This window comes from Emys orbicularis, chromosome 1 (assembly GCF_028017835.1).
Source record: "Emys orbicularis isolate rEmyOrb1 chromosome 1, rEmyOrb1.hap1, whole genome shotgun sequence".
In the NCBI taxonomy this organism is placed as follows: domain Eukaryota; kingdom Metazoa; phylum Chordata; order Testudines; family Emydidae; genus Emys; species Emys orbicularis.
In genome coordinates, this window is record NC_088683.1 from 150,450,363 (window position 1) to 150,594,541 (window position 144,179).

At 47.7% G+C, this 144,179-nt stretch overlaps 1 protein-coding gene across 1 annotated transcript; it reads right to left on the reverse strand.

Moving 5' to 3' along the window:
• Positions 1 to 1,064: 1,064 nt before the first annotated feature.
• On the reverse strand, positions 1,065 to 78,221 carry LOC135884649 (transient receptor potential cation channel subfamily V member 6-like). Its single transcript, XM_065412130.1, has 15 exons — positions 78,094 to 78,221; positions 36,858 to 36,955; positions 36,487 to 36,609; positions 34,869 to 35,009; positions 21,716 to 21,814; positions 20,705 to 20,880; positions 19,879 to 20,025; positions 18,234 to 18,446; positions 11,111 to 11,197; positions 10,953 to 11,029; positions 10,621 to 10,786; positions 9,442 to 9,508; positions 8,188 to 8,456; positions 7,627 to 7,733; positions 1,065 to 1,365 (listed from the first exon to the last, which is right to left on the reverse strand). Exons 1-15 carry the CDS (start codon positions 78,219 to 78,221, stop codon positions 1,065 to 1,067), a joined length of 2,199 nt encoding a protein of 732 aa, XP_065268202.1.
• Between the last annotated feature and the right edge of the window lie 65,958 nt (positions 78,222 to 144,179).

Genomic DNA, 144,179 nt, shown 5'->3' on the forward strand with positions numbered 1-144,179 from the left:
TGGAGTTTGAAAGGCAGGGCTGTTGCAGACATTAACCCTGCATGGACTGAAGTCCCATGGTCAGCCGAGCAGCTGAGAGTGGGGCAGGAGTCCATTTCTTTAAAGGTAATAAACAGACTGAAAGCTGGACTCAGAAAGCGACTGGGGAAGAATTCTTTTAAAGGGAGAGGTCTACATTACTCCAAGTAAAATTCACAGTTCAGACCTTTCGATGCACTGAAGTAGTAAAATATATTAATTTATCTTTAACAGAGGGAGAGAGAGAAAACCGCTGATTGAAATGTAAATAGAACTAAATACAAAAATAATCCAGGGGCTCTTTGAGCTGGGAGGGGGGGGCGGGAGAGGAGGGGACAAGAAATTCACAGCAGCACAAAGACAGTGTGAGGATAAAAAAGCATCAGCGCTGGAACCAGTCAGCAAGCCCATGCCTAGAAAATCTCTCTGTTGCTTGCCAAAGTGTCTGGGAATTCAGAGCACAACCCATCCAGATTTACACACACTATGCTTGCCAGTCAAATCTACACCATCTGAGACCAAACTAGCACCTTCAGTGCCAAAAACACAGGCATCACCATGAGATGCTAAGGAGATGCTTCAGTCTCTACCGCTACCATGGTAGCAGATGCACCTTCCACAGGCCTCCACTAGAGGGCACTGGTACACGTTTGCACTAGTGAATATATTTTAGCAGTACTGCCATCTGTGTGAGGGATCAGGTATTTTTCCTCTTGTATGGTCTGGGTTGGTGGGGAAGAAGTTAGTGATCCAGTTCAAATCCCAATGGCCTCGGCTGGGCTGGTGGGAACATGCACTATCATGCATCAGGGATTTTTTTTTCCATGTGTGTGTTTACATTCATGCAATGGGTGACCAGCCCAATGTCCTCACACACCCCAGGCACTCCATTTAGCCCCACAGAGAGCTGCTGTGGAGTGAGCCGTCCATATGGGAGTGCAGGCAATAGGATGTTGACTACTACAAGGTGTCCATGCCGGAACATGGCCTTTACCACTGGCAGGAGAGAGAGATCTCTCACTGCACAGAGGCAGACGAGCAGTCACTCAGACATGGTAGATCTCCTCTTCCTTCTCCATGGAAAGGTTGACATGGCCCTGTAGCTGCCCTAGGGTGCTGTGCCTCAGGATGTCCCAGCCATGGCTGGAGCTCCTCCGGGACAGGCTTGGTGACACAGCTGGAGTGCTGCAAGGGGTCTTCTTCCTGTACGGAGCCTCTGTGTCCTTGTCGTCCTCCAGCTCCTGTTTGTTCTGTGAGTACTTGTCAAAGTCTTCTGTGATCTGGAACTTAAATGCTTCCATGTAGCGGTGCATCTTGTGCTGCCTGCCTTCGCATCGGTCTTCCACTCTGTAGGCAGGATGAGAACAAAGACAATCAAGACCAGTGTGCTAGGAATACCTACATCTCACACTTTTCAGCCCCAAGCCAAAGAAGAAGCCCCACCAATTAGGCCTCTCCTACCAATGCAATGTCTCCCTCTCGCCAAAAGAACTAGACTACTGTATGTCAGAGACCTAAGCCACTGCAGTCAGGGGAAAAAATCAGGTGGGGAGCTGCTTGTACGCTCGTGTTGCATGATGATCTCTCATCTAGCAGTGGGACCTGGCACAGAGAGGTAACTCTCCATGCTCCACCTCCCCTGCAGTAGCAGCCGCTGCAAGAGCAGAATGGAAAGCAAATTATTGCCTGACCTCCCTCCATCTGTTGCTTTTAGTACAAAATGCATAAGTCACCTGTGGAACTCATTTGCACAAGATCTCACTGAGGCAAAGACCTTAGAAGGATTCGGGAAAGCATTCAGCATTTCTGTGTGTAATGAAAACAGCCACAGTTCCATTAGCAAGGATAAAATACTATGAGGGTTATAAAACCCTGCTGCTTTGGAGAACAAGCCAAATTCCAGCAGGCTGGCTCAAGGAAGGACCTTCCCCTAAGGGCCAGCTATTTCATAATTACCCATGCTGGGGTTCCTTATGCCTCCGGGGTTCCTGTTACTGGGTCCTGTCAGAGACAGGATACTAGATTAGTGGGATCTGCACCAGTCTGGCAATTCCTGGGTCCTGCTGCCGAAAAGCAGAGCAGGCAGCAAGTGCGCTCCCCCTCTGGTCCCTCTGCCGACTTAGATACTGAGTCAGTGTGCGCACACTGTCTCACCCAAGCAATAGTTTATTTACCTCGAAGGCAAGGCCCTGCCCACAAGCATTCTAAGACAAGGAGCCACGGGTGCTAGGCTTTTGTATCTGTTCCTGGAGGGGAAGGAAGGTGGTGGCAATCCGAGCAGTGCAGAGCGCAGACATTGTTCTCCCTCCTACAAACCCAGGTGGAAGGGGGCAAATGGCATGGCCTGCAGCCTAGGGGCAGCTTTGGTTTTTACATTTCATAATGCAGTGCTAGTGCACTATGGCAGCTCTGCATTAGGGCTGGAGGGCAAGGGATCAGTTAGTGTCTGCCTACATTTTGCTAGGAGCATCCCTTCTTCCTAGCCCATTAACCCTCTGCCTGATGCAGGGTCACAGAGAGCCTGTCTGTCCCTTCACACAGACATCTCTAGTGTTCAGGAATCTCAGGAAGGAAAGGAGCGACTGCAGCTCCTTGAATCCCATGCCATGAGCCCTGTTGAGCTGCAGAAAAGGCTCTGGGGTATGGAGGGAGATGAAGAGAAGTACCAAGGAGTCTAGCAATAACTGAGGGATGGGTATGGAGTTAACCTCACTGTTACGGCTTTTAGTTATGCTGGAGTTATTGATTTGATTAGCAGCCTGTAGTGCCTGGATTAGCAGAAACAACAAGAGTCCGGTGGCACCTTAAAGACTAACAGATTTATTTGGGCATAAACTTTAGTGGGTAAAAAAACACTTCTTCAGCTTATGCCCAAATAAATCTGTTAGTTTTTAAGGTGCCACCGGACTCCTTGTTGTTTTTGTGGATACAGACTAACATGGCTACCTCCTGATACTTGGATTAGCAAAGGGATTGGACTAGCTGCTGCTGAGTTGTAACTCAAGCTGTTGCATCCTCACTGCATCACTAGCTTGAGATCACTCAACCTTCAACCCAGCCCGCCTGACAAACCAGTTAGCTCAAGCTTAAAGCACCCCCTAACTTGAGCTAGAGATTTTTGTGTGTGGACAGGAGTGAAGTTAAGGGTCACAAGTAGGGCTGTCAAGCGATTAAAAAAATTAATCGTGATTAATTGCACTGTTAAGAATAGAATACCATTTAAATATTTTTGGATGTTTTCTACATTTTCAAATATATTGATTTCAATTACAACACAGAATACAAAGTGTACACTGCTCACTTTATATTTATTTTTGACTACAAGTATTTGCTCTGTAAATAAAACAAAAGAAATTGTATTTTTCAATTCACCTAATACAAGTAGTGTAGTGAAATCTCGTTATCATTAAAGTTGAATTGACAAGCGTAGAATTATGTACAAAAAAAACCTGCATTGAAAAATAAAACAATGTAAAGTTTTAGAGCCTGCAAGTCCACTCAGTCCTACTTCTTGTTCAGCCAATCACTCAGTTTGTTTACATTTGCAGGAGATAATGGTGCCCGTTTCTTGTTTACAATGTCACCTGAAAGTGAGAACAGGCATTCTGATGGCACTGTTCTAGCCGGTGTCGCAAGATATTCAAGTGCCAGATGCACTAAAGATTCATATGTCCCTTCATGCTTCAACCATTATTCCAGGGGACATGCATCCATGCTGATGAGGGGTTCTGCTCGATAACTATCCAAAGCAGTGCAGACCGACTCATGTTCATTTTCATTATTTGAGTCAGATGCCACCAGCAGAAGGTTGATTTTCTTTTTTGGTGGTGTGGATTCTGTAGTTTCCGCATTGGAGTATTGCTCTTTTAAGAATTCTGAAAGCATTCTCCACACCTCATCCCTCTCAGATTTTGGAAGGCACTTCAGATTCTTAAACCTTGGGTCAAGTGCTGTATCTATCTTTAGAAATCTCACATCGGTGCCTTCTTTGCGTTTTGTCAAATCTGCAGTGAAACTGTTCTTAAAATGAACAACATGTGCTGGGTCATCATCTGAAACTACTATAACATGAAATATATGGGAGAATGTATGTAAAATAGAGCATAGGACATACAATTCTCCCCCAAGGAGTTCAGTCACAAATTTAATTAACGCATAATTTTTTTAATGAGTGACATCAGCATGGAAGCATGTCCTCTGGAATGGTGGCCGAAGCATGAAGGGGCATACAAATGTTTAGCACATCTGGCATGTAAATACCTACAAAAGTGCCATACAAATGCCTGTTCTCACTTTCTGGTGACATTGTAAATAAGAGGGCAGCATTATCTCCTGGAAAGGTAAACAAACTCGTTTGTCTTAGCGACTGGCTGAACAAGAAATAGGACCGAGTGGCCTTGTAGGCTCTGAAGTTTTACATTGTTTTGTTTTTGAGTGCAGTTATGTAACAAAAAAAAATCTACATTTGTAAATTGCACTTTCACGACAAAGATTGCACTAAATTACTTGTATGAGGTTAATTGAAAAATATTATTTATTTTATCATTTTTACAGTGCAAATATTTATAATAAAAAATAATATACACTTTTATTTCAATTACAACACAGAATTTATATGAAAATGTAGAAAAACAGTGCGATTAAAACTGCGATTAATCGTGATTAATTTTTTTGTTAGTCGCATGAGTTAACTGCGATTAATTGACAGCCCTAGTAACAACAGTTATAACTCAGGCTAACTGTGATGTGAAGACACACCCTTAGTCTCTGTCGGTGCCATCATTATCTACTGTATAGACAGTTATGGGATCTCAATGGGATTAAATGCTTCACAAAGTTATCCTTGTGCACACAAATGGAGCTAAACTTATAGCTAGGTTTTGGGTCTGGAAGGAACTGGCCCTTCCCTGGTAGGGGAATACCAACAGGGGCCTTGAGGGAAGGGAGCACTGAGTCGTGCACACAGATGTGTACAGTAGATATCCGGCATGGCCAATTTCTCTTGATCGTAGAGCACTCTAGGAACTGGCGGACTATCATTGATGGACAGCCCAGCAGAGTAACACCGATAGTCATGCAGCATAATCCTTCATGTTCCAGCCCAGCACCTCCCCCAAGATTTTACACTACGCTCCAGCACTCAGGGGGTCACAGTGCTCCGAGCATGAAGCTGTTCCGCTTCAGTGTTGCTTTAATTGCTGCATGGAGCTGATGTGAAATCTCTGTGCCCACTGCTGCAGGCCAGGCCCCTGCGGGTCTTGGACAGTAGGGAGAAATTACTCCCCGTTGTGCTCTGCTGCATGAAGTGCAGAGAGGAGGGTGCTAGACTTAAGTGTACTGGAAAAGCCCAGTGGCTCAGTTATTGCACATCTCTTTTCTAGCAGTTGCTAATGCTGGATCCTATCCCAAAGAGCTCCTGATTGAGCTATACAATATTATGAGGGGGGATTTCTTCTGGACTTTCCCAACTGATGATCAGCTTATTCCTTGAAGAAATGAAGATGGATGCCCGGTGTAAGCCTTTCCCTAACTAATCTAACTACAGATACTGCTCCTATACTGGCAGCCACTATAGTTTGCTGGCACTTGTGTAGTGCAGTTTGAAGTGAGCCCAATGTTAGCAACTGGAACCCCCTTGCTATTCAGCTTCATAGAGCAGGTCTATTCTGAAAGTGACTCTATGGCATCATGGGCCTCAGAGACTCCTGATCAAACACACTCAGTTTACAAGTAAAGGGTCATTTGTTTCTGACGGTCTCTCTCTGCCTAGAATTTAATGGCCAGATTTTTCAAGGTATTTAGGTGCTTAAAGATGCAGGTAATGACCTAATGGGATTTTCAAGTGCATCATTTTCAGTATTAGCCACCTAGGCTCGTTTGAAAATCCCACTAGGCCACTACCTGCATCTTTAGGCACCTAAATACATTGAAAAGTCTGGCCCCGAGAGTCAAGATGGGCTCTTTCCATCTCACACACATCATCACCTGAAATAAAGGCTCTGCAGATCACATTAAGCTCTCAGTTCTACCTGGGCAGCCCACCTAGCTTCACGCTGTATCTCTGGTGTCATCTGTGCAACCCTATTGTAATCAGTAGGTTTGCACAGGTGTAACAGATTGACACTTAATGAACAATTCTGTTAACGCTGCACAAGAAGGAATAGATTCCAATTCCCGCTCTCTGAACTGTGTTGGCTCTGCAGACAACCAGGAGTAAAAATCAAGGAAAACTTATTTTAGCCATAAATCAGCAAATCTGATAGATACCAGAGTCAGATATGCTGAGTGATAAAAAGCCATTTTTACATTTTACTTTTCTGAGCAGAACCTTCACCTTAATGTTGTCTTATCAAAAGAACCTTAATTATAATGGGTGCATAATAGCTTCTGCAATAATGGAAGTTGCAAAACAGTTGCCATTATAACCCGCTGTTTTCACATGCTCATAACTTTCCAAAACGATTCACCTTCAGGGCTGCTGTAATTTTCCAAGCTTAGGCTCTGTGTGATGGGATTTTGTTGTTGTTTTGTTTTGGAAAGTTAGAACAAAATCCCTTCAGCTGTTTTCAAGTTCAGCCAGGATGAAAAAAAAAAATTGCTTCCCTTCCTCCCCTCTTTAAAAAAGCCCAGTACACGATTTTCTTTGGAGAGAACTGCAGCAAAAATAGCAGTGGTTTGAAACTTGGCCTGGATGAAGTCTGCACTGAGAACTAGTGTCTTTACTTGTTTGGAGAAATATTAATTTTAATTAACAAAAGATTATGACGGTTTCCAAACTGTATCCAACGCCCAGTAGAAACTGTATCAAACCCGCCCAGTGTTTACTTGGTTAGAGAACTACATATTTTTAATTAACAAAAAGTAAAGACTGTTTGAAAATTGTATCAGACACACCCACTAGAAAATCAGGTGCCAGTTTAGATATGCACAGTGGGCAACTTCTTAACTGTGTACATGTGGAAACTTGCACATTTAAGATGTTTCTCATTTGAACTGCTGAACTCTCTTCCCAGAGAGATCTAAACATTAAGTTAACATTGAAGACAGTTGGTTTGGTAGTTTTTAAGCTTCAGAAGGTGTCAGGGAACCCTGAGTCCACCCTCCCTCCCTCCCCCTCACTCATAGTACACACTGGTACATGCATGGGTGCAGAAATGCATAATTAGCTTTCAGTATTACAGAGGACAGTGAGCTCCTTTCCTCGTGGAAGGGATGGGATCTGGGGGGGGACATTTATGGCTGCATATCTGGAAGCACTGCCTAACAGTGAGGGTCTGTTGGGCTCTGACTATGCTGGGAGTTTTTATTACTTGAGTCATTTATAAGCTGGACTGCACAACAATGGAAGGTAGACTGCATTGGGTAGGTGGGAGCTGGACTAGGTGTGAGCCCATAGCCTTTTCCATCTCCGATTCCTATAATTCTCCCATGGGTCTTGCCCATCCTCAGGTTGCAGAGCCCAGGCCATTGCCACCTGAAATGGCTCCCATTCACAGGAGGCTACACTGTCAGAACAGGGTGGATTAACACCATCTTCCTCTCTGACAGGTTTGCACAAAAGAATCCACTATGTTTAGTCAACATGTGTGCAATCCCCATAGAACTCACCTGAGGTACCAGCGGTCCCCCAAGCCATACTCCTGCCCACAGATCCCAGAGCGAGGCCAGAGGCATTGTGGGAGTTTCCGTTCCAGCATGACAGTAGTGGCAACAACCTTCAAAACAACAAAAAAGGTGTTGGCAAGACAACAAGGAGTGCAGAGATAGGGGAAGTGGGTAGAACAAGCAGCAGGAAATCATGGGGGCATAGATGGAGTCTATACTTCTCATAGACACATATGAGTGAAATACCTAGATACATGCCTACACAATGGGCCCCATTTCAGCCCTCCTCTGCCCTGGGCTGAAATAAATTCCTTTTCCATATTTTTTCATTCATGGATCTCCTCCTCCAAAAACACACATGCCTTCTACTGCCAAGAACTCAACCCTCCCCACACTGGAAGAATCCACAAGTCTCCTCTGGTGAGAAAGGAATTCAGGCTCTAAGGTCATCACTCATGGGCTACACACATACCCTAATGGGAGCCCCTGACCCTACCCTGTCCTAGGCTCAAAGTGAGTCTATGCATTAAGGTCTGTTCACATGTGGCTCAGCAGCACCCTCACCTGTGCTCTCCAAAGCTCGTCCCGCTCGTGGGCCACGCGCCAGTGGGTGTCACCCATCATGGCGATGAGCAAGTTGAGCATGAGGAGGGTGGCGATGACGGCGAAGGCGGAGTAGGTGATGCTGTACATGAAGGGCAGGTCCACTTCATAGTTGGCGGGCCCATCGATGATGGTGAGGAAGAGCTCAAAGGTGCTGAAGAGAGCTATGGGGTAGTTATAGAAGTGGCCCAGTTCATCGGGGTTTTCAGTCTGGAAGATGACGTAAAAAGCTGGCAGAGAGAGGAAAGGAGGGAAAATGAATGAGGAAGCCTCTGTGCTTTCTCTGCTCTGCCCTGCACCATCCTACCATCTGCCTGAAACAACAGTATAGTGTTAGACTTTAGCCCAGGGCAGCCATGCATCCCAGCTGTAGTCAGACAGCCCCAGTTTCCAGGGAGGCTTTCCTGTGTCACAGAGCTCATAGGACACTTAAGAGTCCTGAGTGCTATTTGAAACTCATGTTATTTAATCATAACAGGACAACATTATGTCCTCACTTCACGTGGTATCCAGAGCCCTCATCATGACACCAGTATGGCATAAAAAAATCATAGCAGCATCAGGCTGAGATTATTTTGTGGCAAAGGGCAACCTCGCCTTGCATTGATCACACAACACTGTGAATTCTGGAAGGAGAGTGAATAACTAAGTACCGCCCCCCCTCCCCATTCCCTCTGGAGTAGAGAGGTGGGTTCCTCCTCTCTACGGAATATTGACATTTCTTCAGAACTGGGTCAAGTCCCACCAGCCCATAACATTTCTCCGTGTCCAGGTTGCTGAGATCTCCCAAATAGCCTGTCCTCTTTGGGGCTGAATCAATAACTTCATAGGCAAATGTGTCAGTTCATGAATGAGAAGAGAGACTGGCAGAGGGGTGGGGCAATTTCGTAGGAAGGAACCTGAGATATGGGGAGAAAAAGGCAGAAGGAGGAGAAGGTATGGATTGTGAATAGCAAGGAGCAGGGAGAAAGGGAAGGGAGGAAATGAACAGGCAAGTCAAATCCCAGCAGCATGGGCAGGCCTGGGAGCTTTGAGTTGTATTCTAATATAAGCTATGAAGGAGCTGGAGGACTGAGTGCCCTCTTTCCAGACAATTGTTCCCTAAAACCCAATATTCCGTGGATGGATGTGCAAGACATGGTGCCCCTCAGGGTGTCCATTGAGACCCTGCTGTCTTTTAACTGGGCTTGTAGCTGTGTATCGCATCATACCTACCTGATGCAAAGCCAAGTATCACCACTGCCATGAGCCAGCAGAAGCGCATGAGATCTCCAAATATCATCTGCAGATGAAACAAAACCAACTGCCATGAGACCCCACTCTCTCACAAATACAGCCCTGAAACTGAGGCTTTGTTGTCTAACTGGTCCATGTATCCTGGTCTCTCACCTCCCACCATAGCAGATCCAGTCTTGTATCTCATGTCATATTGGATCGGACCACTGGTCCTTCTAGTCAGGAGACAGCATGGTCGAGTAGCCAAAGCAGGGCACTGGAAGTCAGCAGACCTAATTTCTAATCCAAAGGAGTTACTGTGTGAGCTGGGGAAATTTATTTAACCTCTCTTGCCTCAGTTTCTCCAGATATGTAATATACTAATGATACACACTCACTTTGTGAAAGTACTCTGAGCTCTACGGATGGGAGTGCTAGCTAAATGTTTTAGTAGTACTAATAGTTTAGTAGCCTGGCTGCAGAATGGCTCATACTTGATGTTTCAGAGGGAAGTCAGAACACCTCCATAATACACTTGGTCCACCATAAGACACTGAAAATAGGGATTTCTTCTTGGTCAGCTGAAGCACAAAGACTGATAGCCGTGCCTACAGTAGTATCACTGCAGCTGGGTAATCTTATCCAGACAAATTTGTCTGGATAAGATTACCCAGTTGCAGTGATACTACTGTAGGCTTGGCTATCAGTCCAATTAAATATATATAACTAAATTGCTTACCTCAGTATTTTTTCCAGCAGTGTCATCCATTGAACTAGAGGACCCTACAGCCTGTTCCACCAGTATGACAGAGATGAAAGACTGATCTGAACCGACTAATGTTCTGAGCCAGTTTAGTGACTTCTATGTCTCTAATGTCCACTGTACCCTTCACTGTCCTGCATGTGGCCTATCTCAGTACATAAAAGAAGAACCTCACTTAAAACAGCCTGCTAGATAAAGGTCAAAAGGGTTCTTGTCTGGCTCCAGGAACTCGAATCCCACACCAGAAACTCCTGGGAAAGTGTTTCTATTCTGATGGAAGGACCAAGATATGACCGTGGGCACATGCTGATGCATGGCATGGCTGGATAACTGCTGCTCAGGATCCATCTTTGCTGATATCTTTATTACAGTCTCTCTCCCTCTTTCAGTCAGGCAGTGGGCTGTGTTGTCCTTACCTTCTGTATCATGATGGTGAAGGGTCCCAGCATCTGAAAGCCTCGTGCGAAGTACATGACGTTGCACCAGCCCAGCACCAGGGCAAAGGACATGGGGACCACCTCTCCAGTGGTGCTGGTGAGACGCATCACCATGGTCACCAAGATCATACAGGCATAGGTGATGCTATAGTGTAGAAGACAGAGCCAGGAGGATCAGAATCACATTCCCAGTCCACACTCTCACCTCCAAACACTCAAGTCTCTCCCAACAACTAACTCTCCATAATCCCCCCAACCCCCACCCACACCAGAAAGCAATCTGTATGAAATAAGGAGAGGGGGAACCTCACATGATGATGTGGAAAGGTCCTCCCAGAATAGTTTGTCCAAAGTACTTGGTGACTCCAACTCTGAAGATATCTGGAATCTAAGAAGAACACTCTGTTCAAATTGGGGCTCAATCAGTTCACACATGCACAGAACATTAAATTATATTGATTTCTCTTACCTCAAGGATCAATATTACTATGGCTCCTATCACTGTGATCAGCTCCCCTACCAGCCTCAGATTGTCCTCAGGAGTCGCATAAGATTCCTGAAAGGAGAGAAGGAGGTCCCCCTCAGTCCAACTGTGCATGGCCAGGAGACGACTCTTATGCCCCATCTAGGCTTGAGCAAAAAAGTATTCTCCTTGCAGGATTGCTCATGCCATAGTCTCCAGAAGAGGCAGTTAGTCTAGAAGATCAAGCATGACAGCGGGAATCAGGAAACATGGTTCTTCTTCGAGTGATTGTTCACGTCCATTACACATTAGGTGTGCGCGCGCCGCGTGCACGAACGTCGGAAACTTTTCCCTCAGCGGCTCCCGTCGGGCCTGCAGGGTCTCCCCTCCCGCCAGAGCGGCGCCTCGCTCTAGCGTATATATATCCCTGCCGGCCCGACCCTCCCTCAGTTCCTTCTTACCGTCCGTGGCGACGTTGGAACAACTCTGTCTCTCATCTGAGAGTGTTCCTTAGCATAGTAATTAGTGTTACAGTTATCAGGTCATTAGTAGTTAGTGTTAAGCTAGCAGTTATCAGTTCTTTACAAAGACTTAAACTTCTTTGTGTTAGGTGTTTGGCCAACCCCGGCACCGGCCCTGGGCGGCGGGGCATGCCGCACGCCCAAGGCTTCAAGGCTTGTGCCACGTGCCGCAAGCCTATGCCATTGAGCGATCCACACGACTCGTGTCTCCGTTGCCTGGGGGAAGCACACCAAAAGGAGCGCTGCAAGATCTGTAAGGCTTTCAAGCCCAGGACTAAGAAAGAGAGAGACTTTCGCCTTAAGCAGCTGCTCATGGAGTCGGCGTTACAGCCCTCCACTTCAACGGCACCGTCAACCTCGGTGCGGAGTGCCCCGGCATCGGTTCGTGATCCGACGCCGGCGGGGCAACCTAAGCCTGCGGCACCGACTCGGAGGGAACACCTCCAGCACCGGTCCTCTTCGCCGGCTAAGTCGAAGGGCCAACCCAAGGCCCGAGGACGCTCCCCGCACAAGAGGGTAGCACCCGCGAAGACCGCAAGTGCTACTAAGGCCGTTGCGGTCCCAGCACAGATCCCGGTGCCAGTGGCTCCGGCGCTGAAAGGCCCGTCGAGCCCCGGGATAGGCGCGTCGAGTGAGGAGGAAGGGCTGGAGGAACTGTTGGAACAGCCCTCCACCCCGGACACATTTGAGGCAGCAAAGGACCTCATTGAATTGTCTGCTGAAGGCACCCTCCGCGCTAAGGAAATTCCACCGAGACTGCCATCCAAAGGCAAGCCGGCGATGATGCACCCATCACGGTCGCCATCTCGGCACCGTTCGCGGCGCCGATCCCGGTCGAGCTCCGCCTCGGTGGACTCCCGGCTTCCCTCCGCGCAGCGGGCCGCACAACCGTCGGGCCCCAACAGGCGCGAGACACCGGCCCAGCAGCCCTGCTCGAGCAGGCACCGGGACGTTTCGGTTGCGCGATCCCTGAGAACATCCTCCCGCAGCCGTTCCCGGTCCCAGGGCCACCGGTACCGATCCAGGTCCAGGTCCAGGTCAGCACGGCGCTACTCCCGGTCCTGGTCACGAAGGCACCGCTCTCCGACCCCGGACCGGCACCGTCCCACGGCACCGCCGTGGCCCTCTAGATCACCGTCCATAGTTTCGGAGGTGGACTCGGGCCATTCCAGCAAATATGCCCACAGAGCACAGGCCAGTAGGGAGCACGAAGCCTCTTGGCAACCACAGTGGGGCCACCCAGGGCAATGGCCATTCTGGACCCCTTGGGCCTACCACCAACAAGGCCCCCCGTCCAGGACCTCGAGATCGGGCCCCTCAGGACACCGGTCCCGCTCCCCACGGTGGCGCCCACCCTCCCGCAAAGAGGCCACGGTCTCCAGGCCGCCAGAAAGGGAAAGGGCTGACTCGGCACCGAGCTCGGCACCGTCCCAGGCCCACGTCAGGGAACGCACTCTGGAGGAGCACCCTGCTGATGAGGAGTTGCAGGAGGAAGAGGACGCACAAAAGGCCATGACCTCCTCCTCCTCACCAGACGAAGCCGTGGCGGGCACAACAGTGTCCGGTCCTCCCCCGATTGACCATCGGGCACACCAGGACCTGCTCCGCCGAGTAGCCCTCAATTTGGGGTTGCAGGCAGAGGAAACTGTCGAGCAGGAAGACCCTATGGTCGACATTCTAAGCCCGGAGGGCCCCTCCAGGATCGCGCTCCCGCTCATAAAAACGGTCCAATCTAATTATAAGACTGTATGGCAAACACCAGCCTCCACGGCGCCTACCGCAAAGGGCGTAGAGAGGAAATACTTCGCCCCATCCAAGGGGTTTGATTTCCTATTCTCCCATCCAACCCCATGTTCGCTGGTCGTCTCTGCGGTCAATGAACGGGAGCGACATGGCCAGCAGGCCCCGGCCCCCAAGGCCAAGGAGGCAAAACGCTTGGACTTATTTGGGAGAAAGGTCTACTCGTCCGGAGGCCTCCAGCTGCGGATCGCGAACCAACAAGCGATCCTGAACAGGCACAATTTCAACTCCTGGGCATCGGTGTCCAAGTTCAAGGAAGCCTTGCCTCAGGGCTCGCAACCCGAGTTTGCTGCCATAGTAGATGAAGGGAAGGCGGTAGCCAAAACCTCCTTACAGGCCTCACTTGACTCCGCTGATGCAGCCACTAGGACAGTCGCGTCAGGAGTGGTAATGAGATGCTCGGCATGGCTGCAGGCTTCCGGCCTTCCCCCAGAGGTGCAAAACACCCTCCAAGACCTTCCGTTCAAGGGTTCAGGCTTGTTTTCGGACCAAACGGACGCCAGACTACATAGTCTCAAGGACTCTCGAGCTACCCTCAAGTCATTGGGGATGCACACCCCAGTGACGCAGAGGAAGCCCTTCAAGCCCCAACCTCCGCAGAGGCAGTACCACCCTCGTCCTAGACAGGAACCGTACCGCAGGAGGGGCAGGGATAACAGGCGTAGATGCAACAACACGCCTAACCAAGGCCAAAATCAGGGCCAAAACAAACCGCAGCCGGGAAACAAACAAGGGTTTTGAAGCTGCGATCGAGGACAGTGTACCAACCTCTATTCCGGATCCCCCCCTGTGTTTCAGGGACCGCCTGTCCCATTTTTACCGTGCTTGGTCACGTATAACATCGGACCGCTGGGTCCTACGCACGGTGGAGGCAGGCTACACCCTTCAGTTCTCCTCGCCCCCTCCCTCCCACCCCCCACCCCCGTCCCTCTTCAGGGACCCCTCTCACGAGCAACTCCTCTTGCAGGAGGTACAGACCCTCCTCGCAGTAGGAGCGGTGGAAGAGGTTCCTCCGGACCTCAAGGGGAAAGGGTTCTATTCAAGATACTTCCTCATTCCCAAAGCGAAAGGGGGCCTCCGTCCTATCCTGGACCTACGCAAGCTAAACAAGTACTTGCTCAAACCACGTTTCCGTATGGTCTCCCTTGGTACCATCATTCCATCCCTGGATCTGGGGGATTGGTACGCTGCCCTCGATATGAAAGATGCCTACTTTCACATCGCCATCCGCCCGGCCCACCGGCGGTTCCTGCGCTTCACTATCAACCAGTGCCATTTCCAATTTACAGTTTTGCCCTTCGGCCTGGCAACAGCCCCGCGCGTATTCACGAAATGCATGTCCGTGGTAGCAGCCTTTCTTCGAAAAAGAAGGATGCGCGTCTACCCATACTTGGACGACTGGCTCCTAGCGGGCCGGTCGGAGGCCGAGGTTCGCTCCCATGTGACATTGACGCTACAGGTGTTCCACGAACTCGGTCTACTGGTCAATGTACCCAAGTCATCACTGGTCCCCACGCAGAGGCTGGACTTCAGAGGGGCAGTCCTGGACTCAGTGGCGGCACGGGCGAGTCTTCCCGTATTGAGGTTCCTGGCCATTCAGAAGGCCGTGAGCTCCATCCAGCAATTCCCCACGACCACGGCCAGATGTTGCTTACAACTCTTGGGGCACATGGCGGCCTGCACCCACGTCGTCGGACACGCACGCCTCAGACTCAGGCCGCTGCAGTTGTGGCTGGCCCAAGCATATCGCCCCAACAGAGACCCCTTAGACCTGGTCGTTACGATCCCAGCTCGGGTGTCGAACGCCCTCCGTTGGTGGCTCGATCGGCAGCAGGTTTGCGCGGGGGTCCCTTTCGCCGCCCCGCAGCCCGTTCTGACGTTAGTAACAGACGCGTCGGACCTGGGTTGGGGGGCGCTCCTGGGGGACCTGCGCACTCAGGGCTTGTGGTCCAGGGAAGAAAAGTTGCTTCATATCAACCTGAAGGAGCTAAGGGCGGTTTGCCTTGCCTGCCAGACCTTTCACGCTACCATAAGAGGCCACAGCATGTCGGTTCTGACGGACAACACTACCGCCATGTTCTACATAAACAAGCAGGGCGGGTCCCGATCCTCTCCCCTCTGTCACGAGGCACTCCGCCTCTGGGACTTCTGCATAGCCCATTCAGTCCACCTACTAGCGACTTATCTCCCGGGGGTCCAAAACGGGTCAGCGGACCGCCTCAGCCGGTCCTATCTCATGCACGAGTGGACGTTGAGGCAGGACGTCCTGCGTTCAATCTTCCGGAGGTGGGGGTTTCCCCCGGTGGATCTCTTCGCCACCGAGGACAACAGCCAATGCCCCCAGTTTTGTTCATTCCAGAACCGCAGTCCGGGCTCATTGGCAGATGCCTTCGCAATCCCGTGGGGCGGGAGCCTGAGGTATGCCTTCCCCCCATTCCCGCTCATCCACAGGGTCCTCCTCAAAACCCGCAGGGACAAGGCGACAGTCATCCTTATCGCCCCGGCGTGGCCACGTCAGCACTGGTTCACGTCCCTGTTGGAACTGTCCGTGACCACTCCGATAACCCTCCCCCTCCATCACGACCTCATCACGCAAGACCGAGGTCGCCTACTCCACCCGAACCTACCGTCGCTACATCTCACGGCGTGGTTTCTCTCTGGCTAAACGATATGGAGCACGACATGCTCTCATGAGGTCCAGCAAGTCCTCCTTGGTAGTAGAAAGCCCTCCACAAGAGCGACCTACCTTGCCAAATGGAAATGGTTCTCCCACTGGTGTGAGCCTCACCACATCCGGCCTCTGCAGGCCTCAATCCCATCAATTCTAGACTACTTGCTACACCTCAAGCATCAAGGGCTCGCCCCCACCTCGATTAAGGTGCATCTGGCTGCCATATCGGCGTTCCACCCTGGGGAGTTGGGGGTTTCGGTGTTCTCCGACCCCACAGTAGTCCGATTCCTCAAGGGGTTGGAGAGGGTGTTTCCCTACTCGCGCCCACCGGTCCCTGCGTGGAACCTCAACCTGGTCCTCACTAAGCTCATGGGGCCGCCCTTTGAACCCCTAGCCTCTTGCTCCCTCCTGCACCTCTCATGGAAGGTAGCGTTTCTCGTGGCCATCACATCGGCTAGGAGGGTATCGGAATTGAGAGCCCTCACTTCGGAGCCTCCTTATACAGTTTTTTATAAGGATAAGGTGCAACTGAGGCCGCACCCTAAATTCCTTCCAAAAGTGGTCACGCATTTTCATATGGGGCAGGACATTTGTTTACCGGTGTTCTTCCCCAAGCCCCATACGGACCCAAGCCACCGCAGCCTGCATACCCTTGATGTCCGTCGGGCCTTGGCGTTTTATCTAGTCCGCACCAGGCCATTCCGCAAATCGACTCAGCTGTTTATTGCCGTTGCGGAGCGAATGAGAGGCCAACCTATTTCGACGCAACGTTTGTCGGCATGGATTGTGCTTTGCATACGCACATGCTACGAGCTCACCAACGTACCAGCCCCGGAGATCAGGGCTCACTCAACTAGGGCCCAAGCGTCCTCGGCGGCCTTCTTGGCACAGGTTCCGCTCCAGGAAATCTGCAAAGCAGCCACCTGGTCGTCGGTGCATACGTTCACAGCCCACTACGCGATCCATCATCAGACCAGAGAGGATGCGGTTGTCGGCAGGGCTGTGCTTCAATCAGTTATTCCTTGACTCCTACCCTCCTCCAATGGTAAGCTTGTGAGTCACCTAATGTGTAATGGACGTGAACAATCACTCGAAGAAGAAAAAACGGTTACTTACCTTCTGTAACTGTTGTTCTTCGAGATGTGTTGTTCACGTCCATTACACTTCCCACCCTCCTTCCCCTCTGTCGGAGTCACCGGCAAGAAGGAACCGAGGGAGGGTCGGGCCGGCAGGGATATATATACGCTAGAGCGAGGCGCCGCTCTGGCGGGAGGGGAGACCCTGCAGGCCCGACGGGAGCCGCTGAGGGAAAAGTTTCCGACGTTCGTGCACGCGGCGCGCACACACCTAATGTGTAATGGGCGTGAACAACACATCTCGAAGAACAACAGTTACAGAAGGTAAGTAACCGTTTTTTTCTACCCCCAGCTCTGACACTGGATGACTGCAGTGTCACCTGGGCCAACAAGGCCTCCTCTTTTGGGTGCCTTAGTTTTTGGGTGCCCAATTGAAGACACCTTGGGACTGATGTTGAGAGCTACTGAGCACCTGCAGCACTCACTGAGTTCTGCTGGAGTTGGGGGTGCCCAGCGCTCCTGAAGAATTGGCCCTGGGAAACAAGTGAGTCTCTTTAACTGAGCTCCAGCCCACATCTGTCCGCCTACCCTCTCCTCCCCCACTCTGTCCCATTTACTCCCCTTCCCTTTCCATGTAGCTAACTCCCTCCTAAGTAAACCTATCCCCGCATCCCAAACAGTGGACCAACACACTGTTTGCCATCATCACCTATTTCACTCTGCGTGTGGGTTCTACCCTTTTCCCCACCCTGCATTTGTCTGGTCTCTTCAGGCTGCAAGCTCTTTGGGTACATTGTCCAGCACAATGGGGGCCCCACTCTTGGCTGGCCCTTAGGCACTACCACCAGAAACAGGATGCACTATTATAATAAGGAGGAGGTGCTCTCCCCTTTGAGTCAGTACTGAGCCCAACTTCCCAGCATGCTGCTCGGGGGTGCTGTGCTGCAGGGAGCAGATGGCTGCAGGTATTCCTTTGCCTACATAGCCTGTAAAGTGCTTGGGGACTTTTAGGCTAAAAAGCTGGGAAGATTTGTGGGATATTAATGGTGTACACAATGTACCTGCAGCAGTTTCTGGATGTAGATGGTGTTGTCCCTTTCGTGTGTTTTGTTGCTCTGTCGACGTTTTAGAGGTCGATAGACACAGCACATGGTGAAGCAAATCATGTACAGCACGTAGAATAAGGCCAGGATGCAGAAATAGGGACGCCCATATTTATTCCACTTCAGGCTCACCAGCTCATTCACAGGGGTCAGGTCCAGGATCCGACGGGCCTGAGAGACAGACACCAGACTTCATTCATTGTGGGGCACCTCTCTGCCCCCAAAGAGCAAACTGGCAAATCACCCCAAGCTTATGAAAACAATCATAGTACGTTAAATCAACTCTGACTGGGACCCTTGTCTGTCCCCTTTTGTCTGCCAAACACAGAGCAATGACTCAAAGGACCTGGGCAGAGACAGACTGCAGAAACAGGTCAGAATTTGTCCCACTATCCCACCTGGTCCATTAATGCCACTACACCCATCCAAAGACCTGGTGCATTCACTCTGGAAACACCTGGATACCTTGCCATGCTAATAGCAAAGAAGAGAGCAAGGTAGGAGGAGAAGAGAGGAGACAAAGACCACAGTCCTGTTAGAAATGACAGGCTCTTCTTATGACAGGTTGATGCCCAAATGGAAATACTGTAATATCCTACAGTCATAGTTCCATACCCTGCAGTGTCTCTATAGAAAGCTGTAATGCTTCAGACCATTACTCTAGAATATTGTAATAATTTCTTGTTATAAGAGAGGTTACAGATCAAGAACTTGACTTGCCAGTAGATTCCAATGGGCGCCCCTTCCTAGTCTCTGCACTCTGGATCTCCTGGAACCTGAATGGAGTCCAGCCACTGCCGCAATTTCAGGGTCCCTAGGCACACTTACAGGGCGCAGAACTTCTATCTGGCACCCTCCTCATAGCTGTTCTGGGTCCAGAGCTGACCCTTCCCACTTCGCAGTACTCAAACACACCCCTCTCCCTGGACTCTACCCACCAGGTGTGAACATCTGGTTTACAGTTTAACTCCCTCGGGGGCATGCAGTAATTGCGAAGCAGACAACAAACGCACACATGCACACTTTGTTCAATCTACTAAATTGATGCTCTTTACTTAATAGATGAAGCACAGGAGAGTACAGATCATACCACACAATAAAACATCCTAAACACAATGCCCCTCCCTAGCTCACCCTCCCTTTGGGAGTCCCTGAGGGATAGTCTGTGTTCTGGCTGGCAGGCGGGCAGGGTCCTCCAGACCCTTGTGTGTCCTACCCTTGCAGCAGCTTCCCTAATCTTACTTTGCTGCAAAATGGCTCTCTCTTCCCCTGTTCCTCCCTGTGGTGTCCCTTTATAGACTCCTGCTGGGGTCACCTGCTTCTTTTGTTCTGCCTTTTGGTAATCTCCCAAACAGGAGGAGGAAGCCACCTCTCTCAGGGAGTGCAAACCTATTGTCCCAAGGTGTTTTATTTTGAGTGCTGATCATTCACCATTGAGTCTGGCCTGGCAGAGAGACATGCCACAACCCAGCTAGCTCTTGGAGGATCCACAACCATATAGGCTTTTTTCCATGACACAGTAATTTCAAAACACAATTTCATAAAGTCATCCACAACTCAGAAGTGATACAAACAGACCCCCCAGTTTGTCACACCCACATACCTCTCTTTTCTTGGTGGTGACAATGAGTTCCAAGAGAGATTGGTCATCTCCCCACGAGTCGATCTCTGTGAGGTCATACAGGGTGGAGACCAGGGGGCCGAAGGTCCACTGGATGTGCTTTCTGTTCTGCATAAGGTGCTGGAACATCTAATTGGCAAGAAGGGCAGAGCTGAGCTCATGGGAGGCTGTACATATTTGCCCAAACCACCAAGCACCACCAGCACCAGTATCCCAGGACATTGAAATCACCTGCACCCCTGCTTCAAACTCAGCTCTGAAAACACTTGTCTACAGAAGCCTTGCAATCAGGGGGTTGGACTGTGATCTTATTAATTCTCAAGCCAAGCAAATTTGGGTTGGGTCAGAACTCGGATGGAAGACCTATGTGCTATAGGTATTACTGGTTCAGTAGGGAGTGCTCTCCTTTCTAACTTAGTACTGACCCAAAGCCCCAGCACAGTGTTAAATGCCATGGTGCAGGTGACTCAGTAGGTGATGTTTCCTTTTCTATGTCACTGCCTCAGCCTGGTACTATGGTGCTGGTGAGGCAGGAGGTGGTGCTCTTCTCTCTGAATCAGCACTGAATCAATCCTCCAGCATTTTCCCGTGGACTGTCAGTGGAAAATGTTATACCTCCCCTCCAGTGATTCTCCTGTAGTGCTACTGACACAGAGCAGTTGCTGTATGCCCCCAAGAGGCAGCTGCACTTTGGTGGGTGAGTGATCCCTACTAGTGATATCTGGAAAGTGCTTTGGGATCCTTCAGACAGAGACATGCCTCAGCGACATCAGAAACTATGAAAGCCAAGTGCTGCACACAAACTCACCACAGTGTTGCCCTCAACCCCAGTTAGCTTGAATGGAGTGAGCCCCTCGTTGTTAGGGATTAAGTCCAGGGCTCCCAGCTCCCTTTCGCTCTTGTCATAGGAGAGAAGGAAGTTGTACATCTGGCAGGCAAAGATCTTGTTGGGTTGGAGAACTAGGATGTGGAGAACAGTGTTCCCTGTAGTGGAAAGAGAGACAGAGGGATGAGATAACTGGTAAGATGGGAAACACAAATCACCTCCCAATCTTGACAGACTCTCAGACAGTCATTATACAGACCTTGCTCAGCCTCTGTACAAGAGGGCTTGCCATTAGTATTCTGTGTGGCTCTGCACAGTATGAACAGCCCCACTTGACAATTAAGGAAAAGCAGCCCCCATCTAAAGTCCTTCAATCCACAGAAAACTGAATAATAAAAGGCAGTTGGTGTCGTATTTTATCTAGGCAAAAGTCTATTTAAGGTTCCAGTATAGGACTAGTCATCCTGGAACAGACCATTGCTCCAGCTAGCCAGCTCTGATATTACCACCTCACAAACTGGGATGTTTTTCCCTGGGTTTCAAGTTAGCATCTTTCATAATTTTGAAACACTAGTTCTGGCCATCTCATTTCCTATGTAAATCTTGCCTGTGATGTGTCTCACTGCAGAGGAGAGACAGGACTAAGCTGTAATGAACACAAAGGGGATTTTAATGAGACTGATGCACACAGATGGACCCTGTGTCTCTCTCTCTCTTTCTGGCTCTCAGACAGTCTTTGCAGCCTATTGTCACCACACAGGGTCTCCCTAAGGCCTGGACTATGCTCTTATGGGAGGGACCGCTTGCTGCTGAGTACATTACACGACCATATTGCTATGTCCCTTTGTTGCCCTTCACTGGACCTTCTCAGTCTCACCAGCATCTTTCTTAAAGTGAGGTGACCAACTTCAGACACAGTCCCGCAAAGGTACCATCATTTGGTACCACACCATTCACACAGCACCTTGAAAGAGGCCACTGAAGAGCTCTTACCCAAGGTGTCTTGTGCTCTGATGTTGGCTCCATGTTTGATGAGCAACTGGACGATCTCCTCACTTCCTACACAGGCTGCGAAGGATAAGATATGCTCCCCTGAAGAGAAAGGAATGGAGACAAGGGAATACATAATATGGAGTTAAAGAGAGGAAACGAAAAGAGAGGCAAAAAACCCAGACCACGAAACACATCTCTCTCTCTCTCTCTCTCTCTCTCTCTCTCTCTCTCTCACACACACACACACACACACACACACACACACACACACACACAAATCTTTATGTAAAATTCCCATGCAAATGGTATTCCAAATGCTTTGCAGAGCTACCCAACAGGGAGGGGAGCAGAGAAATCAGGAGGTACTGCCTAGGCAAGGCAGAGGAGATGCGTTTGCTGACAGGCTGTTTAAAAGAGCAGGATAGTGAATGAGGCAAAGAGATCCAGGGAGGCTGTTCCATATGGAAGAAGCCACAGAGGAGAAGGGTCCTGCACCAACAAAGTGAAACTAAACAATGAGAAGAGGGAGAGCGAAGGCCTATGTCACACAACTAGAGGGAGCAGGGAGGGTCTGGTAGAGAAACTATCTCTGCAAGGCTGAGTGGGAAAAATCCACAAAGAGTTTTAAAACTAAGGAGGACAATTTGGAACTGAATCCAATTGTAGCTGGATCCCACAATGAATGGGAAGGTAGTGGAGTGGGCAGAGGAGCGGTGGTTTGCTCACACCTGAGAAAACACGGAGGGACATCTTGCAGCATGAGCTGGCAGCTGAAGAGCTGGGATTTAGAGGAGGCCATATAGCAGTGAGTCAATGCAAGCCAAATCTAACGCTGATTTAAAACAAACTCTCTCAGGCCTCCTGCTTCATGCATATGACAGAAACAAAATGGTCACAGACAATGTTTTCAGCACACCTTTAAGGGAATGGAGAGATTGCTTATGAAGAAAGATTAAAATAGTTAAATATGAGCTGTATAGCGGAGTTAAAGGACAATAGAGGACATAATAACTGTTTATAAGTGTCTGAAGCAGAAAACACCATGGAGGAAGAGAAATTGCTTACGATGACAGCTGAATGAGTCCACAGTGTGATGCAGTTGTGACAACGACTAATATCATTCTGGGGAGTATTAACAGGAGTGTCGTAGGTAAGATATGGGAGGTGATTGTCCCGCTCTACTCAGCACCGGTGACGCCTCAGCTGGAGTCCTGTGTCCATTTCTGGGCACCACGCGTTAGGAAAGATGTGGACAAATTGGAGACTCCAGAGGAAAGCCACAAAAATGATCCGAGATTTAGAAAACCTGACCTATGAGGAAAGGTTAGAAAAACTGGGCATGATTAGTTTTGGGGGGAAAAGACAGAGGGGGGACCTGATAACAGTCTCCAAATGTGTTGAGGGCTGTTATAAAGAGGATGGTGATCAATTGTTCTCCAGGTCCACTGAAAGATAGGACAAGAAGTAATGGGCTTAATTTGCAGCAAGGGAGTTTTATGTTAAATATTAGGAAAAACTTTCTAACTATAAAAGCTTCCAAAGGAATATATGGAATCCCCATCACTGGAGGTTTTTAAGAACAGGTTGGACAAACAACTGTCAGGGATGCTCTAGGTTTACTTTGTCCTGCCTAAACACAGGAGGCTGGACTTGACTTGTCAAGATCCCTTCCAGGCCTACATTTCTATGATTCTATGAGTCCATTAGTGAACAGAGTAAAATAGGTCAAAAGGGGAAGTACAAGCTTAATGTGAACAGGTGAAATTCACTTCTGTGCAGAGAAACAGCACAGAGTCCATGCACTACTTCAGTCTCAGTTAAGCCTGCAAAATAGAGTGTAAGGCCATGTCTACACTTACAAGCTTACAGCAGCACAGCTGTACCAATACAGCTGTGCCACTGTAAGAGTGTTCATGTAGCCACGTTATGCCGACAGGAGAGAGTAATAAAACCAGCGCAACAAATGGCGGTAGCTATGTCGGTGGGAGAGCATCCCCCCGCTGACACAGCGCTGTGCACACGAGCTCTTATACCAGCAAAAGTTATGTCACTCGGGGTGTTTTTTCACACCCCTAAGTGACAAAAGTTTTGCCGACAGAAGTGCTAGTGTAGATATAGCCTAAGTGGTATGTAAGGAGAACACCAGTTTTATACTGGCCCTATTCACAAGGTTGAATTTCACCCAGAAAGAGCAAAAGTTGCCCTATGTAAAGCAAGAACTAAAATACTCTGACCTCAGAGGAGCTTCTCCCGATTTACACACATTTGAATGAGAGCAGAATCATACCCGATATATTTTGTTTGGAAAGTTTCTATCTAAATCTGTCTCTATTTTTTTAAAGCAATCACATGGGGAGATTAGTACTTTTATTTTTGAAGTCTTCTTGCTTTCCCCACTCTGTAATTAAACAATAGCCAGGTAGATTTACAAGAGAATATTAAAAACCCTCTGGGGCTAAAAGCTCAGAGATGCCAAGTTTCAGTGGGTGTGGATTTTGATTTAATCTGGAGTAAAACTGCATGGGGGAAGCAGAACCCTGAGCCAACCTCCTCAACACACAGCCACATACTCCTCTCCAGAGTGTTTCAAACTACTCGGAGTGAAAATTAATGAAGGCTCATTTAAAAAAAAAAAAAAGACAGTAAATTTCTCTGCTAGACATGGTTTAATTACAGTCAGAAATGGGTAGTGTAAAACGGTTGTGCTACTCCAATTTATGTCACCCGAGGCTCTGGCCCAGCAACATCTCAAAGGAAAAATCAATCTTTAAATATAAGAATACCCCAGAAGTGGATCATAGGATTTGGATATGGAAAAGGCCTGATACAATCCTGGAGCCTTAACGTTCCATCTATGCTGCAGGGAATTTCCTGCCTGTAGGGGAAGTTCCATTGAACAGCACAAAGTTCCTGAAATAAAGGAGCCACTCCTTTCCTGTAGGTTAGCCAGAATTGTAAGGTCCCAGGCCTATTAGGTCACATCTTATCTATACCCCCTGTCCCCATACCGAAGCAGAAATGTTCCCAGCATTCTGCTCAAGAAACAGACCAGTCTCCTGTTAAGAGACAGCCCCACTTAGCATCAAATATACGGCATGCTATTCTGCTCCAGTTTTTTTCTTATTCTCTGAGATGTTATCCTTTTAGTTTTAAGTGACTCCTGCTTTGAGACTTCTGCTAATCTCACAGGGCAAATATTTAACAGCCTCAGAAATTCTTGCTGTTCAGAAATGTTTGCTGGTATTCAGCCTACATTTTCTCAATGCTAAATTTCACCGCTTTACTCTTAGACCCTATGGACTCTCTTTAACAATTCCTCTCTCTACTAGGCACATGCTTCAAGGAGGATGGGATGAAATGAGATGAGATGGCCTAGATGCTAGCCAGAGAGAGAAAGAGATGTGAATGGATGGAAGAATGAGAGATGAATAAGAGAGACAGAAAGATGGATGACAGACAAGCCCAAGTACTCTGTGGCAAGGCCCTCTAGTTTCAGCCGGCCTATTGTTCAGCAAAAGGGAAATTCTGTGGCAGCATCAGATCATATTGTTTTTAAATGGACATGTTCATTGAACAAATAATGCCATCAGCACCGAGCCCTCTGGATTATTTTTGGGACCCAGATTGTGAATTCCTTACACACACTGAATAGTAACTTGCTCCATATGTAGCCCCACTGAAATCAATAGGGCCATCTGTGAAGTAAGATTCTACTCAATAAGAGGAATGTACTCATAATCTGCCCCTTTGACATGAAACTTCATTCATGTTATGGTGCCCTTAATTTTTATTACTTTCAGTGTACTGCAGAATTTTGTATTGTGTAACTATATAGGAGAGGGTGTTGGGGGAAGCTGGAGGTTTTGACAGCTGGGTAGGAAGCAGCTGGGGATCTGAGCACCCGGGAAGGAGTAGGAAGCAGTTTGGGATTAGCATATTAGTTAGATGTTTCTGCTAAAATGGTCCACTGTAAAGCAGTTACAAATGATGGTGTAGCACCCATAAGGGAATGTCAGGATTACATTTAGCTGTGCCATGACTCGTTAAGGATTGAAAGTCTGCTGAGGGCGTTAAAGGGGGATAGCTCTGGTTGCATGGCAACAGCAGAGCTGTAAGTGCTCTCAGGGTATGTCTACTCTGCCATGTAAGCCCACAGTTAGTGGGACTCGAATCCGCAGACCCTGGGTTTGCAAGCCCAGGGCTTGAGCATCCACACACATTGGTGACCACAGGTTTACAATTTGTGGATTTGGGCCCCAAATCTGGAGATCCAGCATCCACACTGCAGCACACAGACCCAAGTCAAACCATCTATCCCAAGCTGCCTGGTGCTCTCCCCCACCCTCCCATCTGTTGCCACTCTAGCCCTTAGTTCATAATGCAGTGTGGGAAAACTTGACTGTCCATCCTGCATGTTACAAGAAGCTATCACAGCCCACCAAGTTCCCAACATCTTGCTGAGCCGTCTTTTGGGTCTGCATGCTCCAGGCAACCGGAGACAGCATCGTGGCAGAGTCACCATTTGAAGAGCTTCTCTTGCTTGTGCTTTCACTCCTGTTTCACCAAATGGGCAGAGCTTCAATGAGATAATGGTGGACATTCTGGCAGCATTTTCTGACTCACCAAAGGCATCTGGAGGAGGAGTCAGAGGAGGAAGAGGACACAGTCATTGAGCACTTGAACTGGCTGATGCTGCTTACAACTCTCAGGATAGCCACTGATGCCACCTGTGTAGACTAGCACTTCTGGATCCACAAGCACAGACTGGGCCACAAGCACAGACTGGTGGGACCAATGGTCATGTGGACCTGGGATGACCAGCAGTGGGTCCAGAACTTTCACATGAAGAAAGTTACATTTCTGGAGCTTTGTGAGCAGCTTGCCCCGACCCTCCAGCATCAGGACACACATATGAGGGCGGACAATACCAATCCAGAAGCAGGTTGCTATAATTGTCTGGAAGCTGGCTACCCCACAATGCTACAGGTCAATTGCTAACCAGTTCACCATTGCAAAGTCAACTGAGGGTAAAGTGGTGGCAGAGGTTTCTGAGGCAATCAGGCGTGCCGTTTACTCCAAGGTGGCGGTCATAAAAGATATTCCAAAAGTATCTGCTGGTTTTGAGAAAATGGGGTTTCCAAATTGTGCCGGGGCCCTGCACTTGGCTCTCTGCTCTTGGCCCCACTCTGTGGAGGGGTCTCTGGGCAGAGGGCGCTGGGCATAATGGTTTGTGTGGGGGGGTTAAGTGTGGGGCACTGTAGTTCTCAACCTGCGGCCCAGAAAATAATCAATATGCGGCCCACAATGATAAATAGGTTAAGAACCACTGCACCAAAGATTCACCAAAATCTGGCTGTGCTCCTGTGACCAACTAGCAAGGACTTCTTCAAGTCGGTGGCCATAACAAATACAGCAGAAGGTTCACTCAGCGGTCAGAATAGAATGGAAGGATTAAATGCCGAGCAGCTACACTTGAACCAGGGAGTGACTTCCATTTTCTGGGAGTTGATTGGCCAGTCTTGGGACTCCTGGTCCCGGACCCAAATCTGCCCCCAGCTGTTGCAGCCCCAGCCTCAGCCCCCTTACCCCTGTCCATACACACACCCCAGCCGCGGCCCCACTCCCGGCTCTTGGGAAGGGGGGCACGGACAGAGGTAAGGGAGGGCACGGCCATGAAAAGTCTGGGGACCCTTGGTGTAGCTGTTTGGGCTAGGGCTGGAGCCTGGGCTCTGAGACTCTCCCCCTCCAGCCTGAGTCTGAACTTCTACACTGCTATTTTTAGCCCTGCACCTCAAGCCCCTTGAGCCAGAGTCAGTTGGCCTGGGCTCTGAAACTTGCTGCTGCAGGCTTTTTTTTTTTTTTTTTTTTTTTGCTGTGCAGATCTACCCTTAGAGACAAACCTGAACCTGAATCTTTTGTAAACTGTTCCAGGAAAAGTTGCCAGGGGAGATTTAATTGTTTGCAAGTACTCTGGCTGGGGGAGTTAGAGGACCTTCACTTGGACATAGAAGCCCTTTAATACCTGCTAAGGGATGAAGATTTAAGAGAAGTTGTGACTCTCTGGGTATTTCTGTGTCAAGTCACAGTAAAACTACAGCTAAATGCCTTTTCGCTTTAGTCAAATATATAAGAAGCTACTTACATGAGCAGGAAGAGTTGGAAGATCAGGGATTGTCTGCACTGCTGGCATTAAAAGATAAGATTTTACATCTCATTGCTACAGCAATAGGTAGCAAATGGAAAGAACTGATGAAAGATCATTCAGAAACAGTACAGTGAAAAATTAAAATAGAATGAAATAATGAAAAAAATTAAAACCAGCCCCCTGCTGTGAAATTTGTCACCCCACCCCAGAAAACAAAACCAATTTTAAAGAAAGACTTTAAACCTACGAGAAGATTGGGAATTTCCACCAAAAGGACAGGTTAAGCCTATCAATTGAAAGTGGGACTCAAACGGGGAACATTGAGGCAGAGAATATGTGATCAGGGCTCTTTTCCCAGCACTGAGCTTCAGGGGCTACTTGGAGAGAAAAACTAATCTGAGCCTACCAAAACTGAGGGGTATCTTAGGATCCTATAATCAAGAAAATGTGCCACTGAACTTTACCTGCAGCTCTCAAAAGCAACACAAGAGCCAGAACAGACACCTCTGGATTTCCTAGTCTAGCCATTGATTTGAGACATATTGTTTGCCAGCCTAACAAGAAGCTGACTCTGACCCAAGAAATGACCTTGTCTTTGTACAAAACATGTTCCTCCATACAGTCCTGACAGGACTGCAGAATGACAATATTCAGACTGTGATTCAACTTTATTTAAAAGATAATCAGGTTGCAGATGAAACCTTGTTTGAGAAGCTGCACACTGTTGTAAGTGATCAGACAGAGAAAGAGCAGAAGCTGGGGAATGGAGGCTAAGGCAGTTGCATATAATTCTGTGCAGTCGCCCTATACACAGAGCACTGGTCAGAGAGTAAAGCAGCACTTCCTCCCAAGGGAAAAGGAGTCTCCCATGCTGATGAATGAAGTAAGGGAACTAAAGGCCAGTATTGATGCAATCTAAGATGTGAACGCTGAAATTAACATATTAAAGCAAGCTGTCCAGGACTGTGACAAAAGAACTGATAATGGTATGAGCAGCCATGCAGCCATGAAGCAAGCCCAGAGAAGAGGCAATCTGGCGGAGGCAGTACTTGCTATCACTGTTTCAGATGTGGCAGGAAAAAACACTACCAGTGGAGATGAGGTATAGGAAAAGCAGAGATAAAACTGATACTGTGTCTGATTTACCAGGAGCAGCCTGCAGTTGCTGCTCCTGAGGGAATTCTGAGCCAAAAACATTTAAAATTCTCCACACAATATTTTAAAATTCTGCAAATTTTATTTGTCAATAAATAAATGTGGAGACTCCAGCATGGCAGTGGGGAGCACAGGCCACTGGCTGCATGGAGGAGGGTAATCACCCTGCAGCCCTCCCCAGGACATGGACTCTGCAGTGAGGCTGCTCCCAACCCTGACACAGCGCAAGGGCTGGGCCTGTCCCAGAAATACACCTGGGGCCCTTTTCCTCCACGCCAGGCGCACCAGGTGTGGGCAGGCAGGCTCAGCCCAGCAGGATCCAAGTGTGGAGGGGCTTAGTGTGGAGGGATCCAGGTGTAGGATGAGAGGGTTCTGTGTGGTGCAATCTGGGTGTGGGCAGCTGAGTGAGGTGTCTGGGTGTGGGGTGGGATCTGGATGCACAGGGCTTGGTTCGGGGGTTCTGGGTGCAGGGGCAATGGGATTCTGAAAGGAGTCTAGGCAAAAGTGGTTGCGGCTCAGCGGTGCAGTCTGGGTGTGGGGGACTCAGCAGGGGGGATCCAGGAGAACTTGGTGGGCTGGGGGTCTGGGTACAGCTGGTTGGGGCTCAGTGGGGAGAGGTTCTGGGTGCAGAGGCTCACCCAGGGTGGTTCAGGTGCAGGGGAGGTGGGGGGCCGTTGGGGTGGTGAGGAGTTCTGTGACACTGCCACAGCCCCAGGGCCAGAGGATTTCTCTGCCAACGCCATGGCCCCAGGGCTGGAGGAGCTGTGCCCTCCCTCTCTTTTGCAATAACGAACACCTGGCTATAATAGCCAAATGGCTTGGAACCTGGAGGTTCATTGTAGTGCGGGTGTACTGTATTTCTTCAGAACATCATGTGTTTAACATGTCCCTCCAAAAGCGATCAAATTTAAATTCCTGAGCACGCCCCTGGTGGGTGGAAAATAATATCTCAGGGACACACCTTAGAAAGTTTGAAGAGTTATTGTAGAAGTTGGGCTTGATTTTAACACTGCCATTGGAACTGAAATCCCTTCCAAGGAATGGATTGAAGTCTAGTTCCAATTAAGCAAAGATGATCACATCTTGATGGTTCCTGTGCTGGCCAAATTAGAGATCATTGGCTACAGAGTTATTGAGGACGTAGTCAAACACCGCTGCTGCAATTTACCTGAAGAGGCACCAGCCCCTAGCCTCATTAACAATATGAAATGTGTTCTTTCCTCATGCTGGCAGTTTGATAACTGAAGTTTAATTAGGGTTACCATATTTCAGCAAGCAAAAAAGAGGACGGGAGGAGCCCCGCCCTAGCCCCGCCCCTGCCCCTCCCACTTCCCGCCCCCCTCAGAACCCCCAACCCTCCCCCCGTTCCTTGTCCCCTGACTGCCCCCTCCTGGGACCCCTGCCCCTAACTGCCCCCCAGGACTCCACCCCCTACCTAAGCCTCCCTGCCTCTTGTCCCCTGACTGCCCCCTCCTGAGACCCTCCCCCCATCCTAACTGGCCCCCTAGGACCCTACCCCCTACCTGTACCCTGATTGCCCCAACCCTTATCCACACCCCCACCCCCAGACAGACCCCTGGGACTCCCACGCCCCATCCAACCACTCCCCACCCCCTGACAGCCCCCCCCAGAACTCCCGACCCATCTAAACCCCTCTGCTCCCTGTCCCCTGACTGCTCCGATCCCTCTCCCCACTCCTGCCCCCTGATAGCCCCCCCCCCAGAACTCCCAACCCCCCCCCGCTCCTTGTCCCCTGACTGCCCCCTCCTGGGACCCCTGCTCCTAACTGCCCTCCAGAACCCCACCCCCTACCTAAGCCTCCCTGCTCCTTGTCCCCTAACTGCCCCCTCCTAAGACCCTCCCCCAAATGCCCCCCAGGACCCTACCCCCTACCTGTACCCTGACTGCCCAAAACCTCCTCCCCCCTCCCAAAAAAGCCCCCCCCCCCCGAACTCCCTACCCCCCCCCCCGTCTCTTGACTGCCTCCTCCAAAATCTCCCTGCCCCTTCTCCTGCCCCCTGGCCCCCTTACCCTGCCGCTCAGAACATGGTGTTGGGCTCTGTGCGGAGCCGGACACGTGGCTGCGCTCCCCAGCGCAACACACAACCCGGTCCCTGCCCCCGCACAGTGCTGGCGGAGCGAGGGAGCAGGGGAGAAGGAGAAGTGGGGGGAGGAGGAGCTGCCGAGGCCCGATGCAAACGGCCCGGCAGGCCGGCCGGCCGGCTCAGAATGCGGGGAGGAGGAGCTCTACAGCTGCTCCGGAGTCCAGCCCGGCAAGCTGCGGGGGAAGGGCTCTGGCTGCCAGAGCCCCATGTGAGCGGCTGACTTTCCTGCAGCCCTCCCAGCCACGCCTCGCTCTGCATGGGGGGGAAATCCTGGACATTTTTAGTGATTTGCAAATTCCCCCCCCCCCCCCCCGACGCTATTTTTAACACAAAAAGGAGGACATGTCGGGTAAATCCGGACGAATGGTAACCCTAAGTTTAATTAAATGTAGTATAAAAACACACACAAATGCAGCTTGCCCATGTCCCATTGCTGCTCCATCCTTTTAGAGCAGGCATACACAACACGTCCCTGCCTCCACAATCAGAGAATCCCCTTTGATTATCCCTCAACAGACCTTCACTTCTTAAAGGGCAAAGGCAAATCGAATCCTGACATTCGCTTATGTATGCCACACTCCCCCCTCATATGTTAGGAGCATGTACTGGGCCTTTAAGAGCAGAGCACATGTTAGCGGGAACTGGATTGGGGCTAGTGAGAACTGGCTGGAGGCACGCCATAGTCAGCTTCACCAACTACACAGCTAGGAGCACATGGCTTCCCTTTGTTTTATGTAGTTCTGTTTTAGTTCTAATAAAGCCTTACTTCTATATCCAGACTGTGCCTCCTTCTTACGAAACCACAAGACAACACATTGTAAATGTAATGTCATCCCAACATTTATATTAAAAAAATCTAACATACAGTCCATCCATTTGACTTATTAGTAGGCATCCACGAGTTCCACAAGTGCATGGTGCTGCTCTCTTACCAAGTGGCAGAGTACTTGTCAGGAACCTTTCAGAAAAAGGAGGGAAAGGCAAATTAAGATCCTAGTGGGAAGATAAGATTCATGTAGTACTTGAAAGAAAAGGGGATAGCTTAGTCTATGAAGTAAAAGCAGAAGATGAAAAAGGATGTGTTAGAGTTCTTCACTGCAATTTTTTACTTTCCTGTGACTTCTTAGTCAGGGATATAACTCCATCCTCTAACCCACCACAGCACAAGACACAGAAAACAAGGCGAGCTAGTGCAATAAAAGATAACATAAGGACAGGAGTTTGGATTCCAATGATTCTTATAGTGAGAGTGAAGATGAACCACGTTACGTCATGGTACCAGATACTGCCCATAGCACAGACACTCAATTCAGAGGTAGAGGCCTGGGAACTGAGGATATAGTTGATTCTGTAAACTTGAAAGCAGCTGATCGGAGTGATAGGACATTAACACCTGCTGTAGAGAAATATGAATGCCAAAACAAGACCATGGAACCTGAAACAAGTAGTGCACAAGAGGACAGATCACCAGAACAATCCACTAACATGTGAAGTCACCTGACCAGCAAGAGACGAGACCCACAGACACTGACATATGAATGATTAGGAACACCTACTTATAAGTGTCTAAATCCAACTTTTGGACTAGTGAATCTATCATGGAGTTATCCATGTGTTTGTCACATGCCATACCAAGTGCCTATTCCTGGACCTAATCTTACATTTCTATCCAAGGCTGATGTAATATTGGGAAATGAAATATTTGATAGCTCTGGATAGTTTATAATTATGTTAACTTAGTACTGTGATGCTGTATGATTGAAACATGACAATTTATATAATGAATATTGCCATTGTTAGACAATTGCAACAAATGGTGTATAAAGTATATCATGTATGGTGTTGATGAAAATGTTATGATTTGCTAAGTATGATTATCCTGTTTATATTCATGTATCATCACAGTATCTGAAGTTAGGAATATTGGCTATATAGATCTATATCCCAAATGTGTTTGCTCCTGGGATAACATCCCCAAGGTAATTTACATCCAATCTGGCCAGCACATTGTGAATGAACTATTCAAGTTGATGGCCCATTAAAGAACACCTAACACTCACAATGGCCCATAGAAGAAGCTCCTCCTGACCCAGTGAGCCTTCCTGTGGACACCTTAGCTAGAATATGGGTAAAGGCTGCTCCTGTGAGTCTTCAAAGCATGTAAGGGTCATGTGACTCTGGATTCCATCTTGGGCCTATAATAACAAGGAAGCTCTAATCAAGGACTGATGACCCCAAGCTGTTTGGGTAAGTTCCAGAGAGAAATTTGCAAACTAGCAGTTTATTCTATCACTGCTTCAAACCTGATATAAGAACTTTTCAATCTCTTGTATGTACATGATTTATTTAACCATTTTAACTCTCTTCTATTTATTTTCTCTTATAAATAAACCTTTAAATTTCAGTTACTAATGGATTGGCAGCAGTGTGATTATTGGCTAAGATCTGAGTTATATATTTACCTGGCTAAGTGGCTGGTCTCTTGAGATCAGAAGAAACCGTGGTTTGATTAAATTGGTTTTCAATAGCCACTCATCACAAAGTCTAGTGTCGGGGTGATGAAATAAGGACTGACTTCATGTTAACCAATGTGGTGAGACAGAATTTTACTTTCATTACTGGCTTGGTAGAATAACCACCAGTTTGGGGTGAGTCTGCCCCATTTCTCAGCAGCTTGTACTGAATCTGGCATCCTTAGCTGTGACCCACTGAGGCTCAGTGAGAGGTATGTTTTCTAACTAGCTTGCCATATGCCCAGTAACTTGGCATGACATGGTTATAGCACTGATCGTATAGTAACTGTTATTCCATAAGATATGACTATCTTTGAGAATTTGAGGTGTTCAGAACTGACTGTTCAGTTGGATAATGGAACTAAAATTGCCACAGAAGCTTTCTGCTGAATGTGAAATAAACTAAATTTACTTGCAGAAGGTTTCACTGTCAGTACCAGAGCTTGTTACAGAGGAAGATACTCAAAGACTAACTTGAGAATGACTGTTACAAGCCTGTGGAACTTGGATGACTGCTAATAAGTCAAATGGATGGACTGTATGATATATTTTGTTAATAGAAATGTTGGGATGACATTACATTTATGAGTGGGGAGTGTAGCACTCAGAAGTCAATGTCAGGCTTATGTTCTCCTGTGCCCTATCCCTTTAAGGACTGAAAGTCTGCTCAGGGGGTCAAAAGGGATGCTCTGGTTGCAGACACAGAGATGGGTGTGCTCTAAAAGGACTGAGCAGTAATGGGGCTTGTGCAAGGTGTATTTCTTTGGTTTTTTATACTAAAGTTAATAAAACTTCAGTTTTAACTGTCCCTGGTCTGGGAGTGAAACAATGGCATAATAATTGTTATCATTAGGCTTCTGAGTTAGCACCCAAATGAAAGGAATGGGTAAGTAGGCTCGTCACAGAGCTATTACTACAGGCTGGCTGCAGACTCAGGCAGACATCACTCCATTGGTTTCATTCAGGTCATGTTAGGGCAAGTGGTCTTCACAAAGGCTAGAGATCTAACATTTTTTAGAAAATGAAAGCTGAACTTCTAGAGCACAATTCTGCAGCAAGGTCTGTATTGCATAGCAGTTGCATAGACAGGAATCCCCAGAGCACATGGGGCCCTGTTGACAGAGAGAGGGACAGAAAGGGAGCAGACCATATCAGATCCAGAGAGGTCACAGAACTCAGAGTGTGCCAGAGAAGAAGAGTCTGGTGGCAGTCAAGGCCTGCAGATGGAGCCCTACCAAAGTAGATGAGGTTGTGGCTGCTGGGTCTGAAGACATAGCCGGTGGCCCGTGGGTTGTTGACATCAGCCCCCTTCTCAAGCATCGCCTTCACAAGTTTGAAGTTCTTATTCACCACAGCGATGTGGAGAGCAGTCTCCCCTGCAACACATAATCACACCCCTTTTGTAATGCCAACATTGCACCACAGGGACCAGAGGCACTTCAGAGATCCACTGTGCAACCAAGGCCACTTTATTAGTAAATAACTGAGAAACCCAATGGGCAAAGTCTGGGGTGTTCAAAGGACCCTAAGGAAGTCACCTGCCCAGCTCCCATAGAATTCCAGTTGCATGTGAGTGATTAATGTCCCTGGAAAATTGCAGCCCAAACTCTTATCTCTGTTACACTGACTGTCACAGTGACTTCAATGGATTCACCCCAGCATAAAGGAGAGCAGAATTTTGCCCAGTGTTTTCACTAATACAGCCTTTATTGTGTCTTAGCCCTAAGATAGGAGTTGCAACTGTGAAATTAATTGCTGTTAAATGAATTACACTTGCAACTTCTCTCTCACCACTTTTCAGTGAAGTGCTTTAGTGCCTCGTTAATTCCACTTATGCTCCTGCTCATATTTTACACTTCTGTAACACTTTCCAGCTGAGGATCTCAGAGCACTTCACAAATGTTCATCAATTAAACCTCACGTTAGCCCATGTGCAAGAGCCTGGAATCACTAGCCTGAAACTAAATGCAGCGAAATTAAGTGACTTGCTCAATAACAGGATGGTGGCTAGAATTCAAGTCTCCTGACTCCCCATCCCTACTCAAGCCACTAGATCATATTCTCTCCTCCCTTGCAGCTGGTTCTGGAGTAAAAGGAGGCAACTCTTTAACAATGCACAGTTACAATACAGTTCTCGGTAGACCCTACAGAAAAAAATCCATATCCTAGTGAAAATGCAGAGGGAATTAATGAAGGTAGAATGTAATTTACAAACCCGGGAATTAATAACCCCACTCTGGAGGGCCTAGGTTTTATGCCTCATCTGGAAGATGGCCGCTCCAGCAGCACTGCATCCTCCTAACAACACGTGAGGTATTTAGGCCAGTACTGACTAATAGAGGAGACCAACCTCTAGTGAATCAATCACACCACTCCTTGGAGCCTACCTCCCTCTAGTACCACACTGGGACACTAGATTCAGTAATAACTTAGATGGAAAAGCATCGCCTACTGAATCAATACTCCAGCACTTAGATCTTTCCTTGGAGGTTTTCCACTCAAAACTTGACCCTGATTAGCTAGGAGTCCAGATATAATGATTGGATCTCAGCTTTTGTGGTGAGTTGGAAATAGGATATCCTCCAAGGATAAAATGATACTCTAAATGCACCCTCTTTTAAAGGACTATGGCATAGGTTTCATTTCCTGGAGATCTGTTGGGAACACAACAGCACCTATGGGTTGTTGAAAATGCAGTTAAGTGACAATAAAATATGACTCCCTGAAACAGACCATTTTATAAAGGGCACCTAGGAATCTGGACACAAAGCTAACAGAATCTCAGCTACTATGCCATATCTCCCAGCCATTCCGGCAGTCTTAGCCCATGTTTATTCATCTTGGCATTCTTACCTGCATAGAATTCTGATGTCATTGCTTCATTGACAAGTTCTGGAGCTGCATCCATCAGAATCTGTGCAGCCTCCATACTATCATACAAGGCAGCCACATGAAGAGCTGTCTCCCCCAGGGCACCTGGAGAGAGAGAGTCATATATATGTGTCGTAAGTTCCTTTGCCAGCCTGGTGAGATGAATCTTACCAAGAGTAACACACTCAATCCAGAGGACTCCCTACCCTCACACAAAGAGTGTTTTCACCCCAACCTGCCAAGATCATCCTTTTCTACTGCTTGAGAAGTATTTCCATCCTTCAGACTCAAAGTCCCAAGGCGTCCTCTCCTTGCAGCTATCCTAGTCATGGACAGCATATGGAGTACCCTACCTCTTTGATGAATATCACAAGTATGGCAGGTGAGAAGTCTCTGGATGGTTTGGACATCATTTTCCTTGGCGGCCTGGAGCAAGGGAGACTCCCAGATCCTGCAACAAGAAAAATCACCAGATTAGAGCCTTATAATAAATAAGATACCCAGAGTAAACACTTTCTTCCATGTCAGCAAAGCAGTCAAAAAACAGGGATGCAATATTTTATTACCAAGATGATAGACAACTTAGAAATGTCTAAGAAAGCTAGACAGGCACACGCATGAGTAATCCACTTTCTATAAGGTCAATTTCTGCATAACCAAGGGAACAGTAGTCCATTTTTAAAAAGCCTTTGTAGTCCTGATAAAAATGTCACGTAGGAAACAGAATTCTGGCTCCACTGGTAATTTATGATTCCAGGTTATTTCTACAATATTTACAAATCTTGAGTAGAAATTGCTAATAGTAGGATATTGCAAAGTAACAAGTCAAATTCCCACTAATTTCCCAGTGCCAGGCCACAGCATTGTCATATCTGAACATGAGTGAAACATTTCAATACATTCTTCATATGATTGTAAAATGCTGTATTTCCATTTCAGATTCACCAGCAGATTTCATGATTATAGACCAGTATACATTGGATTAGTGATTCTTGTTAAAGCAGAGAGTTAGCTAACATTCTCATCTTTCTCTGGCACATAGAAGTACACAATCAGTGGGCACTACATAATGCTTTGGGCCTAATTCTCATTTCACACACTGGTTTTACGCAGGTGTGCCTCCACTGATTTCAATGTGGCTACTCTGGATTTACACACTTATAAATGAAAGCTGAAGAAGGCCCTTTGAATCTGGGTGAGAGTAGAATTCAAGCTGGAATAGTGAAAGAACCATAGCGGACAGTTCAGGTGCTCTAGGCAAACAGAAAAGCAAGTGGAATCTCTGTTGTTTTAAGCAGGAATGCTAAAGCAGTTTCTGTAATACTGAGCAGATACCCCCTCAACATCACTGACAAGGACTTTGGAACAATCAAAGAAGAAATACACAAGGGATCTACCAAGGAGCGCCGCCAGCTTTTCTGCCGCCCTAGGCGGCGGAAGGTCCCGCCGCCGAAATACCGCCGTGGTCGCCGCCCCCCAAATTGTAGCACCCTAGGTGACCGCCTAGGTCGCCTAATGGGTTGTGCTGGCCCTGGATCTACCCAGTTTTCACACTGAGCCCACTGAATGCCAGAACAAGACTTTGGAAGTTTCTTCAGTGCTGTGTGAATGCTCATACAGTGCAGGCATGATTGATAAAGCTCATAGTTTTTTCCCCACACTAGACTGTCTCAGTGTTTTGATGAAAAGGAGCTCCAACTAACAGGAGAGAGGTTCAACAGCAGAGGATGCAACACTGCACAGGAGGGTACTGTGGGCATGAGCTATATCATGTTAGTGGCTATGGTGAGAAAAATGTGAATAAAATAAAACAAAATAGACAAGCCCCTAGAAAACACATTATATTGAACAAACCTGCACTGGGCAGAGTGGAGTGGCCTAGCCCAATAGATTTTTTGCATATTGAATTTCTATTCTCAGTGGAACAGCACCTTCTAACTCCACATATCTGCTTCCTGGAGGACTTGTTCTCTCAGTGCAGGATACAAGTAACTCCCGCTGACAGCAAACAAAGACCGAATACTAATATTTTGTATTTATATAGTGCCTTAAATCCAAGGGCTCTAAAGAGCTTTATGAATATTAATGAATCAAGCCTCAGAACACTTGTGGGAGAGAGGGAAATATTTCCCCCATTTCATAGATTAGGCAACCAAAGCACAGAGAATGGAGGCAATTTATTTAAGGTCACAGAGCAAGTCAGTGGAAGAACCAAGAATAGAACCCAGGAAATTTTGACCACCAAACCCCTGCTCTAACCACTAGACTACACACTCTGAGCATGTCCTATTCTAAAGAGGGTCCCAATTAAGTGCCCAAATCCTACATGTGGTGCTAACAGATCAGGTACCAGCTCATGCCAAAGCCCCAGGCCAATTCACTTGTGTGTTAGTATAGATTAAAGTGATTGTTAAATGTATAAGAGTATATTTGGTGTTGAAATTTCATGAAAACTAATGGGATGGTACATGCATTGTTTTCACTTACCTGTATCCCGTTATAATGTAATAGCAAACATTTACATTGTGTATACTCCTGTAACTAACCTATCAAATGCAAAAGAAGCCTTGTGGAATGCAAATGAAGAACTGTAACAGAAAAGTGATCAAAGCAAGTGATCTTTGTGTGTAATGATCAGAGGTCAAAGACTCTAAATGCATTCCTCACTCTCCATCATCAAAGGAAGAGCCCACCTGGGTAGTGAACCTAGCAGCTTGTTTTCTGTGAGAAGAAGCTATAAGTATGGATTCAAAGAAAGATCCTTCATCTCTGCACTGTTTGGATTCTAACAGGCCAGAATAACTGAACGAGAAGATGGAGATCCCCAGAGTTATTCTAGGTAGCCCTGAGAGACTTTTGGGAAACTGGCAGATGACTACATCTCTGCTACCATTTGGAATTACAGACTGTGACTCACCTGTGCATATTTTTTACCTGCTTTAACCTCTCAATAACTCTTGTTTCCTTTTTTTAGCTAATAAACCTTTAGTTAGTTTAGTATAAAATTGGTTGCCAATGTTGTCTTTGGTGTAAGATCTTGGGTAAGTGACTGGTTTCTTGGGACTGGGAGCTACCTGAATGTGGTGTGATTTCTGGTGTAAGTGACCATTTTTCACATAGTCCAGCTTGCCTGGGTGGCAAGATAGACTGGAGAGTATAAGGGGACTGTCTGTGACTCCATGGTAAGACTGGGATAGTGGTCCAGGATTTCACATTTGTTACTGGCTTGGTGAGATCTAATTATAGCACACACCATCAGTTTAGGGTGTCTGCCTTGTTTTCTGACCATCTGCCCTGAGGTAGGCACTCCTAGTGGTGAGCCAGTCAGGCAGCATGACACTGCATTTCCCCCAACCTTTTATGAGCTGCCACGAGAGCTTCAAATTAATACAATTTTCAAAGAAAAAATGGTGTGCCCATTGGCATAAGCTACAAGGTCATGTGGCACATTGTGACACTTTTGAGGTTACCCATGGGTACAGGTGAATTGCTACTGCCTGCTTATGGGTCAAGGGAGCCATGTTTGCCCCACTCTTTCCTTCTGCAGGCTAGCAATTTGCACTCCCCAGCCCTTAGGCTTCCTGAGTGAGTCCTTGAGGCAGAGCAGAGAGAACCTGTTGCTAAGTTTCTGGAGGTAGTTAGCTCCCAGAGTTCTGCTTTGGCCCTGGGGCATGTATCCTGCTAACCTGTCCGTACACCCCACTGCATTACACTCAAGTGCCCAGTCCCTTGGCCTCTGGATACTCTCAGTGCACACAGATTCACTGCCCCCCATGGAAGCAGTGTCTACCAGCTCACTAGTTTGACCTCAGTTACAACACTCTCCTTAGCACACAGCACTTACTGGTATCTATAGTAAAAACAAAGAGAAGTTAAAGTTTATTTAACAAAGCTTAAGGTAAAGATTCAAATAGAAGCAAGTATAAGGATTGGAAATATATAACTACAGATAAAAGAAAAATATAAAACATAATCTAGAGCTTATATTTATTAACAAGTTCCTTTCCTGTCTAACATGGTATTTCTCACCAACGGTCAGTCTATATAGCACTTCAAGTATCAGGTCTAGAGTGCTGGGATCCACTTTTCATTAGACGCTGACAGAGTATTGCCTCCCTAATGGATACCACCATGGGCCCTTCTTTCTCCTATTAGACAGTTCCAGACCTTTTGTCTCTTTTCATAACCAGGGCGTTTTGTTAACTTCAGTTTGCCCTGATGCTAACCCCTAGTCAAGACCTTTTTCTTGGGCTTTTTGGGCTCCGTAAAGGCTCAAGTCTGCACCTTGTCAGAGTGTAAACACTTGGCTGGGTTGGGTCGATAGATTGTCAGCTGTTCCCACTCTTGAGTGAGTTAGCCATGAGAACCACCCTACCCCAGATGACCAGTTTCACCTCCAGCAGCTTTGGAACACAAAGTACTTATATAACTCTTAAAATTTTTCCATCCATCCATCCCACAATAACTATGATGACCAGTGAGTTCTTAACTTTCAGCAGAGACCACACATGGCCATAGGTAGCCACGGAAAAAAATTTGTGGATGCTTAGCCAGCTCCCCCCAAAGCCTCCCGTCTGCCTGCTGCCCCATTGATCAGTGCCTCCCGCCTGCTGCGATGAGCTGGAGCGGGGACAGGGCGTGCTGGGAGGAGGGGCAGAAATGGGAGGGAAGAGGCGGGACAGGATGGGGGCTTGGGACAGAGTGGGGGGGTTGAGCACCTCCCAGGCCTGGAGGAAGCCGGCGCCTATGCACACAGCTTTCTTTGGTGAAATATCATGCTGATCACAGGCGAAACATGTCTGTCTGGGCATGTCTAGGCAAATCCTTGAGTATAGACTTGTAACTGTGTACCCCCATCCATTGCCAATGTGGGGCACTTGGGTCACATACATGCCATAGCACAGGGACTCACCCAGCCAGCTTAGACTGCCAAAGTCAGACAGCAGTTTGCAGTCTGATAATGTGATAGCCCAAGCAAATATACTGATTAGATGCACTCCCATGTTTCCTAAAAAGATGATGTAAACCACCTCTAGCAGCACGTAATGCAGCATGGTGTACTAAGTCATGCCCAGGCCTACAGCAGTGGGTCAAGAGTGAGGTCACTGGCAGAGCTGCGGTGCAGAGCAAGACTGAAACAACAGAGGGTGCTGCAATTCAGGATAGAGGTGCTTCGACAGATGTGTGTGGGGTCATGGGACGGGGGGAGGGGGGAAGAAAGGGGGCTACATCCCTCTCTGGACCTTCCTCAGTATAGCTGTGTGGAGAAACCCGAGCCTGGAGCAGCAGGGGAATGTAGGTCAGAAATGAGGTGCACTGGAGGAAGGGGAAAGCTTGCTCCGCATGTGCCTGCACTATATACCACTCTAGCTAGTGCCATCAGCCACTCAGTTCTGTGAGTAACACAATCTCTTCCATAGTAAAAAAGACAGATAAGATAGTGAGGCTGTAACACCCACCAAGTTGCTCTGCAGATGCCATAAACACCAAGAGCCAAGTCTGTTTTCCTGCACAAACCCTGACCCTGCTGCTCAGTACAGGTGGAAATGAAGCCTTTGCACGCATACATGTGGATCCCATTCCATCTGCCACCCTTTGTGGGGCAGGGTCCATCATATTTCCCGCCCTTCACTATGAGAAATGGATCCTGTGAGTTACACCCAGATGATCCTAACAGACAAGCCCAGCTCACTGCTCCAGAGAAAGGTGCCAAAAACCCTACTGCAGAATGCCTGCCGATATTCAGCCTGAACATTTCCCCTTTGCTCAATGCCACCCCATTAGTCCTAGTTATTATCTTAAAAATTCCACAGTAAAAGATACATTCCTTGTTGGCCAGCTATTGACTGAGAGCAAGAGATGAGATAGGGCCTTTTGTGTGAGGAAGGGGGATTCCTCCCTTTCTTCCTGGTCTCCTACTCAATCACAGCCCATGACAGAGTGATGTATATACAACAAAATAAAGAACTGACTCAAACCATCACCCCTAAATATAGTTAAGCTTTGTGTACCATCTATTTTAATGGTACACAAAGCTTAACTATATTTTTAAAGAACTTTTAAAAATGATTTTAAGCGAATGCAAAGATCAGCTTTGTCATTCAGCAGAAGTATAAAATAAAAATCCAGCAATGCAAGCAGTACGGCATGCACTTAAACTCTAGGTTAAAGATGCCAGGTGTAATATCCAGGCAAGGGCTGCAGTGACTGAAGAAGAAACCATTCCCTCCTAAATATACTATCCCAGGATTTACCCTGAGCCATGAGCTGGCTGGGATAATTTGTAGATGATAGTGATGGCTTTTTGGTGGTATCTGTACGAAACACATTAATAGTCCTCAGTTCAGCTCCTAGCAGACACATGTTCATGCTACAAAAAACATAATCCCTCCCTAGTGACACTGTCAACCTCATCAGAGAAGGCCAAGGACTGAACGACATTCTCCTTGCAGGGCTCAAGCACATTTGCTGGCAATCTCTCTGCCCTGCTATGCCTATGCTGTACCTGTTCTGGGGACAGAAGATTTCAATCTCCTGGGCTGACAATTGGGCACATTGTGCCAGTCCTAACTTCACTTCCCTCTCTCTCTCTCTCTGAAACATGTCATAAGGGAGCAGGTTTGGGGTGGGAAAGGAGAGCAGAAAGCAGCAGGAGTGAATCTCAATCTGGTATCTGCTGTGGTACGTTTCTGGCCAGGGAAATATCCACTTCCCCTTTCCAAGCCACAGCCATGCAACAGATGCACCAGAAAGTCACTGGGAAAGATCAGACTTGGGCATCCCCTTCAAACAGCTTGAGACTGCTGGCTGGAATCCAAGGAAGGGCGTGGCCCAAGCAGCATGGAAGGTTTGGTTACCGTGCTTCTGATGCAGGGGGATGAAAGAAAGAGGCAATTCCAAAGAGAGAGAGCTGAGAAGAGCCAGCAGCTCGGCAGCTCTCTCCCTCAGAGATACCACCCTAATGTATCTAAGCAGATTGTAAAATCTCTGGAAGAACAAAGATACAGCCCCACAGAAATTCAACTTGTGAGCAAGATTCCCCAGCCTGCAAGTTAGGTCATTTGTCTGCAGCTGTCTGAGGAGTCATAGCATGCACTTATGAAACAGAAATGCACATTCTTCCCCTCACCCCACAGCTTTGCTGCCAGTGCCCCTTATTCCTGACGAGGGTTGCCAGGCATCAGGTTTTCGACCATAACACCTGGTCGAAAAGGGACCGCTGATTGGGCCATTAGAAGTCCAGTTGGCTGCCTGCAGTGGGGCAGGCAAGGTGCCTGCCAGGCTCTGCATGGCTCCCGGGAAGCGGCCAGAATCTCCCTCTGGCTCCTAGGCATAGGGACAGTTACCGGGGCTCCGCCTGTTGCCTCTGCCCCAAGCACCGGCTCCCAATGGCCAGGAACCACAGACAATGGGAGCTGTGGGAGTGGCACTTGCAGGCAGTGGCAATGCGCAGAGCCACCTGGACGTACCTCCACCTAGGAGCCAGAGGGACATGCCAGCCATTTCCGGAAGTTGCCTGAGGTAAGCGCCACCTGGAGCCCATACCCCAAACCCCCTGCCACACCCCAATGCCCTGCCCCAGCCCTGAGCCCCCTCCTGCACTCTGAACCTCTTGGCCCCAGCCCAGAGCCCCTCCTGCACCCTGAACCCCTCATTTCTGGCCCCATTCCAGAGCCTGCACCCCCAGCCCAGAGCCCGTACCCCCTCCAACACCCCATCCCCTGCCCCTGCTCTGTGAAAATAAGCAAGTAAGTGAGGGTGGGGGAGAGCAAGTGATGGAGGGAGCGGGGATGGAGGGAGCAGGGGTGAAGCCTCAGAGAAGGGGCAGGGCAGGGGCAGGGCAGGGGTGAGGCAAGGCAAAGATGTTTGGTTTTCTGCAAATAGAAAGTTGGCAACCCTATTCCTACCCCACAGCCACCCTGTTATCCCAGCATTTGGGAAGGAAGAGAGAAGCTCCCCCACCAAATGGCCAAGAAGGAATTAAATGAGAACATGACAGAAGAAAGAAATCTTCCAAGCAACCAAGAACTATGAGGCCTGAAGTTTCCACACTCCAAGCAGCCTGGAGACATGGTTGAGCCTGTGAAGCTCAGAGGGAACTGACTCCTCCTTTGAAGGAATGAATTCTGAGATATGTGTGTAGAGATGGGAGTGCTGGAGGAAGGGGCAAGGGGGTTGTCACAGGAGAAAAATAAATAGCTGCATTTCATGTTGCAAATGGAAAATAGTGGTTGTGAAGTTACAGATTCATATCTTCCAAGGCCAGAAGGGACCATTGCGGTCTAGTTTGAGCTCCTGGATAACACAGGCCATAGAACTTCCCTGAAATAATCCACCACAATCCTTGGTAAATTGTTCCAATGGTTAATTACTCTCTCTGTTAAAAATTTACACCTTATTTCCAGTCTGAATTTGTCTAGATTCAACTTCCAGACAGTCGGAAAGATTATTTTCCCTTCCTACGGCCACGCAATTCCGAGAATGATGCCTCCAGGTGACCTACAGATGGCCAGAGTTGTCTAAAGTCATGTCTACTGCCAGCCCCTAAGGCCAGTGCAGGTATGTTCCCAGTCATGGAGCTTCCACCACTTCCCTTGGGGAGACTATCCTACAGCCTCATAGACCCCTCATTGTTAAGAAATATTTCCTGGTATCCAGACTTAATTTTCTCTCTTTTCTTATTTTCCTGTTCTCTATTTATACCCCCGCAGGCCTCCCTAAAGAATTCCTTTTGTTTCTTGGCTTATATACCTATTAAATACCTGTACATAATTCTCATGCGCCGTCACAGACATTATGTTTCCTGTAACAATATATGTATGTTACAATAACTATAACAATGTATCTAAATCAGCCTGCTAGCAGAATATCTGGAATTATTCAACTTCTTCTAAACAAGTGCCGAGAAATCCTGGAGCTTATCCAGAACAGACTTTCTTGACCCCACTAGTTGAGACACCTGCACTCTTGGCCCTAAGGGCTTCTCAGACATACACTGAGGTCTAGGGCTTTGGACTTTGAGGTTCCCACAGGAACTAAGGACCATCGTGAACCTCACCATCTTACATTGTAAGTGCAAGAAAAGTTTCTTTGACCTGCCTTCTCTACCATAAACAATATCAACATGTGTGTGTGTGTATATATACAATAAAAACTGAATTCCAAAACGAGACACTCCACTGCATACACTTCCCTCTGGAGGAGTGGATGAGAGAACAAATACACGACGTTAGTCATGTTTCTTAATGTACTACTGGACGGCGCTCAGATACTATGATGATGAGTGCAGTCTAAGGAGCTATGTAAAATAAAACAGTGACAGCTGAAGAATTGCAGGCATAGAAATCTGCTGCTCTGTATAGAGGGGGTTAATAATGAATCAGAGCCAAAATACACTCGACTGGCTCAATAGGGGACTCATTCACAATAACAGAGGCCTTGACTGGTCATCCAGTTCAAGAAGCAACAAATTTTCAGATTTCTTTCTGAGCACACTGGGAGATCTGCAAAGATCAGCTCCCAGCCAACATGCTCAGCATGGCTCCTAATGAGTGGCTCCGGGGAAGGAGACATCTCCCAGCCAAGTCACACCCAGTGCTGCTTCTACTGACTCAGCTCAGAGAGGGGATGTTTCCCAGCTGAAACATGTCCCAACATGGTTCCTAATGACTTGGTTCAAAAGGGAGGTTCCTTTTAGTTCCCTGCCTGTAGCAATGAGGCAATACTGACCTTACAGCAATGGCATCACGATGCATGGTGCCAGGTTAAAGGTCGTTTGCAAGGTCTGTGCCACACTGACAAAGCAAATGGGATATTCCCCCCAAAGCCACTTTTTGCAAGAAAACCCCAATGATCTTGCCCTCTGGTTGGCATTTTAGTGTCTCTAGTCTCATTCACAAACTGGAAACACAGAGACATCTGCAGAAATTAAATGAATGAAAATTCTACTACTGCCTAAATTTATCCAAATCTCCACATAAAGGTTCAGGGTTCAAGTTTGGAGGTGAAGTTTATCTGAGGGGCAGTGCTGAGTTAATTTGATCTGAGCCAGGAAAAATGTTCAGATTTTTTTAACACAGGCAAAATCTGCAAACACTAGTGCTCCAAGATGAGACACACTTAGCATGGCTTGGCACTGGGAGAGATGTTCCTCAAATGCAGAACTCAGTGCGCCTCCATAGAATCATAGAAGATTACGGTTGGAAGAGACCTCTGGAGGTTATCTAGTCCAACCCCCTGCTCAAAGCAAGACCAACACCAACTAAATCATCCCAGCCAGGGATTTGTCAAACCAGGCCTTAAAAACCTCTAAGGATGGAGATTCCACCACCTCCCGAGGTAACCCATTCCAGTGCTTCATCACCCTCCTACTGAAATAGTGTTTCAGTATCCAACCTAAACCTCCCCCACTGCAACTTGAGACCATTGCTTCTTGTTCTGTCATCTGCCACCACTGAGAACAGCCCAGCTCCATCCTCTTTGGAACCCTCCTTCAGGTAGTTGAAGGCTGCTATCAAATCCCCCCTCACTCTTCTCTTCTGCAGACTAAATAACCCCAGTTCTTTCAGCCTCTCCTCATAAGTCTTGTGCCCCAGCCCCCTTATCATTTTCGTTGCCCTCCGCTGGATTCTCTCCAATTTGTCCACATCCTTTCTGTAGTGGGGGGAGCAAAACTGGACGCTATACTCCAGGTGTGGCCATACCAGTGCCGAATAGAGGGGAATAATCACTTCCCTTGATCTGCTGGCAATGCTCCTACTAAGACAGCCCAATATGCTGTTGGCCTTCTTGGCAACAAGGGCGCATGCTGACTCATATCCAGCTTCTCGTCCACTGTAATCCTCAGGTCCTTTTCTGCAGAACTGCTGCTTAGCCAGTGGGTCCCTAGCCTGTAACAGTGAATGGGATTCTTCCTTCCTAAGTGCAGGATTCTTCACTTGTCTTGTTGAACCTCAACAGATTTCTTTTGGCCCAATCTTCCAATTTGTCTAGGTCACTCTGGACCCTATCCCTACCCTCCAGTGTATCTAGCTCTCCCCCCCAGCTTAGTGTCATCTGCGAACTTGCTGAGGGTGCAATTCATCCCATCATCCAGATCATTAATAAAGATGTTGAACAAAACCGGCCCCAGGACCGACCCCTGGGGCACTCTGCTTGATACCGGCTGCCAACTAGACATCGAGCCGTTGATCACTACCCATTGAGCCCGACAATCTATCCACCTTATAGTCCATTCATCCAGCCCATACTTCTTTAACTTGCTGGCAAGAATACTGTGGGAGACCATATCAAAAGCTTTGCTAAAGGTCAAGGTATATCATGTCCACCGCTTTCCCCATATCCACAGAGCCAGTTATCTCATCATAGAAGGCAATCAGGTTGGTCAGGCATGACTTGCCCTTGGTGAATCCATGTTGACTGTTCCTGATCACCTTCCTCTCCTCCAAGTGCTTCAAAATGAATTCCTTGAGGACCTGTTCCATGATTTTGCCAGGGACTGAAGTGAGGCTGACCTGTCTGTAGTTCCCCGGGTTCTCTTTCTTCCTTTTTTAAAATATGGGCACCATGCTCCCTCTTGCTGCTTCATTCTGTGATTTTAGTTCAACAGCTTGGGATCAGTAGAGGCACACATGCAGAACCGAAGTAAAAAATCCATTCTACTGCAGTGATTGTAACGGCCACAGAGTGGCAGCAGAGGTCTGAGTGATGTGAGAAAAGGCTGAAAAACTACAGGGCTCACTGAGGAACTGTCTGATGTGAGGTTTTTCTGCTCTGAAAGTCTTGCTCAGTTCAGGAGTACAAAGAGGAATATTCTGTACACTACTCACCTGGGGAACGGATATGAAGTCAAGCTTCAATGATGGCCAAGCAGGAAAGATCCCAGATTGACCCTGAGAGCAGAGCCCAGGTCAAGCTTGCAAAGGCTACCAATTAGAAAACACTATATTACTTACTTGTAAGTTCTCCATATTTGATCTGGAATCACTGAGAGTAATAAATTGAACTTCAAAATGTCACTTTTACAGTCAATTTGCAACGTATGGGCCCCAGTCTTTTCTCACTTATATTGGCATAAATCAGGAGTAGCTTCAGAATCACTCTGGTGTAGCTGAAATCAGAACCGGGCTCAGTACCTGCCCTTTGGATTAGACTGCTGTATGACAAGGGATAGTTGTTTGAAAAAGTGTCCATAAAAGGGCTGAAAGAGTCACATCAGACATATCCCAGCAACGAGTCTTTCATCATTTCCTTTGGGGAGACTATTCCAGGGGCTAATAGACCTCACTTAAGGGAAATGTTTCCCAATTATGCAGCCTGGATTTCCCTTTGCTCAGTTTGATCTTGTTTAGTTCCTCCCCCTTCTTTATGGTGTTTACACACATCAGATCCTTGTAGATGCCTATCATTCCCCCTAGAGCCAATGTTTAGTCAAACAATACATAGTCAGGTTTCCAATCTCTCTTCACATGTCAGTCCCTCCAGCCCACTAATCATTTTCATTGGCCTTCTCAAAAAATTTATCCTATTTTTCCATCATCTTTGTAACAAAAACAGCAACAACCCCCCCTCCCTCCTCCCTTCCTTGAGCCAGGAGTGACAAACGCCAGGCAGACGGCATTTCAAAGGGCAGGTAGTTTCCCCCAGGCAAGTCTGTGGTTTTAGTGACACACACCTACTCTTTAAATCTGATCTGTGGTATATTTACACAGGTCACAGGGAGGAAGTTAGAAGCACTCCAGCTAAGCTGGTTACATGAACAGGAGGCCAACAGCTCAAAAGCTATTCCCCTGCTGCAGCCCTGGAGCGCTGGAACATGGCACCCCTGCTGGAAGAGAATTCAAACAGGGGCGGCTCTATGTTTTTTGCCGCCCCAAGCACGGCAGTCAGGCGGCCTTCGGCAGCGTGCCTGTGGGAGGTCCGCCGGTCACACGGATTCGACGCCATTTCTGCGGGTGATCTGCCGGTCCTGTGGCTTCAGCATACTCGCCGCCGAATTGCCGCCAAAGCCGTGGGACCGGCAGACCTCCCGCAGGCATGCCGCCGAAGGCTGCCTGACTACCGCCCTCACGGTGACCGGAAGGCCACCCCCCGCGGCTTGCCGCCCTGGGCATGCGCTTGCTGCGCTGGTGCCTGGAGCTGCCCCTGAATTCAAAGACTGCTTTTCATCCTGAGAGAACCCACAGCATTGATATAGTTTACAGAGGGATTCATCACCCACTGCCAAAATGTAGCCAGCTTTGTGTATGGAAAGCATAACACATTCCACCTCAAAGAAAAGCCACTGACAGAACCAGGCAGAAGATTTTTGTCTTGCTCTGAGGAGCTGTACAGCCAAGAGAGTATTTCCTAGGCATGCAGCAGCAGGATACAAGGCAGGTCACATAAACTGGTCATGATATTCAGAGGCTGTCCCCTGACTCAGCTGCACTGGGTGGATCACAATAGAAAAGGGTCAAGGGTGGTCAGCAGAAGCTGACTTTTAAAAGCTCCCTTGCAGGCTTCAATTAGTAGAGATAGAGGAGGGAAAGCACCGGGAAGCGAACAGTGTGTGATGGAGCCCAGCCCACTGGAACTAAAGGTTCCATTCTCTCTTGATGGAAGTCAGTCGGAGGTGTTGGATGTTCAGCATCCTTGAAAGGGAGGTCACTGGTTTAGATGCCTAAATATGTCCTTAGGAGCCTATCATTAGGCAGCCATGTTTGAAAATCTTGGCCAGAGACCTTTGGGTCTGAGTAGAGTTATTCTATCCCTCTGTATAGTCTAGGAAGGAAAGACACAGATCCAAGTACCGTTTTCCTACCATGTTGGTATTTTCCATTGCAACTGTGTCCCAGATCCACAAGCCTCAGGACGGCCACAGATAGTTTGCCCCCTCCCCGAAGATGAGGCAATTACATGTTAGAGAGATTCAAGTTCTTCCCACTTATAACATTTTTTCATTAACAAATGTGTGGGTCCTTAAAACTTCATACCATGGCCACCTGGAGCATCACAGCAGCTGTGGAGTTAGAGCTCAGATCCTCCTGCACCAAAAAGCACAAGTTCCAACCCTTTGGAGCCTTTAGCTGCAGGCAGAACAAGGCCAATGACACACAGCTGAGCAATTCTGATTTTATGCAGGAGAGGACACCATGCTGGGCAGTTCATTACAGTTCACAGGACCTTCTAAGATAAATACTGCTGGCTCTGATAGAAGCCAAGCAGGGGTTATTTTCTTATATATGTATTCATTTTTAATAAAAGGGGATACTTGGGACCAGAAATCTTGAATAACTGAATATTCCTACCCAATATACAGGAACACCCTAATTTTTGCCTGGGTACACCAACATAGGTTTGACAGATGGATGGATTTTAATTACGGGTGATGCATTTTCAGCTTGTACACTATGTACAGAACATTTCTAAGAAAATTATTGACCTTTACTTTTCAGCTGTAAAATAACTGTCTTTCAACTTTCCCATCACCTGATAATTGACTTTAACCCTTAGCTGCCAGGAGTCTGGCAATAAAAAAGGCTTTACTAAACAGATCATGAAACACTGGGGTCAAGCACAGACCTCATTGTCTTTTTTGCTGGAGTTGGGGTGTGAGCTCAGTGTTCAGGCCAAATTCCAGCTTGGATAATTATGACTTGCCTCCCTAAATTCCTGCTGCAGTTTCAGTTGTATATGGTGCTCCTGCCGCCTTACCCTGAATTGTTGAGTGTTGTGTACTGTTAAACAGATGCCTGTTCCAACTCCAGAGGCACCTGCTTTTCATTTTATTACTGATTTTTCTCCCTCTTTTTCTCTGTCTCCTCTATGTATATCTCACATGAAACCACCTTTGCTAAGGTGGAATTCAAGTTGAAGGTGGCACATGTCAGTGGTTTGAAAAGATTTTACCTTTCAAGAATATTAGAGTTAAAAAACTAATGAATGTTTGAAAACCAAGTAATGCCGAGTTTAAGGCACTGCTCACACTGGACACCCGAACTACCTTACCAGTCTGCCATCTTCCCGTCTTGGCACATATAGCAGCAAAAATGTGCACCATGGAACACTGCTTTTATAATCTCCACTACTGACTGTGGACCTTTGTTCTTTCCATATGAGTGCTCTATGTTCATGCCCCAGACAGATGGAGTCTGGACTGAGGCCAGGTCAGCACTACAAACTTACATCAGTATAACTACATCATGCAGGGGGGTGAAAAATCCACCCCCCTGAGTGACGCAGTTATACCAACCTAACCCCGTGTGTAGACAGTGCTATGTCGACGGGAGAGCTTCTCACACGGACATAGCTACCATGCTGATGGGAGAAGTTCTCCCATAGGCATAGTAGTGTCTTCACGGAAGTACTATAGCAGCACAGTTGCACTGGTACAGCTGCTCCACTGCAGCATTTTAAGTGTTGACTTGCCCTGAGTCTGTAAGGCGCTGAGTGCCCTCAGGGCCATGCAGGCTTGGGCCCTTCTTGAAGGGAGGGAACACTTGCCTTCAGAATGTTATTTATCTAATTAGGAATGTTAAACACTTTTCTACCTGTAGATGTAGGAGCATGAGATCATAAAGCAGCCTGATTGTACCTGATGAATAGGAGGCATTCTTAGCTTGTTTTGGTCCCTCATTAGATAGCACTCCTTGCTATAGATGGGTAAGGCAATCTGAGTTTCTGATCATCTAAGAGTATTTCTACAGGGCAGAATTAAGGTGGTTTGGGTGCCTTGTATCACCTAGTGCTTTTCCTCTGCCTCCTGCTGCACTCCAAAACTGATGCTGAGCATCCCCCTCCTCCTCTGGTCCCCTTTGCTCTGGGTAGCCCTCCAGCCTGACACCCACTCTTCACAGTGTCTTCATGCTCCAAAGTCCTCTCCCCTACATTGAGCCCTCCAGAGACTCATTCCCTCCAGGCCCCGGCCCCACCAGACGCATGGTGATTTGGGAAAGAGGTGTGCAACAGCAGTTCAGGGTCACTGGAGGAGAAGGTGGAAGGGGTGAAGCATTAGCACTTCCTTCCCTTCTCTACCCCATGCTATGCATCAGCAGGAGTCCCTTAGATGAGCCATGGGAGGTTTGTCTTGGTGGAGAAGTAACTACAGCACTAGACTGGAATTCAGAAGACCTGGACTCTATTCCCAGCTCTGCCACTAGCCTGCTAGGTAAACTTAGGCAAGTTATTTCCTCATTGTGTGCCTTAGTTTCCCCAATGTGAAATGAAGATAATGATACGTACATTCTTTGCAAAGCATTTTGAGATCTACTGATGGAATGTGCTATTTAAGAGGTAGGTACTGTTGTGCCTTTGCGTGCTGCACCCCTGAGCTGCTCTTAAGTGTCCCCCTCCCCAATCTGGCTCTCTCTGCCCCTAGTTAGAGACTCAACACTCTGTGCGGTCATGCTCCATCCTTCCCCAGTGAATAAAGAGAGAGTAAAATCCCCCAGGGGATTAGGACTCACCCAGCGGCCACCTGCTATGAAGTGACTATTGGTGCAGGTAGAAGGTCCCAGAGCACCAGCCCCTGAGGCCTGAAGCTCTCTGCTCGCCTAAAAACTGGTATAGAGTTGGCAGAGACAGTGCAAGCTTCCAGCACACCATGTAGCCTCCCCCAATATGACCCAAGCCTCACCTGGAGGGAGTGCATCTAGGTTCAGTGCGGCAGTTCAGTCTGCCTAGCCCAGTATTTCTCCAGAGAGGAGACCTTCTCTGCTAGTTTACCAAAGAATTATGATGCACATGCCTCCTTCTCTATCTGGCTGATAGCTTTCTGGCTTTGCTTTTGATAGCTAACAAAACGAGAGCCTGCCCCTTCCACTATGATAATATGGCAGTGAGAGAGGGAAAACCATTCACACAAGCCTATACTCCACCCCTCCACCAGTGTTCAATGAATCATGCAAAATCCACACTTCTCAACTTGGCTGGGAAACAAAATGCAGCACAGACTAACTTTGCAACCTGGCAAGGGGATATTTAGTTTCTGAGCATTGCACCTTTAAATGCCTAAGAACTCTGCTTGACTGCAGAGACAGCTACCTACTGTGATCTCACTAGTGCTGCACTCCTCATGTGGGTTGCTAAGACCTTTGGGGACACATCCCACTGCTCTTAGAGCTGCAGCAAGCTGAGATGCTCTATAATTCTTTCCCAGGGAACTGTGGGAGCATGTGTCTGTCCTTCTGGGCACATGGGAGGAATTGTGGGAAGGCACTGGAGGACTATCAGAACTTGGGTGGTTTAAGCCTGTATCTTCACACTGCAAAGTGGGGAGGTTACCAGCCAAGTGAAAGCCTCACTCAGATTTTAAGCCTATAGCCCCAGGCCAGGCTAGTCCAAAGCTGCACCACACTCGGCTGAGAGGGTTTTTATGTGTGGATGGGAGGGGGGTTAGGGGCAACACCCAAGTAAGATCCTGGGCTAACTCTGCAGTGAACACATAGGGTATGTCTACACAGCAACTAGACACCAGTGGCTGGCCCATGCCAGTCGACTCGGGCTCATGAGGCTCAGGCTAAGGGGCTGTTTCACTGCCATGTAGACTTCCATGCTCGGGCTGGAGCCTGGGCCCTAGGACCCTGCAAGGTGAGAGAGTCCCAGCGCTCGGGCTGCAGCCTGAGCCTGGAAGTCTACACAGCAATGAAACAGCCACATAGCCCAAGCCCTGTGAGCCTGAGGCAGCTGGCATGGGCCAGCTGCAGGTGTCTAGGTCAGGGGTAGGCAACCTATGGCACGTGTGCCAAAGGCGGCACGCGAGCTGATTTTCAGTGGCACTCACACTGCCCGGGTCCTGGCCACCGGTCCAGGGGGCTCTGCATTTTAATTTAATTTTAAATGAAGCTTCTTAAACATTTTTAAAACCTTATTTACTTTACATACAACAATAGTTTAGTTATATATTATAGACTTATAGAAAGAGACCTTCTAAAAACGTTAACATGTATTACCAGCACGCAAAACCTTAAATTAGAGTGAATAAATGAAGACTCAGCACACCACTTCTGAAAGGTTGCCGACCCCTGGTCTAGGTGCTGTGTAGACATACTTTGCTTTTGTCTATTGTCATTTTCTTCCTTAATCTTGATCTAATCTAGCTCTAAAGCTAAAGTGGATATTTTGCTCTTTGTGTATAGAAAACAAACTGCTAACTACCCCCAAACAAGGAAACACAACCCAGCACAGTCTGACCACATACTCACCCACTTAATGGGATGAAGGAAGATGAGATCATCATTGGGGTTATGCCTTTCATCTCTGGAGACCTAGGTGCTAATTTTGTGAAGGTTGAATCTTAAAAGCTTCCAACTGGAGGGGAACACAAGAGCCTGTGTGTGTGAAAAACCAAGGCTCTCTCACCATACCCCCACAAATCTCTCATACAATATAGCCAACACTTTTTGCTATCAGTCCTTGATGAAATACAGTGTTACCAACTCTCATGACAGTTGGTACTGTTATTAAAGCTCCAGCTCCTGGATTCATGTGATTAGGTCAGAATCTCAGCTTTCATTTAAAAAATGTAATTTCTAGCTCTCATGGTTGTGGAGAAAAAGTTGAAAATGTGAAACCTTAAGGCCAGAACACTAGGAGGCAAAGCTAAAAATCTCAAAGTTATTTTTAAAAGGCTTATGATTTTTAAGCCAATCTCATGTTTTCTGGAGTCCCAATTCATGCTTAGAGATCTTTAGGAACCAGAATTTCTCTTTTGTGGGAAATTTTGCTATTTCAAATTTTTTTTGTTTCAAATTGGAAAAAAAAACCAATGAATTTTGCAATGTCCCACTAAATGATTTTTTTGGGAAAAAATTCATTTTGAGTCACCCAGATTGTTTAGGTTCAATAAAATCAAAATGTGTTGATTAACATGTTATTTCAATTTTTAAAATGTATTTTATAATATAATGTAAAATAAATGTTGAAATGAAAAATTGAAACATTCTGTTTTGAAAAGGTGAAAATTGAACATTTCAAGGCTGCATTTCAATTTGTTTTTCCAAAATAAAATTTTATTGAAACTGACATATTCCGACAGAAAGTTTGCATTTCAAGGAAATGGCATTTTCCAGTGGAAAATTTTCAACCAGCTCTACTCAAGATTTTTGAATGCTTGGGATGGCAAAACTGGAAATATTACAAAGATATATCACAAACACATTTTTTCCTCTCCCTGGCTTTACAGTCCTAAGAATCAGGACATGCCTAGACAGGCAGTGATCTAAGAAACCATGGAAGAAAAGTTACCAAACATTTTAGAAACTTAAAGCAGGGTAAGCCTGCATTCAGCCCTAGAAATCTGCAAGGGATTAAGGGAGGGTGAAAGGATGAGCATTTAGCTTTATTGAACCAGTTTGCCAGTCCCTGGGTCTCACTCTGTCTTTAGGGCATGAGTGACACCCTCCTTCAGTACAATTGTTAGAGCCAAAGGAAAGGGGAAACAGATACGACAAGGCAAACTTAATCAGTAGGTTCAGGCCACATGAGACAGAGAGATGAGAAAATTGTTTCAGATTCTAGTGCCTAAGAAAAGATCTTCATGTTGAATTGGCCTCACGCACTCAGGGCAGGTCTACACTTACTTCCTGGTCCGGCCGTAAGCAATCGATCTTCTGGGATCGATTTATCGCGTCTTGTCTAGATGCGATAAATCGATCCCGGATCGATCCCGGAAGTGCTCGCCGTCAATGCCAGTACTCCAGCTCGGCGAGAGGAGTACGCGGCATCGACGGGGGAGCCTGCCTGCCGCGTCTGGACCCGCGGTAAATTCGAACTAAGGTACTTTGAATTCAGCTACGTTATTAACGTAGCTGAATTTGCGTACCTTAGTTCGAAGTGGGGGGTTAGTGTGGACCAGGCCTCAATGTTCCTCTAATGCAGTGGTTCTCAACCCACGGCCTGCGGGTCTGCTTGTGGCCCAATCAGCACACAGCTGTGGCCCATGTGACATACTCAGGGCCATACAGGTAGTATATATATAGTTGGATGCAGTCCACATAACACAGAGAGCTGCATATGCAGTCCACAATGGTAAATAGGTTGCAAACCACTGCTCTAATGTCTTTCCCAGCCACTATCTAGATGTCAGCAGGTATCCCTCAAAGCATATTCTCCCCATACATAATAACAACAACAATAATAGTGCTGATTTTTCTAACTGGTTACCACTTTACACTGACTGTCAGTTTCTTGAACATGTAGCACCCACTACAGTGAATCCATGCTGCTCTGCAGGCAACAGAGACAAAGATATCACACTCTCTCGCATACGGCTGGACTAACACTCCAGCTCTTTAGTTCCAAAGGCACAGGCCTTTACCTAAAAGAGAGCTTCATGAGCTCAGACTAATTAGGAGTTTACTTATCTTCTCTGAGAGCCTGTCACTAGAAGGCAGTATCACACACTCACACCTACACATACAAAGCCAGTACAAAGGTCTTTTGGGTGAGGAGGTTTCAAATGGCTAATGTGCAGGACACTTCCAGAGCATTGGTCAAGCAGCTTGGAGGAACCATTTACTTAATCTGACATTTATTTAATTTCTTTATGGCATTAATGAAATTTTTAAGGCTAAGATTTTCTCACGGATATTTTTAGTAAAAGTCAGGGACAGGGATAAAGAAAAATTCATGGAAGCTGTGACCTGTCCATGACTTTTGCTAAAAATATCAGTGACAAAATGGGGATCTGCAGGGCCCCACACTGCCTGTGGCGGGGCAGCTGTGTGGCGGCTAGGAGCTCCAGGGGCCCCCACCACAGGTTGGGTGTCGGAGCTCCAGGGTCCCCTGCCACAAATGGCTGGGAGCAGTGGGGCTCCCACCACCTGCAGCAGCTGGGGGCTGCAGGGTATCCCTGCCGCCCACAGCTCCAGGGGTCCCCCCCACCACCCACAATGGCCAGGAACTGTGGGGTGCTCCCCCCCATGGCAGCAGGGAGCTGCGAGGTACCCCTGCCCCTGCAGCTCCAGGGGCCTGCGGTGGCCAGGAGCTCGGGGGTTCCCCTGACACCTGTGGTAGTTGGGAGCTGCGAGATTCCCCATCACCCACAGCTCCAGGGACCCCCACCACCTGCTGTGGTTGGGAGCTTGGAGGTACCCCGACACCCACAGCAGTTGGGAGCTGCAGGGTTCCCCTGCTGCCTGCAGCTCCAGGGGCCCCCACCATCTGTCGCCGCCAGGAGCTTGGGGATTCCCCACCGCCTGCAGCGGTTGGAAGCTGCGGGATACCACTACCACTTGCAGTGTCTTGGATTTCTGGGGGCCGCCAGAGGCGGTGGGGGTGCCTAGGAGATTCCCTGCCCCTGCGGTCGGTGGGGGACCCTGCAGCTCCCGACTCCTGCAAGCTGAAATCACGGAGGTCACTGGAAGTTATGGATTCTGTGACTTCCGTGACCTCCATGACTAAATTGTAGCCTTAGCCATTGTACAAGCCAGTGATAAGACCTCATCTGGACTATTGTATGCAGTCCTGGTCCCCCATGTTCAGGCAAGATGAATTCAAACTGGAAGAGGTGCAGAGAAGAACGATCAGGATGATCAAGGGAATGGAGGTTCTATCTCATGAGAGGAGACTGCACGAGCTTCTCCAGTTTAGCCTAGGAAAATGAAGGCTGGGAGGGGATTTAATTGTTCTCTATCAATTCATCATGGGTAAACATCAGGGAGGGTGAAGAGTCATTTAAGGGCAATGTTGGCATAAGAACAAATGGGTATAAACTGACCAAGGGTAAATTTGTGCTGGAAATTAGAAGCTTTCTAACTATCACAGGAGTGACATTCTGGAACAGCCTCCTAAAAGGTGTAGTGGAGTCAAACAACCCAGGTAGTTTTAAGACAGAGCTTGATACATTTATGAATGGGCTAACATGACCGGGTTGCCAGCAATAGTAGGAGGCTGGAATCGATGATCCAGGAGGTCCCTTCCAGTCCTATGTCCCTAATGTGTAGTACCCACTGTGTGGAGGCCTCTTATTGGGAAGTGGTTGAATGTATGACCTTCAGTCCAGTGAGAGCCATATCAATAATTACAGGAGCAGGAGTATAAGCAAAACAACCCATAACATATAATTAATAAACATCATCACGCCCCAAAGCAGCCAGCCGAACAGGAAACCATCTGGCATTACAGCCTGAGGAATGTTACTAGCACATACCCAGTGAGAAAGGGGAGAGCATGTGTAGGGAAGGGACAGTCTTCTGCAGTAATGCCCATAAAGGCGATTCTCTACTGAGTCTGCTGGACCCAGACAGAACCTGTTATTCTCTCTGGCTCTATACCTCCCAGGTTGATTAATGTAGCCTGTACTGCCTAGCACCACCACAGAGGGTCTCCCTACGTCCTGGTCTGGACTGTGGAGTTATGGAAGGGAATATGTGGAACCTCAGCATAGAAAACCCAACAGTGCCTCTGGGTCCACTTCTGTTGGATGCTGGATCCTGTGGGTGGATTTGAAACAGAACCCTAGAGGGTAAAGAGTATGTATCCCATTCCCTAATCTTCTGAGAAACCTAATCCCCCAAACGGGTGGCCATAATGGAACCAGTGCCCTAGAGCTGAAAGGCTCTATTTCACATTCCCCTAAACCATCCACTCCCTCTTTAGCCACCTGCCAGCCACATTGGACATATTGTCCTCAAATTTCATATTTTACTGAGTTATCCAGTCCTGCCCTACCCCCAGCCTGGATCGAGGCTGGAAATGGGGCCTACTGCTGAAAGGATGGGTATCCTATTCCCTGTCCCTCTCGAGAGCTCAGTCTGCTCGCGTGAACCACTGTCAGTTCCTACTGTAATCCATGAGCATTGTAGCATGCCGGTGCCAGTGAGACCCTACACATGTCATGCAACCTTGTCTTCCTAAGAAAAGCTGTAGCCAGCACTGTCACCGCACCAATGGTATAGCATTTACGGTAACCATCAGGTTACAAGCCTTTGTCTTCTCTTTCTCAGAAATTTTGCCACATGCGCCTACACTCTCTCCACTGGCAGGAGAACTGTGGCACCAAGCTCCAGTACTCATAACAAATCTGTTCCACCTGCTGCTCTGTTTACCTTAGGTGTAAACCTAGTTCACATGCAGCATTTGGTCATGCCTTAAATGACTCATGTTCAGTCAGAGCTGTTCATGCTAGGGTTGTGTGAATTCTTCCAGGTTCTGCTTCGACTGGGTTTAAAGTGTTTTCAGCAGAACTGATGCACATCTTCCAATATTCAAAGATCTTCAGGTTGGAGTGAAGCCCTTTTTCCTACATTCAGTTTTCATTGCAAGCCCAGACAAGACTCAGATTCACATGGATTCAGGCATGTTCATTTGGGTTTGCCAGAACCATAATAGTGGTGAGCTGGAGCTGGTTCGCAAGAACCGGTTGTTAAATTTAGAAGCTGGTGTAGAACCAGTTCCTAAAGGGGCGGGCAGGCAGGTGGGCAAACTCCGGTCCGCAGGCCACATCTGGCCTGCAGGACCGTCCGGTCTGGCCCACCTGAGCTCCCAGCTGGGGAGGCTCCCCCGGCCCCTCCCCCGCTTTCCCTCCCCCAGCAGAGCCGCTGGAGCCCTGGGGGAAGTGGCAGGGCTCCAGCAGCTATTTAAAGGACCGGGGTGGCAGAGGCAGCTGGAGCCCCGGCCCTTTAAATAGCCCCTGGAGCCCCCCCGCTACCCCAGGGCTCTGGACCCGTACTCACCGCATGGTTCCCTACCGGGTCTTCGGCGGCACTTTGGTGGCAGGTCCTTCACTCGCTCCAGGTGAAGGACCTGCCGCCAAAATGCCACCAAAAACTCGGAGCGAGTGAAGACCCCCTGCTGCCGAAGTGCCGCTGAGGACCTGCTGGGAACTGGTTCTTAGGATTTTGGGAGCTCATCACTGCCACCATAGATGGTGCTTAACAGATTCAAAGTGCTCAACAAAGTTTAGTTGCATAATCCTCACAAAGTAAATATCATACCCCTTTTACAGATGGGGAAACTGAGGCATTTGGGTTTGCCAGAACCATAATACCACCATAGATGGTGACGTGACACACCCAAGGCCACACAGTGAGTGAGTCAGTGGAAAAGCTGGGATTCACATTTAGGAATTCTTGAATCCCACTGCTAGGAAACCACCCTAATTGCTCTTTCCTTCAGACCATGTGCCGAACTCCCAGAATCGGGATTAGCAATTGTACTGGAAAATGCATGCAAGCCCTTCTTAGATTACTTTGAAACAGGTTCATGGATTTTCAACAGAACTGGTTCTTCTTGTGAGCTCTCTGGTTGGTTCAGCTGTTTGAAAAGCCCCAGGCGAAAGAGCTCAGTTTAACATTTTCCCTGGAGCAGTTCCCCCCTTTCATTTTTATATCTGTGAGTGACTCAGAGTCACAACAAAATGATCCCAGCATGATAAAACAGCAGATAGGTGGGTGTTTGTTGTTTTGTTCCTCACCATTGGCACCATCCCCACAATACAGCACCTTGTGCCGGGTTTCATACTTGTGCCACTCTGTCACTAAGGTGTTGCTCAGCATATGCACCAGGGACACACGGGTCATGAACACAAGCATTCAGTGGCTCTATTTGGGGCCTGCATAAATGTGTAGAACTGGCTCAGACCAGCTGCACAGAAAAAACAAGAGGCATTTACAACTCACATTCTCTCCATGGTGCCCGCACAGAGCAGGTCACGCTGTTCACTATGCTCAGTCACTGCACTACGTTACCTTCCCCCACTTATTATACCACACAACAGGGGGTCCCTGATGTAGGTCAAAGAGGTTTGCAGATTACCAGATACTCTGGAATGGGCCAGTATGGGTCACATCAGACACCTGCCAGGACAACTGAGGAGTCTCACATCACCTTCAGGCCTTCACCCTCTGCACCAGAGCTTTGACACTTACCACAATGCAGGGGACAGGGAACTGGACTAGAAGTCAGGACATAGGCGCCGACTCTGTGGGTGCTCCGGGGCTGGAGCACCCACGGAAAAAAAATGGTAGGTGCTCAGCACCCACCGGCAGCTCCCCATGGCCCCGCCCCGTCCCCCTGCTTCAGCTCACCTCCACCTCCTCCGCAAGCGCCCCGCCGTGTCCTGCTTCTCCCCCCTCCCTCCTAGCGGTTGCGTCGCAAAAGGGCTGATTCGCGGGGCAGGGAGGGAGGGGGGAGGGGGGGAACGTGGTGCACTGGGGGAAGAGGCGGGGCCGGGGCTGGGATTTGGGGAAGGGATCCAATAGGGGCAGGGAGGGGGCGGAGTTAGGGCGGGGACTTTGGGGTGGGGTTGGAATGGGGGCAGGGCCAGGGGTGGGGATGGGGTGGAGTCGGGGCAGTGCCGGGGTGGGGAAAGGCGCGGGGGGGGACGCGGGCACCCACCGGCGCCGGAGAAAGTTGGCACCTATGAGTCAGGAGACCTGGGGTTCTATGGTCAGCTCTAATGCCATAAAGCTTTGGGCAGGCTTTGTGTCTCATTCTAACCAAGTGGGAATAATGACATGTATCCTCATTTGTAAAGCATTTTGAGATTCCCAAATTAACATATAAATTAGAGAATTTTTTCACTTCAAGGTCCCAGAAACAAAGGCAAGGTTTTCATCTCGAGGCCAAAAGACCAAAAACATCAAGTTTCAGAGTAGCAGCCGTGTTAGTCTGTATCCGCAAAAATAACAGGAGTACTTGTGGCACCTTAGAGACTAACAAATTTATTAGAGCATAAGCTTTCGTGGGCTACAACCGAAGAAGTACTCCTGTTATTTTTGCAAAAACATCAAGACACTTGATCACGGCCTTGGATAGACCAAGAGACTACCTACACTTGACCAGAGCTCAGAGAGCCAGGAAGCTACTATTGTGTTCTTTCCAACTAGCTTCTCTTTCCCAGGGATACTCCTGCTGTTGTTGTGGGTGGGGGGGACAGGCTGCTCCTACCCCCACAGCCCTGGTCTAGCCATAGCAGCGAAAAGGAGCCCAGGCATCATGCTTCATGTTTTTTGCTATTATCACCTTTTCACCTTTTCACCTTTTCAACACTCCCCAGGATATTCAGACTAGCCATGGGGAGCAACTAAAAGCAAAAACGGCTGCCACGTTTCTACTGCTGCTGTTCAGATATTTTCTTGGGGAAAGTATCTGAGGAGCTGACACAGTAACATGCCTAGACTGACCTTTGCAGCTTGAAACTGGAAACCAACAGGCCTCTGTTCACTCCTGTATTAGAGCATTCCATAGCTGGGCCACTGAATCCTAAAACCTAATCCATCAGCTAACCTGGGCCTTACTGTGCCACCAGCTTAGCTTTCCCTGGACCAGGAAGTTCCTGGCCAGGCCACATTGACCAGGTCAGCTATCTACCTCTGTGTTGCTGTTACACCACACTGAAAAGTAGCACAGTGAGCACATACTAGGATCCCACTTCCTCCATCCCGTCTAGCTGGGAACCAGCTGAAATCTCCTTCTATTTAGCAATATGGGCAAGATAGGTTCACAACCTCCTGATGCCTATTCATGACCCTCCTGGGGGTCACAACCCCTGGCAGAAAGACCATATGATTAAAAAAAAAAAAGGAAGACTGAAATCTGTGTTGCAGAGGGTATTGTTGAGCTTCCTCTGCAGAAAGCAATAGGTTAAAAATGACTCACGTTTTGGCATAACCCACAATAAGGTGCAGAACAGATATGTTGCATCCAAGGTAGTTTAGAGAATGTTTTCAAATTTCTGCTACAGGAAGAACAGATCACTATCTGTAACTGTTCTGTTAGTGCCAAATGAGGAAAGAATTCCCTTAAGGCACACAACAGTACTAGCTGATTTCATAATCTGAAGGACTGCATGAGGCAGCATAGCATGGGCAGCATTTACAACACCTTACTAGATGCCCAGAAGCCACAATCCCACAACTGAGGAAGAAGGCCATGCTGATTTAAAAAGCAACCTTGTTTAGAGGGGACATGAAGGCAGCTATAAAAAAACATATATATATACACACACACACACATATACACACACACACAACAAATGGAAGAAAGGGGAAGCTCATAGTAATGAATATAAATCAGAAGTTAGGAATTGTAGAAAATTGATGAGGGAAACAAAAAGTGACTCAAGGAGAAATCTATGACCAAAAGAGTTAAGGAAAGTAAATAGGAGTTGTTTTAAATATATTAGGAACAAAAACAAACAAAAACAATGGTATTGGTCCATTGCTAGACAGAAATGGTAGAATTATCAATGATAATGCAGAAGAGAGACAGAGGGTCCTGTGGCACCTTTGAGACTAACAGAAGTATTGGGAGCATAAGCTTTCACGTGAGGTTCTTACCCACGAAAGCTTATGCTCCCAATACTTCTGTTAGTCTCAAAGGTGCCACAGGACCCTCTGTTGCTTTTTACAGATTCAGACTAACACGGCTACCCCTCTGATGCAGAAGAGAGAGAAATGTTCAATAAATATTTCTATTCTGTATTTGGGGGAAAACAAATGATATAATTTCATCAGATGGTGATGATAACACTCTTTCCATTCCACTGGTATCTCTGGAGGATGTTACACAGAAGCTACTAATGTCAGACATTTTTAAATCAGCAGGTCCAGATAACTGGCATCCATGAGTTTTAAAAGATATGGCTGAGGAGCTCACTGTCTGTTAACGTTCATTTTCAGTAAGTCTTGGAGCACTGGGTAAGTTCCAGAAGACTGAAAGAAAGCTAATGTTGTGCCAATTTTTAAAAATTTTAAATTTTTTTTAACTAAGACCTACTTAGTTATAGGCTTGACAGCCTGACATTAATCCTGGGCAAGGTAATGGAGCGGCTGACATGGGACTCAATAATAAAGAGTTAAAGGAGGACAATGTTGTGACGGGTTGGATCACAGAACCCTCCTTGGGAGCTGCCACCCGATATGCCCAGACTACTTCTGCTCCTGCTTTCCCTGCCAGCTTGGGACCCCAGCACCCTGTCTTGCTGAGCCAGACATGCCCATCTGCTCCAACAAAGACCCAGGGTCTGAAAGACATGCCCCAAAGCTGCAGACTTAACTGAAAGCAGCTTACAGAAGTGTTCTTGTCTTTAATACTCAGATGTCCAACTCCCAATGGGGTCTAAACCCAAATACATCCGTTTTACCCTGTATAAAGCTTATACAGAGTAAACTCATAAATTGTTCGCCCTCTATAACACCGATAGAGAGATATGCACAGCTGTTTGCCTCCCCCAGGTATTAATACATACTCTGAGTTAATTAATAAGTAAAAAGTGATTTTATTAAATACAGAAAGTAGGATTTAAGTGGTTCCAAGTAGTAACAGACAGAACAAAGTAAGTCAACAGGCAAAATAAAATAAAACATGCAAATCTATGTCTAATCAAACCAAATACAGATAAGATCCTCACCAGTTCCAGAATGCTCCCTTTTGCAGACTAATCTCCTTTTAGCCTGGGTCCAGCAATCACTCACACCCCTGGCAGTCACTGTCCTTTGTTACAGTTTCTTTCAGGTGTCCTGGGGGGGTGGAGAGGCTCTCTCTTTAGCCCAGGGCTGCCCGGGGGGGGGGGGGGGGGGGAAGTGGGGAAATTTTCCCCAGGCCCCGAGCCCCACAAGAATATAGTATTCTATAGTATTGCAACTTTTTTTTATGGAAGGGGCCCCCGCAATTGCTTTGCCCCAGGCCCCCTGAATCCTCTGGGCAGCCCTGCTTTAGCCAGCTGAAGACAAAATGGAGGGGTCTCCCAGGGGGTTAAATAGACTTTCTCTTGTAGGTGGAGACCCCCTTCTCACTCCTATGCAAAGTCCAGCTCCAAGATGGAGTTTTGGAGTCACCTGGGCAAGTCACATGTCCATGCACGACTCATAGTTTCTTACCAGGTAGCAGCCATGGGTCACATGCTACCTTGAAAGTCCTCAGACTTCTTATGTGGATTGGAGTATTCCAAGATTCATTGTCCTTTAAGTGTTTCTTGATTAGGTACTTAACTTCAACATTCCTTTCTCCAGGAACTGACCAAATGCTCTACTAAGGTTATTTAAAAATCAAGCCAGTACACAACCAATATTCGTAACTCTGGGTCAGACACTCCTGTGTCCCCCGAAAGGGAAGGTGACCCTGGTCCAGCTGTGGGCTCACAGCTACCAGCTATGGCAGACTCTTCACTGGCCAGCAAAATTCCCCCCTTTTCACTCAGGTTGGGTTTGCTTCCAGCTACAGAGATCTTGGGGTCCGTTTCCACTGCAGTGGTCACCAGGACCCCAACTTCCACCTTTGGGGGACACGCCTCTGTGTACCCCAGGGCAGGCCCTGCCCCCTGCTGACCTGCAACTTCCTGGCAGTCAGCAGCTAGGGTTGACCCCTTGCTACAAGGTGGATCATTCCCCTCCCCTGGGGAGATGATTACGGGACAGGAGCTGGCTTCATCCAGCCCCTCCCTCTGGAACTTGCCTTGAGGCCTGGGGCCACAGGAACTGGCTACAACCATCCCTGCCCCCAAAGCTGCATTTTTTACTGCTACAGAGGAATCAGAGGGTATGGCTACACTTGCAGCTGTAGAGCGCTTTAAGTTAAACCAGCCTTCGTAGAGTGCACTAGGGAAAGCGCTCCAGTCTGTCCACACTGAGAGCTGAAAGCGCACTGGTGTGGCCACATTTGTAGCACTTGCAGCTGCATTGGGAGCGGTGCATTATGGGCAGCTATCCCAGCATTCAAGAGGCTGCAACGTGCTTTTCAAAAGGGGGAGGGGTGGAATGTGACAGGGAGTGTGGGTGGAGAAACAGTGGGTTTTTGGGGTGCTGAGAGTGTGTCAGCACGCTGTCTTGTAAGTTCAGACCCCCCCCTCCCTCCCCCACTTCTCTCTCACTCACTCACTCAAAGCAAACAGTAGCTGTTTGTTTTTTTCTCGGACCAGATAAGCAGCCCATCTCGGAACCGGAGCTTTGAAAGGGCACTTCTGCGTCCCGAGTTCACAACAAAGACAAGAGAGACCACTTCAGTTAAGAGGATTATGGGGCATTTCCGGAGGTCAATCAGTGCGTAATAACGTTACTCCTTGTTTACACTGGAGCTGCAGCGTCTCACCCAATACGCAACAGCTGTTAATCCTCTCGGGGAGGTGGAGTACCAAGACCGCTCTAGCCAGGGAGTCAGAGCGCTCTCCGTGCCTTGCCAGTGTGGACGGGGAGTAAGGTAGAGTGCTCTGGGATGCTTTATCGCGCTATAAAGTGCAAGTGTAGCCAAGCCCTAAGAGACACCCTCCTATTCCCCTAGCAGTCCCTGTGACTTCACCTCCCCCCTCCCCAGCACAAGATTCCTTTTCACTGCTAACCACTTTGGGACAGATTCTGCCACATTAAAGAAATAATTCCCCAGTAGAAATGGTGCAAAATTGTGTGCCGCCCATGGCAACAGTCACTTCAGCCTGCAAAGCCTTAGTTTGCATGTGTACTTTAGCTAAAGGTGTAAGGACTTTGTAACCCCCCACCAGCTCCAATTCTGCTAGTTTCCCAGGCAATAAATCCTTCTCCTGGATCAGGTCCCTCTAGGATGACCAGATGTCCCGATTTTATAGGGACAGTCCCGATTTTTGGGCCTTTTTCTTATATAGGCTCCTATTACCCCCCACCCCCTGTCCCGATTTTTCACACTTGCTGTCTGGTCACCCTGGGTCCCTCCTGATCACAGAAATCTCAGCACCCATATCTCTTAGGCCAAGAAGCACTTTTCCATTCAAAAAAATAACAGGAGTACTTGTGGCACCTTAGAGACTAATAAATTTGTTAGTCTCTAAGGTGCCACAAGTACTCCTGTTATTTTTGCGGATACAGACTAACACGGCTGCTACTCTGAAACTTTTCCATTCAATTTAACAGCATGCATATGCTCACTGCTTGGTTGTGTGGAAGCAAGCTTTACAAATCCCGTGTGGAAAGAGGCAGCAGCTGAGCTCTGAGAAGTAGCAGTTTTATGTAAATAAATAAATAAATTTGTTAGTCTCTAAGGTGCCACAAGTACTCCTGTTATTTTTGCAGTTTTATGTGTTACTTGCTGCTTGTTCCCACTCTGCAAGCGACACTTATTCCTCAGGTGCTCAGTGAATTTACAATGATAGCACCTCTTGGGCTCCTCTGCTTGTACAGGAAATTTGGGACAAGTAACAGGGGAATGGGGAGGTGAACACCCAGCCTCATTTTTCCCAGGGGTAAAACGGTGATTTTGCTTTCCTCCAACCCTGTACCCCTCTGCCAGTGGTTTATGTTTAATTGCAGCTTGTGCTTGCTCATAAGAGCCTGCAAACCCAGCTAATTCTCCCACTGCAGTCACCTTTTTGTCCCACAAATACTGTTTTATGTCATCACTGCAAATATTCAGGAATTATTCCTGAGTAACCAAATCACACATTTCTTCCAAGCTTGTAATGCCCTTCCCCCTCACCCACTTATCTACCAAATCTCTCATTTCATTTACATAAGCCACATTACTCAATCCAGATCCCCTCTTAAGACTCCTGAATTTAACCCGGTAGGTTTCAGGTGTAACCTGAAACTGTTTCAAAACCAGTTCTTTAAATTTACCATAGTTTGAAGCATCATCAATAGGCATCTTATTGAATATGTCCAGAGCTCTGCCAGTCAATTTTGCTATCAATGTGGTCAACTTTTGATCTTCAGGGATGGCATGGAGGGTGCACAGTCTCTCGAAGATGATGAAATATTCAGCAATATCGCTGGATTCTTCATACTGTGGACACAGTCGCTCCCATTTATGGATTTTTGGGGAAGTGGAGCCAGCAGGTGGAGGGTTTTGTCTCTTTGACTCCATTACAGCCAGTACATGCATCTGGGCCTCCATAGCTGTCTTGGGGGCAGCTTCCTCTGCCTCCGCAGCTCTCTTGTGGGCAGTTTCCTCTGCCTCCACCCTGGCTTTTTCTGCCTCCACAGCTGTCTTGTGGGCAGCCTCCTCCCTCTCCATCAGTCTTTTATGTTCATTTTCTTTCTCTTTTGCTTCCAATCTAGCCAGCTCTAGCTTAGTTGCTGCTTCACTGGTAGTCATTTTCCTGCTTTCTTGTGCTGGGCCACACCCCCTCTGCTGTTCATTGAAACTGGGATGCACTCAGCTCAGGAGATTTTTAGTTAACAGAGACTTTCACGGCGCCCAGTGTTCAGACTTTATTTTGCTTCCTTTTCTGTCCCTACTTCCCTTGCCCGAAATAAGCAAACAGAAAATAAAAAAACAGTAACCACTTTGGCTGTTCTCCAGCCACCACACTTAAAACTCACTTAAAATCACTACCAGTATCTCAAAGCAATCAGCTGTGCACAGACCCTGCTCGACTACGCCACTGTCACGGATTGGATCACAGAAGCCCCCTTGGGAGCTGCCACTCGATGTGCCAAGACTACTTCTGCTCCTGCTTTCCCTGCTACCTCGGGACCCCAGCACCCTGTCTTGCTGAGCCAGACATGCCCATCTGCTCCAACAAAGACCCAGGGTCAGAATTACTTGCCCCACAGCTGCAAACTTAACTGAAAGCAGCTTACAGAAGTGTTCTTCGTCTTTAATACTCAGATGCCCAACTCCCAATGGGGTCTAAAACACAAATAAATCCATTTTACCCTGTATAAAGCTTATACAGAGTAAACTCATAAATTGTTCGCCCTCTATAACACCGATAGAGAGATATGCACAGCTGTTTGCCTCCCCCAGGTATTAATACATACTCTGAGTTAATTAATAAGTAAAAAGTGATTTTATTAAATGCAGAAAGCAGGATTTAAGTGGTTCCAAGTAGTAACAGACAGAACAAAGTAAGTCACCAAGCAAAATAAAATAAAACTCGCAAATCTATGTCTAATCAAACCGAATACAGATAAGATCCTCACCAGTTCCAGAATTCTCCCTTTTACAGACTCCTTTTAGCCTGGGTCCAGCAATCACTCACACCCCTGGCAGTCACTGTCCTTTGTTACAGTTTCTTTCAGGTGTCCTGGGGGGGTGGAGAGGCTCTCTCTTTAGCCAGCTGAAGACAAAATGGAGGGGTCTCCCAGGGGGTTAAATAGACTTTCTCTTGTGGGTGGAGACCCCCTCCTCACTCCTATGCAAAGTCCAGCTCCAAGATGGAGTTTTGGAGTCACCTGTGCAAGTCACATGTCCATGCATGACTCACAGTTTCTTACCAGGTAGCTGCCATGGGTCACATGCTACCTTGAAAGTCCTCAAGTAGACTTCTTATGTGGATTGGAGCATTCCAAGATTCATTGTCCTTTAAGTGTTTCTTGATTAGGTACTTAACTTCAACATTCCTTTCTCCAGGAACTGACCAAATGCTCTACTAAGGTTATTTAGAAATCAAGCCAGTACACAGCCAATATTCATAACTTTGAATACAAAAATGATATATGCATACAAATAGGATTAATAGATTCAGTAACTCATAACCTTTACAGAGATATGTTACATGGCATATGTAGCATAAAACACATTCTAAGCATATTTCCATAAAGCCTTATGGGAGGTACCGTCACAAATGTAATTACAGTTGAACTTCAGAGTTACGAACACCTCGGGAATGGAGGTTGCTCATAACTCTCAATAAAATGTTATGGTTGTTCTTTCAAAAGTTTACAACTGAACATTGATTTAATACAGCTTTGAAACTTTACTATGCAGAAGAAAAATGCTGCTTTTAACCATTTTAATTTAAGTGAAACAGAAACAGTTTCCTTATCTTGTCAAATCTTTTTTTAAACTTTCCCTATATTTTAGTAGTTTACATTTAACACAGTATTTGCTTTTCTTTCTTTCTTTCTTTTTTTGTTTTTGTTTTTGTTTTTTGTTAAGGCTGCCTGATTGTGCACTTCTGGTTCCAAATGAGGTGTGTGGCTGACCAGTCAGTTCGTAACTCTGGTGTTCATAACTCTGAGGTTCTACTGTAATGCCAGTCAACAAGGGTTTATGGAAAATAGATCCTGTCAAACTAACTTGATTTTTTTTTATAAGATTATAGGTTTGGTTGATAAAGGTAATAGTGTTGATGTAATATACTTAAACTTCTGTAAGGCATTTGACTTGGTACTTCACAACATTCTGATTAAAAAACTAAACAGACTAAAAGCTAGCTAACTTATACGTCTCAAAATGTAACTGTAAACTGGGAATCGTCATTAAGCGGGTGTGTTTCCAATGGAATCCCACAAGGATTGTGGCCCAATGTTATTTAACATTTTTATCAATGATCTGGAAGAAAACAGAAAATCAACCCCAATAAAGTTTGCAGATGACACAAAAATTGGGGGAGTGGTAAATAATGAAAAGGACAGGCCAGAGATTCAGAGCAATCTGGACCACTTGATAAACTAGATGCACACAAACAATATGTGTTTTAATACAAATAAATGTAAATGTATACATCTAGGAACAAAGAATGTAGGCCAGAATTACAGAACGGGGGACTCTATCCTGGGAAGCAGTGACTCTGAAAAAGATTTGGGGGTGGGGTGGATAATCAGATGAACATGAGCTCACAGTGTGTTGCTGAAGCCAAAAGAGCTAATGCAATCTTGGGTTGCATAAACAGGGGAATCTTGAGTAGGAGTAGAAAGATTATTTTATCTCTATATTTGGCGCTGGTGCATCAGCTACTGGAATAATGTGTGCAGTTCTGATGCCCATAGTTCAAGAAATATGTTGATAAATTGGAGAGGGTTCAGAGATGAGCCACAAGAATGATTAAGGGATTAGAAAACTTGCCTTATAAAACGCAAAGAGGTCAATCAAGTTTAAGGGGTGACTTGATTGCAGTCTGTAAGTATCTATATGGGGAATAAATATTTATAAAGGGCTTTTCAATCAAGCAGAGACAGGAATAACATGATCCAATGCCTGGAAGTTGAAAATGGACAAATTCAGACTGAAAATAAAGTACAATTTATTAAAGACAAGAGTAATTAACCATTAGAACAACTTACCATGGGTTGTGGTGGATTCTCCATCACTGACAACTTTTAAATCAACATTGGATGTTTTCTTCTAAAAGCTAAGCTCTAGGAATTATTTGGGGGCAGTTCTATAGCCTGTGTTATACAGATTAGATGATCACAGTCTAGATTCCCTTCTGGCCTTGTAATCTATGAATCATCTACTGTGTCCCTCCTTGCGTGTCCAATATTGTCCCCATTTCACCATACCTTTCCACTTCCCCCGATATCTGTTTTGAAGGTTGGATCATTGTTGTTGTCAAAAGGTAACACATATTAAAATCAGGCCCTAGGATTCCTACTCAGACTGTCAAAGTTAGTCCTGCTGTGGTTCAGTGTCTTCATCTGTAAAATGGAAATAATGATATGCTGCTCATAGAGGTGTTGTGAAGTTTAATTTGCTATTGTTTATAAAGTGCTCTGAGATCCTTGGATGACAGGTGCTATGCATATACAAAGATACAGGAGACTTGATAGTAACCACTACCCAAGTACTTTCCATAACTATTTTTCCTGTCCTTTTCAAATGTCCTTGGAGAAGACTTCTGTGCTACTTAATTTTTAAGTGCACTGTAAGGGCTGATACATTCCCCCATATTAGTTCTGTATTTTCACTGTGGCTGCTTCCATGCTTCTGGATCCTAGCTGGAACTGTAAGAGCTTCTCTACACACAGAAATTGCACCAATTTAGCTAAATCAATTTAGAAAACAGCAAAGTTAAATTGGTGCAATTTCTGTGTGTAGACCAGGCCTAAATGTTAAAGCCAACCTAAAACAAACTGTTATCAAGGTGTTTTTAGTTTGACATGAAGTGGGAAGTGATGCATTGCATATTCCTATAGCTCCTTTCAACTGAGGATCTCAAAGCACTTTACAAAAAGAGGCTATTATTGCTATTATACAGATGGGGAAACCGAGGCACAGAGAGGTGCAAGGATGATCTGAAGGTCTCACAGCCAGTCAGTGACAGAGTGAAAAAAGAACCAAGCTCTCCTGACTCTCAGTGTCCTACACTAAGTACTAGACAGCACTGCCTCTCTTGAATTCTTGAGGGCAAGGTTGATCTCTCTTGAAATTTCCCAATCTGGTTTGCAGCCCCAAGAAGGTTAAGCCAAACAGTCAAACTTTGGGGTCGTTCTCCTAAACAAGCAGAACTTTTTAGGTACTTACTCATCATTAGCAGAGATCCTTCAACATGGGATCTGTTACAAATCAGTACATTCCTCAGAGTAGTTGCATACCTAGCTTAAAACCAGTGTGACCTTTGTTTATTACTTCAGATCCATCCTATTTGAAAATAATTTCAAGGGGGGGGGGAGTATAAAAAGGAACATTACAAAAATAACACTAACAACCCATTATCTTCATCATAAAAATTACAGAGAAATGGAAAGTTCCCACTAAGGTACATCTTGTTCTTTCCATATCAGACCAGTTCAGGGCTATTCCTTATAATACAGTATAGCTGGACGGCAGTATATTATACAGTCCAATTTAAAAGGACTCAAGAGAAAGGCCTTCCACAACTCCACTTGGAAGACCATTCCACAGCCGAATAGATCTCAGTATTAACCATCCCATATGCTGAACGCTTTGAGAAATGTACCACTGAGAACACTTCAATATTGGCAGATTGATGGACTATATGTAAGGCTACGATTTAGTCACTGAGGTCATGGAAGTCACAGAATCCGTGACTTCCAGCAACCTCCATGACTTCAGCCTGTGGCTCTCAGGAGCTGCAGGGTCCCCTGCTGTCTGTGGGGACCGGGAGCTCCTGGGCACCCCCACCACTTCTGGTGGCCCCCAGAGCTCCAAGCTGCCGCAGGCAGTGGTGGTACCCCGCAGCTCCCAAATGCCGCAAGTGGCGGGGGAACCCCTGAGCTCCCAACTGCAGTGGGTGATGGGGGCCCCTGGAGCTGTGAGTGATGGGGAACTCTGCAGCTCCCAATTGCCACAGGTGGCAGGGGAACCCCCAAGCTCCTGGCTGCCGCAGGCCCCTGGAGCTGCGGCAGCAGGGGTACCCTGCAGCCCCCAGCTGCTGCAAGTGGTGGGGGCCCCGCAACTCCCAGTCGTGGGTAGCGGAGGACCCTGGAGCTCCGACAACCCACGGTGGGGGCCCCTGCAGCCCTAGCTGCCGCGCAGCTGCCCCGTGGCAAGCGGTGTGGGGACCTGCAGATTCCCATTTTGTCACGGATATTTTTAGTCAGGGCCGGCTCCCAAGCAAGCAGGTGCTTGGGGCAGCCAACGGAGAGGGGGCAGCACGTCTGGCTCTTCGGCAGCAATTCGGTGGCGGGTCCCTCAGTCCCTCTCGGAGGGAAGGACCGGCTGCCAAATTGCCGCCGAAGAATGAAGCGGCGCGGTACCCTGTAGCCGGCCCTGTTTTTAGTAAAAGTCAGGGACAGGTCACAGCTTTCGTGAATTTTTCTTTATTGCCCGTGACCTGTCCCTGACTTTTACTAAAAATATCCATGACAAAATCTTAGCCTTAACTATATGAGATAAAAAGATATTTTCATATTTAGTGTCTATGATTTCTTTAAAACATAGAACTTTCCCCCAACAGACAGGGTCTTTTAGAAACATCTGCATAGTGATGTCCTAATAGAGTGTAGTAAATGCGTTTGAGATCCAGATTGACATATCTATCAGATTATCCTTACTAACAAAAAGAACAGCTGAAAGCACAAAATGTCTTTATGGTAACTGCTGACTTCAAAAACAAACAAAAAACAAGTATTGCAGTTGGCTTAAGGCCATTGAAGAGTTTGTTCTTATTTAAGGGCCCCAGCCTAACATCAGCATGAGGCACAGGCCTCTTCCAGAGCAATACTGGTGAGATGTTACTGCAAAGTCTTACCAGAAATGTTTCAGCAAGTGAAAAGAGTTCTCCTGCACGACCCATCAGATTGCTGTTCTGGTAAGAGATGAACCCATAGGGCCTGATGTTTTGCCAAATTACTGAACCTTGTCAACACCACTTGAAGTCAATGGGAGCCAGGAGTGGTCAATACCTCTGAAAAACAGCTCCACAGCACCTAATTCATCCCTGTTCTTATTCTGCTGAAGTGACTTTACACCAGGGATGACTTTGGGCCACAGGGCCAAGTTCTAGCCTCATTTACACCCATACAATCTCACTGAGGTTGGATAGTGTCACCGAGGTTAGAATTTAGCCCATAAAAATAAAATGGCTCTGGGCTGTTTGAGTTATATAATAAAACCTGAGATAAAGATAAAGATATCTTAAAACACAACTCTTAAGCATCAATCACATCTGAGTGGTTCACAATCATCACTGCTATGTTAACAGGCCAGCAATATGGCTAAGTGTACCATACTGCATTCCGCAGCTACCAATCTATATGATCATTCAGAAGAATGTGCCAGACCTTCTACATGAAATTCCAATTCCCCATGGCACTAAGTCACCTTTTTGATTTCCAGATTACCACTCAAGGCTGACACAATATGAGGTACATACATCCCACTGCAGGCACGTGGCTGTTCGTGTATAAGGAATGTGTGTATGATGTACAGATTGTAATGGAATGAAATAATACAATCGGAAAGGCAACCAACTCATATTTATAAATATTTCAGATTTACTATATGAATAATACCCAGGACTTTTACTGCACTTTATTTATTCAAAGCTCTTTGCAGACATTAATTAATGAATTTCCCTCCCCCCCCCCCCCAATACCTCTAGGAGGTAGGTAGATAAATATTATTATCCCCAATGTACAGATAGGGAAACTAAGGTAGGTAAGTCCAGGATAAGAACTCAGCATTACCTGACTCTTAGGCCTGCACTCACTCCTCCAGGCCACATTGAATGGCACTATAGCTGTCTTACTGTATGAAACTACAGTAACCTAGCCATCGCCATACTGGATCACAACAGTGGTGCACTCAGTCCAGTATTCTGTCATTGGCTGTAGCCAATACCACATGCTTCAGAGGAAGGTGGAAGAGGCCCATTCAGTATGAACATGTCCTAAGGACAGGTTTCTTTTGAATCTCAGGCAACTATGCCCAGATCTTCAAAGGTATTTAATGGCGTTAGGTGCCTAAACACATTGGAGGATCTGGGCTTGGTGCTTGGCTTATGCTGTAAGCATGAGGGTTTATACTTCTTGCACATTATTTATACCTCTTGTTCTCATTATTCATGGATGTGTCTAATCCTTTTTTGGATCATGCCACACTCTTGATCTCAGTCACACCTAGTGGCAACAAGTTCCACAAGTTTATTATGTATTGCATAAAAAACTACTCCCTTTAATCAGTTTTAAATTTATTGCTTTTCAATTTTATTGGACATCTCTTTGTTCTTGTATTATGAGAAGGGATACACAGGAATATCGAATTTACCTTCTCTATCCCATTCATTGTGTTGTAAACCCCTTTCACGTCTCCTTTTACACCTCTCATCTCTACACTCAACAATTTCAATCTTTTCCAAAGTCTCTTTATGCCTTTAAATCATTTTTGTCACCCATCTCAGAGCCCCCTCATTTTCTGATATCTCCTTTTTTATATAAGATAACCAAAACTGAGTGCATCATTACAGCAGATGGTGTCCCATTGATTTATTATAACAGCATTATAATATTTTCAGTGGCATTCACTCCCACATTCATTACATACCCTAACATCCATCTTTGCTGTTTTTGGCCACCATTGCACAATTATACTTGTTTAACAATATATTGAATCAGCAGTAAAGAGCCTTGTCTAGTGGTTAAAGCAGATGATTCAGAAGCAAGATTTCTGGGTGCTATCCTGGCTCTGTCACTGGGCAAGTGACTTAGCCCAGCTTCTCAAAGGCATTTAGGCACCTAACTTCCATTGAAATCAATGGAAGTTATTGGAGCCTAAATGCCTCTGAGGATTTGGGCCTTAGCCTCTCTGTGCTTTAGCTTCCCCATCTGTAAAATAGAGATAATGATATTTATCCAAGAATTAATTCATTAATGCTTGTGAAATTCTTCGCTATGCTCAGATGGGTGCTCCTATAAGAATGCAAAGGGTGAACAGTGTTGGCTAGTCAATAGAGTCTAGCACTAGGATTGAAAAGCCCTGGGTTCTAGTCCAATCTCTACTCCTGGCCTGCTGGGTGACAGTGGGCAAGTCATTTCCTGTTTCTGTGCTTCAGTTTCCCCATCTGTAAAATGGGAATAAAGACCATCTCCATAAAGCACTTTGAGATCTACTGAAAAGTGTTATACAAATGATAGGTATTATTATTGTATTAAGTATGTCATAAGATTTGCTCAGCAGCTTGGATCACTAAACAATCTAGTCCTGTGGCCAACCACAGGAAGTCAACGCCATACACCTAATCAGTTGTCTACAACTGTGTGTCCCAGAATCCCTGGCACAGTGGCCAGACTTCCCTAATCGCTGTGCGCTAGGACAGTCATCTCTGTCTACTATGCTCGGGATTAGGGAGTCTCTCTGTCCATGGGCTCAAGCTGGTAGAAGTGTTTTCTCTGCTCTTGCTGCAATATTACCACCCCACCCAGAAAGACCCTTCTGGATTGTGAGGACAGCAGGCCTACACCAGACATCTCCCAATCCCAGATACTTGCTCTGTGGGCAGCACTGGTGCCACCCCACCCCTAAAGGCTTATAATGACCCTGATTAAAGAACATCTAAAGTAAAACGAGAGCCCCATGACTCCTTGAGGGGTGAGAGGGCTAGGATGCATCCCTGAAAGTCACAGTTCTTAGGACTCAACCCTCAAAGTGAACCTGAAGGACACAGTTTGCTGCCAGCCCTTCACAAACCAAACTTTAGGGTTTAGCTGGTGAGACCCCCAGTACAGCAAACCCTACAGCACAGTTAGGAGTGGGAGGTCACCAAGGGCAAGAGAACAGGAAGCAGCATGCTCAGGGTATGGGTTGCTCCTCATGTCTCACTGCAGAGACCTCCTCAACGCTCAGTGGCTGATCCAAGCCAGGAGCGGTGCCCTTTCCTTCCTGAGGACTTGTTGGGAAGGAAGAGGAATTTCTGGACACTGAGAACAAAGCAGCAAGAAGTCATTGTGCCCCTTGCCACAAATCCATTTCAATAGGAGGTGAGTATTAGTTGTGGGTCTGACCCATCTCTCACATGGCACAATCATTCCACACTGAGAAGGGGGCAGAGCACTGTCACGTGAGACTACAGAACATCACAGCTGGCACAGGATCCCCATCAACTCTTCTTTCCCTCTCTGACTGGACCAGTTTAGGGGTCCCACTTCTAAGATTAGGGTGCACCTGGGTGGGGTAGATTTATTTAACGTCTGTTAACTGGTGTCTGTAGCAGCTCCAGGGGCACGGTTGCCCTAAAGCCAGCAACACAGGAAAAAATGCCTCTTTCCTCCAGAAAAGACAGAAGTGCTTCTCTGCTGGCTGGAGACAGATTATGTTTTGCATCCCAGCCAGGTGCAGAAAGCAGGTGAAAACTACAAGCAGCTTTTCCCTTGGGGATCTAGTTACAGTGTTTTGCACAGTTGTCTTGGGAATGTAAAATTACAGGATCGCCTGTCTTCAGGGGAGATAGCCGGGACATAGGCAAGTACTGAGAGCCCATTCTCCACTTACCTGTTGCAGGAAGAGCCCCAGAGGGAACGACATAAGAGAGAAGGGATTGAAGAAGAAGTAGGAGGGAGCTGCCAGGCTGGAACTTACCTTTTCTGCTGCAGCAAGTTGATTTCATCCAGGCGTCTGGTCCAGGATTTTTCACTCTGAAACCTGCGCAACAGAGAGTTCCAGAGCCCAAGGAGCAGCCCATGATCCCCAGGCAGGAACATCCCCATTGTCCTGTGTTCTCCTCGTCAGCTGAACTCAGACCTGCTGCTCCATCCCCTTCTTCCTGTGATGTTTCTTTGTGAATGGCTCTCTACCCCTTCGTTCCAGGAGGGCAAGATGATCTGAGTGGGAGATAGATGCTCCTTCAGAAAATATCAGTTTGGGAGACAGGTGGATGGTTACATTTGGTTGAGGCAGGCGTCTGGCTGTGTCTCAGAAACAGATACTACCTGCTGGGGAATTGCTGAAAGCGAGAACACACCCCTCTCTACTAAGTTACCTTCTGATTTAAAGAGACACAGCTTTGTTTGGAAGCCGCTCACACTCCCACATGTCTATTGAGCAATCTCACTTCTAAACTACACAGAACTTCCAGTGGATATTTTAAAGCTGATAAGAAGTTTTTTAAAAACAAGCAAAGGATGTAAAGGACGTATTGGTATCTGCAGGACATATTTGCTCCTCTGTGTGTCTCCCTGTACAAGAGGAGAGAATGAGATGAGACAGTGAATGGGAAATTTGGCCTAGGCACACAGGCAAACTGCTTCAAGCAAATCTTCCCCTCCCTCCATCACCACACTCACAAACACATGCTGTAAAATCATTTGATGGGACTAGGATGACCATGGGTCCTTGAAAACAAAGCCATTTACAGTTCTGTCCCACAGTTCCGGTTGGTAGTATATAAATCAGTGTTTTGTCCAATTTGTATACATCCGTGCAGATTGTAAAAGCTGCCTGTCAGTTGAGCTGGTCACAATGACTAGAGCTAGGTGACATTTTTAAAGAAAATAATTAATTTGCTGAAAAATGCAGTTTGGGTCAACTCAAAACTATTTGCGAATTTTAGATGAATTCACAAAATAGTTTTGGACCAAAAATTTGCGGGAGAAGGATTTAAACACCATTCACAAAACAGCAAGAAAAGAAATAGCAGAAGAAGGTGAAGGCAGGGGTGGCAGGTATTCATCCAGCATGTGGGTGAGTCAGGTTTAATTCCCCCCTCTGTCTCTAGAGAATTCCGCATTACAAAAAAGCACTCTGACCACTGGGCCATGGGATATTCTGAGGTGTGTTTGTGTGTGGAAGGGGCGGGGGGGGGGTCTTTCAATTTCTGCTATTGAAGCTGTTACAGTTTGTATAAATAATTAAATATTTATTGGCACAGGGACTTGAACTTGGGCCTCCCCTGTCTGTGCCCTAACATGGGCTATTCAGTCATTCTCACACTATCTTTTTGTCCCAATGTCATTATCATTATGAATGACTATGAATTGCCATTATGAAAGACAATGGGTAGTTATTGGTCTAGGGAAAGTGTGTGAGAATGATTGCATAGCCCTGTGGTTAGAGCAATCACCTGCCGGAGGAAGTGGGGGAGATTGAACCTGAATCACCCATGCCCTGGATAATAATAATAATAATAATAATAAATAGGATGCGTGCCCTAACCTCTGGACTAAAAGATATGGGCAGAGGTGACTCCTCTGGCCATTTGTGAATCTAGTGCCTGGAAAAATGCCCCAAATAAAACCATTTCAATTTGCCAAAATTTTTCACAGTGTTAGGATTTGGTTCTACCAGAACTGATTTTTTTTTTCAATTTTTTGGACCTGCCAGTGAACTGAAAAATGAGTTATTTGCCAAGCTCTGCTGAAAACAGCCTGGCTCAGCACATTACTCCTAGGGGAATTCTGCACCACTGCACAAAGCAGAATTTGTGCAGAATTCCATGTTTCCCCCACAGAATTGGGGCTGCAGAGCTGCTGGCTGCCACTAGGGGCCACTGGGCTCTGCAGAACACAGGTTTGCAGTGAGCAGAGTGCCTAGCCCAGTGGGGATGAAGGCTCTGCAAGCTCTGGCTGCTCGGCTTAATACTCATTCTCTTGGAGACAGGAGAGGTCCTGGGAGACCAAGCTTTGGCAAAGGGTGAAGAAGGGCAGGGCCGCACCGCGACACATCCCCCGGCTGGACAGTAAAGAAGCTAGGGGGAGTAAAGGCTCTGGGGGTGCAGGTGTCTGGGTTCTGGGGGGAGGGAATGCAGGTGTCTGGGCTCTGAGGGCCCCACGCAGCCCCCTCCAACACCTCCCAACTGGAAGTGGGTTGTCATAGGGGGTTCTTTAACTCTCTACTCCTGGGAGAATCTTTTTGTTGTTGTTGTGTGTATTGTTGACATACTTGTTGACAGGTATTTTGAAATAAAGTATCAAAATTATTCAAACTGGAGTGATTATATTGTGTTATTTTGACAAATAAAATATGCAGAATTTTGCAAAATTTTAAAATACTGTGTTCAGAATTTTTGGCACAGAATTCCCCCAGGAGTAGCACATGCACATCCCAAAGACCAGCTCACCTCAGCCAATGCTGCTATCCTCTCCTTTCCCACCAGGAGGCCTGCGAATGAGCCCCCTTTCAATGAGTCCTGGAACCACTCCTCCCCCTGCATGTATAGTAAAATGTGTAGGGTACTGGGGATGGTGAGGAGTGGGGAAGGGAGGAGGGGCTTCAGTTTCACTTCCCATCCATTGCAAGACCCTTCCATGTTCACACCAACAAAACTGTCCCCACAGATTGCCCATTTTTATGACTTGGAAAACCTCACCCCAGATCAGGGTCCCTGGCCTCAAAGCCCAAGAATCATCATATTGCTTCCTCCCTCTTGCCCACCTATCCCAGACTGCTCTGCCTTGCCAACTGGACCTGGATTTCAGCCCATGCAGGTGTGGGGAGAGAAAAGGGCACATGTCCAGACCTGGTCTGTGGTATGGGGATTAGGTCAGTGGATGTTTCTATTAAACAGAGAGTGGGGAACCTGCAATGTGCCCTAGCCAGCACCATGACGAAGGGGGAGACAGCCTGATTTTCTAACTGTTATTAGGGAAGCACACAGCACTGAGGCATGAACAGTAATGATCATACCAGGCAGCACTGCTGCACCCTGCTACCTCTGCAGATTTGGCACCCCTGCCTGAACCTGGCCCCAAGGTGCAGTCAGTCTGCTGAACTCTGTGAGCATAAACCCTGTGAACTCAGAATAAAATCTATCTCACTGTAGCTGGCAATTAGGAGCTGACTCCTGTTTTCTTTTTACAGAAACAATCAGAGCATGGGTGGCTGGGATCATAAACCACTTTCTCTCCCCGTGCCAGGGCCAATCAGGAAGTTAGAGTTGCACTTGTGCAAACATTTGAGTGGGATTATGATCGGAAAAGTACTTCAGTCTACAGCGGCCCCACCAACTCCTGCTGTGTGTGATGGGGTGAGCGAGTTAAGGTTAAATAGAAATTAACCACTCATGAACCTTTTTGTGGGTTTAAAGCAATATGCTGACAATTGTGATCCTCATTATTTTTCATTTAAAGACAGCTTCTATGCTTCCCAGAAGCACCAGGGAAAACATACTAGTGAAATACCAGCTGTTCTAATGGCCCTAGCTGAGACTAGTCTCTCCCATGGGAAGTAGTGGAAGCCACACAACATGAGAGGTTTAAAATCTGACCAGACAGAGCCCTGGAACAGGTATAATCTTGCACTGGTGTAACCCATTGGTGAGTGTATTTTACAAGTCACCCTCTGTGCTGATCCATGAGAATATGAGTTGCTATAGTGCTTTTTCCTCTACCTATTAATTATGGATCCATAGATCAAGCTGTAACAGGCTGTGTTTGTTGTTTTTGTAATAGCTCTGGGGGGGTCTCTGGTTCAGTCCTGAGAGTGGCAGCCAAGTGGCAGTTATTCAGCCCTCCATCAGATGTACTGGGTGAGCTAATTCATTCTCTAATATCCTATTTCTGGCCCTGCCAGCATGTCTGCCACTGAGGCAACTGGCCCCTGCCCCACTCAGAAAATCAAATCACTGCAGATTTAATTTGCCTTTGTGACGGGTTGGATCACATAAACCCTCTTGGGAGCTGCCACCCGATGTGCCAAGACTACTTCTACCCCTCCTTCCCTGCCAGCTCGGGGCCCCAGCACCCTGTCTTGCTGAGCCAGACACTCCCGTCTGCTCCAACAAAGACCTAGGGTCTGAATTACTTGCCCCAAAGCTGCAGGTTTACCTGAAAGCAGCTGACAGAAGTGTTCCTGTCTTTAACACTCAGATGCCCAACTCCCAGTGGGGTCTAAACCCAAATAAATCCGTTTTACCCTGTATAATGCTTATGCAGGGTAAACTCATAAATTGTTAGCCCTCTATAACACTGATAGAGAGATATGCACAGTTGTTTGCTCCCCCAGGTATTCATACATACTCTGAGTTAATTAATAAGGAAAAAGTGATTTTATTAAATACAGAAAGTAGGATTTAAGTGATTCCAAGTAGTAACAGACAGAACAAAGTAAGTCACCAAACAAAATAAAATAAAATGCGCAAATCTATGTCTAATCAAACTGAATACAGATAATCTCACCCTCAGAGATGCTTCAGTAAGTTTTTTCCTCAGCCTGGACACCTTCCAGGCCTGGGCACAATTCTTTCCCCTGGTACGGCTCTTGTTCCAGCTCAGGTGGTAGCTAGGGGATTCTTCATAATGGCTTTTCTGTTCTGTTCTGTTCCACCCCTTTATATATCTTTTGCATAAGGTGGGAACCCTTTGTCCCTCTGGGTTTTCACCCCCCCTCACTGGAAAAGCGCCAAGTTAAAGATGGATTCCAGTTCATGTGACATGATCACATGTCACTGTAAGGGTATGTCTACACTACGGGATTAATCCGAATTTATATAATTCGAATTTTGGAAACAGATTGTATAAAGTCGAATGTATGCGCCCACACTAAGCACATTAATTCGGCGGTGTGCGTCCATGTACCAGGGCTAGCGTCGATTTCCGGAGCGTTGCACTGTGGGTAGCTATCCCATAGCTATCCCATAGTTCCCGCAGTCTCCTCCGCCCATTGGAATTCTGGGTTGAGATCCTAATGCCTGATGGGGCCAAAAACATTGTCGCGGGTGGTTCTGGGTACATCCTCCCCCCTCTCCAGGGAAGCAACGGCAGACAACCGTTTCGCGCCTTTTTCCTGGGTGAACAGTGCAGACGCCATACCATGGCAAGCATGGAGCCCGCTCAGCTCAAGACAGCAGTCATGAACATTGTAAACACGTCGCGCATTATCGTGCAGTTTATGCTGAACCAGAACCTGCAAAACCAGGCGGCGAGGAGTAGGCTACGGCAGCGCGGCGGCGAGAGTGATGAGGACATGGACATGGAATTCTATCAAACCGCGGGCCCCGGTGCTTTGGAGATCATGCTGTTAATGGGGCAGGTTATAGCTGTGGAACGCCGATTCTGGGCCCCGGGAAACAAGCAGAGACTGGTGGGACCGCATAGTGTTGCAGGTGTGGGACGATTACCAGTGGCTGCGAAACTTTCGCATGCATAAGGGCACATTCATGGAACTTTGTGACTTGCTTTCCCCTGCCCTGAAGCGCCAGAATACCAAGATGAGAGCAGCCCTCACAGTTGAGAAGCGAGTGGCGATAGCCCTGTGGAAGCTTGCAACGCTAGTCAGTCGGGAATCAATTTGGAGTGGGCAAATCTACTGTGGGGGCTGCTGTGATGCACGTAGCCAAAGCAATCACTGAGCTGCTGCTACAAAAGGTAGTGACTCTGGGAAATGTGCAGGTCATAGTGGATGGCTTTGCTGCAATGGGATTCCCTAACTGTGGTGGGGCGATAGATGGAACCCATATCCCTATCTTGGCACCGGAGCACCAGGGTACCCAGTACATAAACCACAAGGGGTACTTTTCAATGGTGCTGCAAGCACTTGTGGATCACAAGGGACGTTTCACCAACATCAACGTGGGCTGGCCGGGAAGGGTTCATGACGCTCGCGTCTTCAGGAACACTACTCTGTTTAAACGGCTGCAGCAAGGGACTTACTTCCTGGACCAGAAAATAACTGTTGGGGATGTTGAAATGCCTATAGTTATCCTTGGGGACCCAGCCTACCCCTTAATGCCATGGCTCATGAAGCCATACACAGGCAGCCTGGACAGGATTCAGGAGCTGTTCAACTACAGGCTGAGCAAGTGCAGAATGGTGGTAGAATGTGCATTTGGCCATTTAAAAGGGCGCTGGCACTCGTTACTGACTCGGTCAGACCTCAGCCAAACCAATATCCCCATTGTTATTGCTGCTTGCTGTGTGCTCCACAATCTCTGTGAGAGTAAGAGGGAGACCTTTATGGCGGGGTGGGAGGCTGAGGCAAATCGCCTGGCTGCTGATTATGTGCAGCCAGCCACCAGGGCGATTAGAAGATCACAGCAGGAAGCGCTGCGCATCAGAGAAGCTTTGAAAACCAGTTTCATGACTGGCCAGGCTACGGTGTGAAAGTTCTGTTTGTTGAAAACCCGCCCCCTTGATTGACTCATTCCCTGTAAGCAAACCACCCTCCCCCCTTAAATCACAGCTTGCTTTTAAAGGAAATAAAGTCACTATCGTTTAAAAATCATGTATTCTTTATTAATTGATTATAAACATAGGGAGAGAACCGACAAGGTAACCTGGGTGAGGTTTGGGAGGAGGATAGGAGGGAAGTAAAAGGCCACTGAAAAAATTCAATATAATGACAGCCTTTTGGTTGGGCTGTCCACTGGGGTGGAGTGGGAGGGTGCACGGAGCCTCCCCCCCCCGCGTTCTTACACGTCTGGGTGAGGAGAATATGGAACATGGTGAGGGGGGAGGGAGGTTATACAGCGGCTGCAGCGGCAGTCTGTTATCCTGCTGCCGTTCCTGAAGCTCCACCAGACGCCGGAGCATGTCCGTTTGATCACGCAGCAGCCCCAGCATTGCAGCCTGCCACCTCTCATCTCGAGCGTCCTTCATGACCTCACGTTGACTGGCATCTTTCCTGTACTTAGATACCGTGTCCTTCCACTCATTCAAATGAGCTCTTTCATTGCGGGTGCATTCCATTATTTCCGAGAACATCTCATCTCGCATCCTCTTTCTCCGCCGCCTTATCTGAGATAGCCTTCGGGACGGAGGAGGGAGGCTTGAAAAATTTGCAGCTGCTGGAGGGATGAAAAAAAGGAGAGAAGTTTTTAAAATGATACATTTTACAGAACAATGCTTATACTCTTTCATGGTGAACAACATTATTCACATTACATAGCACAGGTGATTTCAGTACAAGGTCGCATTTTCCATCTTAATATTGAGTGCCTGTGGCTTTGGTGTTAGAGATCACAGACGCAGGTCCTGGCAACAGAATTCGGCTTGCATGCGGCCATGGTAAGCCATTGTCTTTCGGCTTCTGCGCCCTCCTTTCCCACATACCAAGCAAAGCCCGTTGACTGCTGCGGTTTTCCTGTTAACCTTCAGCAGCAGAAAACAAACTAACCCCCCCGCCATCCAATTCTCTGGGATGATCGCTTTATCCCTCCCCCCACCGTGTGGCTGGTATCAAGGAAGATCCCTGCAGAAACCAAACTAACCCCCCGCCTCCCCCCGCCATGAATTATCTGGGATGATCGCTGTACCCCTCCCCCCACCGCGTGGCTGGTATCAGGGAAGATCCCTGCTAGCCAAAGGCGAAAAGCTCAGCGCCAATTCCCCTCCCCCCCCCCCCCACGCTTGGCTAACTGCAGGGAAGGATTTCTTTTCAGCCACAGGCAAACAGCCCAGTAGGAACGGCCACCTCTGTCCCCTTAATTAAATTCCCGTATTTCAACCAGGTTACCATGAACGATATCACTCTCCTGAAGATAACACAGCGAGATAAAGAACGGATGTTGCTTGAATGCCTGCAAACACCGGGACCATATGCTGCCAGGCTTTGTCATGCAATGATACCAGATTACTTGCTACTAGCATGGCGTGGTCAAAGTGCATGGAGGACGGAATAAGGCTGCACTGTCCAGAAACCTTCTGCAAAGGCTTTTGGAGTACCTCCAGGAGAGCTTCATGGAGATGTCCCTGGAGGATTTCCGCTCCATCCCCAGACACGTTAACAGACTTTTCCAGTAGCTGTACTGGCCGCGAATGCATCCCAAGTCAGGGCAAATTAATCATTAAAAAACGCTTGCTTTTAAATCATGTTTTATATTTTAAAAGGTAAACTAACCTGAGGTCCCTTCCATGGGGTCATGGTCTTGGGTACTGGCTTGGGACGCTTGGGAGGGTACTTCAGTCAGGCTGAGAAAAAGATCCTGGCTGTTGGGGAGAACGGAGTGCTGTGTGCTCTCCGCAAGCTCGTCCTCCTCCTCCTCCTCCTCCTCCTCCCCGTCCGCAGAATCCTCAGGTGTGGCTGATGAGATTACCCCTGCCTCGGAATCCACGGTCACAGGTGGGGTAGTGGTGGCGGCCCCCCCTAGAATTGCATGCAGCTCAGCGTAGAAGCGGCATGTCTGCGGCTGTGACCTGGAGCGACCGTTTGCCTCCTTTGTTTTTTGATAGGCTTGTCTGAGCTCCTTGACTTTCACGCGGCACTGCTCTGAGTCCCTATTGTGGCCTCTCTCCATCATGCCCTTGGAGATTTTTTCAAAAGTTTTGGCATTTCATCTTTTCGAACGAAGTTCTGCAGGCACTGAATCCTCTCCCCATATAGCGATCAGATCCAGTACCTCCCATACGGTCCATGCTGGTGCTCTTTTTCGATTATCGGCCTGCATGGTTACCTGTGCTGATGAGCTCTCTGTGGTCACCTGTGCTCTCCTGTGCTGGGCAAACAGGAAATGAAATTCAAATGTTCGCGGAGCTTTTCCTGTCTACCTGGCCAGTGCATCCGAGTTCAGATTGCTGTCCAGAGCGGTCACAATGGTGCACTGTGGGATAGCTCCCGGAGGCCAATACCATCGAATTGCAGCCACACTAACCCTAATTCGAAATGACAATATCGATTTTGGCGCTACTCCGCTCGTCGGGGAGGAGTACAGAAATCGAATGGCTTCTTTGTGTGGACGGGTGCAGGGTTAATTCGATTTAACGCTGCTAAATTCGAATTAAACTCATAGTGTAGACCAGGCCTAAGACCCCAAGCCTTCATTCCTCCCAGCCTGACTCACAGGAAGGCTTGCCTGCAAACAGAGCCCTCCAGTCAATTGTCCTTCTTGATGGGAACCATTAAGATTCCAAACCACCATTAATGGCCCACACTTTGCATAATTACAATAGGCCCTCAGAGTTATATTTCATATTTCTAGTTTCAGATACAAGAGTGATAACTTTATACAAATAGGATGACCACACTCAGTAGACAATAAGCTTTGTAATGATACCTTACAAGCGACGTTTTGCATGAAGCATATTCCAGTTACATTATATTCACTCATTATCAATTTTTTATAAAATCATATAGACTGCAACGTCACAGCCTTCATCACAGTTCTGCACAATCTACAGCAGTTAATTCAAGGGACAGGCTCTTCCAGATGCAAAATCCACAAAGGGCCAGAGAGCTGCTTGGATATGTGCATATTCCAATAGGGGCATATTCCAAAATAGCACCAGCAGGACCCCACTTAACAGCTTAGCAGTTAGCAAAAACAGCACCGAGAAGCCCTTGGAAGTGTCCTGACTTAGGGTCTGGTTCTCTGAGATGAGGAGCACCCTGCAATCATGGACTCCTGAGGGACTTGAGGACACTCAGCACCTTGCAGTTCAGTCCTTCTCTGATAGTATATGCAGCTGAAGTGATTTACCCTATCCCACCTAAAACTAACCTGGGCAGAAAAATTCCAATAAAACTTTGTTTCTTTGGAAAACCAAAACACTTTCTGGAGATGTGGTTTTGCTGAAGTGCTGATGGAAGCTGTAACCCTGCCTGCCAGGTGGGTTTCAAACCTGCCTGGTTTCCAATCAGCTCGCCCATTCAGCTGCCTGCTAGGGAGCTGAGGCTTCTGGATTTATGGTTCTAGGGATGTCTTCCAGGTGGGCTGCCCCAGGGCAGACTGGGGTCCAGTCCACAGAGAGAAGCAGGGCTGATCGATGCCAGCAGGGGGCATGCAACACACACATACACACATGCACTCACAGACACTCTCCCCCTACTCCACCTCTTATCTGGCCTATCTCAGAGGTGCTGACCACAGACGTTTCCAATGGCCTCAGTGGGTTGCTCCCTACCTGTTATGGAGAATTTCAAAAATTTTGAAATATTAAAATCCTCCACAAAATAGTTTAATTACCTTTCTCCACCCAGCTCTACTGCTGACCATGACACACCAACAATCAGGCAAGTTTTCTGGCTCAGTTTTGCAGATCCAAGAAGCACACATGACACATGACATAACCTTCTGGTACAAATCAGAGATAGGGACTTCTTGTCCAGACTTTTAATCCTACAGGAATACTACTTACAAGCCCAATTTGTGTTTAGTTTACTTATACAACAGAGCTGAGGCAGTAGGCTGGATTTTAATCTTCTTGGTGTAGATCATTAATTCTTTCAGGCAGAGACTATTTCTTTACTTGCTATGCAAAGACCCAGGTTTTCCTAGGCTGATATACTCAAGTGTTAAATATTAATAATATTAATCGTGGCTCTGCCACAAAAGGACTGTTTTTCCTTGGGCAAGTTGCTTAACCTTTCCATCTCTTGGTTTGCCCATCTGTAAAATGTGTACAATAATTCTTAACAATTTTGCAATGTTGTGGTGAGGATTAACTAGAGTACAAAACATAAAGGCGTTCTTATTTGCCAATATTGACTACCAATTACCAATCTCCAATTCTAAATCCTGGGGATAAAGGTTTTCTAACTGTTGCCTTTGTAATGGCAGATGCTCTAACTAATGTTTGAAGAGTACTTTCAAGACAGGAAGTGCTTAAAGTGTTAGGTATTATTATGCAAGAAACAAAAAGAACACAGATGGATTTTCATATTCCAGATTGAGTTTGTAATGCTGATAGTTAGAAAATCAGGTTTTGATTTGGAAACAGTGCAGTTTTGATCTGGAATCACCAAGATCTTGTTTTCATAGAATCATAGAAGATTAGAGTTGGAAGAGACCTCAGGAGGTGATATACTCTAACCCCCTGCTCAAAGCAGGAGCAACCCCAACTAAATCATCCCAGACAGGGCTTTTTCAAGACAGGCCTTAAAAACCTCTAAGGAAGGAGATTCCACCACCTCCCTAGGTAACCCATTCCAGTGAGTCACCACTCTCCTAATGAAATACTTTTTCCTAATATCCAACCTAGACCTCCCCCACTGCAACTTGGGACCATTTCTCCCAGTGGCGTAGCCAGGTTTTAAGAGCAGGGGGAGCAAACATAAAAAAGGCGCCCCCCCTTGGCTCCTCCTCTGGCCACGCCCCCCTTGGCTCCTCCTCCGGCTGCTCCGCGCCCACCCAGCTCCTCTCCCACGCCCCTCCCCATCTCATCCCTCCTGCCATTGTTCCTGGCCAGCCCTTCCCCCGCCCCTCTGCTGCCGGTGCCCGGTGCCCACCGGGCCGGGGCTCGCAGCTCGGCAGGCTGAGCAGCAAGCGGCCACCCACCTGCCCGAGCCCGGCTGGGCTTCTTGCCCCTGCTCCGGCAGCCGGGCTGTTGCCGCACTGAGCCCAGCCAAACGGAGCCTTTCCCTCAAGGCTGCTACCGAGGCGCCCAGCCTCCTCCCCCCTCGCCGCTTCTCCCGCCGGCCCCCCTATTGCCGGGCGGCACGCGCCCAGCCCAGCCCCGCTGCCGCACATGCTTCCCCCCCGCCGCCGCACATGCTCCCCCCGTCCCATCCTGAGAGCTCCAGACCCGAACGGGCCCAGCAGCGCAGCCCGTCCCCGCTTCTCCCCCCAGCCGCCGGCCCCCCTATTGCCGGGCGGCTCGCGCCGAGCCCAGCCCCGCTGCCGCACATGCTCCCCCCGGCCTGAACGCTCCGGACCCGAACGGGCCCAGCAGTGCAGCCCGTCCCCTGCTCTCTACCTGGCCGCCTGGCGTGCTCCTCCGGACGCGCCCGCCGCCCCCCCCCCCCCCATGGCTCCTCCGGCCGTGCTGCCCTTCAGAGAGGAGCAGGCCCCACCCGTTGGCACCATATAAGGTAACCTCTAAGGCGCTGCTTTTGAAAAATGTGCTGAGGGGAAGCGGCTGCTTCCCCTGCACCCCACTAGCTACGCTACTGATTTCTCCTTGTTCTATCATCTGCCACCCCTGAGAACAGCCTAGCTGCATCCTTTGGAACCCCCCTTCAGGCAGTTGAAGGCTCCTATCAACCCCCCCCCCACCCCCACACACACACACTCTTCTCTTCTGCAGACAAAATAAGCCCTGTTCCCTCAGCCTCTCTTCATAAGTCATGTGCCCCAGCCCTTAATAATTTTCATTGCTCTCCGCTGGACTCTCTCCAATTTGTCCATATCCTTTCTGTAGTGGGGGACCCAAAACTGGACGCAATACTCCAGATGTGACCTCACAAGTGCCGAATAGAGGGGAATAATCACTTCCCCTGATCTGCTTAGGCCGTCGGTCCCCAGCCTGTAGCATTGCATAAAATTCTTCCGTCTTTATTGAACCTCATCAGATTTCTTTTAGCCCAATCCTCCAATTTGTCTAGGTCACTATGGACCCTATCCCTACCCTCCAACATATCTACCTCTCCCTGCAGCTAAGTGTCATCCGCGAACTTGCTGAGGGTGAAAACCATCCCATCATCCAGATCATTAATGAAGATGTTGAACAAAACCGGCCCCAGGACCGACCCCTGGGGCACTCCGCTTGATACCGGCTGCCAACTAGACCTCGAGCTGTTGATCACTACCCATTGGGCCCGACGATCTAGTCAGCTTTCTATCTACCTTATAATCCATTCATCCAATCCATATTTTTTTAACTTGCTGTCAAGAATACTGTGGGAGACCGTATCAAAAGCTTTGCTAAAATCAAGGTATTTTCCCCATATCCACAGAGGCAGTTATCTCATCATAGAAGGCAATCTGGTTGGTCAGGCATGACTTGCCCTTGGTGAATCCATGTTGACTGTTCCTGATCACCGTCCTCTCCTCCAAGTGCTTCAAAATGGATTTTCACCAGGAAAAATTGTGTGTTCTTAACTCAAGTACTTACTTTTCAGATGAGTTAGCAGGTCAAGTTAAAGACTTAGGGGGAAGCCTGGTCTTTAACTCGACCTGCTAACTCATGTGAAAACAAAAACAGCCTTGTGTTCAGGGATTTTATTGTGTGTTAGCTAACTTGAGTTAAGAACACGAGTTTCTTTTTTCCCGTGAAGACATGGCCAAGAGAGAAAGGACTTCCATTCTGTGACATGGATTGTATATAATCTTGTTCCTGACCAAAGCCTTTTCAACGTGCTGAGCTTGTATAAACTGCTTAGTAGTGCTCCATGCTTATCATCTCTCATGACTCCAGATTTCATGTGCTTGGGTAAAAAGTAAAGAGTTGTTATTTTTCTAACTGCCAAAATTGCAAGCTCAGCCTGAGATCTGAGAGACATGCTGGGTTATTTCTTGCTCAGGCATCATCACCTGTAATAAAGATTCTGCAGGCCAAATGCTGCTCTGCAATCCTGCTGTCTTCAAATGATGGCCTTAGTTAGACTTGTACAGAACTATTCCCAGGTTTAACTGTGGGCAGAATCTGAGGACAAAAGTGTTTCCTGCAATTGGAAATTAATTGATGCTGCTGATATTCAACCCTGACATGAATCTATTGCATTTTTTCATGGTTGAGTTAGCTCTTCAGGGCTGTCAGTGGTAAGCAAAATTAATATCTTATTGTATTCTCCAGAGGCAGAATCTGTGACTCTGATACACACCAGGGACAGATCAGCTGAGTAAGAAGGTGACATTTATACATATTCTCTTTACAACATAAAAACATACTTTAAATAATAAACACCGGGGTTGAGTTCAGGTCATATTATGGCAACAGGCCCAGGAAGCAGAAAGAAGACCTAAGTTCTTTCACTTCATGGCTAGATCTGACTAATCTCTCCAGCATTTGTTAGACATCCCACAAAACAAAATAATTGCATATCATGATAGAACATGAAGACATCTACATAACCATAGAATCAGAGAACCATAGGATTAGAAGGGATTGCAAGGGTCATCTAGTCTAACTCCCTGTCAAGATGCAGGATTGGTTGTGGCTAAACCATCCAAGGGTACGTCTACACTTACCGGAGGGTCCGGCGGCAGGCAATCGATGTTCTGGGATCGATCCCGGAAGTGCTCGCCGTCGACGCCGGTACTCCAGCTCGGCGAGAGGAGTACGCGGCATCGACGGGGGAGCCTGCCTGCCGCGTCTGGACCCGCGGTAAGTTCGGACTAAGGTACTTCGAATTCAGCTACGTTATTAACGTAGCTGAATTTGCGTACCTTAGTCCGAAGTGGGGGCTTAGTGGGGACCAGGCCCAAGACAGATGGCTATCCAGCCTCCTTTGGGAAAACCTCCAGTGAAGGTGCTTCCACAACCTCCTAAGGCAGTCTGTTACCAGTTAGGATGCTTTTCCTGAGATTTAATCTAAATCTGCTATGCTGTAGTTTGACCCCATTGCCTCTTGTCCTGCCTCTGTGACAAAAGAGACCAACGTTTCTCCATTTTTTTTATAGCAGCCTTTCAAGTATTTGAAGACCTCTGTCATGTCCTCCCGTAATCTCCTCTTTTCCAAACTAAACATACCCAGTTCCTTCAGCCTTTGCTCATATGGCTTGCATTCCATCCCTTTGATCATCTTTGTCTCTCATCTCTGGATCATTTCCAGTTTCTCTACATCCTTTCTATACATTGGTGACCAAAATTGGACACAGTACTCCAGCTAGGCCTAACCAGTGCCGAGTAGAGTAATACTTTCACCTCCCGTGACTTGCATGCTATGCCTCGGTTAATGCAACCTATAATTGCATTTGCTTTTTTTTGCAACAGAATCACATTGCTGACTCATTTTGAGGTTGTGATCCACCACAACTCCCAGATCCTTCTCAGCAGTGCTGCTGCCAAGCCAGTTTACCCCCATTCTGTATTTGTGCCTTTGGTTTTTCTTCCCTAAGTGAAGCACCTTATATTTGTCTTTGTTGAATTTCATTTTGTTGTCTATAGCCCAGTTTTTCAGTTTATCAAGAACCCTGTGATTTTTAGCTCTATCATGTAACACAATGTTTGGATGGTATTGGAATGAGAAACACTCTCTCCATATCTATCCTGCTTGGGATGCATAGATCCCTCTGGTTTAAAGCCAATATACATCCTAGCAGAGCCACCCGGGGGGGGGGGGAAGTGGGGCAATTTGCCCCGGGCCCCGCAGGGGTCCCCACGAGAATATAGTATTCTATAGTATTGCAACTTTCTTTTATGGAAGGGGCCCCTGAAATTGCTTTGCCCCAGGCCCCCTGAATCCTCTGGGTGGCCCTGCATCCTAGTAGCATTTGCTGCTTACTTTGGGACCTGGCCGAATTCAGTTCATACTGCAAACTGGGGAATTGCAAGTTGGCGGAAGTGAATTCCTCGAACTGGAATTTGGTCAGGTCATAGAGTTGATGTCCTTGTGGTTTTGTACTCGTAAAAATTAAATAATGTTGAAAAGGAAACAAGTGCGCACTCTGCACGTAAACCATCTGTTAGTAAGTTTATTGACCAAATTAAGATATATATCTATATCTATAGATAGATAGATAGGTTTTATATCTATCTATCTATCTAATTATGAATAGGAACATTTAATAACATTTAAAATAAAATCAATGGATATTATTTTAAGTTTCATCTGTAGTGCAATATTCTATCTAATCTATCAGTACTATTGTTTTTGTCTATATATATATATAGACAAAAACATATATATATGTCCATCTCTACATAGCATAGCATCTGTGTATCTGCTATGATACTGTGATATCTGTCTGCCCTACCTATCTATAGTATCTATCTACAAGCCAAGATTTTCACAAATGGGTAAAATGAGTGAGCTTATAGGTGCACAGAAGTTTTTAAAATCAGGCCAGTTATTTAGATGCCTTAATTTGGTTTTAAGCACCCAACTTTAGATACCCACTTTTAAAAATCTTGGCAGAGTATCTATAGTAACTATGACAGGTTTCAGAGTAGCAGCCGTGTTAGTCTGTATCTGCAGAAGTGGGCTGTAGCCAGGGCCGGCTCTCGCTTTCTGGCCGCCCCAAGCAAAAAAAACAAAACCAAAAACAAAACACCCTGCGGCGCGGCCGGAGCCAGGGTGCAGGGGGACTCCCTTCCCTGCAGATGTGCCCCGGCTAGCGGGGGGGAGGGAGAGAGAACGGGGGGAGAGAGAGAAGGGGGGCAGCCAGGGAGGGCTTCAGCAGGGCGCTGCCACGCAGCCCCTCCCGCCATGCCCCCTGCTGGGAGAGCTCCGCGCCACTCTGGTCGGCTGGGTGGGAAGGACGCGGGCTGCCCTGCTGGGCTTGCTGCAGGGCGCTCCCGTCCTCCGCGCCGCCGCCCCCTACAGGGCGGTCGGAGCAGAACAAACGAACAAAAAAAAAGCGGCCGTGTCACCCTAGGATTGGGCTGAATGCCGCCTGCTACAAGCTGCCGCCCCAAGCACCAGCTTGCTCGGCTGGTGCCTGGAGCCGGCCCTGGCTGTAGCCCATGAAAGCTTATGCTCAAATAAATTTGTTAGTCTCTAAGGTGCCACAAGTACTCCTGTTCTTTTTATAGTAACTATCAATATCATAGTACTTAATTATCTTCTTATTGGGTATTGGATATCCCACCGCAACCACACTGTGCTAAGTGCATGAGGAGTACAGAGAGAAACTCATTAGAAACTGAACACCCTGTGGTGAGGTAGGATGGAGAGGGAAGTCTGAATATTTTTGGTTCTCTTCTATATAGACTCTTATATGGCACTCATCACTGTAGGTGTCTTTGCACCTTCCAGTACTGTATTGAGCAACATGACTACACATCTGCCATGTGTGTACAGGGGACGGTGACCTCTCTGGCCCCATGTTGTTTGTTATAGGAATAAGTAAGGTGTGACCAGAGGTGAAAGTAAGCCGGTATGGTACAGTAAGCAAGAGCCAATGCGCCAGACTGGACTGGCTTCCCCAGTCCGGCGATTTAAAAGGCCTGGGCTCCCGGCAGCGTCCAGAGCCCCAGGCCCTTTAAATTGCTGCCAGAGCCCCACTTCCAGAGCCCCTGGGTAGCGGAGGCGGCCGGGAGCCCCAGGACTCTGGCGGAGATTTAAAGGGCCCGGGGTGGTAGCGGTGGCCAGAGCCCTGGGCCCTTTAAATCACCGCCCGAGCCCTGGGGCTCCCGGCCACCTCCGCTACCCAGGGGCTCCAGAAGTGGGGCTCTGGCAGCAATTTAAAGGGCCTGGGGCTCTGGACGTTGCCAGGAGCCCAGGCCTTTTAAATCATCCCCTGAGCTCCCAGCTGCAGAGGTGTCTGGGAGCCCTGAGATTCGGGGGCAATTTAAAGGGCCCGGGGCTCCAGCTACTGCTACTGCAGCGGAGCCCCGGGCCCTTTAAATTGCCGACGGAGCCCCGGGGCTCCAGCAGCAGGGCCCGGGGCTCCGGCTGCCGCTACCCTCCAGGGCCCTTTAAATCATCTCCGGAGCCCTGCTGCTGGAGCCCTGGGGTAGCAGTGGCAGGTCTCCGGTGGCTATTTAAAGGGCCCAGGGTGGTAGAGGCAGCGGGAGCCCTGAACCCTTTCAATAGCCACCAGAGCCCTGCTGCCGCTACCCCAGGGCTCCGGCAGGCTCCGGGGCCTATTTAAAGGGCCCGGGCCCTTTAAATTGTCCCTGGAGCCCTGAGGTAGCGGCAGTGGGGCTCCAGTGGTGATTTAAAGGGCCTGGGGCGGTAGCGGCAGCAGGATCCCTGGGCCCTTTAAATTGCCACCCGAGCCCCACCACTGCTACCCCAGGGCTCTGGCAGCGGGGCTCTGGCAGCAATTTATAAGGGCTCTGGGATCCAGCCCTTTAAATTGCTGCCTCAGGAAGCCGGTCCACCCCAGTATGGCACACCAGCTCTTGCCAGCAGGGGTGGCAGGTTTGTAGAAATTTTGGTGGTGCCCAGAACCTGCCCCTGCCCAAACTCTGCCCCCCCCAAACTCCACCCCCCACCTGCCCAAGTCTCTGGGAAGGAGTTTGGGTGGGGGAGGAGGTCTGGGGTGCAGGCCCTGGGCTGGGGCAGGGGACTGGGGTGCAGGAGGGGTGCAGGGTGCAGGCTCTGGGAGGGAGTTTGGGGATGGGAGGGAGTATGGAGGGAGAGGGTGCAGGTTCTGGGAGGGAGTTTGGGGATAAGAGGGGGTGCGGAGGGAGGGGGTGCAGGGGTGAGGGCTGTGGGGTGAGGCTGGGGGTGGATTTGGGGTGTGGCTGGGGATGAGGGGTTTGGGGTGTGGGAGGGGACTCAGGGCTGAGGCAGAGGGTTAGGGTGCATGGGGATGAGGGCTCTGGCTGGGGCTGGAGATGAGGGTTTTGGGGTGTTGGAGAGGCTCAGGGCTAGGACAGAGGGTTGGGGTGCAGAGGGATGAGGGCTTTGGCTGGGGATGTTGGATCTGGGGTGGGACAGGGCTGGAGATGAGTTTGGGGTGCAGGCAGGCTGCCCTGGGACTGGAGCCAGAGAGGAGGACGCCCCCCAGCCCTCTCCCTGCCGGCAGCAGCGAGCTCTGGGGTAGGGACCCCCTTCTCCCACCCGGAAGCACACTTATCCCCCCACGTGCTCCTAGGGCCCCTCTCAGGTCCAGGAATCCCTCTCGCCTCCCCTGTGGTGCGTGCCATGCCGCGGGGGCTGCCATCACATGTGCACCTCCTCCCCTGCTGCTGCTCCCACCCTGTAGCCTCAAGTGGGGCAAGAGCGGTGACTGCGGGCAGGGGGGGCGGCTGTACTGGTGGAGGGTCCCACCAGAAAATGAAAGGGTCTGAGGGGGAAAGGCAGCCTGCCCTGGCAGTAGTGGAGGGGGGGCACTAGGACCCTGCGGCAGCAGTTAATGCAGGCAGGCAGCATGGAGCTTCAGGAGAGAGACAAGAGCTTCGGAGACCCAGGGAGGTGCACGGGGGCAGCAAAGGGGGGCCAGCCCACACTCAGGGGAGGCGCGAGGGGGGCAGCAGGTGGGGCCAGGGGGGAGACCCAGCCCCGAACATTTGTGGAGCCGGGCCCCCGGACCCTCAATATTGCTGGAGCCAGGTGGAGGAGTCAGAGAGGGAGAGAATGTTCCATTTTCTTGCCGGTACGCTACTGCACCTTTTCTTACCGGTCCTCCGTACCGGCCCGTACCGGCTTACTTTCACCTCTGCTGTCACCCCTCCTCTCTTTGGCATTCACAGTACTCAACTGTTATCCTACACTAGCATATATATATAGTAGGGTTACCATACATCCGTTTTTTCCCGGACATGTCCGGCTTTTTGGTAATCAAACCCCCGTCCGGGGGGAATTAACAAAAAGCCGAACATGTCCGAGAAAATACCGGCCGGGCACTTCCCCTCCCGCGGCTGCTCTGCTCCTCCCCTGACTCTTCGGCTCTGTTTAAGAGCCGAGCTGCCCGAGCGCTACCGGCTTCGGGCAGCCCCCTTGCCTCCGGACCCCAGCCGCCGGCCGGGCACTTCCCCTCCCGGGCTCCAGCTGCTCTGCTCCAGGGAGGGGGCGGAGTTAGGGTGGGGACTTTGGGGAAGGGGTGGGGAAGGGGCGGAGTTGGGGCGGGGAAGGGGCGGAGTTGGGGCGGGGCTGGGGGTGGGGAAGGGGTGGGGCCAGGGCCCCGTGGAGTGTCCTCTTTTTTTATTTTTTGAATATGGTAACCCTAATATATAGACACACACTAGCAGGCTTAGCCACCACATATCTGCCTAGCTTGGAGATTGAAAACAACTTTTGGGTCCTGATCCTAAGAGGTGCTGACCACCTGCCACTCAGTGGGAATTGCAGGACTCAGCACCTTTTATATAGCACATTTAAGGGAATGTAGTCAACATTAAACTCATTAATAAATCCTTAACTGGGTTAATGATAAATGAGAAATGGATGGGGAGTCAGGAAATCCTGGGTTCTCAGCCTGGTTCAGCCACTGGAATCATTGTGTGTCCTTAGACAAGCATCTTAACTTTTCCATATTCTATTTTCCTCAACTGTAAAATGAGAATAGTGCTATACTATTGAACTAGCTGGTGTCTCACCACTGCCTTCTATTGGGTAGAATCAGAATTACTTAGTTGCATGTTGTAGGCCTTATACCGCTACAAGCAATTCTCCTTTATCACACATGGTTGGGGCCTGGGCTTTTGGGGCCAGAAGGTGCAGTGAAGTGAAGTGACCCCTTGAAGTTCTATGTGGACATTGAATTGTTACCTAGATCAGCCTCAGGTCACAGTGCTCTTGTGTGGTCTAGTTAGTGTTTGCACTGTACTTTGAAGATGACAGGAGCATAAGGGGTGTGGGATACTTTGGAATGAAAGGTGCTATTTACAGCATATTACATTAAATGAAAAAAAAAAACCCAAACCAAAAAACAACCCACGTTATTGGAATGTCCAGGCTGACCTGTTAATCTCTGCTCTTGTCTCTCTTAGATTGTAAACTTGTTGAGGCACAAAACATGTCTTACTCTGTATTAGTAAAACACTGTATTATTGTTTGGCACTATACACATGATTTTTAATAATATTTTTTATAATTTAAATAATAATTCAATTTTAATAATAATTTTAATGATTTTAAATAATGTACTGGTATTATTAAATATCTAGCACTTCTGTGTGTATAGCTCACAGGTAAGCAAGCATTGTTCTCCATATTTTTCAGATGGGGAAACGGAGACACAGAGAGGTGATGTGACTAAAGCATCGCTTACTCACATGTTTTGTGACATGAGTGCCCCAGCAACAAACACAAAGAAGCAGAACCAAAATGAGGCCACAGTAAATAGCTTTTATCAACAAATGGATGATGAACCCCCCTGAGGTTGAATCAGAAGCTTCTCCAGACAACAAACAGTGCTCGGTAAACATGGATGCCCTGGGGTCTGGTGGGCGAGGGAAACCTGGACTAATTTCTAATACAGATTCTGGCACCCACTTGCTGCATGATCTTGGGCAAGTCCTTCCCTCGATAGTGCCGCAGTTTCCCCTCCTGTGAAGTGCTATGGATTAAAAGGAGCTACACGCTGTCAGAGCAAATTATTGTTACAGTAACTTCACCTCCAGCTCCTGGGATTGATGCTAAGTCTCTGTGCTGTCAAAGATGCTGTTGCACAAAAAATACTGAAGTTCACAGAGGGCATGTTAGCCAATGACACTGTAGACTAGTTTCATTGTCTGCACAGACCCAAATTAAAGCCATTTGCCAGTCTGGATAAGCCTGGGGTCACCAGATAGGAACAATTTACTCTGGCAGTGAATACTGATAGGAGGGCATGCAACAGACTTACTGTAATGGCTGACACCCCAGACCAAATCCTGAGAAACACTGAGCACCTTCCACTCTTGCTGACATCCAATGGAGCTGCAAGTTCTCAGCACCGATCAGGATTTGGCCCTCCCTCTGGGAAAAAGTGTGAATTAGCATCACTCACCCTCATGTTGCTCACTCTTAGGTCAAGCATTAGAGAAACTGCCAAGAGCATGACACCGCTTTGGATGGAGGAGCTGAATTCTGCCCATGAGCTACCTACTGATGGATGATGTCCATGTTCCACTTACTTTAATTGACTTCAAGATGCTGCTTGGAATGATGTTCACTGATATAACTGACTGCAGCAAGGGGTGAGCTCTCAAACAAGCTGCTCAGGGTTGTGCTCAGTGTCCATGGCAACACACGGCAGTTGTAAGGAGCATATGTGACCAGGATAACTCCATAAAGTCAGGTAAAGAAGCAGAGAGTGAATAAGAAAATCTGTTGTAACCATGCCACCCCAAAAGCAAAACACAAACTGCTATCAAGCCCTGTCCACGGGGAGCTGCATGTCATTCTGTTAGGGCCAATGGCTCACGAGAGGAAAGGCAGCCTCGTAGTTACATCAGGTAGCTGTGACCTAGGGGTCTCATTTCTATCTTTAGCTCTGATATTGACTTGCTCTGCACCTTTGGACAAGTTGCTTAAGTCTAAATTTTCAAGTGTCTACTAATCTTGGTGCCCAACTTTAGAGAGACTAGTGGGCACTTTTTAAAACATTTGCCCTAAATTCTCTGTGCCTCAGTTTCCTCACCTGTACAATGGGGCTAATAACCCCCACCTACCTTACAGAGGAGTTGTGAGGCTCAGTTCATTCAAGTGTTCTGAACTCTTTATCTAGCAGGGACTGTAGACATGCCAAATACTATTATCACCGTTATTGGAATCCTGCCAGAAGCATACAGAATATCTAGCTGGAAGATGTGAAAATGCTCTGCAGGCTACGTTACTTCCAGCTGGGAACAAAGATACAGAGAGATTCTTTGTCTGTACCAGAAAAGATGCACCAGTTTTAACAAGATTGATTTTTGAATGAATTTAGTTAAACCTATGCAATCCCTACAGCACATACTTAATCTGGTTTAACTCTGGTTTAAATTATTTTAGATTAATTCAATGTAATTGTAAACTTACTGGGCCATAAAATCCAATTTTATCTGTACTATATAAAGAGCCAGGCTCTTATTCATAGGCGGCAGGTATAATAGATCAGGGAAGGCTAAGCCTCCCTTGGTGCAGCCACTGCCGCTGGACGCAGGTTTTGGCAGTTTGTGAGTGCTGGGCTTCTGCCGGAGGAAGTTTTTGCTTATTATTATGCGCCACGCAGTTTCTGGGGTGACTGAGGAGGTGGTATCTGCTATTCAGATTCCTGGCTTCATTGGTAATCTCCCTGGATTTGAGAGAGATTACTGATGAGTCCAGGAAGCTGATTAGCAGATACCGCCTCCTCAGCAGACCCGGAACCTGCATGGTGCATATAAAATGTTCAGCGTTCTTTGGGAAGAGCTTTTGCTTTTCCCGTCAGACGGCTCGGGGTCTCGGGAGGGGAGGCATGGCATGGGATGTTTCCCATTCGGGAGCTGGGGCCAGCCCGGGGCTTGGGCCATCCGGCATGACCGGGACAGCTTGGGCCAGCCTGGGGCTCCTCCAGCTGTGTGTCTGCAGCACATAGATTCATTATGTTATGACCCCAGCACTATCATTTTTCCTTCCATACCTCCATAACCTCTCACTTTTTTTCTCTTCCCTAACTTCATAATCCTCTAGACAGTTTGAACTGTAAGTCAAATAAATGATGTGTTACATCATTTGTTCATTTGTTAGGTTTTACTAGCTCAGGTAACTGGAGACCTTAAGATTAAAGGCACTATATAAGAAGAAGGTGTGAACTGTTATGAGTCCATAACCTCAATGATCTATACCCTATTTTTGCCTCCTTCTAACTTTCACCAAAACTTTTGACCTGAAATTTCTCTTTGTTATGCTGATTATGCTGATTGTTATTGGAAAATATGTGCGTGGCATGGTAAATTTGCACAGCACTTTACAAATATAGATAAAGCAGTGTTGCCCACCCAGAAGGGTTTACAGTCGAAATAAGACAGACACATAGAAGACATAGAACAAGTTCCAGACAAGAGATGTGAGGGGATTATTAATGAAAGCAGAAACAAAGAAAGGACTGCAAGATGAGGTGGGAGGAGTGAGAGGGCATTTGCAGATGAAGGAAGGGAAATGACATCCGTGGTTTGCAAGGCAGCATGACAGTGAAGCTGAGAGAAAAAATGGCAGCAGAAATGTAGGTGGTGAGAGATTATTTAAGGTGTATAAATGAAGATGTGGTGCCTGAATTTGATACACTATTTATGCTGCTTGGACATGTGGCTTGTCCATGTGACTCCAAAACTCCATCTTGGAGCTGGACTTTGCATAGGAGAGAGGAGGGGGTCTCCGCCCACAAGAGAAAGTCTATTTAAACCCCTGGGAGACCCCTCCATTTTGTCTTCAGCTGGCTAAAGAGATAGCCTCTCCACCCCCAAGGATACCTGAAAGGAACTGGAACAAAGGACAGTAACTACAGGGGGTGTGAGTGATTGCTGGACCCAGACTAGAAGGAGACTAGTCTGTAAAAGGAAGCTTAGTGGGTGAGGTTTTTATCTGTATTCATGTTCTTAGACATAGACTTGCATGTTCTATTTTATTTTGCTTGGTAATTCACTTTGTTCTGTCTGTTACTACTTGGAACCACTTAAATCCTACTTTCTATATTTAATAAAACCACTTTTTACTTATTAATTAACCAAGAGTCCAGGCAAACAATGCACGTTAAAACAAAGCTTAAACTTGTTCATAATAATTTTAAAAACAACACTAGCTGCCTATTTAATTTTAAAAACAGCAAAAAATATCCACCTCCCTTTCCATTTCTTATAAGTAGTCTTGAAGTTTAAATCTCCTCAGTGTGATAGATATGCTTGCTTTGATCTGCTTAGCTCTTGGAAGTCCAGGGGTCTCAGGGCTGCTGGCCCCGTGCTGCCCAGAGTCCCTAGGGACATCTCTGTCCGCCATTAGGGATTTTTTTCCCCGAGACCCCCCTGTAACATTTCATGAACCCCAAGGGGTTCACAAACCCCAGTTTGGGAACCACTGTTTTAAAGGCACAATCTAGCCCTAGCACTGTGTCTGTGTCAGATTACAACAGTTGTAGCTGAGACGATTAGCAAGCACTGTTTGCAAACAGCTTTTTCATGCACAGGTTTGTTTAAATTTTCAATGTTAAAAATAATTAAATCGAAATTAATTAATAATTAAATCCTTGAAAATTAAATAATGCTTACTGTGACAGACAGAGATACCTCAGAGTTGGGTTGATTGTCTAGGAGAACTCATCAAAATGGCAATACTCCAAAAGGACTGTGTCACTGGAGACATATATTTAGATCCTTGAGTGCTGAGGTTAGGGGAGTGACAAAGGATCCTGGCTGTGAAAATTATTAGTAGTATTATTAATAATAATTTGTATTACAATATTACCTGATCAGGTTCAGGGCTTCATTGTGTGAGGCACTGTACAAACACATAGAAAGAGACAGTTGTTGCCTCAGAGTTTAAAATCTAAAAAATTCTAAATTGATCTATCTGTCCATACAATTCTCAGCTCTTTGTCTTTCCTCTCTCTCTCACTGTGCAAAGCATTTAGCTCTTTTTTCCCACTGTGTTCATATCCAAGTGTAAAATCTACCTCCTTGATACAGGCTTCCCAAGGAATGATGTCCTTCTGCCTTTAGATGCAAACACCCAACAATAACAAAACACTGACATCACCAGGAGACAACGAAAGAAGTTCTCAATGAAATTGTGACTGGAGTGTAGATAACATGATGATAGGCATCCTATAGATATCCTAGCTAATTAGACGATAATTACTCATCTGTTAGGATAAAATATACCCGCACACTTCATTGTATATAAGAGTAAAAGAGGCATGGTAAATCCAACTGCATATTTAAAATGGGCAAAGTGTAAATTTTTCATTCTTGCATTACACAACAGTGGCTTAACCTGTTTAACTCAAATTTTAAAAAATAAATAAATAAAAAAGCCTTCCCTTTGGAATTCCCCTTTGGGCTGAGACTAAGCTAACGACATTTTGCCTAAAGGATTTCATTTGAGAAGTGATAGGCAGATGTTGAAACGAGAGCTGGGAAAATAACTGATTTTTTGGTTTGGTGGGTGAACTGGAAAAAACCCATATCGGATCAAACTAAAATGAAACGTTTTTGAATTTCTCAGTGAAATGAAAGAGTCACAAAAATTTCATTTCAGGTTAAATAAAATGTTTCTCTCTGGTCTTGAGGTTTTTAATTTAATTTAAATTTTTTATTTTTTTGGTAAAATTTCAGGACATTCAAAATAAAAAAAAAATCTTTCCAAAATGAAAAATTGGAACACTGTGAACATTTTTTGACCAAAACTAATTGCCAGAATCGACCCAAATTCATGAATAGTTTCCATCGCCCAAAATAAGCATTTTTCAGCAAAAAAAACTATTTGCATGAAAAAATGCATCCAGCTCTAGTTAAAGCTTCTGTACAGTGATCAGGGGAATTGCTAAGGGCTGGCGGGAAAAATCTCTCCCATAAGGCAAGCAGGGGCAGTGTAACAGCTACAGGGCTGAAACAGCATCTAGCTTTGTGGGCCCTCCGTGCATTAGGAATGACTGGTGAACCTGAAAAAGCCTAGGGAGTCATGGTGGATAATCAGCTGAACATGAGCTCTTAGTGCAATGCTGTGACCAAAAGGGCTGATGCGATCCTGGGCTGCATAAACAGGGAATCTCGAGTAGGAGTAGAAAGGTTATTTTACCTCTTTGTATTTGACACTGGTGTGACCACTGCTGGAATACTGTGTCCAGTTCTGATGCCCACAATTCAAGAAGGATTTAGAAAAATTGGAGAAGGTTCAGAGAAGAGCTATGAGAATGATTGGAAAATGTACCTTCTAGTGATAGCCTCCAGCATCAAAATCTATTTAGTTTATCAAAGAGAAGATTAAGGGGTGACTTGATTACAGTGTGTAAGTGCCTACATGGGAAACAGAAATTTAATAATGGAGGGCTCTTCACACTAGCAGAGAAAGGTATAACACAATCCAATGGCTGGAAGTTGAAGCTAGACAAATTCAGACTCGAAATAAGTCGTACATTTTTCAAAGAGAGGGTGATTAAACATTGGGACAATTTCCCAAGGATTGTGGTGGATTCTCCATCACTGGAGATTTTAAAATCAAGATTGGGTGTTTTCCTAAATGGTATCCCCAAGTTCAAACAGGAGTTAAATCAGGTAAGTCCTATGGCCCAGGTTATATAGGAGGTCAGACTAGATGATGTCAGTGGTCTGTTCTGGCCTTATAATCTATGAATCTGCTCAGCAGTAGATCCATTGACACACCCAGCCTTACCTCTAAATCCCTACTGTGTAGCAGAAAGTAGCAAGCCTTCATGGAGCTGGTGTGCCAAAAACCAGTTGCCTGGGCTGAGTGGGATGGCTAGAAAAAGGCACTTTCTGGTCATGGCAGAGAAGGGCAGGGTTTGCCCACTATGCTAATGTTTGGACTTGGCATATTTAGTTGAGTAATTAAACATGGATTGATCTGGACCTCTCTGGAAAACATGGGGAATGCCCAAGGCCATGTGGGCCAGCCACAGACCACCGCTTCCATTTGGAACGTGGCAGAGTCAAGTATTTTTCCACATTCACATTCTCCATCCACTTCCTCCCCCACCTCCTTCTGGCCACTCCCCCGTGTCTAGGGACAGATCAGAGAGTACTTTTCCATCTCAGCATCCTCCAGCTACCCAAGGATAATTTTCCGCACTACACCCATTGGAGTCACTGAGTTTATGCAGAGAAATGCAAAGCAAATAAACTCTCTGCACTCAGCCCCTTTGCCCTGTGTTCTTTTCTTTCTTTGCCTTTAACATTTTATAAGTTCACCTAAATGCTGGTGAAAGGCACTGGCTTGACAACATCACAGACAGATGACCTCTGCTTATGCCCAGAGCAGGTACAGTAAAGCAGAAGCAGTGCAAACCTTGCCTGCACACACTCCAGTCCCTGCCAATGTGCCTCAGTTCTAAACTCAAAGGATACTGGGGTTTCCTCTCCCATTTACTCCTTGTCTCTTTGCAGCTTCTCGCTCTCTCTCACACACACTGTCTCTGAGCCAGAGAATCAACTCGTAGGGGATTCTGTCTCCACTATTCATTTCTCCTTTGTCCTTTCCACTGAGGCTGTCAACCCTGGGACACCCCTGCTCACAATAGGAAATTTAAAAGGCTGCTTTTTCGTCTCAGTTCACCTGCTACCTCACTACCCAGAAGTTTCTCACTGACCTTGGGGGAAAATATCCTCAAATATACGTTAGGGCTTTGCTATAAATTCAGGAAAGTAATACACACCCTTGTTACAGTGAATCTGGACAACACTGATTGTTGATTCTCTACCTAAACATTCTTTCCCTCTTACTCACTTCAGTCTAAGTAGACCTATGGGGTGGGAAGAGAAACAGGGGCACAAAGAGGGGTATTGACTTGCCTGAGGACACACAGAATGTCAGCAGCAGAGATGGGAATAAACCCCTCACCTCACAAGAACCACTCAAATGTCTAAGCCACTAGACCACACTACCTCTGCTATTCAGGGCCAATCATTTGGCTCCAGTGCATCCCCTTTCTGCAACTCTTGCACAAAGGCAACAGAAAGCTGGATTAAAGAGCCATTTGGGAATTCCCATGGCAGCTTCCAAGTGGCTGACAATGGGTACAGGTTCTTTTCAAGAGACTGGAAGGCTGAGAGAGGAGGCTGCCAGACTAGGAAGCTTGCTCATAGTTGGGGAGGCCACCCAATTTCCAGACTGTCAGAAATGCTTGCTGCTCATACAAACCAGCCTCCCATTGCCTTTGCCAATCTTCTGGAAAACTGCAGCCCACCTAGTGCTAGAAAGCACTTCTGACCTCCAGCATGCATTCCTCATGTGACTTGCCTCCCTACTGAAGCCTACCCAATTCCCCAGCATATCTTCCATATGTGACACCAGTTGCTGGAAAACCTCCATTTCCCTGGTTCATGCTTCCATTTTTCAACCAACCGGATGATCAGGTCGTGAATTGACATGATGGAGACATGGAAGAGGAAGAAGATAAAGAGCTAGGGCACTCTTGGGTGAGAGTTGAGGAGTTGTGAGAAGTCAGGAAGCAGCTCAGAAGTAGGGTGATCAAAAATTTTCAGGAGACTTTTTTTTACGAAAAATGTGTCAACTAAACTGTTTCACGAATTCACATTGATTCTTTCACAGACAAAACCAAAAAAGAAATATATTTCAGAAATGTTAGACGGTTTATTTCAACACTGTCAGAATGAAACATTTTGATTTTTTGGGCTAGATTCACAAAAGGATAGAGGTGCCACTCAACAAAGGCAATGGTAAGGTTCCCCCCTCATGCCCAAACCGCCCAGTGATTAGGGCACTCACCTCTGAGGCGTGAGACCCAGGTTTGAGTTCCTACTTTAGAGAAGTGACTTGAATCCAGGCCTTCCTTCTACTAGCTGAGTGGCCGAATTCTCAGGCTACAGGGTAGTCTGGTGTTGGCCTCTCTGTCTTTTCTGTTGAAACTGTTCTACTTTATATGAGATACATGCATAGTCACTGGGCAAGAGAAAGACTCTGTATGCCACTGGTTATGACACTCAGATGGGAGATGTGGGTGCAAGTACCTGCTCCAGAGCAGGGATAGGTAACCTGCTGAGTTCCCTAACTGCTGGGCTGTCAGACTCTGACTCTACTTTTGTCACTCTAGCCCTTTGAGACGAAACAAAAGTTTTTCAACTTTTTCAGTTGGCTGAAAATTCAAAAAAATTCCAGTGTCAGTTTGACCTGAACCAATTGTTTTTTTCAATTTTTCAGAATAGACTGTAAATGGAAAAATCAGTTATTCACCCGGCCCTGTACTCAGAAGAGAGCCAGTTACCTATCACAGGGTAAAGACAGGGTGAGGAGCTAAGGATGGCCACACCTTTGGTAGGATAAAATCTTGAGGGTTAAATCTAAAAGTCTTTTCTTATTCCATTTTTGATATGCAGTTTCAAGTAGCCCACGTGATTGGTGGGAATGTTTAGAATGTTATGAAATGTCTGCGGCACATGAATGTGGTTCCGCGGGTTGTGGAGTTTGCATACCATTCTCTCAGCACCCAGAGCCGAAATTCTTCCTGACCTCATTTGTCCCAACCCTAATTACAGCCTGGAAGAAGATTGCAGCACGATACACATGCTTTACCAAAGGAAAAGAAACTTTGTACTCAGTTCTGGAGGAAGCTCAAAAAAATTAAGACAGAGTTCAGCAGAACTGCCCATTCATAAAGAAAACATGTCAGAAAAATGTCAGTGATTTTCAGCCTGGGGAGGAATGAACTCAGGGGCCTGCTAGCACACTCAGTGACTTCCCTCCCACCACGGCTCTCTATAAACACATGCATGGAGGCATGGCACCCCAGTTCCTAGGAACCCCAAATTAAGGCTACAACCCCATTCTATGGATCCTGGATCAAGGCCCTGCACCATTGTTCCCACAGAATCTGGATTGAGACTGCCTCCCATTTCTAGTGCCCCCCCCCCCAATCAGAAGTGCACTAAGGCTCCCATGTACGAAAGTCACACATCCTCAAGAGCCCTATGTAGCCCTGTACCCCATTCCTATGCACTTAGATCAAGAACACATTCCCAGGGACCCGAGCTCAAGACCATGCATCTCCATCCCCATGAACCTTCGAGGCTTATGTTGCTATTCTCATGAACCTCAGATGATCTTATACTGCTGCTGCCTTGGTCCCCAGACCAAGTGTTTCACCTTTATAGTCTGAAGGAAGTAAAAGTAAAAGTTGGAACAACACTTCTATTATTTCTTTCCTGGCTCAGCAGCTGTACTGGTAGCAGAAAATGTCATTTATATAGAAAGCCCCTCAACATGCAACAGCAAACACAAACTCCCTGTAGATCCATTATCACATGACATGGCTCAATCTGGACTAGAGTTCATTTCCTGTGATGCTACTAGAGAAGATTATCCTTGCTGTGCCTTAGAAATAAGACTCTTCACATCTGAGATTGCTGTTTTGGAATTCAATTTACACTTCTTCCTTCATTGTATTTCTTTCCCATGTTTTTGTATTTCCTTCTATTCTCTCTCTCTCTTTTGGTGTTTTCTCTCTCTTCCCCCTACTCCATCTCCTCTCCTTCTGTGAGAAGACATGATAATTGAAAATTTAAAAAGGAGTGAGACAGACACAGATAGATAGAGAGGAGGGTCCAATTATTCTAACAAGCCAGTGCAGAGAGACTACTGAATCTGAATTTTCCCTCCTGCATCTTAAATCCATTCCTCTTGTACCTCAGCCCAAGACCTAACCTACCAACTTTGGGGTTAATATCTAGCCTGGGATTCAAGAAATCAGAGTTCAATTCCCTGTTCTGCCACAGACTTCCTGTGTGACCTTGGCCAAGTCCCTTAAGTCCAGATCCTCAAAGGTATTTAGGTGCCTAACTCCTATTGATTTCAATCATAGAATATCAGGGTTGGAAGGGACCTCAGGAGGTCATCTAGTCCAACCCCCTGCTCAAAGCAGGACCAATTCCCAACTAAATCATCCCAGCCAGGGCTTTGTCAAGCCGGACCTTAAAAACCTCTAAGGAAGGAGATTCCACCACCTCCCTAGGTAACCCATTCCACTGCTTCACCACCCTCCTAGTGAAAAAGTTTTTCCTAATATCCAACCTAAACCTCCCCCACTGCAACTTGAGACCATTACTCCTTGTTCTGTCATCAGGTATCACTGAGAACAGTTTAGATCCATCCTCTTTGGAACCCCCTTTCAGGTAGTTGAAAGCAGCTATCAAATCCCCCCTCATTCTTCTCTTCTGCAGACTAAACAATCCCAGTTCCCTCAGCCTCTCCTCATAAGTCATGTGCTCCAGCCCCCTAATCATTTTTGTTGCCCTCCGCTGGACTCTTTCCAATTTTTCCACATCCTTCTTGTAGTGTGGGACCCAAAACTGGACACAGCACTCCAGATGAGGCCTCACCAATGTCGAATAGAGGGGAATGATCACGTCCCTCGATCTGCTGGCAATGCCCCTACTTATACAGCCCAAAATGCCGTTAGCCTTCTTGGCAACAAGGGCACACTGTTGACTCATATCCAGTTTCTCGTCCACTGTAACCCCTAGGTCCTTTTCTGCAGAACTGCTTCCTAGCCATTCGGTCCCTAGTCTGTAACAGTGAATGGGATTCTTCCATCCTAAGTGCAGGACTCTGCACTTGTCCTTGTTGAACCACATCAGGTTTCTTTTGGCCCAATCCTCTAATTTGTCTAGGTCCCTCTGTATCCTATTCCTACCCTCCAGCGTATCTACCACTCCTCCCAGTTTAGTGTCATCTGCAAACTTGCTGAGAGTGCAGTCCACGCCATCCTCCAGATCATTAATGAAGATATTGAACAAAACCGGCCCCAGGACCGACCCTTGGGGCACTCCGCTTGAAACCGGCTGCCAAGTAGACATGGAGCCGTTGATCACTACCCGTTGAGCCCGACGATCTAGCCAGCTTTCTATCCACCTTATAGTCCATTCATCCAGCCCATACTTCTTTAACTTGCCGGCAAGAATACTGTGGGAGACCATATCAAAAGCTTTGCTAAATTCAAGGAATAACACATCCACTGCTTTCCCCTCATCCACAGACCCAGTTATCTCCTCATAGAAGGCAATTAGGTTAGTCAGGCATGACTTGCCCTTGGTGAATCCATGCTGACTGTTCCTGATCACTTTCCTCTCCTCTAAGTACTTCAGAATTGATTCCTTGAGGACCTGCTCCATGATTTTTCCAGGGACTGAGGTGAGGCTGACTGGTCTGTAGTTCCCCGAATCCTCCTTCTTCCCTTTTTTAAAGATGGGCACTACATTAGCCTTTTTCCAGTCATCCGGGACCTCCCCCTGATCGCCAGTGGCTCTGCAATCACATCCGCCAACTCCTTTAGCACCCTTGGATGCAGCGCATCCGGCCCCATGGACTTGTGCTCGTCCAGTTTTTCTAAATAGTCCCGAACCACTTCTTTCTCCACAGAGGGCTGGTCATCTTCTCCCCATACTGTGCTGCCCAGTGCAGCAGTCTGGGAGCTGACCTTGTTTGTGAAGACAGAAGCAAAAAAAGCATTGAGTACATTAGCTTTTTCCACATCCTCTGTCACTAGGTTGCCTCCCTCATTCAGTAAGGGGCCCACACTTTCCTTGACTTTCTTCTTGTTGCTAACATACCTGAAGAAACCCTTCTTGTGACTCTTAACATCCCTTGCTAGCTGCAACTCCAAGTGTGATTTGGCCTTCCTGATTTCACTCCTGCATGCCTGAGCAATATTTTTATACTCCTCCCTGGTCATTTGTCCAATCTTGCACTTTTTGTAAGCTTCTTTTTTGCATTTAAGATCAGCAAGGATTTCACTGTTAAGCCAAGCTGGTCCCCTGCCATATTTACTATTCTTTCTACACATCGGGATGGTTTGTTCCTGCAACCGCAATAAGGATTCTGTAAAATACAGCCAGCTCTCCTGGACCCCTTTGCCCTTCATGTTATTCTCCCAGGGGATCCTGCCCATCTGTTCCCTGAGGGAGTCAAAGTCTGCTTTTCTGAAGTCCAGGGTCCGTATTCTGCTGCTCTCCTTTCTTCCTTGTGTCAGGATCCTGAACTTGACCATCTCATGGTCACTGCCTCCCAGGTTCCCATCCACTTTTGCTTCCCCTACTAATTCTTCCTGGTTTGTGAGCAGCAGGTCAAGAAAAGCTCTGCCCCTAGTTGGTTCCTCCAGCACTTGCACCAGGAAATTGTCCCCTACACTTTCCAAAAACTTCCTGGATTGTCTGTGCAGCGCTGTATTGCTCTCCAGCAGATATCAGGGTGATTGAACTCTCCCATGAGAACCAGGGCCTGCGATCTAGTAACTTCTGCTAGTTGCCGGAAGAAAGCCTCGTCCACGTCATCCCCCTGGTCTGGTGGTCTATAGCAGACTCCCACCACGAAATCACCCTTGTTGCTCACACTTCTAAACTTAATCCAGAGACTCTCAGGTTTTTCTGCAGTTTCATACCGGAGCTCTGAGCAGTCATACTCCTGTCTTACATACAATGCAACTCCCCCACCTTTTCTGCCCTGCCTGTCCTTCCCTAACAGTTTATATCCATCCATGACAGTACTCCAGTCATGTGAGTTATCCCACCAAGTCTCTGTTATTCCAACCACATCATAGTTCCTTGACTGTGCCAGGACTTCCAGTTCTCTCTGCTTGTTTCCCAGGCTTCTTGCATTTGTGTATAGGCACTTAAGTTAACTCGCTGATTGTCCTGCTTTCTCAGTATGAGACAGGAGTCCTCCCCTCTTGCACTCTCCTGCTCATGCTTCCTCCCGGTATCCCATTTCCCCACTTACCTCAGGGCTTTGGTCTCCTTCCCCCGGTGAACCTAGTTTAAAGCCCTCCTCACTATCACTGGGACTTTGTCACCTAAATACCTTTTAAGATCTGGGCCTTAGGCCTTATCTACAGTACAGAGTTTTGTTGACAAAAATCAGAGGGTTGCATCCGACGAAGTGGGTATTCACTTACGAAAGCTTATGCTCCAATACATCTGTTTATCTATAAGGTGCCACAGGACTCTTTGTTGCTTTTTGTTGACAAAAGGCAGTTTTTGTCGACAAAACAGTGGATGCATACACACTACAATGTGACTTTTGGCAGCAAAAATGCCCTGTTTTGGTGAAAAAATAAAACCACCCCCATGAGAGACATAAGGTTTTGTCGATAAAGTGCCAGTGTAGACACCGCACTTGATTTTATTGCTTTAACTGGCCTTCAGGAGGTGTCCCACAAAGCCCATCCTGACGGCTCTTGTCAGCAGTTTGAACTCTGTTGCCCTGCAGTCAGGTAAACAACCATCTGTCCCTCCCTGTTAAAAGCCCCAGGAATTTTTGAAATTCCATTTCCTGTTTGCTTGGTGTGGAAAGGTCTCATCGCATCTTACAAGGTGACCATGGCGGCTTCACGCAGCAAACGCTCTCCTGCTTGGACCACTGCAGAACTGCAAAAACAACAAGGAGTCTGGTGGCACCTTAAAGACTAACAGATTTCTTTGGGCATAAGCTTTCGTGGGTAAAAACCTCACTTCTTCGGATGCATAGAGTGAAAGTTACAGAAGCAGGCATTATATACTGACACATGGAGAGCAGGGAGTTACTTCGCAAGTGTAGAACCAGTGTTGACAGGGCCAATTCAATCAGGGTGGATGTAGTCCACTCCCAATAATAGATGAGGAGGTGTCAATTCCAGGAGAGGAAAAGCTGCTTCTGTAATGAGCCAGCCACTCCCAGTCCCTATTCAAGCCCAGATTAATGGTGTTAAATTTGCAAATGAATTTTAGTTCTGCTGTTTCTCTTTGAAGTCTGTTTCTGAAGTTTTTTTGTTCAATGATAGTGACTTTTAAATCTGTAATAGAATGACCAGGGAGATTGAAGTGTTCACTTACTGGCTTATGTATGTTACTATTCCTGATGTCCGATTTGTGTCCATTTATTCTTTTGCGGAGGGACTGTCCGGTTTGGCCAATGTACATGGCAGAGGGGCATTGCTGGCACATGATGGCATATATAACATTAGTGGGTGTGCAGGTGAATGAGCCCTTGATGGTGTGGCTGATGTGGTTGGGTCCTCTGATGGTGTCGCCAGAGTAGATATGGGGACAGAGTAGGCAACGAGGTTTGCTACAGGGATTGGTTCCTGGGTTGGTGTTTCTGTGGTGTGGTGTGTAGTTGCTGGTGAGTATTTGCTTCAGGTTTGGGGGTTGTCTGTAAGTGAGGACTGGCTTGCCTCCCAAGGTCTGTGAGAGTGAGGGATCATTTTCCAGGATAGGTTGTAGATCGCGGATAATGCGCTGGAGAGGTTTTAGCTGGGGGCTGTATGTGATGGCCAGTGGTGTTCTGTTATTGTCCTTGTTGGGCCTGTCCTGTAGTAGGTGATTTCTGGGTACCCGTCTTGCTCTGTCAATCTGTTTCCTCACTTCCCCAGGTGGGTATTGTAGTTTTACGAATGCTTGATAAAGATCTTGTAGGTGTTTGTCTCTGTCTGAGGGGTTGGAGCAAATTCGGTTGTATCTTAGGGCTTGGCTGTAGACAATGGATCGTGTGATGTGTCTTGGATGGAAGCTGGAGGCATGTAGGTACGTATAGCGGTCAGTAGGTTTCCGGTATAGGGTGGTGTTTATGTGACCATCACTTATTTGCACTGTAGTGTCCAGGAAGTGGATCTCTTGTGTGGACTGGTCCAGGCTGAGGTTGATGGTGGGGTGGAAATTGTTGAAGTCCAGGTGGAATTCTTCAAGGGCCTCCTTTCCGTGGGTCCATATGATGAAGATGTCATCAATGTAGCGTAAGTAGAGGAGGGGCACTAGGGGACAAGAGCTGAGGAAGCGTTGTTCTAAGTCAGCCATAAAAATGTTGGCATACTGTGGGGCCATGCAGGATCTGCTCAGTATTTGGGGAGAGAAGACTGTGCCATAGGTGCCGACTTCCCCTCTACCCAAGGGGTGATCGACCCCCCCCCCCACTGCCCCAGGTCCTGCCCTCACCCTGCCCCTGCCCCTTCCCACTCCTGTTCCTCCCGTGCCCTTCCCCCAAGCCCCTACCCCACTCCATCTCTTCCTGCCCCTGCTCTGCCTCACCCCCACTCCACCCCTTCCCCCAAGCCCCCACCCCACCCCCGTCCCACCCTTGCCCCACCTCTTTCCACCCCCTTCCCCGAGCATGTCCCATCCCCGCTCCTCCCCCTCCCTCCTGGAGTCGACCTGCATGCTGCAAAACAGCTATTTGTGTGTGGGGGGGGGAGGCGCTGGGAGGGAGGGAGAGGAGTGATCAGCGGGGCTTCCGGCATGGGAGACGTGCTTGGGGGTGGAGGGGAGAGGGGGAGCTTGGCGGCTGGTGGGTGCTGAGCACCCACTATTTTTTCTCCGTGGGTGCTCCAGCCCTGTAGTCCCAGCTGTGCTTTAGCCATAGGAAGTTTGATACCTATAGGCACATTTCTCAAGGCTTGTGTGAAAAGAGGTAGGACCGGGACACAGTGCAGGGCAGAGCAAAGATAAAGGAGTACCATAAGGCAAGAGACGCAAACTGACATTCTGATGCTGCACCCAAGACCTGCTGGTTCTATAAGGAGATAGACACTATCCTTGGCGGCGATCCCACTTCCACCGCCAAGAGCCTGTGGATACTTCATCAGCCCTGGAGGTGGCGGAAAGAGGACCTAACCCGGAGGACGAAGTCATTGAAGAAATGGAGTTCAACAACGATGTGGAGCCCACAGCCGGGTCGCCTGGTGGAGCAGGCAGCCAGAAACTGTTTACCACTCCAGCCAGTCTCAACAGTTGCTCTCCGGTGAGCAAGAAGCAGGAGAGGAGACACCTGGTAAGTAGCTGTGGTTTGTGTAGTGCGGAGATGGGTTCATGGTATAGAAAGGTACAAGGCTGGCTGTGTTTCTGTGTGCCAGACATTTCCCTGTGCAGCTAATCAATGTGGCGGCACAGGGTGTTGATGCATGCCGAGATCTCAGGGGAATCCTCCAGAGAGATCTCTGGGAAACTTTCCTGGAGTTACTTGGCAATCCTCTGCCAAAGCTTCCTTGGCAGAGCTGCTTTGTTCCTTCCCACATTGTAGGAAACTTTCCCATGCCATTCAGCCATCACTTGTGCAGGGACCAAAGTGGCACTCAGGCAAGCAGGGTGTAGATTTTGTGTGTAGTAGATTTTGCATGCTATCTTATAAGATACCTTGTTCTCTGCTACAAAGATCCTGCCTGTGGAAAAATGTGGGACAATTTAGAATTTTTACCCTGGTCGGCTGCACCGCAATTCTTCCAGAGTGCTCTTTTCCCCCCATGTAGAGCGCCCCCCCCCAACCCAACATTCATCAGGCTTTGGGTGTTCGCCAAGATGTGTACTTGCCAAAGGTCAGTGAGAAAGTGATTGCTATATTACCAGAGGTGTATTTTACTGAAATGTTTCAATGCTGTGCGTGAACTTAACAATCAAGCTTCTGTGCATTGTTTCTTGTGCTTCTGCAGATGTGGCCTTGAGGGACACTCCACACACAGCAGCAGAGCGTCTCTGCCAGATAAGAAAGCGCCCAATATTGAGCAAAGATGACACGTTCCGGGAGATGCTACTGTTCTCCAATGCAAAGAAAAGGAAACATAGGGAGCAATGTTTTCCTCAGGAATTGAAATTAGGGGGAGTATTCAAATTTACAGGGTGGGGGGAGGTCAAAGCTGATGAGGCGTGAGACAGTGAAGGTGAAGATGGGCTCTATGGCACCACAGTAAAAACTGAAAAATGTTTCGGTGCAGTTGCCAGAGGAAAATTGGGCCATCCTTCTGGCGCCATATTTGACTGGATCCGCGCAGGCTGCCTATCGCAATCAAGACCTGAAGGATGCTTTAGATTACCAGAAGGTCAAAGCAGCTATCCTTGACCAGACAGGCGTGTCCCCCAAAACTTACAGACAATGTTTCTGCCGGGAGCGGTACCCACCAGGGGCTCGCCCCAGGGCCGTGGACCAGAAGCTATGAGACTACTGTTGGCGCTGGCTGGAGCCAGAGAAACGTACGGGGGCTCAGGTGGCTGAAGTGGTAGTGCTGGAGCAATTCACGCAGATCCTTCCCTCCGGAGGAAGGGAGTGGGTGAAACGTCATCACCCAACCTTGCTCTCAGAGGCAGTCACCCTGATGGAAGACTACCTGGCTGCCAAAGGGTCGGAGGTGCAAGGTAAAAGGTCCGAGACCCCCAGAGACTCAGGCCAACCTCTGGAGCGAGTCACCCGCCCGCACAAGCCAAGGGGTGTAAGCCCCCAATCCCGTCCAATGACAGCTGCGGGGCACCCTCCAGAAAGCAACAGAGTGACCCGCCCCTCAGTCATGGGAGGAACTGGGAAGCCGTCGGGCCCAGGCGTAGAAGTCCCGACCAAGGCAAGATGAGGGAAGTGCTACGAGTGTGGCCTTGAAGGGCATTTCCATCGTGACTGTCCTTTTATGGATTGCAACTAAGGCCAAGCATTAGCTGCGGGATCCCGGGCCCGCTGGAGAGGCCCCACCAAACTCCTGATCACCCTGTGGGTGAAGGGCACCCCAATGACTGCCCTAGTTGACTCGGGATGTAGTCAGATGCTGGTGCGTGCCGATCTGGTAGACTTCCCCAATCCTGTAGGGGATCCCATCCTTATGCAATGTATCCAGGGGGATATACGATCATACACTGCTGCTTAGATACAGTTGTTGGATGAACACCAGAAGGAGGTGTGCCGGGCTGGTTTGGCCCAGAGGTTAGCCTACCCAGTGATATGGGGCGAGATTGGGGAGGATTCTGAAGGATTGTCCAGGACTGCAGTCGCCAGGCACCTGAGGAAGACAGGGCATGTCCGATGAAGAGGGTGCTCATGGCCCAAAGGAGGTCAGGACACCCAGAAGGAGATTCTACTCCAACAACCAGTACCTCCCCACAACCCACCCCCGAGGCAGGGCCAACAGGAGGGAATGACCCTGAATGGCTAGACACCAAGGGGGAATTCATGAGGGAACAACGGGAAGATCAAACACTGAGTAGGGCCTCGGAGCAGATGACAAGCCCCGACGCAGACAGGAGCACTAAGAAACAGACTCCGCAGGGACCCCAGTTTAAGGTTCGCAAAGACCGTCTATATTGGGTGGTCTGGGAGCCCCAGACCCAGGAGAAATTGCGGCAAATAGTAGTCCTGTGTAAGTACCGGAGGGGCCTGTTACACTCGGTGCCCTGGGCTGGGCATTTGGGGATGGACAAGACCCTACAGCGAGTGGCCCAAAGATTCCTCTGGCCCGGCATTCACCGTGAAGTGCGGGAATTCTGTGCGGCCTGTCCAGAATGTCAACAGGCTGGCCCAAAGGGAGTACCAAAGGCACCCTTGGTCACCCTTCCCGTCGTTGGGATGCCGTTTCAGAGAATTGGCCTGGACCTGGTAGGGCCCCAGGAAAAAAGCGGATCCGGCTGCCATACATACTAGTGGTGGTGGATTACATGACCCGATCCCTGAGGCAGTCCCACTATGGAACACCACACCACAGCACCAACTATAGCAGCCGAGCTCCTGAAAAGTGGGAATACCCAGGGAGATACTAACTGATCAGGGGACCAATGTCTCGTCTATACTGAAGGCAGAGCTACGTTGATTTCTGGATATCCGAGAGCTAAAAATTTCAGTACATCACCCACAGACAGACGGCCTCCTGGAAAGATTCAACGGGACACTGAAGTCCATGCTGAGGAAGTTCGTAGAGGACAAGCCACGCCACTGGGACAAACCATTGCCAGCCTTGCTGTTCATGATGCGGGAGGTTCCCCAGGCCTCTATGGGCTTCTCACCCTTCAAACTGCTGTACGCGTGAAACCCCGGGGAATATTTGACCTCCTGAAGGAGGCCTAGGAGGAGCAGGAGTCACGGGCCTCGGGCTCAGTCCCCCACATACTGCAACTCCCGGAGCAGCTCCAGAAGTTCAGAGTGTTTGCAAGAGAAAACCTCCTACAGGCACAGCGGACCCAGGCACATCACTACAATCACGACATGACTGCACACTTTTGAATCAGGAGATAGTGTCCTGTTACTACTACCCTCTACAAAGTCCAAACTTCTGGCCAAATGGCAAGGGTCATTTGAGGGGGTTAGGCAGGTGGGGCCCGTAGACTATGAAGTGCGGCTGCCAGGCAGATGGAAAGAAGTCCGGACTTATCATGTAAACCTCCTAAAAGAGTAGAAGACACAGGAGGGTTTAACTGATCACCCAATATCCCTCATAACCAGAACTCGGCCCGCTGATCTCATGGACCCCACGCCCATTGCGATTGGAGTAGGACTGGACACGGGGCAATGGGAGGCAGCTAGTCGGGGCCTTTGCCACCATGCTGTCACCTCACACAGGGCGGACTGAGCTGGTGAGTCATCACATTGCCACCCTCCCTGGCCAGAAGGTCCACGATAACCATCTGCTGCTGCCAAAGAAGATGTGGGGGTCAGTCCAGAGGGAGCTCCACATGATGCTGGACATGGGGGGCATGGAGGAATCACACAGCGAATGGTGGAGCCATATCATACTAGTCCCAAAATCCAACGGGACCGTACAATTCTGCATAAACTTCTGGGAGGTCAACACAATATCCCAGTTCAACACATACCTGATGCCCAGAGCGGATGAACTACTGGAATGGCTGGGTAACGCAGCATTTATCTCAATGTTAGACTTCACAAAGGGGTACTGGCAAATACCTCTGATGCCTAAATCCCATGAGAAGATGCCCTTCCTTCCCCCATTCAGGCTGTATCACTTCGTCACCATGCCTTTTGGCCTGCATGGGGCCGCGGCCACGTTCCAATGACTGATGGACAGACTGTTACAACCCCACCACCCGTACGCAGCTGCCTATATAGATGACATAGTGGTGTACAGCCCCACATGGGAAGGACATCTTCAGCACCTTGCGGCGGTCTTGTAAGCCGTAGGAGAAGCCGGAATCACCGCCAACCCAGCCAAGTGCCACCTTGGGCAGCAAGAGGTAACATATCTGGGGTATACGGTGGGCTGAGGGACTTTACGTCCCCTGGTGAACAAGGTACAAGCCTTACGGGACTACCCAACACCTACAACAAAAAGGCAGGTACGCCAATTCCTGGGCCTGGCAGGATACTACCGCTGCTTTGTGCCGAGGTTCGCAATGCTCGCAGCACCTTTGTCGGACCCAACAAAGAGCTCACAGGCCCTCAAGGTACAGTGGTCAGCCGAGTGTGAGAAGGCCTTCCAGGAATTGAAGGACCAACTAAGTAGGGAGCCAGTCCTATTTCACCCTGACTTCGACAGGCCTTTCATATTACAGACTGATGCATCAGAAGGAGGATTGGGAGCAGTGTTGTCCCAGGAAGACGAGGGAGAGTAGCATCCAGTCCTCTATTTGAGTAGGAAGTTGTTCCCCTGGGAGAAGAGGTACTCAATGATAGAGAAGGAGGCCCTGGCAGTGAAGTGGGCAATCGATGCCCTAAGGTACTATTTGCTGGAGAACCCCTTCTAGTTGGTCACTGACCATGCGCCACTTCGATGGCTTAACAGTAAGAAGGACACCAATGACAGAATCATGAGGTGGTACTTTTCAATCCAGCCATACGACTTTCAAGTCACCCACCGACCAGGTAAGGCCCACACAAACGCAGACTTCCTTTCCCAGGTAGGAGGGGAAGATGTGGAAGAGGGGCCACCAAAGGACACCTTCTTAAAGGGGGTGTGTGTGATTGGGCGTGCATGCCCCGCACTAGGACTGAGGGGGTTAACCCCTCACTGAGGGCTGAGGAAGCCACGCCCCCATGGCCCTACTGGGCAAGCTCAAAGTGCAACACCAGTATAAGAGGGAGCAGCCTGGCTCAGTCTGGGTGGACCACCGTAGGGGAAAGAGGTGTGCTGCTGACTCCTGCTGAAGGGCCGTGGGCACTTTAAAATGCAGAGGCCAGCCAGCTGACAGCAACCCTCAACCCCCAGGGTCTGGACGTGACTGAGGGAGAAGCAACTGGGGAACGAGGAAGCCATGAGATGTGGAGAAGCGGGTAGGAAGTAACCCAGGGAGTCTTTGTGGGGAGTTGGTTGAACAACCGGAGGCTAGCTCGGTGTGTTTTGGCCAGATCCCCGCCGAGCTGGTAGCAGGCAACCCCACCACCGACAGGGCCCTGGATTGGGACCTGGTGGAGAGGGAGGGCCCGGGTCCCCCTATCCTGGCTGCCGCCCACGCGGAGGCGGTGGGCCATCCTGATAGTGACTGATGGACTGTTAGGCCGCACAGTCCCAAGCCTGGGGGCAGGGATTGACTCTGGCCGCTAGGCTGCACAGCCCTGACTGGGGGTGTACAGGCGTGACCGCGGGCCCGACCCACGACACAGCCTCATTAAGTACTTCTAAAATTGGCTTTGAAAGTGACTGGCTTATAAGGCTTTCTGCATGTTGATGCAGTCCAGAGATTTGATGTTTTGCAGTCTTTTCATGTCATTTGTCAGCATTGGCTTTCCTGATCGGTCTGGCAAACCAAGCTCCTCCTCCTCCTTTTACCGATTATAGCACTGGGCAACTTTCCCTCTTTGTTAGCTGTTTTGCAAAAGGTGCATCAGTAGCCATATTATGTAACTTCAATAAATGGGAAAACTTTGATCAACAAACACTGGGAACTGTGTTTAGTTTTTGGAGACACTGTTTCTTCAGTAGGTAGCTATATTTGTGCTTCAGGCTAGTTGGATGTAGATACACCACTTGAACCTTCAGATGACATGTTGATATATTCCTGGTTCTTGGTGTGTTCTTCAACTTGGTTAGTATTTGAGGCCTTTCAGTGGAAAAACATAGTGGCATTGTTTTTTGTCTTTTCATTTTGACCTGCAACATATAAAAGAGATATGAAGAACTTAAACATTGTGTTAGGATAATGCAAATTACACCAAAACACATAACAGTTCTAGATTTCTAAAACAAATATAAAAAAAAAATTGCTTACTTTTCAAAAGTCAATTTGTCATGGGATAAGAGGGAAATCCTCTCATGGATCAGAAATGGAAATAAAGGGTAGGAATAGATGGTCAGTTTTCAAAATGGACAGAGGTAAATCATGGTGTCCCTCCAGGGACTGTACTGGGACCAATGTGGTTCAACATATTCATAAAAGATCTGGAAAATGGGCAAGGAATGAGGTGCCAAAATTTGCAGATGATACAAAACTACTCAAGATAGTTAAGTCCAAAGCAGACTGCAAAGAGTTACAAAGGGATCTCACAAAACTGGGTGACTGGGCAACAAAATGGCAGATGAAATTCAATATTGATAAATGCAAAGTAATGCACATTGGAAAACAATCTCAACTAAACATACAAAATGATGGGGTCTAAATTAGCTGTTACCACTCAAGAAAGAGATCTTGGAGTCATTGTGGATAGTTCTCTGAAAATATCCACTCAATGTGCAGCAGCAGTCAAAAAAGCTAGCGGAATGTTAAGGAAAGAGGTAGATAACAAGACAGAAAATATCATAAAGATGCTATACAAGTCACTAAAACATAGTCCAAACAAATAAATGTTCCTTTAACATGCCCCTCACTTTTCCCTCCACCGCACTCCATTCACCGTTGTTGTCCTTGGTCAGGGGAGACTCAGGGTTCAGAGGTGTTTTCACAGGAGTTTACCTCTGGGGGAGAAGGGGGGGGGGGGAAGAGTGGGAGGAGGGGAGAAGGCACCTTACTTGTCCTCTAGCTACTCACTGCTCGCTCTGGCCTGCCAGAAAGCAAGATAATTTTGAGTGCAAGCCCCAGTCTGCCTCCTGCTCCCTCAAATCTTTTGCCTCCTGCTCCATTGAAATCATGCCTTAGTCCTGCTCTGTATTTTTTCTGCCTCCTTTTCTCATCATAGAATATTAGGGTTGGAAGAGACCTCATCTAGTCCAACCCCTGCTCAAAGCAGGACCAACACCAACTAAATCATCCCAGCCAGGGTTTTGTCTTCCTTAAGAAAATAAAAAGAGGAAGAAGAAAACATAGAATTAGTGTCTAATGCTGGGCCTCTAACTTCATATTTAGGTGACTAAATTAGGGCATGATTTTCAAAAGTCCTGAACACTCAGCAGCTCCCATGAACTGGGACAATAGCCACTGAGTGACCAGTGGGCAGGCCATTCTTCCGGATTCAAACTGGACAGTCCTGCCTTTCTAAGGTTTGTCCTCTGTCCGACGCACCATGCATGGGAAGTCATGCTGGCAGGGGCAGGGTAGCACATGCTTCAAAATGGCATCCCTCCACCCCCCGCAGTGTGACCTTGCACACATCATGTGTAAGAGGTTACACTGGTGGGGGCGAAGTGATGCAAGCAGGGGCAGGCCCATGCCATTCCCAGAAGTAACGGAATGTCTGGTATTCTGGAAATGCATGAATGGCCACCCTAGTGCTCAGCAATTTGGAAAATCAGGCCAGTTATTCAGGTGCCTAAATATGGATTTAGGGGCCTGACCTGTGGGACCAATTTTTGAAATTCCCACCCTATAGCTTCAGATTATCCTTCTCCTGAAGATGACTGAAGGTTCCCAAACATAACGGGGGGACATAAGAGAGAATTCCCAATTTAATTTGGTGTAAATGAGAAGAGAATTAGGTGCAAAGTGTTCTATCTGGTTTACCCTCTTTGAAAGCCATTGCCTAGGAAACCATCTCTCCTCAAATACCTTTCTGATTAGTGTCCAGAAATATGGATAATTAATTCCCCATGCCTTTTACCAGCTTTGGGAACATGTGCTTTGAATAACAGCTCTACTTCACAGCACTTAAATCCTAAACCAAGATAATTGCCTGTGTTTTTACTGCACATCTGAGTCCCTAGCAATCATTACCTTTTAATGGAGATATCCTATCTCCTAGAACTGGAAGGGACCTTGAAAGGTCATCGAATCCAGCCCCCTGCCTTCACTAGCAGGACCAAGTACTGATTTTGCCCCAGATCCCTAAGTGGCCCCCTCAAGGATTGAACTCACAATCCTGGGTTTAGCAGGCCAATGCTCAAACCACTGAGCTATCCCTTTTAATGACTCTCCCATCTTTTTCTGATGGCTTTGTTTATGTCATTACTTTCCTTTCCAGGTGATCTCAAAGACTGGTCCAACAGGACTCTTAAATGCAAATGACATTCAAATAGACAGTAAGTTTGGCATTTTTCTGTGGGACAAGGTTTTCCCAATCTTTGAATGAACCAAATATGTAGGCTTCAGCTCTAGTCAAGACAGATCAATGTTACTATTGCAAATTTAAAATTGCCACTACATTAATCTGGAAGGAGTATAACCACATCAAATAATCATGGGGGAAGGGGTGTTTAATTCTCTCAGTGTCTTTGTGATGTCTAAAAGAATTCTCATCCATCTCAAACACCCTCACACCTATCTGCCTCCAAGCAACCAAGAAGTCACTGACTCAAATGAGCCTCTGTTCTCAGAAAAGAGTTATGCACTGGTAAGAGCAGTTCAGTATTTTTCCTCAAGGTTGTTTATAAGGGGACCTGTCCTCCTTCTAATTGGTCTTGATTGTGCCCATTGCTATTATTAAATATTTATATTGTGGTAGCATCCAGACGTCCCAATCAGGAGCCAGACCCCATTGTGGCAGGTGCTTTACTAACACAAAAACATGATCCCTGCCCTAAGGAGCTTACATACTTAAATCCCACGGTATCAATCACCAGCTGGGCAACAGAGTCACTCCCCTTGTATTGCTGAAGGAGAGATGAGAGAAGAAGTTACTCACATTGTGCAATAACGATGGTTCTTTGAGATGTGTCCCTATGGGTGCTCCACTGTAGGTGTGCTTGCATCCCTGTGCTGCTGATCGCAGAACTTTGATAGCAGTGTCTGTTGAGCCCGCACATGTGCTGTCTCTCCTTGTGCTGCACCATGAGGCTAGTCAGCGCATGCAGGCACCCCCCCCCCCCAATTCCTCCTCCACCACAGAGTCATTGACAAGAACTATGAAGTAGAGGGGAGGGGGGTGGGTTGTGGAGCACCCATAGGGACACACATCTCAAAGAGTCATCGTTACTGCACAAGGTGAGTAACTTCTTCTTCGAGTAGTCTCCCTGTGGGTGCTTCATTGTAGGTGACTCCCAAGTACTACTTATATGGGGGCTGGGACTTGGAAGTCGAGTCAGTTACAGATGACAGCAGTGTGGAGCCGAAGATGGCATGAGAGGCAGAGTCCCCAGTGATCGCATAGTGTTCTGTGAATGTGTGGACTGACATCTATGTCACTGCTCTACAGATCTGAGATAGGGACATTCTTGAAGAAGGTGATGGATGAGGAGATCAACCTTGTGGAGTGTGTATGAATAGAATCTGGAGGGGTCATGTTGCAAATTTGGTAGCACTGTCTGATGCAATTCGAGCCCCATTTAGAGAGCCTTTGGATCTTTCGGCAATGGAGAGGAAAAGTCTAGGGGGACTTCCTGAAGGTCCTCATCCTGTCAAGGTAGAAGGCCAGGGCTTTTCTGACATCTAGGGTATGAAGTATAGCCTCCCTGTTGTCTTGGTGAGGCTTGGGATAGAAGATTGGAAGGTGAATCAATTGATTCACGTGAAATGGAGAGGTTACCTTAGGGATGAATTTTTGATGTGGCCTGAGCATAGCCTTGTCTGGAAAGAATACTGTGTAGGGGATATGTGCCCTCAGGGATGCTCTCTCTCCTATTCTTCTGGCTGAGGTAATTACTATCAAGAAAGCTTTTTACATCAATAGTACGTCAGCAAACAGGTGGCTATGGGTTCTCATCCTGCCCTGGAGCAGTAGCATGGACATTTCTTGTTTTAGTAAGTGGTGAATAGGTCTGTAGATGTTGTTCCCTATCATGTGAATAGGTCATGGAGCACAGACCGGTATCTCTCTCACTTGTGATCATGTGGAAATCTGTGACTGAGATTGTCCACTATCGAGTTCTGTGCACCCAGGAAGTAAGCTTCAGACAGTGTAATGTTGTGTTAGATGCACCAATTCCAAAGCCTCTTTGCTTCTGTGCACAGGGAGGGAGGTCTGGTTCCCCCTTGCTGATTGATGTAGTACATACAGCTATGTTGTCTGTTAGGATCTTTGTGTGTGATCCTGTGATCAGCAGGAGGAAATAGGTGCAGGTGTTCCTGACCACTCATAGCTCGAGATTGATGTGAAAGGATATATCCATGAGTGACCATTTGCCTTGAGTTGTGAGGCCGTTTAGATACGCACCCAACCCTGTGAGTGATGGATTAACAACAGTGATGCGAGAAGGGTATCCCTTTGCACACAGTGGCTGTGTGCTTCCAGCAGTCTAAGCAGTTTTAGATCCTGGTAGGTAGTGACAGGGATTTGTCCAACCCATCCCTGGTCAATCTGTAAACCGAACAGAACCACAGTTGGAGGCATCACATGTGAAGTCTGGTATCACTGCTGTGCCTGCTGCCATATGTTCTGATAGTTGGAGGCAGAGTCTGGCTAGTATTTGTGGACTGCACTGAAAGGTGTCTAAGTGAAACCAGGGATAGGAACCGGTGTTGAGGTAAGAAACGAATCAAGGTTGGCCCCTATGAATTCCAGGCTTTGTACTGGAGTGAGGGTTGACTTCTGGGTGTTGATCTGTAGACCCAGTTCTGTGAAGAAGTATATCATAGTGTCAATGACTTGGTGAGCCTCTTGGAGAGATCAGACTTTTAGGAGACAATCGTCAAGGTATGGGTAAATCATTATCCCTTGTGAGCGTAAATTAGCAGTTACCACTGAAAGAACTTTGGAAAATATTCTTGGGGCTGATGAGATCCTGAAGGGGAGGACTCTGTATTGGTAATGGTCGTGAACCGGAGAAATTGTCTGTGAGCGGATAGGATTGAGACATGAAAATAGGCATCCTGGAGGTTAAGGGCCAAAAAACAGTCTCATTGTACCAATGCTGGAACGATCATCAATATCGTGACCATCTTGAACTTCTGAGCCTTGACAAACTTGTTGAGAGCTCTGAGGTCCAGTATAGAGCTCCAACTCCCTTCCTTTTGGGTATTAGGAAGTAATGAGAGTATAACCGCTTGCCTTGTAGATGGTGAAGCAATGGTTCTATGGCTTCTAACTGGAGGAGGCAATCTCCTGTTGTAGTAAACTTTCATGACAAGGGCCCCTGATGAGAGATGGGGAGGGGTGTTGTGGAGTGGGTAGGGAGGTGAAATGGATGGAGTACCCTGATCAGATGATCTCCAAAATCCATTGGGGGAGGGATAGCTCAGTGGTTTGAGCATTAGCCTGCTAAACCCATGGTTGTGAGTTCAATCCTTGAGGGGGCCACTTAGGGATCTGGGGCAAAATCAGTACTTGGTCCTGCTAGTGATGGCAGGGGGCTGGACTCAATGACCTTTCAGGGTCTCTTCCAGCTCTATGAGATAAGTATATCTCCATATATTATTGGTTCAACACTATGCATTCCCAGGCAGTTGCTGGCCAAAAGGTTGTACAACAATGGTCAGTTGTCAGGGGGAGTGGTCTTGCAGTACCTTGACCCACCAGTCAAAAGTGGTGCTTAGATGCATGTGGTTGGGATAAAGGGTGTGGGCCAGACAACTTACATTTTGGGAATTTCCCTTTTTTTCTTTGCGGCTCATAATTTGGCTGAGGTTGGTATTGAGCTACATATGGCCTAGGCTGGGATTGCAGACTAAATTGGTCTCTTTTGCCCTGGTGTATAGATTCCCAGAAACCTGAGAGTAGCCCTGGAATCCTTCAGGTATGAAGGGAGGCATCAGTCTTTTCAGCGAAGAGCTTCGTGCGCTCAAAGGGAAGATCTTCCAATGTGGACTGCACCTCTTTCAGGAATCCTGATAAGTGGAGCCATGATGCCTGTTGTATCACCACCGCCGTTGAGATGAACCTAGCTGCCATGTTGGTGGCATCGAGGGCTGATTGTAGCAATGTTTTTGCCACTAGTTGCCCTTCCTTTATGATGGCCTTGAAGATTTACTGATATATCTCTGGCAGTTTATCAATAAAGTTGTTAAATTTATTGTAGTTTGTATAATCATATTTGGCCATGAGTGCTTGATAGTTGGTAATATGGAACTGTAAGGTGGCTGAGGAATACGCCTTTCTGCTGAAAAGATCAAGGCACTTCCAATCCCTGTCATAGGGGGTAGCTCTGGACTGGTGTTGCTGGCCATGGGAATTGACAGTGTCCACCACGATGGAATTGGGTTGTGGGTGGGAAAAGAAGAATTCCAATTCCTTGATGGGGACATAATATTTTTTGTCTGCACATTTGCAAGTTGGTGCCATTGTTGCTGGGGTTTGCCAGGAGAATGAAGAGTGGTGAATATCAAGGAACTGATGGTGGGTGTCTTTGACCTCCTCTAGTGGTATGCAGAGGGTGTTCACCATGGTCTGCCTTTTCCAGGAGCTGGCAAAGAAGTTGTCTGCCAGAGATGGTTGGGTGAGGGGTGACAGCTTTGTCTGGAGAAGAGGAAGATATGGTATTTGGTGTTGTGTCCTCCTCAATGCCAGCTTCCTGTTCCTCCATCTCCTGAGGCACCTCTGAGGCCCTGGATGCTGCGGCTGAGGAGGTGTGCCTGGAGGGTTCTTGGGCAAGGCTTGAAGCTTGAGCAGCAGGCTGTCGGTGCACAGCCCAAGGGTCCCAATACAGCCATTGTGGTGGCATATGGCCTGGTGGAGGTGCCAATGGGTGGCCATACCAAGATGGTTGTGGTGGAGCCATCTGTGGGTACATTCTTGGGCCTTGTTGGTAATGGGTCTGATATGGAGCTTGGGAGGAGTACTGTGAGACCACTTCCTCTGGCTCACTAACTCAGCCCTCACTAGACAGCGTAGAGGCATGGCTTGGCTGTGGGAATATCCTCTGTGCCTGGTAAAAGCTTGGTGGCATGATGTTGGCACTGAGAGGCGGGGACTCAGGTGCATCCCATAGACCAAGGTCTCTGGTTTGGTGGAATTCCACTGGTACCAAACGTCCTGGTGTCAGTGCCGGGGGGATGGGACGGAGACCTTGTCTGCACCAGTATCTCCAGTGCTGGGTGAATTGTCGCTGGTGATACCGAGGTTGACTCACGTTCCAGGAGAATCTTCTTAGAGTGTTTACTCTTGTTCTTTGGTACCGAGGACTTGGGACCTGTGCCCATAGTGTCCATGGGCCTGTTGACGGTACTGATAGCATGGGGCATGGGTGCCAGATTGAGATGGTCTTGGTGCCAGCGGCATGGGTGCCGGATTGAGGTGGTCTTGGTGCCAGCGGTGCCAAGGATACCAAACAAGATGGTGATCACTTGCAGCTATCTCTGAGCTCACTTAGGGGACTTCCCACTCTTTCTTTTTAGAGGACTTATGAGAGGAGTCCTCAACCTGCTTCTTTGACCCACTTCCATTAGATGTCAAAGGTTGTGTGGAAGACTCATGTCCGCCGAAAGATTGAGGTTGGAGCGCTGCCTCCATGAAGATGATCTTTTGGCAGAACTCTGTCTTTGCAGGATTCGGCCGCAGCTGCTGGCAGAGGGTACACTTTTGCTGAATGTGGCCCTCACCAAGGCAGCGAATGCACTGGGAGTGCTTATCCGCTACCAGGATTGCCTCATTGCAGGTATGGCACTTCTTGAAGCCCAGGGAGCCGGGTATACCCCGCTAAGGGGAAGGGTGGGGAAAAATAAAGGTTTTTTTCTCACTCTTTATTTTAAGGGTAGAAAAAGTAAGAATTACAACTAGAACTAGAACTAAAACTGGGAAAAACTGTCTAACTGCAGAGCAAAAGGGAAGAACAATAGTCTTAACAGACTAACAGCTCTGTCTCTAGCCAGGGTGGTTGAGAAGGAACTGAGGGGGGCTACCCCGTGCACTGCCTAGCCTTGTGGCACAGAATGAGGAGAGACAGCGCATGTGTGAGCCCAACGGACACTGCTATTGAAATTCTCCAATCAGCAGGGCAGGGATGCAGACACACCTACAGTGGAGCACGCATAGGGACACTACTCAAAGAAGAAAAAAAATGTGATGTTCATGGTGTACAAACAGAGAAATTAGATGAAAACTTGCTGGAAGTCTGCACTGTAATACTACTTTCTTGCTTAGGGCTTGTCTACACTACAAAGTTAGGTTGACTTAAGTTAGGCTGACCTACAGCCACCGCAATAATTAAATCAGCTGTTGGTGTCCACACTACCCTCCTTCTGACAGTGGTGCGTGTCCTCTCTAGGAGCGCTTGCACCGACTGAAGTGGGGCATTGTGGGGCACTGACAGCCAGAATGTGAGGCACGGACAGCTGTGAGAGGCTCACAGCTGGAGTCCCTCCACCCACACCCCAGGGCTGACAGCCAGAGCCCAAAGAGGAAATGTGAAATAATATGAGCCATGAAACAGACAAGAATGACAGTAGGCTCCTTGCTGTGCAATTGAGCCTGGCACGGGCTCACAGCTCCGACTGTCAGCCCTGAGGAAGGTAGTGGGGGCTCCTGCTCTGAGCCCTGTGCAGACAGCTCACTCTGTCAGCCCCAGGGCAGCGGTGGGGGCTCTCCAGCTGTGAGCTGTCAACCCCACGTGGGGCTAACAGATTATATGAATAATACAGTGTCTTCACAGACACTGTGTCCCCCTAACTACCTCAATCTAAGTGCTATGTCTCTCCGGAGGTGGAGTTATGAAATCAAGGTAGTGGGCGACTTAGATTGGTGGGAGCACCATTGTAATGTAGACACTTACATAGGTTAGGTCAACGTAAGACAGCTTATGACAACCTAACTCGGCAGCGTAGACCAGGCCTTACAAAACAAAAGCACACAAGAACCCCAAAACAGAGCGAGACAAAGCAGGCTGCTCCCTAAAACAATGAGGCACAACTTTACCCACCTTACTCTAGGCTGGCTGACTCTCTGCCAAGCTGACTGCTAGTAGGCCCAGATTGCATGCTTCCCTACAGAGCCCCCTGACTGTGAGCAAGACCTGTAGAAACCTCTGAGATTTAAAGTGACAGCTTACAATTTCAATACAGTTTCACACACCACACTAAAGCCTTACACTCCAACCCCTTTGCTCCTTACACCAGTGCCAGCACTGTGTGCACCAAATGCATTGTCTGATCAGACACGTTTTCTTTAAAGTTCCTATTTTCTCAATGCGCTCCATTACCCCATATTACTCACACCTGATCAGCACAGCATCACAAGTGTAAACAGAGGCTGAGCCTGATATGACACCCTTCCTTTATTGTCTCTGTAATGTGTGGATTCTTATCAAGGGAATCTCCACCCACCTTGGTATTCAGGGTGGATACCGGTTGTCAAATGTGGAGGTTGCTTGATTTCCCCATTTACATAGGCAATGCATCTGGATTGGGTGACAGAGTTTGTGGGTTGAGCATCACAGCTTGCAGCTTCTTTTCTGGGCACTAAAGATGGGCCTGAATGGGAATAATATGCTGAATTTCCTTCCCTGAAATTTGGATATGAATCCAGAAACCTGTTTCACCACTCTCATCGCCTGATGTAAATCAGGAGTAACTTTGTTGAAGCCTGTGGGGTTACACCAGAGTAAATCAAGAGTGAGAGGAGAATCAAGACCCTGAACTGCATAACTCTGGCTATAATGGTTTGAACCAGAATAGAAAACACAACCCCATCCCCCAATAAGTACGTGGAAGTTTAGATGTGGGTCTCATTCTGGGTCTGAACGGCATAGCTCCTCCCATCCCTACATGGATACATCCCAACAGACTTGGTTAGAGACTCGGGGCCTGATTCTCCTTTCAATTATGCTGGTGTTACACCATTGACTTCACTGGAACTACTCCTGCATTATGTCCTTGTATAGGGAATGAGAATGAGCCACCCCCTTGAACGACATAAGTTACACCAACCAGGGGCGGCTCTAGGCACCAGCAAAGCAAGCAGGTGCTTGGGGCAGCCCATTTGCAGGGGCGGTAGGGATCCAGCATGGGAGCTAAGAACCAACAGGGGCCCCTGGGAGCTGTAGTTCCTTGGTTAGCTTCCTGCCTATAGAGCCAGCCCTGGAGCAGGGAAAGAACTACATTTCCCAGCATTCCCTTGGCCACTACCAACAGGAAAGAGGGGGAGGGGTGAGGAAGCTGAGACCTCATGCTGCAGCCTGCTGTGAATGGAGAGCTGCACTGTGAGTAGGGATACCATATTTTAACATTCAAAAAATAGGACACTTCACAGGGAGGGAGGGTAGCCCCACCCTGCCACCCCCTCTGACTACCCCCCACAGAAACCCCAACCCATCCACCCCCCCCAGCTCCCTGATCACCCCCTCCCAGGACCCCTGCCCCAACTGCCCCCCAGGACCCCACCCCCTATCTAAGCCTCACTGATCCTTGTCCCCTGATTGCCCCCTCCTGGGACCCCCCCCCATCTAAGCCTCCCTTTTCCTTGTCCCCAACTGCCCCCTCCTGAGACCCCCCCCAACTTTCCCCCTAGGACCCCACCCCCTACCTGTCCCCTGACAAACCCCTGGGACTCCCATGCCCATCCAACTGCTGCCTGTCCCGACTGCCCCCTCCGAACCCCGGACCCATCCAACCCCCCCTGCTTCCTGTCCCTTGACTGCTCCCCTGGAACCTCCTACCCTTTCTCCAACCCCCAAACCCCCTTACCGTGCCACTCAGACCAGCGTGTCTGGCTTCGCGCAGCGCATACATGCTGCCATGCTCCCCTGCGGAGCCACAGGCCCCCCCCCCTCCAACACCTGCCTTCCAGATTTGAACACCTCAAAGTTCAGGAGTGCTCAAGCTCAGTTTGGGCAGCTCTTACTTCATTTCTCCCAAATCAAATATACTGATCCACTGTAACTTGCTGTAGAAAAAGTAGGATAAAATTGAGCAAGAAATGCTTCCCAGTGGTTATTAGGACTGGAATTGCTATTTTCAACAGCCATTGCCTTTTTTTTGTTTGTTTGTTTAAAAGGAAGACAGTGACATTGCACTGGCAAATTCCCCATAGAAAGAAAGAGTGGAACAAAAGAATAATAAAGGCACCTCAACTTTTCCTCATTTATGTAGGACAGTCTTATAATATGCATCCAGATATCCTCCAATCACACAAGCTGAAAATTGTTCCACTTTACTGCAGTTCTGTAACCATATGGGAACCAGTCTTGTCTGTGTTCTGTGCACATCTAAAATTCTTGCTGAATGACCTGCCGTGGGAGCGAGTTACCAGTGATCCAGGGCTGCGGTGGAAGGAGGGTGCAGGTGTGTGGGGGGGGAGCCCAGGGCTGGGGCAGCAGGGGGGGTGTGGGTGGCAGGGGAGAGCCCAGGGCTGGGGCAGCAGGGGGGTGGGGTGAGGAGCCCAGGGCTGGGACGGGGGGGCAGCCAAAATTTTTTTTGCTTGGAGAGCTTCTCCCGCTGACATAGCTACCACCACTCTTTCAGGGTCAATTAATTAAGTTGATGTCAGAGCTCCCTTCCACTGGCTTAGAGTGTCTGCACTAGCAGCGCTACAGTGACACTGCTGCATCTCTGCAGTTTTGCTGCTGTAAGCTCGGTAGTGTATCATAGCCTCAGGGTATGTCTATACTACGAAATTAGGTCGAATTTATAGAAGCCGGTTTTATAGAAATCGGTTGTATACAGCCGATTGTGTGTGTCCCCACATAAAATGCTCTAAGTGCTCTAGTCGGCGGACCACGTCCACAGTACCGAGGCTAGCGTCGACTTCCGGAGCATTGCACTATGGGTAGCTATCTCACAGTTCCCGCAGTCTCCGCCGCCCACTGGAATTCTGGGTTGAGATCCCAATGCCTGAATGATGCAAAACAGTGTCGCGGGGGGTTCTGGGTACATGTCGTCAGGCCCCTCCCCCTCCGTCAGAGCAACGGCAGACAATGGATTCGCGCCTTTTTACCTGGGTTACCTGTGCAGACATCATACCACGGCAAGCATGGAGCCCGCTCAGCTCAGCTCACCGTCACCATATGTCATCTGGGTGCCGGCAGACGTGGTACTGCATTGCTACACAGCAGCAGCTAATTGCCTTTTGGCAGTAGATGGTGCAGTATGACTGGTAGCCTTCATCAGCGATCTGGGTGCTGGCAGATGTGGGGCTGGCAGACGTGGGGCTGCATTGCACACAGCAGCAGCCCCTTGCCTTTTGGTAGAAGATGGTATATTATGACTGGTATCCGTCGTCATCGTTCTGCAGTGGCTGTCAATCATGGGCACCTGGGCAGACATGCTCAGTCCTATCAAACTGTCTTGATGATGATGGCTATCAGTCATAGTATGCTATTTTCTGCCAAGCGCCCAGTATTTTCTGTCAAGCACCCAGAAGATGCTGAGGGCTATCAGTCATGCTGCACCGTCGTCTGCCAGCTTAAGATGTAAAAAATAGATTTGTTCTGTATTCATTTGCTTCCCCCTCCGACCGTGAAATCAACGGCCTGCTAAACCGAGGGTTTTGAGTTCAATCTTGGGGGGGGGGGGGGCATTCTGTGTGACAGTTGTTTGTGTTTCTCCCTGATGCACAGCCACCTTTGTTGATTTTAATTCCCTGTACCTGTACGCCATGTCGTCACTCAACCCTCCCTCCCTCCCCCGGTCCGTCAGATACTAGTTTCGCGCCTTTTTTCAGACCAGACGCCATAGCTTGCACTGGGATCATGGAGCCCACTCAGATCACCGCGGCAATTATGAGCACTATGAACACCATGCGCATTGTCCTGGAGTATATGCAGAGCCAGGATATGCTAAAGCAAAACCAGGACCAGCCGAGGAGGCGATTGCAGCGCAGCAACGAGAGTGATGAGGAAATTGACATGGACATAGACCTCTCACAAGGCACAGGCCCCAGCAATGTGGAAATCATGGTGTTACTGGGGCAGGTTCATGCCGTGGAACGCCGATTCGGGGCCCGGGAAACAAGCACAGACTGGTGGGACCGCATCGTGCTGCAGGTGTGGGACGATTCCCAGTGGCTGCGAAACTTTCGCATGCGTAAGGGCACTTTCATGGAACTTTGACTTGCTTTCCCCTGCCCTGAAGTGCCAGAATACCAGGATGAGAGCAGCCCTCACAGTTGAGAAGCGAGTGGCGATAGCCCTGTGGAAACTTGCAACGCCAGACAGCTACCGGTCAGTCGGGAATCAATTTGGAGTGGGCAAATCTACTGTGGGGGCTGCTGTGATCCAAGTTGCCAGGGCAATGAAAGACCTGGTGATATCAAGGGTAGTGACTCTGGGAAACGTGCAGGCCATAGTGGATGGCTTTGCTGCAATGGGATTCCCAAACTGCGGTGGGGCCATAGACGGAACCCATATCCCTATCTTGTCACCGGAGCACCAAGCCACCGAGTACATAAACCGCAAGGGGTACTTTTCAATGCTGCTGCAAGCCCTGGTGGATCACAAGAGACGTTTCACCAACATCAACGTGGGATGGCCGGGAAAGGTACATGATGCTCGCGTCTTCAGGCACTCTGCTCTGTTTCGAAAGCTGGAGGAAGGGACTTTCTTCCCGGACCAGAAAATAACCGTTGGGGATGTTGAAATGCCTATCGTGATCCTTGGGGACCCAGCCTACCCCTTAATGCCATGGCTCATGAAGCCGTACACAGGCAGCCTGGACAGTAGTCAGGACCTGTTCAACTACAGGCTGAGCAAGTGCCGAATGGTGGTGGAATGTGCCTTTGGATGTTTAAAAGCGCGCTGGCGCAGCTTACTGACTCGCTCAGACCTCAGCGAAACCATATCCCCATTGTTATTGCTGCTTGCTGTGCGCTCCACAATATCTGTGAGAGTAAAGGGGAGACATTTATGGCGGGGTAGGAGGTTGAGGCAAATCGCCTGGCCACTGATTACACGCAGCCAGACACCAGGGCGGTTAGAAGAGCACAGCAGGGCGTGGTGCGCATCAGAGAAGCTTTGAAAACGAGTTTTGTAACTGGCCAGGCTACGGTGTGAAACTTCTGTTTGTTTCTCCTTGATGAACCCTCTGCCCCCCCCCACCCGGTTCACTCTACTTCCCTGTAAACCAACCACCCCACCCTCCCCTCCCCCCTTCGAGCACCGCTTGCAGAGGCAATAAAGTCATTGTTCCTTCACATTCATGCATTCTTTATTAATTCATCACACAACTAGGGGGATAATTGCCAAGGTAGCCCGGGATGGGTGGGGGAGGAGGGAAGGAAAAGGACACACTGCAGTTTAAAACTTTAACTCTTATTGAAGGCCAGCCTTCTGATGCTCAGGCAATCATCTGGGGTGGAGTGACAGGGTGGCTGGAGGCCCCCCCACTGTGTTCTTGGGCGTCTGGGTGAGGAGGCTATGGAACTTGGGGAGGAGGGCTGTTGGTTACACAGGGGCTGTAGTGGCGGTCTCTGCTCCTGCTGCCTTTCCTGCAGCTCAACCATACGCTGGAGCATATCAGTTTGATGCTCCAGCAGCCGGAGCATCGACTCTTGCCTTCTGTCTGCAAGCTGACGCCACCTATCATCTTCAGCCCGCCACTTGCTCTGTTCATCCCGCGATTCAGCCCGCCATCTCTCCTCTCGTTCATACTGTGTTTTTCTGTAGTCTGACATTGACTACCTCCACGCATTCTGCTGTGCTCTCTGTGTGGGAGGACATCTGGAGCTCCGTGAACATATCCCGCGTCCTCCGTTTTCTCCTTCTAATCTTCACTAGCCTCTGTGAAGGAGAAACATTTGCAGCTGGTGGAGGAGAAGGGAGAGGTGGTTAAAAAAAGACACATTTTAGAGAACAATGGGTACACTCTTTCACGTTAAATTTTGCTGTTCACATTACACAGCACATGTGCTTTCGTTACAAGGTCGCATTTTTCCTCTTATATTGAGGGCCTGCCGGTTTGGTGTGAGAGATCACTCACGCAGTGCCAGGCAACAGATTTCGGCTTGCAGGCAGCCATGGTAAGACAGTCTTTTGGCTTTTTTAACCTTCTTAACACGTGGGAATGGTTTCAAACAGTAGCGCTCTCATTTCCCATACCAAGCACCCGTTGGGTTGGCCATTTAAAATGGGTTTGCAATGTAAAAGGAGGGGCTGCGGTTTCCGGGTTAACATGCAGCACAAACCCAACTAACACCCCCCCCACACACACACACACCCAATTCTCTGGGATGATCACTTCACCCCTCCCCCCCACCGTGTGGCTAACAGTGGGGAATATTTCTGTTCAGCAGAGCAGGAAGGGGCACCTCTGAATGTCCCCTTAATAAAATCACCCCATTTCAACCAGGTGACCGTGAATGATATCACTCTCCTGAGGATAACAAAGACCGATAAGGAATGGATGTTGTCTGCATGCCAGCAAACACCGGGACCATACGCTGCCATGCAATGATTCCAGACTACGTGCTACTGGCCTGGCATGGTAAAGTGTCCTACCATGGCAGATGGGATAAGGCAGCCCTCCCCAGAAACCTTTTGCAAAGGCTTTGGGAGTACATGAAGGAGAGTTTTCTGGAGATGTCCCTGGAGGATTTCCGCTCCATCCCCATACACGTTAACAGACTTTTCCAGTAGCTGTACTGGCCGCGATTGCCAGGGCAAATTAATCATTAAACACGCTTGCTTTTAAACCATGTGTAATATTTACAAAGGTACACTCACCAGAGGTCCCCTGTGTGCCCTCAGGGTCTGGGAGCACGGCTTGGGTGAGTTTGGGGGTTACTGGTTCCAGGTCCAGGGTGATAAACATATCCTGGCTGTTGGGGAAACCGGTTTCTCCGCTTCCTTGCTGCTGTGAGCTATCTTCCCCATTTCAAACCCGCTTCCCTGTGTGTTTCTCCAGTGAGGGAGTCATAGCACGCGGTTGGGGTAGTGGTGGCTGCACCCCCTAGAATGGCATGCAGCTCCTCGTAGAAGCGGCATGTTTGCGGCTCTGCCCCGGACCTTCCGTTTGCTTCTCTGGCTTTGTGGTAGGCTTGCCGTAGCTCCTTAATTTTCACGCGGCACTGCTGAGCGTCCCTGTTATGGCCTCTGTCTTTCATGGCCTTGGAGACCTTTTCTAATATTTTGCCATTTCGTTTACCTCTACGGAATTCAGCTAGCACTGATTCATCTCCCCATATGGCGAGCAGATCCCATACCTCCCGTTCTGTCCATGATGGAGCTCTTTTGCGATCCTGGGACTCCATCATGGTTACCTGTGCTGATGAGCTCTGTGTGGTCACCTGTGCTCTCCACGCTGAGCAAACAGGAAATGAAATTCAAACGTTCGCGGGGCTTTTCCTGTCTACCTGGTCAGTGCATCTGAGTTGAGAGTGCTGTCCAGAGCGGTCACAATGAAGCACTGTGGAATAGCTCCCGGAGGCCAATAACGTTGAATTCCGTCCACACTACCCCAATTCCGACCCGCTAAGGCCGATTTTATCGCTAATCCCCTCGTCGGAGGTGGAGTAAAGAAACCGGTTTAAAGGGCCCTTTAAGTCGAAAGAAAGGGCTTCGTCGTGTGAATGTGTCCAGGCTTAATTTGATTTAACGCTGCTAAAGTCGACCTAAACTCATAGTGTAGACCAGGCCTTAGTCATGCATTGGCAGCACAAAGGGCCCTGAACATGACTGGAAACTTGCAGATGCTTCTGTAATTTGGGACATTCTGCCTCTGAATGTCCCCTTAATAAAATCACCCCATTTCAACCAGGTGACCGTGAATGATATCACTCTCCTGAGGATAACAAAGACCGATAAGGAATGGATGTTGTCTGCATGCCAGCAAACACCGGGACCATACGCTGCCATGCAATGATTCCAGACTACGTGCTACTGGCCTGGCATGGTAAAGTGTCCTACCATGGCAGATGGGATAAGGCAGCCCTCCCCAGAAACCTTTTGCAAAGGCTTTGGGAGTACATGAAGGAGAGTTTTCTGGAGATGTCCCTGGAGGATTTCCGCTCCATCCCCATACACGTTAACAGACTTTTCCAGTAGCTGTACTGGCCGCGATTGCCAGGGCAAATTAATCATTAAACACGCTTGCTTTTAAACCATGTGTAATATTTACAAAGGTACACTCACCAGAGGTCCCCTGTGTGCCCTCAGGGTCTGGGAGCACGGCTTGGGTGAGTTTGGGGGTTACTGGTTCCAGGTCCAGGGTGATAAACATATCCTGGCTGTTGGGGAAACCGGTTTCTCCGCTTCCTTGCTGCTGTGAGCTATCTTCCCCATTTCAAACCCGCTTCCCTGTGTGTTTCTCCAGTGAGGGAGTCATAGCACACGGTTGGGGTAGTGGTGGCTGCACCCCCTAGAATGGCATGCAGCTCCTCGTAGAAGCGGCATGTTTGCGGCTCTGCCCCGGACCTTCCGTTTGCTTCTCTGGCTTTGTGGTAGGCTTGCCGTAGCTCCTTAATTTTCACGCGGCACTGCTGAGCGTCCCTGTTATGGCCTCTGTCTTTCATGGCCTTGGAGACCTTTTCTAATATTTTGCCATTTCGTTTACCTCTACGGAATTCAGCTAGCACTGATTCATCTCCCCATATGGCGAGCAGATCCCATACCTCCCGTTCTGTCCATGATGGAGCTCTTTTGCGATCCTGGGACTCCATCATGGTTACCTGTGCTGATGAGCTCTGTGTGGTCACCTGTGCTCTCCACGCTGAGCAAACAGGAAATGAAATTCAAACGTTCGCGGGGCTTTTCCTGTCTACCTGGTCAGTGCATCTGAGTTGAGAGTGCTGTCCAGAGCGGTCACAATGAAGCACTGTGGAATAGCTCCCGGAGGCCAATAACGTTGAATTCCGTCCACACTACCCCAATTCCGACCCGCTAAGGCCGATTTTATCGCTAATCCCCTCGTCGGAGGTGGAGTAAAGAAACCGGTTTAAAGGGCCCTTTAAGTCGAAAGAAAGGGCTTCGTCGTGTGAATGTGTCCAGGCTTAATTTGATTTAACGCTGCTAAAGTCGACCTAAACTCATAGTGTAGACCAGGCCTTAGTCATGCATTGGCAGCACAAAGGGCCCTGAACATGACTGGAAACTTGCAGATGCTTCTGTAATATAAGCAATTAATGTTATGCAGTTTGGTGGCCTGGAGGGCAATGTATTGTACAGGACTTGCACCCCCATCATCCCCTGCTATGCAGGTGGAGTGGAGTTTCAATAAATGTGTAACAGAAATGACTGAATTGCTGTAACTTGGAATTTCCTGTATTTAGTGGATGCAGAACCTCAACCATAAAGTTGTGAATTTTGATTTAATTTCTTTGTCTTTACATTGGAAAAAGAAAAGGAAACAAAAGAAGAAATGGTGAGGATCCTATGTTAAAATGAATGGTTAAATTTACCAATAGCCATATGTGCTATATTGATCTGCTAATTCCACAGCCCCCTGAAGAGACTTTGGCTACTGGCCAATAGCATCCAAATATCATAGAGATGGGCCGAGTATAAAATCCTGGACAGATCAGCAGACCTATCCTTTCAAGTCCTCTGGGCAAGTTTTACAGAATTATACAATGCCCACTGGGACAAATCAGCATTGGTGTAATTTGATTGAATTCCCTGAGAGTTCAAGAACTTCATAAACATGAATTAAGCCTTATAAGACTACTATGATAAATTACAGAATAATGCAATAAATTTAATTTTTCTTAATTTTTTGTTTCAAACCACCTCTGCTGCACTCTGCCCACTGATCACTCTCCCACTGGGTCACCTTCTAGCCTTCCAGACCCCTGAACAGCTTCAAGTGACCATAGCAAGAATCAGTAAAAAGCAACAGAGGGTCCTGTGGCACCTTTAAGACTAACAGAAGTATTGGGAGCATAAGCTTTCGTGGGTAAGAACCTCACTTCTTCAGATGCAAGAAGAAGTGAGGTTCTTACCCACGAAAGCTTATGCTCCCAATACTTCTGTTAGTCTTAAAGGTGCCACAGGACCCTGTTGCTTTTTACAGATTCAGACTAACACGGCTACCCCTCTGATACATAGCAAGAATGGCACTCCCAACACTGACACCCCCAACTGAGCAAACACCCCCTTCAAAAATTAAAAGAAAAGGAAAGAAAGAAGCCAAAAGCCAGAGACTCCACGAACTCCGCTATTGCTATTGATTTTGCATGGAAGGTGCGCCGATACTATGGTGATGGGCAGCAGTATAGAACCAATGGATTGAAAACTGGCTTGTGAACCATAAAGGTTAGAAAGCGAAGCTCTATTCTACTAGAAAGCCATGAAATGAAAGCCCCTTTTCCAGTACATAATGCATATGTTTTGAGCCCTGGTAAGTTGCATAATACTGTCCCTTTTAGTCATAATGTTATAGATGGGAAAGGGTATTTCAGGGAACTTTTATAGGTTTTGAAATGTTATAATTTGTTCTCCTGCTGAGACATGCATATCTGGACTCGTGCTGCTAAGGAAGTGGGTTTTACAGAGGGTGGGAGGAAAAATCGTCCTGGGGATTAGGGTACTAAATTGGAATTTGGGACACTTGGGTTCAATCATTATTTTCACTGTTGTGTGACTGGTTATTTACTTGGGAGCTACAGTTCCACCATAAGTTTCCTGTGTGAGCTCAGGCAAATCAGCTACTCTGTAAAATGGGAATAATAGCATTTCCCTGCCTCACAGGTGTGTTGCAAGGACAAATCCATGAAAGATTGTAAGGTGCTCAAATACTATGTACTATGTTACAATTTACAGGAAATAATGCTGCCTGCTTCTTGTTTACAATGTCACCTGAAAGTGAGAACAGGCGTTCACATGGCACTGTTGTAGCTGGCGTTGCAAGATATTTATGTGCATGTCCCTTCATGCTTCAACCACCATTCCAGAGGACATGTTTCCATGCTGATGATGGGTTCTGCTTGATAATGATCCAAAGCAGTGCGTACTGACCCATGTTCATTTTCATCATCTGATTCAGATGCCACCAGCAGAAGGTTGATTTTTTGGTGGTTTGGGTTCTGTAGTTTCTGCACTGGAGTGTTGCTCTTTAAAGACTTCTAAAAGCATGCTCTACACCTTGTCCCTCTCAGATTTTGGATGGCATTTCTGATTCTTAAACCTTGGGTCAAGTGCTGTATCTATTTTTAGAAATCTCACATTGGCACCTTCTTTGGGTTTGGTCAAATCTGCTGTGAAATTGTTCTTAAAACAAACATGTGCTGGGTCATCATCCAAGACTGCTATAACATGAAATATATGCAGAATGTGGGTAAAACAGAGAGGGACATACAATTCTCCCCCAAGGAGAACAGTCACAAATTTAATTGACGCATTATTTTTTTAACAAGCATCATCAGCATGGAAGCATGTCCTCTGGAATGGTGGCCGAAGCACTAAGGGGGCATATGAATGGTTAGCATATCTGGCATGTAAATACCTTGGAATGCCAGTTACAAAAGTGCCATGCGAACGAATTCCTGGTCTCACTTTCAGGTGACATTGTAAATAAGAAGCAGGCAGCAGTGTCTGTCAATGTAAACAAACTTGTTTGTCTTAGCGATTGGCAGAATAAGAAGAGACTGAGTGGACTTGTAGTCTCTAAAGTTTTACATTGTTTTGTTTTTGATGCAGTTATGTAACAAAAAAAATTCTGCATTTGTAAGCTACAGTTTCACGATAGAGACTGCACTTCAGTACTTGTATGAGGTTAATTGAAAAATACCATTTCTTTTGTTTATCATTTTTACAGTGCATCTATTTGTGATAAAAAATATAAAGTGAGCACTGTGCACTTTGTATTCTTTGTTGTAATTGAAATCAATATTGAAAATTTAGAAAAACATCCAAAATATTTAATAAGTTTCAATTGCTATTCTATTGTTATAAGTGCAATTAATCGCGATTAATTTTTTTAATCGTGATTAAATTGAGGTAATCACATAAGTTAACTGCATTTAATTGACAGCCCTACTATTAATCCACACTCTTGATAACTGACAAAAAAAAGTAGCCGGGACCTACTTCCAAAGATATGGGGGAGCATTAACTGGCATTGAGGGGGAATGCTGTGGCAGGGGACACTAGGATTTTGTAGAGAGCAGTAAGTGTCATTGAGGAAGCATTGGGGGTGTGGAAGGAGAAGGAATAACAGATTGATGGTGAATGTTGCGGGAGGGGCACTAACTGGCAGAGAGGGAGCACTGGAGTTGGGGGACCACGAATTTGCAGCAGGGGGTGGAGTGTGTGTGGTGAGGAGAGGTGGTAAGGGGCAGCGAGGGGGTGCATGCTGTGTGGGGGGAGGCGATAAGGGGCAGCAGGGGGGCATGTTTTATGTAGGGGCAGTGGGCTGGAGAGGATGTGCGCTGTGTGCAGTATGGGGGGGGGAAGGAGTTGGTCCCATGAGTGAGGGGCTGGGGCAGGGAAATTGGGGCACAGTGGGGTGGGAGGAGTTGACAGTATCCCCTCCCAAGCAGCGATGGAGGCGCCAGTACCTACCTCTCTGCCAGAGAGGCTGGAGCCAGGTCCGGGAGCCAGCCAGTTCTATCAGCAGCAGCTGAGGCTCTTCCTGCCCTCTCGGTGGGAGACTGAATACAGTTACTCTGGCAACTGGACTTTTAGTGTCCGGTCAGCAGTGCTGACTTGACACTGCCAGGTCCCCTTTTCGACCAGACTTTCTGGTTGAAAACCAGACACCTGGCAACCCTATATCAGACTACTATGCTCTGTTTTCACTGTGGCAGGGTAGAGGGACTCTAGTGATTCCACTCCAGCTTCCCTCTCCTCTGGGTTCAGAGGAAGTGCTAGAGAGTACTGTTTGGGAGAAAAAGCTGGGAGAATTTCTTCATGGAGATCAGGCTTCACTGAATATCAGACTGGGGATTCTCTTTATTTGCTCCTGCTCTTACAAAACTGCACACCTGAAGGCAGAACTCCTGCATGTTCTCTCTATTCAGCCTGCTATGAGTATGCAGGATTTTTTTTACACTGGAATGTCTGACACTGGAATTTCTTAAAGCTATAGCTCCCAGATAAGTGTCCAGTCAAAGGGTAAAAGCAAACAAAATCTCATTTGTCCACTGGTTTTGCTAACTGGCTGCTCGGTAGTTTTGTGTTTATTGGATTCTTGTTTCTTACAAGTCCCAGAGGCCAAAGTGCTAGGTTCAGAGGAAAAGCAAGCAGTCTGGTTGCAAATTAGAAAATTACCAACTGGTTCATTAGGAGAGATGAATTCAAACTGCATGACCTGGAAAGTTCTGAGCATAGAAGATAAGTTTCTATAAAATCAGTTTGAACTTAAACATCTAGCAAGGATTTTATAGCAATAAGCCACAACAGGGTGTGCATGAACAGAATACTGGTTCACACCTGACTGGTGTTGTGTGACAATAAAGGCAAAAAAAATGTGTCTTCAATCACCAGACAAGGGTACCAGTTTCATAAAATGCACGCTCTTTTATTGTAGTTGTGAGTCTGGCTTTTTAATTTTAAATTTAAAGACCTTGGCATCTTTGTGGTGGTTCAATGAAAAACTTCTGATCTGTGTGCTGCTGTAGACAAAGCCAACAATATGTTAGCCTGCATAAGAAATGAGATGGAGAATAATCCTGAAGCTATTCCATGTCATTGTTTTGGCAGGTGTCACCAGGTGGCACTGTTATAACAAAAAGAACTTGCAAGACTATGTGTTATGCAAGTAAGTTTTCAGTCTTGGAAGAAATGCTTGTGGTGTTGGTAGTTTTTGCTATTCAAGGTCCTGTGTACAGCAGGGGTCTCAAACTCAATTTGCCTTAGGGCCAGTGCCAGTCCTCAAAACTCCCAGCGGGTCAATAATGTCACTGAAGATGGTGTTCAGAAAAGAAAATGTTTGTTGTATTTTTTATTTTGAATTTCTTAGAAATAAAACTGTCATACAACTTTATACAATTCTTTGCCTGCCAGAGAGTTTAGTGTTTGCCAGACACCTGGCAACGCTGCAGTTGTCAGTTTGCTGACGTTTGGTCTCCGTGACTGAGCAGTTGAAACCTTCAGGATTGCAGCAAGGTGGGGGGGGGGGGGTGCCTTCAACGGACAT

Excerpts from the sequence above, each read along its gene's own strand:
- LOC135884649 (XM_065412130.1), bottom strand. The coding sequence starts at position 78,221 with ATGGGGATGTTCCTGCCTGGGGATCATGGGCTGCTCCTTGGGCTCTGG. Across the intron at positions 36,956-78,093 it reads AACTTGCTGCAGCAGAAAAG|GATCTGGGAGTCTCCCTTGC; the intron begins GTAAGTTCCAGC and ends TTCTTGTTGCAG. Across the intron at positions 10,787-10,952 it reads GGACCTTTCCACATCATCAT|CATCACCTATGCCTGTATGA; the intron begins GTGAGGTTCCCC and ends TCTACACTATAG.